The sequence below is a fragment of the Anas platyrhynchos genome, chromosome 7 (assembly GCF_047663525.1).
Source record: "Anas platyrhynchos isolate ZD024472 breed Pekin duck chromosome 7, IASCAAS_PekinDuck_T2T, whole genome shotgun sequence".
Taxonomy (NCBI): Eukaryota; Metazoa; Chordata; class Aves; order Anseriformes; family Anatidae; genus Anas; species Anas platyrhynchos.
The window spans coordinates 22,906,757-23,050,935 of NC_092593.1; the positions used below are offsets into that span (position 1 = coordinate 22,906,757).

The 144,179-nt window shown below is 37.5% G+C and overlaps 1 long non-coding RNA gene across 3 annotated transcripts; it reads right to left on the reverse strand.

Annotated features, from left to right (window-relative positions):
- Positions 1 to 58,866: 58,866 nt before the first annotated feature.
- On the reverse strand, positions 58,867 to 116,067 carry LOC106015154 (uncharacterized). 3 transcript variants are annotated; one of them, XR_002399326.4, is made up of 6 exons: positions 116,031 to 116,067; positions 115,143 to 115,290; positions 114,972 to 115,056; positions 60,302 to 60,368; positions 60,109 to 60,182; positions 58,867 to 59,521 (listed from the first exon to the last, which is right to left on the reverse strand). It is a non-coding gene; the product is annotated as an uncharacterized lncRNA (long non-coding RNA). The 3 variants fall into 3 exon arrangements; XR_001186975.5 differs by having other exon boundaries at positions 116,013 to 116,066; XR_005267250.2 differs by lacking the exon at positions 115,143 to 115,290 and having other exon boundaries at positions 116,013 to 116,067.
- Positions 116,068 to 144,179: the final 28,112 nt, after the last annotated feature.

Sequence of the window (144,179 nt, forward strand, 5' to 3'; positions counted from 1 at the left end):
CTGTAATGGCTAATTACCCAGGATACCTTTGATACTTTACAATGGTTTAGAAGAGTTTAAAAAAAAAAATAAAAGAGTGAAAGTATTGGAGTAAAATCGTGTCAGTGAAAAGTTATACCTTACATGTTCCAAAACAACATATGCTTTAACCTACATTAGAATATGCTGTATAGGCAAAAGAAACCCAAGCTTTCCTTTTAAAAAGGACAGATTTCCAGCAAAATGGGTAAAGAGGAAAATGTAAAGAATCCTGACAATGATAAATCATGGACAATAGAAGGAGCTATTAGCCAGGAGAGAATTGTATGTACAACATTCTTGGAGGAAAAAAAAAAAAAAAGAAAGAAAAAGATGATGAGCAGCCATTTGCCTGCTTTACACATTGCAGGAAAAAGAACATGTTCTGCTTAGCAGATAACAAAGAGCAGCATGGGCAGTGATGTTTAATATGTATGTGGCTATATCATATAACCAGCTATAAGTAGGTTTGAAAGCAGAAATCTTCTTTTTCTCACATTATCAATTAGTGTTTTTTTAAGAATACATTTTCTGCAAGGTAGAAATACATTAAGAAAAGTTGTGAAGGAAGATAGGATACAAAAATCTCATTTCAGTGAAGATGAGGTGTTCCCAAGAGAGCAGATGAGCATAATTAAGCCTGTTACAAGGAGCACATTAGTTTGCCACATCCTGCCCAAGACCACCGGAGTGCCACTCTCATCCTAATTGCGAGACTTGCAAAGCTTTTCTGTACTATCCAGGGCTCTCCCTGCATGCCAGAAAGCAGCCTTCCCATTTTACCTAACATGTGAGGCCATATTACTGACTGACTGCTATTCAGCTCAGATATTTTTCATGGTATTAAATGAAATGTCAGAAGTTTACAAGAGAAGTGCCGTGTCACCCAGCTCACATGGAGGGGCTGCAGAAAGAGGGATGTGCTGTGCTGGCTGCCCAGCTAGGGGTAAGCTGGGCTGGATCAGCAGGCAGACAAGCTCTTAGCGACAAAACCGCTGGAAAATTACAGCAAATCTCTGATTTCTAGGGCTCTTTCTCTCTCTCCATGACTCAGCCTAGGTCCAGCCTGGAAAAGCAGGTCACCCTTTTCTCCCTGAGTTTCAAATAATTCAGAAATTATCCAAGAACCACAATGGCTGCTGCTCCCATGAAGTCAGTGATGAAAGTCTCACTGAATTTAGCAGAGGAAGGATCTATGAAAACCTTCCAGTTCAGCCCTATGTGCCAGGCACACTGAACAGGAATGTGCCACCCCAGTGCTTTCTGCAGAGTGGAACAGTTAATTCAGTCCAGATACCAAACTAGGATTTGGTGACCTTCACACATCTGCTTGATATAGACTTAGTGATATCAGTACAGAAAAAAAGGATCCCCAGTACATTTAATACTCAGCACATGTTGTCTTCTCCTTGTTTGGCCAATTCTTCAAAGAGCTTCCAATTATTGCAGGTATTTTTTATGTGAAGTCATTCACTAAAACTTATCAATACATGAAAAAATGACATGCAGAATGTTTGCTGTTGAAAATACAAGGCTTATTCATTCATCTTATTTGGGTAAAAGGCCACATGCTGTTTTTTACAGTTCACATTATGATGGAATAATTTTTACAATTAGAGTTCTGCTACTACTATTACTTAAATTTCAAAAATATATATTTTTAGACTCAATTAAAATTTACTTACCTCTCCTTCATGCAGAAGTATGTCTATTTGTCAATCTGCTAAAACAACTATAAAATCAAGAAAAAACTAATTCAATATGAGTCTTTGCGGGACTAACCACATACAATCATGGGAAATATTGTACATGATTCTGACACTGCAAAAGGAAAGACATCATATTAAATATATAGCAAAGCTGAAATACCTCTTCTGATCCCACTGTTTCTGGAGGCTCAGATGCAATGGGGAGGAAAATTGAATTTCCAGTTCTTGCAGCATGAACTAAAGCCTGACCAAGTCCTGTAAAGGACTACACAGTACATCCATGGACATGTACCATATTGGTAAACCAAGAGCTGCCTTCAGCAGTTTCACAAGTGGCCTCAGCCTCTGCCTGCCTAGGGGCAGCTGTGCTGGTAGGTGAGTGGGCTAGAGGCAACCAGCTGTGGAGACACCTTCATCCTCAAGTAACTTAAGACCAAATTTAGCACTGGCAGCCTGGAGATGCACATGTTGTCTATAGCATACTCATTTCTTTCAGCTATTGGGTTGGGTCTAACAGTTTCTGTAGAGAACCAGTCTATGCACAAAAAGGCTTTGAAATATCTCATAACTAAGGCAGAGGCCCATGGTAAAGATGATGCTAGAGATTTTTGTCCCCTTTCTACTACTTTAATTTTAAATTTGCCTCATATCTATATATTGAAGATACTCAGAGGGGATGAGTATATAAATGAAAACTACCAGGGAAATAAATAAAAATTGAAGTTCTCTCTGCTAGAAATACAGACTCTTTCTCAAGCACTTTTTTCAAGTTGAGCAGTCAGAAACGCATTAAATTCTGATATCAGCTAACTGAACAGAACCGGGTGATACAGAGAACAGAGAAAAAAAAAATATAAAATGTATACCACCAATGATATTTGTTTACCATTTTGTGGATTTCAACTCCAAGCTTCCCATTGCCTTTTGAAGAATCAGAATGCCTAGTACAATGACTGGTTACTTAATCTGGAGTCACATGTACCTCATATAGGAGCCTGTGAGATGAAGCCCAGTCTTGCAAACTGTCCTTGAACTCAACAGGTAGGAGTGAGACATTGGCTGACAGTGTCCTGATGTGGAAATGCAGAGTCTGCATCTGAAGATGTGATTTATTTTTTTTTTTCTAAAAATCTTCTGACCATATTTAAATCCCCAAAACCAAACTAAAACAACAACAACAAAACACTTGTATTTTATTCAACTCATTGACAGGTTCAAGCACTTAAATGAGGAATACCCATTGTCTAAAATATTGATTTCCTCACATAACTGAGCTGCAGAATGTATCCACTCTTGGTCACACATGTGACAATGGGACTTGGAGCTGAGATACTTCCGTAGCAGGTACTGCCCCTCACATTTCAGTGCCTCTGTCTTTTTATTTAAATTATTGCTTATTTTTTAAGACGGATTTGATTGTTAAATCCCATACCTCCAGGACTGGGGAAGAAATGCTTGATAGACTCACCAGCCAGGTATCCAAGGAGCATGAGGTCTCTGCTCTGATAGTATTTTCCTGATGAATCCTTGAGCCAAGATTTTCAAGAGACAACACGTTTTCCTTTCTTCTACCTGAAGCACTTCAAATGGATTTTGGAGAGAAGATCCACAGAACTTTCTAAAAAGACTGTACCTGAAGACTGTACCATCAACACCTCTCATTAATCCTTCTTTCTAGTCACTTCTGAAAACCTAGACCTGAAGAGAAGGAACAGTGTGATCCAGATTTCAAACACAACAGACCATTATTGTTGTGCTATTTCACAGTGACATTGAGACAACATTTTTTTCAGTAGTCTCAATCTTGAACTGTCTTTCTCTAAAAAACACTCACCCAACGAGCTGCTCATATAAACTTACTCCCCTCCTACCTTGTGTCTGCTTGCAGATAATGGATATAATTGTTGTACTGTGGTCACTGAAGACTGAGTTGAAATGGAGACTGGGATGCACGACAGGTTGTACGTGTAACCAAAGTACTTAACGTCTCCAGCAACTTTTGTTTTCAGGAACACAGAAAATAGAGAAAATGTTTTCAAAATGAGAGGGAGCCTGAGCTCTGCAGAAGTGCCGTGCCCTGGTCACATCCCATGGCAGTGGCTGTAGCTGAGTTGTGTGAAATTTCTTCTATGCTTCCTGTGGAAAAGATGCAGGATGTGAACCACAGAGTACAAATTTGTTCCGAAATAATAGAAAAGCTAAGAAATGTTAATTTTAATCAAAACTCCCTTTAGTATGCAGGAAACATGCTAATTTCCTCAGTCTTTAAATTTTGCTTTAATACCTTAAATTAAGTAGTTGGCTGAAGATGACAGAAAGATGACCATTTTTTCCCAAGTATGTAATGTTTGCTATAACATAAATATTGACAAAAACAGCTTTTGAAATCATCAGTTTTGAAGACTTTTTTTTTCTTATATATGAAAGATCATTTTCAATGAACATTGTACTGGTTATGTTCAGAACATTCATTTTTTCCCTGTTTGCTTTTTAAAGATCTTCTGTGAGGGGCAAAAATAATAATAATAAAACAGTTTGGAAAAATTTCAAAGATCCCTATATATATATATCAGTACTACAGCCACTAACAAGATCACTGCAACTTTCTTAAGAGCTGTCAGACACATTTACAATTCAGATGATTAAAAGTTGCAGATATAAACTTCACCACATGATATTTTCCAATAATACAAACAGCCTTTGCAGCAAGGGTAGCATGAAATTCAAAGGAGACTTTGATTACATCTAATCTGGTAAAGAAATGAAATCATAAGCATGCTTATTTCAACCAACAAGGAAAGAAAGCAAAATAATACATCAAATCCCTGAGTAAGCAGTCACAAAAGACCTTTAAATAACTCAAGTTTCTACAATATTTTATTATCCTTTCCTAGTTTTATAGCATTATCTGCTACAGAAATGCAGGGAGATTTGTAAAACACTATAGCATTTAAGTCATTACATTTTATAGCTAATTTCTAATGTGGATTTGATTTTTTACGAGCACAAAAAGAATCTAATTTGCATTAGTGACAGTAACTAGAGAAATTTAACACCTGGCACTGGTTGTACTAGAAATTGAATATTAGCTACTTGGGTGCTAAAAAGCACATTCATATCTTCAAGGGGGATTTTTCATTTATTTATGCTGTACTCTCATGTTTATCATTACAAAAGTGTTCTTACATCATGATGGAGGAAAACTCTCAGGAATGTAAAAATACTGTGCACTTGAAAAGGTAGTTTGCAGCAGCAGCAGCAAAATGAATCATTTATACACGAAAGAATGTACAAACCCAGAAATAAATCTCCAATCAGATATAAAATTAGAACAGCAATGTACAGACAATTCATTTCCACAACTGTCTTATTTATTTATTTTTCTGTAGATGCTACAGCTTTCTTGGAGCAAAGCATTAAACCCAAATTAAACCTCCATTAAAAATAAAAAAAAGCAAAAAACAAACAACAACAAAAATATAGCTGACATGAAAAGCTGACCACATTTCTATATGAGCGATCCATGTATTTATAAAGTGTGGAAAATTAGGAGCTGCAAAACAGGCAAAGCTGCTGTAAAATGATATGGGAAGTGACATTTTACATAGCCGGCTACAATTAACACATTGATGGCATTTTGCTGGGCTCCTTGCAGTGATAATGCTGTTGTCAAATGTGTTTAGTGCACCAAATCTCCTGGAGCCTTCAGCTAGGCAGCAAGCTTTTGACAGATTGAAGGTTCGGAGATAGGCTATCATGACAGATGGAAACTGGCACCGATGTTCAGCTTTCGCCGATCACAGGGGACCTGCCCCCCTTATTCTTCAGGGCTCAGCTCTGCAACCTTCCCCCTTCTGATGAAAGCAGGGGATGGCATTGTTAAATAGTGCATCTGTGTGAGTTAGACTACTCTGATGAAAGCATAAGGCAGACGCTCTGTGAAGCAAAAGACAGCCTCTGCTCTAACTGCATTTTAGATAGACTTGGGGAAGGCTCCAGGGAGCTGGGATAAAACTTTGGTAAATTTCAGACAAAAAGAAAAAGCCCACACTAGCCATTAAACGTTACTTCTTAGAGATCTGCATTCTCGGGCTGGGGGAAATGCACACCTACAAGCTACCACCAGCTATTGTGTGAGACTCTCCATAGGACCCTCTGTTATTATTTTGATCATTTTATCAAAGTGGATCCTAAAAAACACACATTAGAGACCCCCATCCAAACAGGAGGTACGTACAGAGAGGGAAGCAATGTGAGAGCCAGTCTGTTTGCTGTGTACCTCCAGCTTGCTCAGAGGCTAATTCAATTATTAGGAGAGGCTGTTCTTGCAACTGGTCTGGATTCTTGAATGCAATATTAAAGCCAGGGTGGGAGCTTGTGTTATTGAGCTTTACACAGCTGGGCATAAACAGGCAGATAATACAGTTAATTAACCTTTCACCCCCCAACACCTTTTGAAGAAAGGCATTTGTTATTTTTTTTAATCAGCCTCAGGATATTTCAAAGGCTCTTGTCCCAACTATATTTGCTTCTTTCTATCCCTGACAAATTCCTGTTTGATTTCTTTAAACTGGGCTGTAGAGCCTTCTTTTTGCTGTCTTAATCTTCAATTCCACTCTCGCTGATATAGTATTTGGAGCAGCATACTGCAGCCCATTTGAGGTATGATAATCAGCTGATTAGCTAGTGAAGTCGTTTTCCCTGAGGCTCTTTTGTGTGCAAAATCCTCACACTCAATTGACATGTGGACATCATAAAGCTGATGAAATGCAATTGTAATGAACAAGAGGGAGAGGCATCTGCAGCAGTCTAAATGAAAGACCCTTCCCTCTCGACATGCTAATTCAGAAAATCTGCTCTTAACTTGTACTCCCTCTGGATCCCAGTGGATGTGAATCTCCATGAATGCATATTCAAAACAGTGCATTAGCCTCAGTAGCAAGTGAAATTTGAGCCTGGATGGACCAATTCTAATTTCAAGACAGATTATGCTGCATCAAACGTAGTAATGATTTGACAGTTCATTTGTGACGAGAGTCCTGCAGTCAAGGTTTAATGTGTGGACAGGCGCAGGTGTGCTGTGAGCACCAACAAAATCCAAAGGCTGCCAGTTTACAAAGTCCCACACATGAGGAAAGGTGGAACATGGTTAAGAAATTGATACCGTCTTCTTTAAAGCTTCTCCAGGCTCACCTTCCTTACCACGCTATCCCACTCTGGTGAGGAGGGACCAGGGAGGGCAGCCCAGTGTACCCCAGTTGGCACAAATTAGCTCCAGAATGGAAAAATTAGGGAATGAGGCAAGAGGGTAGTTTGGTTTCCTAACCACACCTTAGATAAATAACTGGGTTTGTCTTCTGGAAGTTGAGGCAAGCTCTAGCCATGTCCTTGTCAGGGTGTACGAGTGCAGCCACTGGGATGTAGTGGTGTGAGCAGGGCAGTGCTGGGCACTGCCTGCCTGGTGGAGCCTACAGGCACCCCACGGGCTTTCAGTTCTTCTCCTGCAGCTTCCAGGGTCAGTTCTGAGCTCCTCTGCTTCAAAATAATCTGAATCACTCATTGCTTTTACCAGCCTGATGCCCTACAATTCCTGAGTTTTTGTCATTCGTGTTTCTTTTTTAGAGAAATTTAAACACACATATTCCTGCTGTGTGTATATATTTAAGTAAAACATATCTTTAGAACCTGGAAATTTTAGAAATAATATCAAATGCACTTTCAAGGGTTAAAAATGCATGCAATAATTTAAGCATAAAATAAAATAGTCATACATGTATAGCCTTTGCTACACAGAGGTTTAAGTGCTAATTAGCTGACATGTTCCGGTAGCCTGGAAACTCCACCCGAGCTCAGGAAAAGTCATTGCCTGACAGGATCTTCAAGTTATCCAGCACATCTTGTGCTGTAGGGCAGAGAAATTAAATAAAGGAAGCTACTCCTCAGCTCCCCCACCCTCTCTCATGCTGACTGGGCATGTAATATGCAGGTACAAAGAGGGGCAGGAGCCCCAGGTTTTCCTTCAGAGATATCTGGTCTAAAACCAATGCACATCAGGCATGACAGGCTATCGGTGCCCATACTACAAGAAAAGTGAGCTGCAACAGAGGTGAGAAGCACCCTGTCCCTTTGCTGGTTTTGCCTTTGCTGGTTTTATCATGACCAGATGGCTGGTATCAAAGCTCCAGGGCACATATTTTTAAGCAATGGGCTCCCCTTGAGCCAAGTGATGGGCTCTTTGCATTACGAGGTGGCAAAGCCACCAGGAGCAGTGGATCTGGGAGAAGTCCAAGTCCAGATCTAGGGAGTTCCTAGAGATAAACCTGCTACAGGATATGACCTATCCCCAAGTAAAGGGCATGTGCCATTCTCCTCTCATGGGAGAAAAGTTGTGTCAGAATTTTTTCTATTTTTCTTTAAAAACACCACATACGCGTACACACAAAAAAATAATGTACTGGCAGTAGTCTGTGATGGGGTTGCTGCCCTGCATGGAAGACAAACGTTACCAGGAAAGGCTGTTACAGACCTTTTCTGTTTGCAGGATAGTTGTGTAAGATATAAATTGAATATAAAAAATATTTTGTGTAGCCCTAGCTTCTTATTTTGCCTGAGTTTTTCATCATTTAGGTGGAATTTTTATAAAGTCTTTAAAGTACTGAAATATCAAGGACTAATAGTTATTGCAGAAACACTGTCTGAGGCCATAAAAACCACAGACATTGGTCAGACACACACTCAGATCATAAGTGTGTATATATATATATATATATATGTGTATATATATATATATATATATATCAGCATCTTTAAATATTTTCCCTCCCTCGCCAAACCAATATGTACTTTTTAAGAACAGTCATGGCTTGGATATCATCCAATCCCTCTCCACAATGTATTTTTAGGGCTGGGAGAGATAAGGGAAGTCAGAAGTCTGCAGAGTAACAGTAAATTTCCCACTTAGCTCTTACTTACATATTCCCGAATTTGTCAGCAGTAGCGATTTAAGATCAAGTAATTCTCTTTTTTCCTGGTTTCTGCTGTGTGTGCTTACTGAGGCTCAGAAAGAAGACTTTCCAATGGTCTGCAAGAGTAAGTATGGAATCATTGCTTACAAAAAACAGTATCATTCTAAATATTAAATATTGTTAAGATAATATTCATACCATATGTCATGAGTTTGGTTCATAGTTAGTACCCTCTTCAAACCTGCTCAAGGGTAACATAAACCAGAGTCACTTCTAATAAATTACTGCAAGAAAATGTGGTCTTTGCTGCCTGTGGCTTCAAAAAGCACCATAATGACTATGATGCTTAACTTTTATCTTTTCTTTCTTCTTCTTTCTTTCCACTGAATGCTTCAAACCAGTTTGGCAATCCTTAAAAGGTTAATGAGTACTATCTGCTACAGAATGCCAAACTGATTTAATTCAGAAAATGAGAAAACATCCCTAAAATGTAATCAGCTGTCACTTAAAAAATGACATATAACAAGATAGGAACGTTTTACATTTTCCTTCCCCTTCTGAGAGGTCTGGAGAAAATGTCAGGTGACCCTACCAAGATGCATCTCTCTCCAAAATTATTTTTTACCTGGAAGAACAAACAGCACTCTCTGAACTTCCAATTTTATGTCCCTCCAGATAGATACAGCCACAGCCCCTGTTTGCTCAGGACACCCTAGCCTCATCTCTTACCTCACACATTTCTCGTTGAGTGGTATCTTTGGTGTGTCCCTGCACTTCTCCAGCATCTCAGGGTGATCTGAATGCCACTTGGTGCTCTGAGCATGCCTGCAGAACCTCTGTGGCACAAGGAGCTGGGACAGAGCAGAAGGACCTGGCAGCTTGGAGACTGGCACCTAGGGACAGACACATGGGGTTGGAGTGAGCCTCTCTATCCTGCCCACAAAAAGAAGAACAAAAAAATGAGACTGGGGAACAGGGTCAGAGTGGTAAGGAGCAGAGAGCACCTCCTTGCCCCGCACAATCCACATACCAAGGAGCAACCACCCACCTTTTCAACATGATGGACCCAATGAAAAGGTCTCCATCACAGGTCTCCCCTCTCTGAGGGGTACGTATGCACTTCTGGAATATTATCGATGCCCAGATGCACTGCAGAACTTCAGGAGGTGTTGTTCTGCTCTTTCCTTGGCAGCACTTACCTCAGGTTGGTTTGACAGGGCCACATTTTAGAGTTCTGGCCAGGCTTGGGAAGAGTCATAGAAATTACATCAGCTTTTTTTTGAGTTGACAGGCTAAGTAATTTTACATTAATAGAATTCACAGCCTCCTAGAACATGTTTGAAGCAAACAAACAAAAACAACAAACATCTGTAGGTGCAGGTTACTTGCAGACCATGTTGGAATATGATACTACATGCCTACAGAGCAGCTTGTAATTGCTTCATCCAGGCCTTTCTGCAATTGTAAGCCCTGCAAGACCCCACTCTGCACTGTGCAGCAGTTGAATAGATTTCATCCATATTATCACCATAATTTTTTAAAGTTTTTCTTCCTGGTTGAATTTAGTGAGCGTCACTGCTGCTGTCAGCAGAAGGAGCCCTTCTGGCATGATCTCTGAGTGCACAGAAGCAGTAGGATGTATTTCTTCTTGCTGGGTAGCATAAACAACCTTCCATATATTCTGCATGTATCAAGAATGCTGTAAACTTTAAATTGGGCAATCTGTAATTAACTATGTTTTTAAGAGTTTGTAGGCAATTTCAGAGCAGGGCTCTACCATATTAACAGTTTCACAAGGAGGAAGCAGAACTTAAACAGAGGAAACAAACACAAACATGTTCTTTACTTGATGGCAATGAAAATCATTTGAAAAAAGTAGGATTGCAGTAAACTCGATTTTTTTTTTTTGAATGAAAGCTTCCTGTGGACATCTAATTAACTAATCAATTAATTAAATTAACCAAAACCCAAATAAACTATTCATACATGTATTTCTTAGGAAGTTATCACTAAAACCAATTACTCTACTGTTATCATATTTGTAATTTGTGTAAGTCTGTTTTTGTAGTTTACCCAGAGCAATGGTGTTTTCTGTAGTAGTCTTTTATGTAAAAATATAGAGAAAGCAGCAATGTTATGTAGACCTTGGTCAGACTTCTGGATTTGAATATAGGCACAGGAGAGCAATTATTTGTCACCAGCTGAGAGACTTTCCTACCTGCCAGCACAATGCAGGAAAAAAGAAAAACAAACAAACAAACCTATGACTATAAACAAGTACTTTTTGTTCTGGGTCATCCACAGGGAAGTTCTGTTGTTGGTAATATTTTCAATGGCTTCAGCAGGTGGAGGAACAACCACTGCTAGATTTTTGTATTGCACTGTGAGAACGTGAAATTTGACAGAATACCAGCAAGTCTCATTGTTAACAATGTGTTCTCTATACCCTTTAAATAATATAAAGGCCAAAAAGGAATTACAAAAACATATGTCCCAAGCCATTTATGTCCAGGCATCTTGTGTGTTGTTTTTTTTTCATGATTTTGCAAACAAATCTCAGACAGGAGGAAACCCTGAAAACTACCTGTGCTTTAGATCTCATTAGCTTTTCCTCAAGAAATACCCAACACTTTGCGAAACCAAGAGACCTCCAAAGGCTCTGTGCACCAACAGGATGCTGGGGCAGGCTGAGATGCCCACAGAAGGCTTAGAAGAGACCTAGCAATTTCACTCTGCCTGAGAAGCGCAAAGGACAAGTGAGGCCAGTGCACATCTGGCATCACCTCCCTGGGGTCTTTCAGGCTTGTGGTGAGTAGTGGTCTGTATGCTTCCTGGAGCAAGCAGGAGGGCCTGGTTTAAAGCAGCAGTTAGTTGTAGTTGTAATATTGAATGTCTTACCCTGTAGTAGGATGCTGGCTGGCTGAACAAATACTTTGTTCAGGATTGACAACATCTCTGCATCCCAACACACCGGGGGTGTGGGCATAATGGTGAAACACAGCAGCACCCATTGATGCCTCAGCAGTCTTGGGTCAGGGGACAGACAGAAGGGCTCCTGTCTGTCTTGTTTTCCATCACCTCCTTAATGTCTTTATTGATACAGAACTTAAAATTTTGTCATGAGTTTGTATATATTTCTAAATCCTTTCTCATCTGCAGCTTAAAATGTCATGCCAACACTGGGAAACAAAACCTTTCCAATTAGGCAGAAATGCTTAACAATTATTGCACAGTATGGCTTAATACAAATCTGTTGATTGTTTAGGGATAGTACTTTGGATCATGCAGGAAACTGCACCTTATCTACAGCAAAGACAGTAAGCCAAAGGGTATCCCAAGCAGTCTTGAGTGCACATCACTAGCTGACACTTACATAGAGGGATACTGCCTCAGACCAGTGGCTGAGTGCTGGGCTTCACCCTCACATATGAAAATTATGTGATATAAATACAGTAATTACAGCTCACCCCTTTCTTCATTCAAGTAATTTCTTCTCCCTTTTACCTGGCATGGGCAAAACTTCTTGATTTTGCCAAGATTTTAAAAGTCATTCAAAGTGTTTAGCTCCCTGTACCACCGAAATCGCCCAATAGCCTAGGAAACAGATATGCTTTCCTTCCTCCTTTGACAATTTAAGGAATTAAGGTCAAGAGTATTGCCCAGTGCTACACAAGAAACTAATGCAGTATGAGGAGAGAGGGAGTAGTAGCCTTTGAGTGTCAATTCTAGCACCACAACTACCTGGGCTCTCATAGAAACATATAGAATCATAGAATGGTTTGTGATTAGAAGGAATTTTAAAGATCATCTAACTCCAACACCTCTGCCATATGCAGGGATGCTATCCACCAGATCAGGTTGGCCAAGGCTCCATCCAGCCCGGCCCTGACTGGGTCTTGATCATTTCTGGGCCTTGATCATTTCTTCTTCACCTCCTTAAACTTTACCCTACCTCAATCACGTTTTCTGTAATTGTGCTGAAAACAATTTTGCTCTCTTTTTCACATGTGTTTTATCTTCTTTCAAAGGTGGAGAAGGGAACTTGGTCAGCTCCCAGATGAGGGAGTCATCCAGACTTGGACCTGGACTGCAGGTGCTGTGGTGCAACCTGTATATGATGGCAGTGAACCCTTTGAACTCCAATAATTAAATGAATATACTTAACCAGGATAAAAAATGATTATGCTTTTTGGTTTCCAATACACATCATGAAATCAAGGAGGAATCCCCATGTCCCCCAAACAAACATGTAACATGCTTATAAACCTCCAGCTTATTTCTGGCCTTTAAAGGTAATTTAAGAAAGAACAATCCTGTCCAAACTCTCAGTAAATTAATCACAGCCCCAGAATTTGCTGACTGTCTAGTTATCCGAACATCTCTGCAATTTACCAGACCAAAGACTGTTCTCTGCTGTCTTGGCTGCTCACCGTATGCAAACCTCAAAATCACATCCCTCTGAACTGCACCTCTAATAAAGAAGCTGTGCTCTCTGCTGATGATCCTGCTGCTTGTAAACAGCTCTACAAAGACAACCAACAATAATGGAAAATGCTTTTTTTTTTTTTTTTTTTTTTTTGTCAAAACAAATCACTAACTTGATGTATTTTTGTTCCCTGGCCCCAAATATCATTCTGCAGTCCAGAATCATTACACACTCTGCAGTGATTGTTTTCATGAACAGTAATATAATCTCAAAACACTCTGACTAATATGGTTTCCTTATTCCCCAGGACCTCCCAGCATAAATTCCCTGGTGCTGAAATGGCCAAGCCCTTTCCTAGGTGAGGTACCCTACCATAGTCGATGGCTTAAAGGAATTATTGTAGAAAAATCATTAAACCATTGACCTAGTGCACAGAAACAGGGAGGGAGGCAAGCAAGATATGAAATGGTATTAGCAAGGAGACAGAGCAGTAAACAAGCATCGATACACTTCTGTGTGAGAAGACCCTTAATAGCTATAACCTGTTTGGACCCTACGTAGACCTCTTTGCCGGGCTGGGCACTGCAATGTAGAAAGCACAGCAGTGCCTTGCAAAGGATGTACCATAGGGCAACAAAGATAATATCAGGTCTCCAAAATCTAAGTTGTAAGAAAAGGTTAAGGGAGTTGAGTTATTCTCCCTGGAAAATAACAGCCAAAGATATGACCTAAAAGAAGTTTTCAAAATCATGGGAAGGTTCTGATAAAATTCTTAGTGATACTTTGGTCACAGTGGTGAGACATTCAGAAAAAGAGAAATACAAATGTTATACAACTGGGATCAAAGTAGGATTCAGAGAATGGAGCTATTTCATGCATAGATAATAAAAAATAAGTGTACTCTTCACTTCCAGGTCAACAACAAAAAACTTCATTACCCTGGAGGAAATAGAGCTATTCTAGAGTAAATCCCAAGACACACAAAAACATATTGCACAGGTGTTAAAACAATGTTTTGCTCAGCTATTAATTTCTGAAAAAAAAAAGAGCAGCAATGCAAGAGAAGCACCGAGAAGAAAAAGGTGAAAGTACAATAGAAAGGCTGGGTGGCATTTCTTCTTTCTGCCTGGGAGAACACATGTTGAAGGAAATTCCTAGATCTAGAGTTTTTCTGGGAAGGTCCAGGGCTGAACCTGTCTCAGATGAGGAGACAGCCATTAACCTGGATTTTACTGCTCTGCATCCCCTATCTGTGCATTCATAGATGAGGAGGAGGAATTGCTAGAAGTTGCCACTTGGACAAGGAACCAATGCCATGGGGTGCAGGAATCTGTGGCCTGCAAATCCAGCAACTGACCTAGCTTCAGTGGGAAGGTGCCTGCCATTGAAATAAAGCACCTGCATTTCTCCTGCCCATGAGCTGATGTGGGGAGAGGAGGAGGAGCCTTTGTGATCCCTAAGCAGGGAGAAGTACCAGGAACCATCAATCCTGTCCGAAATGGGGGAGAAGAGAATGCATTCAGCAGGCTCTGCAGGGAGGGAAACACTTCCCTGAGCTCTGGCAGAAATGCTGGACAAGCAGCTAAATTCCCTCCCAGAAACTGCTCTGGTGACAACGCAATGCCTCCTGACTCCCTCCAGCCCACCTCTCACAATAAATGTCAGCCTGCAGCCGTATTGGGCATAATTAGCCTATGATAATAAATTACCCACATTTTCAGGAAAATATTAGAGACCATCATTATTTGGAATAGAACTGCATTCAGCTGCACAACCCTACCTAATATGATGGATGGAGCAGTCATAGCACTGAATACATTTATCTAGAATGAAGTGATTATTTCAAAGATGAACACAGTCAGAAATAAGTGCATATGAATCATATACTACTACACACTGGAGAGTATCAGAGTAGCAGAGGTTGTAGGTCAGCTGACCAGCCCATAGCTTTTAGTTGATAGATTATTTCACACGTATACCCTAGGATTTTAAAACTCAGTCTCAAAATCCCTCTGAATTTAAAAGTGATTCCATATTTTCTCTTGGAAAAAAAATACACGTGTTTTTTTTTTTTTTTCCCCTCTACCTTAAAGAAGATCTTTGCTCTTATTCAGCTCCACTGTCCACCCACAGATGATACCCAAAATATCATAGGTAAGCACTTTAAGAAAATAATTTTGATAACAGCTAATTATTGTATGAAAAAGAATGTAAGCAAAGATGGACTTGCTGTAAGGACTCACTAGTGTCCAACTGAAGGAAGAGAGACAGGAGGCACTACAGCAAAAAAATTCCATCAGCTCTACAACAAAAATATGCATTCCTTTTTTCACATCTTAGTTCCCTGTATTTCTTTGGCCTTTTACAACCATTTTAGTAAAGTGATGAAAACCATTCATAATCATGGGCAAGGTTCACAACTCTGTTCTGTAACAGAATGTAAGCAGTGGCAGCATCTTGCCCTCTTTTCCATGTTCCATTAGACATCACGTTCCATTAGACATCAAGAGTACATACCTGTGTATGAAGATAAGCTTCCTGCATGGCTGCTGGCATCTCCAGAGTGCTCTGAACAAAATTAGTTGCTTCAGACAAGGTGTGTGAATATGCTGCTTTGCGTAGCTTTACCTTTCTAAAATGCAGTAGCATAATTATATCTTCTGCAGATTCCTCTGAAGCCTGAACTTGCTTTTGGATGCATGTGGAACAGTGTAGAGGCTCTTCACTCAATCTTGCAACTCAAAAGGAAAAAAAAGTGCAGTTAATTTTCAGTCATATTCCATGTTCCCATTATCACCACCCCTGGAAGACACAGCATTTTCCTCCCTTGAGTCTGACACAATCACAAAAGAAAGTTTTGCCCCCAGAAACAATGTCTAGGTTTCTGCTGATAGGGGGAGTGTAGTCAGCTTACGCAAAAAAAAAAAAAAATATTTACCAACATTAATGTGACATCTCCAGCTCCGAAAAACTAAAAAGTGCATCTCTTTTACTGTCAGAGTAGGAAAATCCTACTTATCCTTTTTGGATAAGAAAAACAGAAGTAATTAAGTAATTTTTTAAAGGTGAAGTTTTCAGTTATTAGACATATTTAACATGAATTGCCACTAGATTGTGGCTTTTTTTTTTTTTTTTTTTTTTTTTTTAAGATTTATTGTAGTTAAGAGTATTTATTACTTCAAGAATCCTTCTTAAAATTCAGATGTCTTGTTCACCATAAATCAGAATTTTAAGCTAGTTTTTGGCTGTGATACTGGTTATGGGTACATAACCAAAAGTCAACCTCATCAGTGTAAGCATTATAATCACATAAAACTGAATGCGTGATGATATTTCTTTGGTTCAGTTAAATAAATATTTGAAAGAAATAGTATCTACATGAAGGCAAATATTTTTATTTTTTTTTGAGATTTGCCTAAAACATTAATATATTCTGAATTAAGGAGCTATTTAAAGGTAGAAATCAATGCTACCCCTATGAGAGTGTCCATCATAGCAATAGAACATTTAAAATATAAATATATATTAAACATTTGAAACATAAAATAAAAATTCAGAGAAGTTCAAATCTTTTCAGATAATTTTTGTTTTCATGTGTTCAATTTATTTAGGAAGCACTGGAGCAGGTGAAACTCTTTAGTAATGCCTGCTGAAAGAAAGAGGTATGCTAATAAATCGTAAAGCAGCCTGGATGCGTTACCCATGTGGTGAATAAAAGATGGAGTGAGAAGGGAGGAGCCTTTTATAGCTCAGTCTATCCTTCAAGAGCTGTGATGCCTGATAGAAACAATTACTTTGCATCTAATTTATCAGACTTCCAAGGATAGTCTGGTTGCTTTGTCTTTGGACAACAAATTTGCATGAAGAGCTGAGTAAGCCTTTCACGCCCTCCTGCACTGGGTTATCTACCCAAAGGAATTGCTTCATGGTGAGGGCTCAGCTCAGAAGGGGCACTGGAACAGCACCGTCTCCACCATTAACAGGAAGGAAAATCCCCTCTCCTCTGCTTCTCTCTTTTAGCAGCTGGTGACCGAGAACTTGTCAGGCAAGGTGAATGCCAGCGTGAACTGGCAATATTAGGAAAACAAGGTGACTGTTTTGTTAGTGCACTAGGTTGTCACCTGCAAGTGGTGGCAAAAGCAGGGATTCCTGGAGGCATCCTATCTTTACCCACGCTGGGAAGATGTTTCACACTTACAGCTTGTCTTTTTGCCCAGGGAGACTGAGAAAGGGAGCATCACGCCTTTCCATAGTCAAACTTGCTTCTTGATGATTTCTGGTCAGTTGAGGAGAAAATAAATTCAGTACTGAGGGGATAAAAAAGGCAGAACAGGATAAAGAATAAGAACAAGATAGGAAAGAGAAAATAGGGATTTTTTTTTTCATCTGTTCTTTTAAAGTTGATCATTTTATTTATTTATTTATTTTCTATGAAATTGATATTTTCAGTATCTGCTTTTGTCCCAGCCTGGGTGAAAATTGATATTGAAACTTATTAGTCTGGAAAATGTGAAGCACAGCAATGCCAGAAATCTCTACTGAAGTACTCTTCCATAAGATATCATGAAGCTTTGGGGATCCATAACTAAGGTACTTCTCACCCCGCACTCACAGGATGGGAGGCTGTTTGGGAGCATGAATTCCTCTCTTTTCTCTCAAAAGATTGACTCTTCCACTCATTTATGGGCTGCTTTGTATCACTGCAAGAGCATGCAAAGCTACACCACTTGGCAGTACATAGATTGAACACCTGAAGCAGGGAACATTCCTTGCTCATTTGAATTACTTTAACTACCAAAAGTTTAAATGCTGCCCTATTGGGCCAAGTACAATGGAGGCAGCAGGTCTTCATGCTCCTTCTGCCATTAGTGGAAGTGCATAACACCAGAAGGCACTATATGTTCCCCATATGCAACTTACCTAGTGCACATATACACATTTACAAACACTCACACATATGCATGTTATGATACTGAAATCATCTCCTAACTAGGGCTTGATGATTAGAAGAACGGTTGCTGTATTAGTTACACCAGTCAATGCTCCCTCTGTCACAGCAGAATTAAGTCAACATTGTTTTAAAAGTGCTCAAAATCTTCCTTCATAAACTTCACAAAATGAACTGAAATATGCAATAGAGATGTAACGATCAGCTGCTCTGCTTTTCTGATAGGAGTTTGACTCAAATCCCAAACCTCTGAAGGTATAGACAAATGGGAGACTTACTCAAATTAATTTGCTAAAAGAACAGGTAATCATGAAAATTATCCCAACATCTGATGACAGGGAAGCCCATGGTCATGCACACCCAGTCACCCACACATCCTGTCACTGAAAACAAAGGATGCATATCAGAACTGAATTGCTAGGAAACCATTGCAAAAGAGCTATTCATACATACACAGGTAAATTAATTAGCAAATAAGCAGCAGCTTATGTGGTGCAATCTTTTTTACAATCTTTCTCCAAAGCTGTTAGTACATCATGAGATTTGTCCTCCAATATTCTTGTCTAATCTTTGGCTATTGGCAAGTTAATTACTAACCAAAATTTTAAAGTGACTGCTTGGTGGGGGCTTTCCATATCTATTAAAGATTAAAAATTACATTTTAATGTTTTATACCCAGTCTCTCTTTGTACAGTGAAGGGAAGTGTTTTTTTTTTTTTTTTTTTTTTTTTTTTTTTTTTTTTTTGTTTGTTTGTTTGTTTGTTTTTTATCTGATTTGGAAAACACGATATGCTTTCAAATATATGTTACTTACTGTATTTTACTTTAGATTGGTTTGAGTTATGGGCAAGCCAAGAAAACTGAACAGCAAAGCAGCCTTCACCCAAAGGTGAAAAGCAAAACCTTGTGTCCTTCACGTTCCCAGAGCATCCGTGTCCATATACAGCAAGCCACAGAGAAAATCTCCACCTGAACTGTATGGAAGAGGTGGAAAGCTGCCGCCAAAAGATAGGAGAGGGAAAAGTGTCTTCTGGGACCTCCTTATGACTCTAAACAATTTTCAGCTGGCAATAAGAGATCAGTGTACATGTTCAATCCTGAAAGTCAGAGGGAAAACATCGTGTCATATCTGAGTGCATATCCACATTAATCCTCCCTTTACCATCAATTTGTCAGATACCTATCTTGTAAGTGAGGTTGCAGACACCCAGGTTTGAGGTGTATTTCTCTCGATTTTGCCCAAGGGCCTTTAGAAGTAGAACAGTTCAGGCCACGAGACCTACAAAAATCATTGTGTCCAATTGTCTGACCACTTCAGGGCTAACCAAAAGTTAAAGGATATTACACTCAACAACTATTAACTGCTATAATGGCCACAATACATGACAACAACTATTTTACAAGTCTTTCCAAAAGTACTTATTAGTTTCATACAAATATTACATATACTAATACATAAAGCTTTCCCATGAAATTCTTAAAAATAATAATAAAAAATTTCCATCCCCAAATGATATTTTTTTAAACAAGATCCTTATAACAAGGTATAGCTTCTCCAAGAAAGTTGCATTTACTTTAAAATAACAATGCCATCAACAGAAAACATAACTAGGACCTTATTTTCAGAAAGTACCCTGTGAATGTCTTGACTTCTGCAAAGAATTAAACTGAACTACCAATTCATAGTCAACTGTCTACACAGAGCAAGAGAAGACCATAGGTAAAAGGCAGTCCTTCTCAAGGAGAATGGGAAAGCTGCTACCACATCAGTCTGCTGTGCAGTAACCCCTGCTCCTCAGATTCATGTTGGTCACATTTAAGGCAAAGTATTCAGGAAATAAATGAATATAGTTAAAGAAGCATTCATCAGTGACCTCAATCACAGCTTGATCCAGCTCCCAACAGCAGAGTTCCTTTTGACTCAAGATCAAACATTAAAAAGGAATGCTTTTTTTTTTTTTCTTAAAAATGCTATATTTATTTGGTTGATAGGAATTATCAAGTTATAACTGAAGTCTTTTAAAACCACAAGAGTCCATGTGACACTTACCTTCAGCTCCTTATAGACTCCAGAATTTAAGTTTTTTTTTTTAATAGAAGCAGAGCAAAAACTAATTCACAGTCTGCTGAAACTACCAAGATCATAATTGCTTCTACTCAAATTAGTAAAGTTATCCTAGATTCACTGAAAGTTTAGTTCAGACTGAAATGCAGTTAGAGGTTTCAGGGATGGTCAAACTTTTGGGTAGACCACTACATTTTTCAGACTTCTGTTAAAGTTTGCAGGCATGCTTCATTTTCAGGTCTGGGATCAGAAAGAATGGAAAAGGGATAAGCTATAAAGTACTTTCTCCCACAGAGTGATTTTAAAATTACATCAGTGGAGAATTTAATATCAGAAAAATGTACTGAAGTCACTGACAGAAATGTGCCAATACACACCTAACAACTTCTACAACACTTTCGGTCCCTTACATATACTTCTCCAACCCATTTTGTTTTTCATTCTTCACAACACCCCAGAACTGTGAATTCCAGCCAAAGGGTCCCTAGACATATGTCTAGTTTCCTAGTACTCAGGCATCTTCAGATGATCACTGGATCAAATGCAGCTAAAAATATTAGTGTAAAAATACAATGTTGCAGTGATTATTGTGACAGTAAAAGCAGTGTGGCATATGTTCTCTGAAGTACAAGATTAGGTACTTAACGTATACTATTTTATTAACTTTATATCTTCCATATAAAAATGCATGCATAGGGTTTTAAAAGAAGGGTTTTTTTAATAGACAATGTATTCCACAATTTTAATCCTTTCTTGTGTATTTTGTGCTAATCTGAGTTTGCAGTATGCTCACAGTATCAGCATCTTTTTGATTGCTTATGTAACAGTGCTTCTTTTACAGGACAGGTCTAATCCCTAATCTGATTCTATATTTAATCACAGGAACATCATGTTTTCAATTTCTGTGACCATTCATACAAAATTCCCTATTCTTTCCACAATGGAGGTGCACGAGAGAGAATCGTGATGAAGGAGAACTAATGGTTAAACATAACTAGAGCCACCAGACGTTATTACACATTCACCCACTACATAAAATGCATATACTAATATCATTGACCTTAGAGACAAAGCAGAACATGCATTTACAACTGTTTCTTCAGATGGAAAAATTCAAGCAAGCTTTCTTTAACATTTTAAAACACTTTGTAAATCACATTAATACATCCTCAAACATTGTTGGTCCTAATGCTGCATTTGTTCCCATTTGCTATAAAGAATCATAAGAAAGAAGTAGTAAGTGCTTCAAAAATGCATACATCTCTGCCTAAAGAACGTGTATTAGTGGCACATTTGTCATGGGCTCAGGGAGAAGGATGCAGCCTAAACCTCTACAGTCTGCAAGTGTACTGAATTCCAGACAAAATTTATTTGAAGCCCACTGAGACTTAGTGCAGCTGTGGAGCCTCCTCTCTTGCCCTCGCCCCAGCCTTAGCTTACACCCTACATGCAGCCTGGCATTGCCTCTCCTGCAATAGTGATTCTAGTCCTGCATCTGGATCAGGATCAGATCCTTACCAGACACCCGAAGCCTCTAACCCCAGTGCTATAATTTGTAAATGACTTACTAACAAGGGATTTTGAAAAACCCATGGGAAAAATTTAAGGTAGTGGCAAATGAACATATATCAACATCGGTAAAATCAAAGAATAAATATACCAAGACACAAACAGCAATCCCCCAGAAAGCAGGTCCTATTCTCCAAGTCTGCATTTCTGTGACAAATGCACAAATAAAGCATCACTTTATGTTGCTAACCATCTTGTTTGAAAAAAGTGTCTCGTGTTTCTTCTTTACAGCATTTCAGCCTTTTTGTCTTTGTAGATGTTCTAATATGTAAATGACCTTCCTCAGCCTCTTCAGAATAAAAAATAGATCTTTGGAATTGAAATTCTATTTATATTTATCATAACTTGATAAGAGGAGCGTGTGTTTATTTAAATACTCTACCATTATTTCTTCTTAACAACAGGCAGCTCTGAAGTGCAGTTATAAGTCTGTTTACACCACACAGATATCAAATTGACTTGCTAATGGTAACTTTTATTCGGTATCCATGGGTTACTGTGTCATGTGATTTGACATCAAGTACAGACAGTGCTGATTAGTAGCATCCAGTTCTGTCCATCTCTGTGCATCACTGAACCATCTGGTCATTTATTCACTAATAAGCCCCTAATGGCCCAAATATTCACCGGCCTGTCATTGTGACATGGCATAAAATGCCTACATCTTTCAACTTGCTTTGACATGTTGCTTGTTTCACATCAAAATCCGTCATTTACAGGAAAAGAGCTCAGAGGGGTAAAAACTTGACCTAATCTGCAGTGTTAACACAAAGACAGAGGCTTTGTTATCTGGTAGCCTGACTGAAAGCATGTAAATGGGCATGAATTCATTTTGTACATTTTTCCATGCTCATTTTACAACATTCTTTAAGTTTGGTATCGTTCCTAATATAGGTTTTTATGTGGGTTTTGCTGCGAAATCTCTTTTCTTTATCTGTTAATATTCTTAGGAGTGTTTTACAGGGAACTGGATGCCCAGAGACATTTGTCAGTTTTCTATAAGGAAAATGTGCATCAATGAAAATGTCATGAAAAGCCATGGAACTTCTTTAAACCCTTATTTAAAAATTAGTATGATTAACGATTTTTCTTTCTGTGTTTCTCTTATTTCTGACTAAACATCAAGAGCATAATACTTCCCACCCTGAAAGAGGGGAGATGCATTAACCATCTCATGTGCAGCATGTTGTATTTTGCAGAAGCTTTCTAGTTGAGAAAATCTCACAGGATATCATTGCACGGCAAAGTCAAACACATTATTACTTAAGGCTTTTGAATGCTTAGTAACTGAAAAATCTCTCTCTTCAGTCCCATCACACAAACCTGCTGAAGAAGAAAGAGGTCACAATCAATGCTTTATTTTTTATTTTATTATTTTTTTTAAATCTTACTGGATATAACCACAGTTAAAATAGTTTAAAAAAAGCAAACACCCATTAAACTAATTGCTGTTGAAATCTTGGTTAATACATCATTAAAATGTGATTAAAGCATGATGTAATTGATTGTAACTAGAACACTTAGGGTGGTTTTATAGCTCTGCAGTCATTGGTGTGATGGGACACATAATTCACCCAGTATGTTAGCTTCACATGATGTGTGCCTCTGTTGGCACACGAGCTTCTTGAAGCAAGCATACTCTGCTCAACAAAAACTTCCATTGTGTTGCCTTCTGGCTATTATACTGGTTTAAAGGTGATGACAACAACAACAAAAAAATATTTTAACCTGATAACCTGACAGAGCTTTTGTTTTGTTTTGTTTTCAAATAACTTTTTTTTTTTTGTTTGTTTGGTTTGGTTTTGGTTGTTTGTGGTTTTGGTTTTTTTTTGGCTCTAATTATATGTATGTTGCCAGTGGTAGTTCCTGTTAAAGACATGAACATCATTCAGAATAAATCCTCTGCCTGTGCAAGATAGTAAAATTTATCAGAGAATTCAGGTCAGCTAATGAATCAATCTGAATTTTGGCATCTTCATGCTGAGATTCAATCAAGTTTAAATTCATTTTGAAATAGTTAGTTTACAATGCTTACAATCAAACCCATAGCCCAGTCTGAGGATATGTACACAGAATTTAGTACAAGCATTCAAATATTTCTACTTTTTGATTATTCACTTTACCAATTCTTGCTGCAAAATGTTATTCTCAAGGGCATCAATAAACACATTCACTCCTGTCTTACAAGCTTGAGAATACCTCTTGCACTTGAACCCTGAGTGGGCTGAAAAACAATTGTGTTTTGTTACAACTGTTGAGGTTTTGAAACTGATTTTTATTCAACATTACAGCAAAAAACAAAACAGAGTCAAGTCAAGCAAGATATAAAATGGTATCTTTCTAACTCTTCAGTGGGCATCTTATTCATAATGTTGTTAATTCATTTTGCTCTAAAGAAAAATCCTATTCCATACAAAATCCTTTCGACAACATTTAATTCAAGTGGAAAATTGCCATAAATAGGAAATCTCTTTTGATGACCTGACATTTTCTGACGGAAAAAGCAGTTTTGTCAACAAGGTAAACTGTGAATGAACCAGGATATATTTCCATTTGTGGAAATAGGACTTAAAGGTACTAAATATGAAATGTAGGTTCTCAGTCCCTTGGAGTATTTGTGCGCTGGTTCTAAATTTGTAAAACTGACTGAGCATGCTCAAATCAGCTTATACAATAATGTTACATATCTGTACTGAGAGTTGCAGCTCTTAGGAGAGCAGTTCTTTTGCATGTTACGTTTTTCAGATTTCTAAAATTAAATAACTAAATTTATGTGAGCTGAAGAAATGCATTCTAGCAATTTTGGTCACATTGATACTTCTGAAAACTTTTATGATTTTGAAATATTTTTTCAAGAACGAATCCTTTGAATTTTGTTTTTCTTTTTCTTTTTTTTTTATTATTTGAAATGTGTGAAATTATTTAAAATTAGGTTGATATAAAAGTGATTACTTGAAATAAGTAATCAGGTCAGGCAACCAATTTTTTCATTACATAAATTATGAAAGTGAAACATTACAGGTATTGGGAAAAAAAAAAAAGAAAAAGAAAAAGAAAGAAATATTGAGTAAGAAAATGAATGGTAACTACTTCCACAACCCTGGCCATTCCCAGGAAATATGTTTTGTTTGTCTAAAGGGCAGTCTCTGAGACAAATCCTAGATCTGCACAGCACCTCATAAGCCTGAACTCACAACCAGCTCTAACAGAGTAGTAGTAATGGCAATGGAGTGGGAAATAGGAGCTTATTTCTGAGATTTAGGGGGAAACTTCCCCAGAAGAATCACACTCTGGAAAACTTTTTTTTTTTTAATTTATTTTTTTTTCAGGAGGAGGGGGCTCAGGACATCTTAAATTTATCTTGAATAACATGTTCTATCTACTGCTGTGTATTATAGGACTTGAACACATCTTGAAACACAATGATGTTGTCAAATGGAATATTTTTAAACCCAAGTGACAATTCATTTCAACAAGCATAAATATGCCATGCAGAGATGGAATAGTAGCTATTGGGCGATAGTATCTGTTATCATCAGCTGGCCATATTTTAAACACAGAACACTGTTGTCAAATCTCCATTGAGTTTTTAACTGTAGAAAGGCCAGATCACAGGTCTAACATGCCCAGATATTAGCAGAAAAGCAGCAATGTTCATATCATTAATGCTTAGGTATTTGAAATGCCTAGCCAACACTTCAGACAGATCCCTTCAGATCAGAATTAATAGCATATAGCACCACCTATTTTTGAAAAAAAAAAAAAAAAAAAAAAAACAAACCAAAACAAAAAACTACAATGTGCACAACAATCGATTGCCCACTCCTTAAACTAGAAAGCTAATTGTTTTTCAGGAAATACTTTCCTGATGGCTGATCTTTTGCACTTACCAGAGAGAAATGCTTGCCTCAGAATAGCCATTTAAGAAGCTGACTAATAAGTATTAAAAGGAAATCTTATTATTACTTTCTTATATACGAGATAACAAGATTTCATTTGTATAGCACTGTTTGACTGAAGATCATAAAAATTGCACACCTGACAAGTAGTGTAGCGAGGGGCTCCTCACCACAACTCTGCTCTTGACAGTGCAACTTTGGCTATCTTCTCCAGACTTCCTTAGCAGAACACTTAATTTCCTGCTCTTCAGAATAAATACCAATTACTAACTGGCTCACTGCAGTAAAAAGTGCTTTTTTTTTTTTTTTAAATATATTTTTAATTCAATGAGGTACCATGAAATCTGTTCCTAGCTATTGAGGAAAAAAATCTGCCACTAATCTCATACACTTTGAAATAGTAGCATATTGCTACTGTTCACTTAGGTGAGATTTAATGTGATAACAGCAAATTTTCATACTGAAAGCCAAAGCTGCAAAAATCTATTCAACGAGCCTCTGAGGATTTTTCCAGAAAATATCCACATTTTCAGATAGAAATAATTATTTGTGAAAGTGGCACTTGTACAACCAGCTTTACAGACAGAAAACATTAATACTGCATCCTTTCAGAGTAGATAACCTTACATTTTTTTGACATTCCAATTAATTACATCCCAATTCTGCAAAGACATTTATGCATTCACTTAACTTTTCATATATGAATATTTCTATTGATATAACATGTATACAAGCCTTTGAAATATTAAGGCCTGAACACAACGCTAATTACATGCAAAGACCATTTGTAACTGTTGGTGACATCAACTGTCCCATATGTGAAGCTAAATGTGCCTACTACCATGCCTAATTGTTGACTTTCTATCAAGTATTTTGCTTGGAAATGCAGTGGTAGAAATTGGATTTTAAACTTGCATATATGGGTATTCAGACCCAAACTGATATGTATTATAAAGAAACAAACACTGTTTATTAATGCAACAGAAATACTGCTAGTACATTAACCACACCATAATTAGGAATGTCAAAAATAACGTATGCCTCAGCATTACTAGATGCAACACAAATGCACACTGTATGCACCCAGACATGAGAAAAAGTTTGAAGAATTCACGTCCATTATTGTTCATAAACAGTTAAAAGAAGCTCTCTAATTCAATAAATCTCAAGGAGGGTCAAATATATGTGTGGCAAGCTAATGAACAGACTCTCGTGATATCCATATGGTGACTTATGGTGCAGACCTAGATTTTTAACGAGTCCGATTCCATCTTCTGAAATAACAGCCGTGATGACTTGCCACACAACTCTGCAAGCAAAATGACTCTTGTGCATGACTGACTATGCATGCCCAACACTAGGCAAAGCAGCCATCGCTTTGGCCTTGAAGTCACGCTTTTTGCTACAAGAATGTCAGGCAGTTTAATAGGTGATGGAGAGGAGCTGAAGATCAAATCTTCCCCTTCCATGTGTGTGTTTGTGCACATGTAGAAAGTGCTCAGTCTCCTAGCACATCCAGACCCACTAATCACTCACAAATGATCTGATCCCACGTTTGCTCCCTGAAGTAATTAACTAACAAAGGTGATTATCCCAGGGCCACCAGCAGGCTACCAAGAAAAGATTGTTACCACAAACAAGACAGACTGGAGCGAGAACATCACAATAGCCTGATCCACTACAAAGTTATGAGCCATGTTTCTGTGATAAGAAAATATCCTAGTGTAGTTATACACCATCATATGGGTGTACCGTTAAGATTTGTCACCAATAACAGACAGTTTGTTCTGCAACATTTTCTCAATCTGCTGTATCTGATGTACATGCTTGTGTTCGTTATTGTCATCTGCACAAGTATCTGACAACAACTTTATCTGCACACAGGTTTTCTTTGGAGCTTCCACTGAAAAAAAATGCCAACCTTGTCCTCTCAACAGTTGTCAGACACCCTTGGTCAGTGCTTTCAGAAAAATCTCTCTTTTTCTGGTAGATTCCTTTCCAGTAATCTACCCTGAGACTCTGGAGAGATCCTCAGATTCTTAGTATGCATAAAATAATCCAAAAATCAATTGCATTTAAGGGTGTACAATAATTCTAAAAATAGAGATAAAGCACAAACTTCAAAGTGCTTAGAATCTCTGCCTTTTCAGAAGAAAAAAAGAGACTCACTCCAGGTCAAACTAAATCTACAGCACAAGCGGTAGTCTCACTTTACCACTGCGTATAAGAGAGCATTCATCAACAAGAAGTATCATTTCCCAAGGAGCCCAGTCATAAAGACCTCACCCAGGTAAGTCTATCTCTAGCTTGGATCTAACTTGAATTCTTTTCTTATATAACACCCAAAATTCAGTTCTTAGAAGCAACCATCAGAGCACCTGTCACCAAATCCCCCCCTCATGGTGCTGCAGTGCTGGCTTTAAGAGAAATAGAAGCTGCCCTGCAGCTGGCTTAACTCCAGAATTATCTGAGATTAGTGACCTGCACAAACCTTGCTGATTTCAAGGAAATTCACCAAACAGACTCCAAAACAAATGCAAAAACATGATTTTTTAATTATTTTTTTTCACACTGGCAACAGCAGCCCTGTGTAAGATATTTCTCCCTCCTGTGAAATCACAGAAGAAAACTCACACCAAGCAGAAAAGGGGTTTAAGCTACTTCAGAAACAAATCTTTTATTTTTAACTCTCTCTTTTTTTTTTTTTTTACTTTTTTTTTTCCTATTAATTTTCTTCTTTTTTTTTTTTTTTTTGCAGAGGGAGCTGCAATTTTTAACAATGTTTAGGCCACAGCTGCTACAAATATTTGTAGGACATCTATGACATTTCACAGGGGAACACTGGTACTTAAAAATAGGAGCCAGGATCACTCTTAAATTCAAGTGCTCTGTGAGGACCTTTGTCATACCTGAGCTCCCCAAGTGCAGTGAAATTACTTTCTCCTACAAGTCAGGATCCATCCAAATGGAAATGCAAGTTTTCCTCAAGTTAGAGAATTCCTCCAGTTTTCTAGTGAAAGGAGAGGAAACAGTTTGTTAGTACCTTCCAGTTAATTTCTGACAAATAAGAGAGGCACTTACTTTAGACTACTCATACAAACAGGGCTGCTAGGTGAGAAAAGTTTGGATTTGAAAGGATTAAATCGCTAGAAATAGAATAATCAGTTCTATTCAGTTTTGGCACCTTTATATTGTTTTAATTCCTACCTACAGTAAGAACAAACAGTGCTGGGCAGCATTCCAGAAAACCCTGCTGAAACAAATAATGTATTATAGAGAGGGCTCCACGTCTTACAAAAATGAACCAAGATGTTGATGTAAATAATTTGTATTTATTTATATACAGGGAGCATAACTTTTATATTAATAATTCCAAGACTCAGACTTCTGACTGAGTTTATACTGGCAATATTCTGTTCTATAGTCAAAACTGTATCAATCTCTAATATTGGCTGTTAAAGCCATAAGGATTATCCTCATTTATTTTTAAATCCAGTGTATACATAAGTAGCATTTACTGATGTAAACTGCAGTGCATTCTTTATTGAACTGGCTTTCTGCAGGAACAAAAAGTAGGCTGAATGAATTAAAATGCTTGAAGAGCACACCCAGTATATAAAACTAGTAATGTAATGCGGTTGCAGAACTCCATGAAGCATATAGAGGGGAGACAGAAGGGAGGGTGCATTTGTTTCATAATTACCAAAACTTGCATATTTTTTAAAATGCTATCAGGAGTGAGTGAAAGGGTGACTATATATGTATACTTTAATTTCATTTCGTTGAATAATTATTTTTTTAAAAATGTTGAATGGAAACACTAAGCATTATGTGTCTTTTTTTGTCTGAAACCTTGTCAAAAAAAGTAGTTGTAAAACTGTTCAAGCATTTGTACTTGTATATTATGCAAACTCACCACTTTATAATTTTCTATTATGCTGAACCATTCTAGAAAGGGTACTCTCCAATGCTGGTAGGCAAGAAGTGTCCTGTTGTTACATACCAGATGTCAGAGAATATGTCACTTCCAGGGACTAACAGCATCATCACAGTTCATACAGACAGATATATTCTATTTCTTCCACAAATAAATATTTTCTCTGATGTTTATCAGCGCAGAATTTTAACAGCTGAATGAGGACGTGTAAGATTCCTGCCATAAAGTCATAATTTCAGTTTAAAATACAGAGTGTCATAGGAAAAAAAAGACAGATAAAAACTGAGTGGACCAAGATCCATCATTCTCAGTCCCACCGCAAGTGAATACTTACCATCTGGAATGGTCTCATTGAAGTCCATCACCTCTTTATTAATCTGTTTTCTTCAGAAAAGAAAAATACAGAGTCATGGGGTTCTGAGGAAAGTTAAGATCACCCATCGATCCCAGGAAAACGTTATTTTTTCTCCTCTGTTTGGTGAGGGGGTGAATCCTTTCAGAGATGAAACAGTTGCCTAAGTAATGGCTGCATACCTCTGTTCCCACACATTTCCTGAACTCCATTATAGCTAACACTTGCAGGCCTTTAGCAAGAGATAAGAAAATTTATCCTCTGATGAAAGAAAAATCCTCTGTGTATTTAACTTACACTTTATTTGTTTTTAAAATACATTCAGGTATTCCTGGGCAATTTGTTGCTAATGCTTAATGAGCCAAATCCTTTTAGCTATTTGTCTACAGCTGTAAAATTCTCTACTGGCCTTTTCATAAAACCAGAGGTTTTAGCCCCAACTTATTAGAGGCCAGAGAAAAACAGAAACTCCAGAGGCCTTCCCAGTGCCTGGTGCAGTCCACTGTCCTGTACTTTTTGCTTGTAACTGATGAAGAGTCTTAATGTGTATATCCTCAGGTGCATGAGGCAGCCCAAGAACTGGCATCCAGCTTTAATATCCCAGAGCAGTCCCATGTAGAGAACACTGCAGTAATTCCATGGGGAATGAAGAGGACCCAGTGAGGTTCACCCTCCTCCCCCTAAAGTGCTCTTTTGCCAAGTGTGCACTCAGCAATCTCTTCCAAGACTGCTCAGCCCCTGCCAAGATCTAGATACATGGTGTGTGGCAGCAGTGCTCAGCTCTAAGAGTCTGCAAACTTGGGAGCCGTTAGGGGATGGGGCTGCCTGTGTGGTCAGCACCATCAGGAGCGAATCTCCTTGTGCAGGGAAAGCTGGGTCCCCTTTCCTCACAGCTACAAAGGGCACTGCATACTGTTACCAGCTCTCTGGGCGCAGCTGGTAACCTGCTCCCCAGAATTACAGTAGATCTAATGCTACTACTCTAAATCGGTTAAGATGGAGAAATCTTAGACAAATACAGCACTGCTGGGAAATAAAAAATAAGAAATGCAACTGTAACCAATGCTGACTTCCTTTAGACAAGGCAACTAAAGAAAGAAAGAAAGAAAAAAAAAAAAAAAAACACTATGAGGGCTCTCTGTAGGCTATTTGGACACCTTATTTAAATTTTGTAAGAGAAACTGAAACCATAATGATGGTCATACAGAAATATCAAATAGCTCAGTTATGCAGGAACAACATACCCACAGGAACCTTTTTTTTTTTTTTTTTTTTTTTTTTGCATAGGGTGTCAACAAACACCTATGGATTTGAAGACTAGATGGTAATACACAACAAAAACTGTAATTCTCTTTAACAGGAAAATCAGAAAGAGCCCATGCCAAAAGCTATAGCCAGAGATACTCCTAACATAGTCATGAATTTACATTCTGCCAGAAGCTCTTTCGCTAAACATTTAGCACATGTTTGTGTCTTAATTTTCAAAAAAAAATCAATATAGAGCCTATCTTTAATAAATAAATTTTTCAGTGTTGAGCGGACCCATCTTGGGCCCTGGAGTTCTACAATTGCTGTATTTTTAAATTTCTTTAAAAATTCAGTGCAGTTGTCAGATACATGCTCATTTTAGTTATGCATAGGTGGGTTTGCAGTGACATCAAATGTGCAATTAGCCCATTCCCAGGTGAACATTCTCTGCAGATATGTCACTGGAGAGTCCCTTTCACATCCCTGCCTATTTAGAGGTAGCAATAAACCAGTTGTCGCAGCCTTCACACTTCAAACTGATTTCTGAAGCTGTGCTGCCGCAATACCTTCCCCGTGCTACAATGCTGACAGTGCTGAACACACCCTGCCAAGAGCTACTGAGGAAGGACCCCGTGTATGGACACACCAGCATGGGACTTCTCCTGGGAAAGAGGTGTAGCACTGATAGCACCACGGCAAAGTGGCTGATAAATTACAGTACTTTAAAGGACCTGTCTGTGGAAGGCAGAAACGATCAGACAGGTAATGGGAGAGGTTTGGAGAACTAACCTGGTTACCAACAAGGATAAAACTTCTCTAGAGCATGTTTAGCTCACTTGCTGCCTACTGAAGGAAACACGGGGAGCTCAGTATCTAACAGACCAGGATAGCAGTGCAGTTGAAATGCCTCCACCACTCTGCCAGAGTCAAAAAACTTACAGGTCCAATCCTCCACCAATGCATGTCTAAACAAATCAACTTCAGGGCTAATTCTGCAGTTCTCAACTCACGGTCATAGAGCTCCAGTTGGGTAGTGCCAATTTAACCCAGCGGAGCATCTCCCTTCAGTTTAACACATGAAAAGTATCACCTATAAAACAGAGTCACACAAAAAAATTGATCCCCCCCATCTTGCATGTTTCTTCTAGCACCCTCACACAGATTATAGTTATATGCAGTATATAACCCCAATCCCCTCCTGAAGGCCAGGCCATGCCACGCTGCGGGTGCTCCCACGCTAGCCGCCTGTGCTCCTGGCGTTCATCATCATGGGACGGACTGCAAGGCGCTCCCAAGGCTTTACAACCAGTGAAAATCGGCACCAGCTTCGTAATTCTGGCACAACATGTCTTCTCTTTGAAGTCTGGTTGCTGGTTTTTACAGTTCTATTTTTAAAATGTATTAAAGATGTTTAAAAGTGGCAGGGACTTCCAATAAAAGCCATGCTGTCCAGAATCAGGATGCTGGTCCCAATTTAAACTGGCTGTTAAACAATAGTATATCCAAATAAAAGTGTTCTGATTTACAAAATACCTCAGACTGATTGAACGTTTATTATCCAATTTTTCTCTTTTCAGGTCTTCAGAGCTTATTCACTTTATCTTTTTCTGTTTTGTTTTGTTTATCTGCAAGGCTTTCCACAACTACTGTATGGAATTCACTTACCATGTTTAAAATCCAACTGTTAATGGGAAATACTAAAGCGTAATAAAGGAAAGATGCTAACAAAGATTTAACATTTTTTCTTGGCTGCATGCATGATTTAAACAACAGCTTACAATACTATCTGAGCTCAGTCTTCTGAAACACACACCCAGGATATAATGCAATCAGCTTCTGTTTTTTATCATCAGGCATTTCTATTTTCCCAGTATAAACTCAACTCATATTTAAAACTTTATATCCACAGCACATTGGATTTTCTATTCTGGAGAAATGAAGGGACATAGATGGGACATTAGCTGGAGAGACACATTGCTCCAAGGAGGAGCCCAGAAGAGCCAAGGCAGCTGATTCCCTGGGTCCACTTGGAGTCTGTAGACCTTCATCTCTGACCAGCCTCCTGTTTCTGCTGTGATCCTGGGTGAATCATTTCACATCTCCATCTGTCTCATCTGTTTAGGCTGAACTCCTCAGGGCAGGGTTTTTCTTTTGCTTTGTGTATATATGTAGTGCAAAACTAACTCAAAAAATTAAGGTAATAATAGAAACCAACTACAACACATGAGTAAAAAAAAGATACAGCAAAATTTAATGTACAAGAGGACTGAGTTTGATGACCAGGGGTAGCCAACCTTCATACAAAACTTTTGCCAAGATTTTCATCACTAAGGTTGCTATTTCTGCAGCCTGTACTCATATCTTGTAGTTATGTCACTGCAACATGCAACTAAAACAGGTTTCCTACCCTATCAAATCCTACCACTTTACATAATTCTTCCAATAAAATAAAGCTAAAAATTAATTTTCAAAAAATCTACAGCATTTTCTAGTATTTTTGGCAAGCAGACATAACAAAAACCTAATGAAAATTTTAGATATAAGTAGCTTACTTGAACTTTCTCTCCCATCAATACCTTCCCTATAAATGGTAAAATATTTGTTTCCCATTTCACAGACTGGAAAAAAGGAGCAAAGGACAAGTAAAGCATCCTGCCCAAGGTGACAGCTGACTTGCATGTCCTCTGCAGTGGACCACATGGCTTGTCAGTGAAATAGCACAGTAACTGTGAAGTCATTAGACCTCCAAGATTCATGGTTACCAAGCATTCCTAAAATTTTGATTAAACATTTTGTTTCCTAGTAGTTTTAAATTGGATGTGTCATTTTGTAAATGACAGATGGCTACTATACAGTAAGCAAGTAGGTTTTTTAGTTTAGGACAGCAAATACTTGAATACATTGGCACAGCGTTTCAGATTATTTTTTCTACTGAACTCTTGCCAAAAATGATATATTGGTGTCCTGTTTCTGGAAATATAAAATCTGCAAGTGGGTTTGGTTGCCTTTTGTAAAACATAGTGTACTGAAAAAGAGCATTAAATTACCATCCTAACACAATATTAAACAGATCAAAGAAATAAAATAAATTTTTCCCAGAAGCACATATGATTTTCTGTCAAAACATGAAACTGGAAAAAAAAAAAAAAAAAAAAGAATTTTGGCAAGGAAATAAAAGTAAACCATTATAAAACATACACAAAACAAAGAAAAACCATCAGACAATAAAACACAAAAATATACATGTATTAGTAGAGTTGAATAAACATGCAGAGGGATGCTGCATAATTTCCCTTTATTTTCTGTTTACTGGTAGGGATGTTTTTGTAAAAGTGAGTTTAAACTTCGCACAACATATGTTAACTCAGACTCAGTTCTACTCATTGCTTTTATCAGCTCAACCAACTGAAACCTATTGCATTTCCTAGATGTTCAAGAAATCCAGAAAACATGTAAGAATTAAAACAACAGGTTAATTGAACAGCTAAGAATATAACTTGTTTCTGTTGTTGTTGTTTGCTTTTTCTTAGGAAATTTTGTTGGTAGCATAAAGGACTTCAGCAAAGAAATTGCAATGACCACAGAAGTCCAAAGCCCATCCAATCCAGAATCCACATACCTTATTAAGTCAATCCACGTAACACATCTGTTAGCACAGCTCACAGCACACCAGGACCATCCAAGCTCACATTCACTCCATCTTGGCTCCTTGGCTGAAAGCTGTGCCCACTCCTACCATTGGTACTGGCACTGTCTTTTCCACACACCTGAAATTATTTCTCTGTCTTCAGACTAAATCATTTGCAACAATGGTAGAGGCTTTGCTGCTGCACCCTAAGTAAGACATCGTCTCTTAATTTTGTCAAAATTTGGCCAAGGACCTGATGCAATGTGTTTTGAAATCACTGTGTCTCGGAAATGGCAAAAAGGGAAAGAGTTGGAGAGTTATCTCTATTTCTGATCAAGTTTTTGTGCATGCCTTCGCCATCTGTTGATGAGGAAGGACAATATAACACCCTACGGTGAGCATAAACAAACCCCAAATCCCTTTTACTGAGAAAAATAGGCAGTAAGTCATCATTAGTATAAAGTCCCTGAAAAAAACAGTAGCTGTAAAGCAAGTTCCTAGAATTCACTTTAGCCTCCACTATTGCCACACTTTCCTAGTCCTCTGGCAGGAAATCTTGCAGCACAGCATGGCATGGCATATCATCTGGTAGTTTTTTGAGAAGCCCAGGCTGGGTGAAGATGTGGCTGGATGCAAACACATATGTAGTGTTTGCATCACTGTATTTAAAATCTGGTTAAGCTAAGCCACAACCAGAAGTTATTTTTAGTGATCTCCAGTGCCAAAATTTTGTCACTTTGAGTGCTCTGTGTCTATCTGATGTCTTTTTTTTATTGCTGTTCTCCAAGTTTTCAATTTATGACTACTGCTTCTATGCAGAAATACAAATCTAACCAACTATAAGCACACAATATTAGTTATTTGATATTATGCACATCAGGAGGAGTTAAACTGCTGTTAAACAACTTAGCACATGGTATTGCTTCAAGACAAATATTTAAATATTAAAAAAAATCACAGCAGCAATGGCTGGATGTTATTCCAGCCTTGGCTATTTTTTCCACTGGCAAACAAACCAGATACAGTGTTTAAAAGTTTTTTTTTTGTTGTTGTTGTTTTTTTTTTTTCTGTCACCTCTTTTGCTTCTCCAGGCAGTAATCATGATTCAGCCATATTTGTTTCTTACTGATTAGAGTCTGAATTGCTTCTAAACCTCAACTGGTTTATCTTGGTTTGCAAACTTTCATTTCTCAGAAAATGTAGAAGAGATGTAAAACTGAGTCTCATCCCCTTCAGACTAGATTCAACTAATACATTAGAGCTACAAAAATAATCTAATGGAAAAAAAGAGGCAATGTCCTGAAAATATCCAGAAATAAATAAACTGCAGGATCATTTTGATATTGGGAAAACAATTGGTCAGATTTTTAATGATAATTTCTGAGATGCAGTAAATGGTGCAGGTTGGGTTAGCTGTTGAATGGTGCAACTTCTGCTGCTCAGAAAGCCAGCCTAAACTGTAGGCCGTAGGGACTAGAAGAGAGATCTGATGAATGTTGCTGGGTAAAGGAGGGATTGAGCTGCTGCTGCCGCCTATGGAATTCAGCTTTTTAATCACATACACAAAAAAAAACAAGCACAACAAAAACCCTTCCATCATTTGATTAAATGCTATATTCTAATAAAAATAATAATAAATCTTTGTTGAATAAGGAAGAGGTTTCCTTTTTAATTCTGTTCAAGAAGGTACAGGTACTGTTATTATGAATGATCTCCTGTCTGCAATTCCTTCTGGAACTTCTCAATTTCTGTACCGGCCAGCTACTCAGCTGCTACACCATGCAAAATGTTTATATATGTATTTATAAAATCAGCCCCATTTTGTGCACCATGACATCACATTGCAATATCAGACCCAGATTCCTCAACTACTTCTGAAATTAAACTAAAATCCAGCTATTTCCTTTATTACTGTATATTTTCTTCTCAACACTAAGCAAATTAGTTTGCACATCTTGTTTTAACCTACAAGTCACAGATCAGGGATAACGCTGCTTCCCCATCTGCATCTTCTATGGGTGCCTGCAATAATTGCTCCTACTGCTAATTTTTTTTTTTCCTTAACACTAGAGCAAAAACGGCAAAGGCACAAGTAGATCATTACACTGGAAAAAAATGCCTTCAAGATTCTGACAAAGAGTGGTCTTAGAGCTGTGGCATGTTTGCTTTTGAGAATCTGCTGCTGTAAACTGGCTTCTGGAGCTCAATATCCACATGCAATCTTCCTGGCCTGTATGGGCAATCATAGCACTTCATTGTCCAGTGCTATCATTACAATATTGTTATCATCTGAGCTTGAGTCTGACACTTTCTCTAAGACCTTTCAAATAACCCCTTTACTAGGCTTCAGTACCAAACCATTCAGGGCAAATCTCTGCTTTGTGCTTGTCAGCCTTAATAGACTGGATGTCACTTTTGCCTGTAAGAAGTGCCCGCTCTTCAGCTGTCAGTCAGTCCTTGCGGTGTCAGCCGAGAGCGTGGCTGGAGCCGCTGGATTAGAGGGTAGTTACCACAGCTGTCAGATTACTGACAACCTGACACCCACATCCCCAACTTCCTCCTGCTGTATTTGGTTTCCATCTAGCTCCTTGGACCTTTCTTAAGGTGGATCCATCTGGTGAAGTTAAATAATAAATGTTGTAACGAGCTAGGAAAGTTTTGCTCTTGCCTCCAATTCCTCTTTGAGGCTGGTCTGCCTTTCTCAGACACTCACCATCAGCTGCTTTTTCTGAACTTTTTGCTGATTTATGAGGGGAGAAAATCAATTTTCTCAGGTCTCTACATTAATGACATTATTTCTACAAATCATGCCTCTGTATTTGGAGATCTTTTAGTTGTTGATATTCATCAAGGACACTGAGGAGTTTTTATTTGTTTCTCAGTGTATTTTAAATTTACTTATCACCCCAGTCCTTCAATTCTTCTCCACTTCTACTCTTAAAGGGTTGCATAGTGAGCAATTTCGTGAATATTTTAGTTTTTGGAAGAAACATGCATTATAGCAGTGCTCTACAGAACTTGCCTTGTTTCACATTCCACAGTTGATGCATATGTTTTTCCTATTGCTAGTACGTAAACCAAGACTAAGAAGAAAAAATTGCTTAAATATATTATTTAGGATGAGAAACAGTCACACACACACACTTCATCTGTCTTCACTTTGAGGAATAACCCTGGAACTGAACTGCTCATTCAGAGTTAGTAACCTTGCTCTTGTACCCCCCTGCAGTTCAAATGTAACCATAGTTAATTGAAATAAATCATCTATATTCCGTCTGTAGCTGGTCTCAGCCAGAAAGACAGAAACAAAAACTGTTTTTGCCCTCTCTGTTTCGATTACAGAAATAAATGCCTATTTTAAATAATGCTTTCATAAGCTTTCAGGGAAATAAGGTGAAGAACACTACTAAGAACTGTCCTTGTGGTGGAAGACAGCATACGTGTAAGGTTGGCAGAAACTTGTACCCATGTCTCCCTTGCAGATATTTTAAATTTAAACATCTCTTTAGGAAAAGAAATGCAAATCTTTGCAACATTTTAAGATACAGTTATTTGCTTCAAGATGATTGAAACCTGTATTGTAACCCTGGACCATTTCATTTATGTAAAATTATTGTGGAAACACTGCCATGCAGGGGAAGTGGTGGTCCCTCATTTGCACTAAATATTGCAAGTAATCTACAAATCAGAAGAGAAGAGACAGGTTCTGGACCACCACAAACACTGTTCTTCCCATTTAGTAGTAAGTGGGGGTGTTGTGTTAAAATCCAGCATAAGGCAGGTAATTTTCAATATGGTGGGCATTCAATGCAATTTTTAAGGGTGTAGCACACCCCTTACTTACTGAAAATTGGGGGACTGGCTTGCGAGGTTGGAGGGAAGGATTTCATTCCCCCCTGCCCCACCACCAGCTGTACATCTCTCCGCTCAGTGCCATAGGAACAGCCGTCATGTTCTTGCCAGCTAGCTCTGCCTATCTGCGTTTCTATCTACATGTTGAGATAGAAACATGTAGTAAGGGCTTCTCTGCTCCTTACTGCTGGCAGACCCACCCTTTGGGTTTTCAGATTTTCATGCACTCTGGTGCACTGTCCAATAAAATTTGTAAGATATATTATATTTTCATTAGGTGCTGAATAAGTGCTTACCAAACAGCTTTTTCAAGAAAGATTAAAGCACTGAAGCAAGGCAAGAATTCTTTGGTTCAGATGAAACCTGCCCAAGACTTCAACTCAATTTTCAATTCTTTTATAAGTTTGCAAACACAGTTTTTTTGTTTTTTTTTTTTTTTTTTTTTTTTTATGCAGATTTAAATAAAATTGCTGATACCTAATGAGCTTTAGATCAGCTCCTCTATAAATAAGACTGACTCAAATTTAGAACAAAATTTGACTTTTTTTCTTTAGATAGAAACCACATTATGATGCATTTGCTACCTTTTCACATTTCTTTCAGTGTTTTCCTTATTACACTTCATGCTTGTGTAGCTATTGCCTTGCCAGACAGACAGATGTGATTATGGATACTCCACACCTCATCTAACCTTGCTATTCAGAAAGGCAGGCAGAAATGGTTCCCTGCCTGAAACCAGAAGCTGAGTCTCTGCCTTCAGACCAGAAGAGGAACTAACAGAAGGTGACGTGTCAGAACTTCAGTATCTTACTAAGCTATTTTCATTAAGCAGCAGATTAGTTATCACTATGTTATACCAAAAAGAGCTAAGCAGGTAAACATTGGGTTTACCATGCATGTTCTTCTGACTTGTATGAACTGTCACGTCAAACCATGTCATATAAAAACTTCAATTATCAAAGCTTGACTTTGTTTCAAGTGCCTTTATACTTCTTTCCAAGTTCCAGATACTTTCCTTGGTTCCCCAATAGGGAGTTTACCATATTGGAAACTGAACAAATACTTAGAGAGAACTTCAGAATTTGGCCTCTTGATCTTATGATAAAAGATACAGTGATGACGTTTCCCAGCCACATTTCTGGAACAGAGCATTCCCTCATCAGTCAGGGGAAAAGATAACAAGCACCTCCAAATTTGCAACAAGGTTTCAAGAACATGCATGGGGATTGTTTTCTTTTGATGATGTCTAACACAATGAGCCAACTTTATTTAAATATATTTTAAATATTTATTTCAATTGTAGAGGTTCTCAAAACATTGCACTGTAATATATTTTTAAGTGAGATGAGGGTTATAAAAATGCATTATTAATCCAATTCAGCTGAACAACTGTCAGAAATGTCATACCTAAAACCATTTGCAAAAATTAATGCATAATATTACCCAGTAGATAGTAAGGCACAATTCACAGTAGTGGGTAAATCCCTGTTTGAACAGATGGGCTGAAATGTTGGGATATCAAACTGACTCATTTGGGTACCTCCCAAGTAACCTCCATAACCATGGGTGTGCTGTTATTTTTCCCTCTCACTGCCAGGTACAGTTACAGAGCAAAATCCAGCAGTGCTCCTCCAACCGCCATGCATGGCACGTGGGCATCATTCACAGAATTCACTAACCCAAGGGAAGAGCTCTGCAAATGACAGCCACACCTTCCCCTTCAAGATGCAAGGAGGAAGCATCATGTATCTAACATGTCACAAAGTCATCTTCAAACCCAGCTGGGGACACTTCACTCCTCTGCTCAGGAACTTTCAGGGAATTTTTGGCTGCTTTCCAGCCTAAATGCTTGCATGTACTCACACCACTGTTGGTGAGAAATGCCATATACAGGCAAAATGAAGCCAGAATTCACCTGGAGATTGACTATGTAAGCTTCTTCCTGGTGAGCCCTTCATCAGCAAGGCTGCCTCCATAGATAACCACCTAATGCAAACCAGGGAAAGGAGTTAACCTCTATCTTCTCTGCAAAGGTGGAAGAGCCAGGCTTGCTGACAACCAGAAAGGGAACGATTCGCGTTATCATTTCCAGAAGTCCTCTTAAACAGTACCACCTCCTGATCAGTGCTTTGCCAAAGGCGCTTGGAAAGCTTTGAGGAGAGATCCCCAGCACCCCAAACCATTTGGGTCTGTTGCTGATCCATGTGAGTGTAAAATTACCCCTCAGTTTCCCAGTGAGACCCAGGAGAAATCTAACATGAAATGGCCCTTTTTAGCCCCTGTAGGAGTCAGGATTTCAGAAAAAGTAGGTGTTTGGTGACAGCAAACTCTGGACTTACATTCTAGAGCTAAAAAAAAATGGTTTTTGTTAAGTAGCATCTTGCTGAACTCAGGAGTAAGTAATTTTAAGCTGTGATATCCTGATTTATAACTCTCTGTTGCAATACCCAGTATATATTTCTTTTACAGAAAACTACTGGCAATATAACATATTAACAGATTGCTTTCTAAATATATATTTTTTTTTAATAAAAGTTTGTGAGTTACAGAAGTGCAAAATGTGCTTTAAACCTCTTAATTTGTTTTGTTTACTTCTATGGCTTAAAAAAACAGCCAATTGTTTTTAATTGGTTTAAAAAAAAATTGCTCGAGGCAGAACCTAGAAAACCAATCTTCTGTCTGGAGTAAATTTTTACAGCTGCCTTTTAAACCTCTGAAAATAGGGTTTATAATGGAAGTGCTGACACAACCTTATCTACAATATATCAGTGTGAACTGTACTGCTATAATAAGCAGTTATTATGTATGTGTAAAAATAATGAGAGCCAGTGTCTGAGGAGAGTTAATGTAAAATGCTAAGCAATTGTGGTTGGTTACACAGTATAGGTTAATATTCTTTCATATAGCTACACTTTTTCCCCTTTTGTCCTCCAGAACTCCTAATGAAAATTTTGATACCTGACGGTAATGATAAGCAGCCATTCACACGTCCTTTGTGTCAAGGCTAGAGCATTAATGCTTTCCTTCATATAACATTTTGCATAGCCTAAAGCATCTATTAAAATCCTTTGTAAAATTCATGAAACAAAAGTGGTGGGTTGAGTCTAGTGGGAGAGCAAGTAAGCTGCTTATTAGCAAAAAGTCAAAAACACAGGGCCAATTACAGATCTGAACAAGAAGGGCTACAGAACAGCACGGGGAGTAATTCTTTCTTCAGCCCAATGGGCTCAAGTGAGAGGCAACCTAGATAAAAATATAGCAAATATTCTAAGCAGTAATTAAACTAAAATGTTTGGAGTTAGAAACAGCTCTATAACAACTGAAGGATATGCTCAAGTAAAACAATTGTCTGGTCTCACATAGATGCTAAATTGGAAGGATTTAAGACTGCTCCCTAAAGGAACGACTAAGGGGTAGTCAAGAGGAGCTGTGAGCTCAGGAGATATGTAAAAAATCTGTTTGGTATTTCAAATGCTATAAATTAGATAAAAAATGAGCTTTTCTACTGAACAAGCAACATAAAACTGAATAAACCACAATAAGATTGCCCTTTTTCTGTTATAAACTTGACATTAAGCCTGTCATGTTCAATGACAGCCTAACAGACCTCATTCTTTACCCTTTGGAATTTGAAAGATTGGCAGATGTCATGATTTCCTTAACATAAAAGACCTTGCAGATAATGTTCACCACACATACTTTTAGTTTCATAACTTCACTCCCTTACTTTCAGATTCATTGGGAAAAATTTCCAAATAAGACTTGAGATTTTTCTCTGCTCAATAATTGTTTCTGACCCTGAGGAAAATCTTTTATTGACGAAGGAAAAAACGTGACATGGGCAGCAATTTTTATGATTTGCTTTACTAGTCGAAACATGCTCTTACATTCATAATAATGAGCTGCTTTGCACAAAACAGCTCATTATTATGAACAGAGGGGTATAATATTGTTAAGTTCTTTGGAAAGCTGAGTCAAAGCAGAACTAGTTGAGGTTAGCTCTCAACTGGAAGCAGTTTTCCCTTTAAAACATCCCTCCTCCCCTTTAAAATCTTTTGAAAAAACACACGCTTATTTTTAAAAAATTGGAATGTGGCAAGAATCACAACTCACATTTTCTAACACTTGCTTGGTAAACTTTATGTGTTGTTATTCATTTACTTTTCAATGTAAGAATTGTTCCAAGATGTTCTATAAGTCAAGGTCGTTATGCAACTTCTTAGGGGGCCACTCTTTATTCCTGTGAATCTGAGAGAGAATTTAACACCTATTTAAACAAGGAAATCCTGCTCTGCACTTTCGCAGCCAAGCACTATCAAAATGCAATGAAGCTGCTGAGCTGTATGGTGGGAGGGAAGCAGGAAGGGTAGATGCTGCTGCAACCCATCCTGTGCAGCCAAGCTCTCTGCTTGCATTCCCAGAGAAACATCTCAGGAAGACCAAGCAAAGGTCATCAGCTCATCTGCTTCTTGGTCAGAGAGCACTATCCCATGTAGATTTGCCACAGAGAATCCTTTCAGAAAGCGAAGTGTTGAGTGGAGATTCAGTAAGCGCCCTTGCCTTGCAGGATGTGTGAGGATTTCATTCCTCCTGCTGTCATCCAGGCTACACCTTCATGCTTGGATTTTGCCTGATTTCACTCAAAATCAACCTGCAATCTCACAACAGCTCTCTGCAAGTCAAACGCATTTGTTAGCATTGAGGAACTTCTCCTGCCAGACTAGAGAGTGTACAAAAACCATGCCAAATGTTTGCAACCTCTTCTCTTGTGACAGGTTTACCCCTTAGGAAGTTGTATCAGCCTCACCACCAGCTGCTCGCATTGAAGTAGACACCTGAGCTCATATCTGAAAACAGACAGAGCCACCCAATTTACATACAAAGGTAGATAAATAAACAAACTCTATATTGCGCCTCCAGTGTGCACACATCTGTCTACAAAATCAGAATCCCAGAAAGTGTGAGGTTGGCAGCAGGTCATCCAGTCCAACCCCCTGCTCAAGCAGGGAAACCCAGAGCAGGGTGCCCAGGACCCTGGGTGCCTTCTGAGGATCTCCAAGGAAGGAGACTCCAGAGTCTCTCTGGGCAGCCTGTGCCAGTGCTCGATAACCCACATAGTAAACAAGTGCTTCCCATATAATACTGTCACCTTAATAAGACCTTCTGCATTAGATATATAAATACTTCCATTCCAGGACTGATATGTTTTAGGGAAATCTTTTAGGAAGGCCATCCACTCAAATGCCAGCAATGGTTAGCAATTTTTTTTTTTTTCATTTTTAAATTCAAATTTACAGGAGCATATTGGCTAAACATCCACATTCTGTTTAAATCTAGATTTATTTATTTTTTTAATCCTGCCATAAGAATATGTGTATCTTATATTTCTCAAACAGAATGCATTAATGCAGCATAATTAAAGAAATTGTAATGTCTTTCTCAGTCAATAGTTATAATAAAATAAAATAATCTATTTATTGTTATTCCTAGTTCTGATACACTTCACTAAATAGATTTGATCTGCTCAAATTTTCACAATATGATTTTTTTTTTTTTAAAAGAAGTTTCCCAATTGGTCACGTTTTATTATAACATTTTAACTACTACCTCTTCAAACATAGAACAGTCTAATTAAAAAAAAAGAGGTTGTTGAAGAAGCATATAGCATGGATGACATAATTGCATTAGAATAAGGAAATCAATGGGGCCGACCAGCATTTCACTCCAGTTAGCCATTTACATACATTAAAGTCACGATGTTGATAGGAGTAGCATAAATATGACTTAAATGTACTAGACATTACATTCAAAGGAAAAAAAAAAATAAAACACAAAAACAAATCTCTTTGAAATTATTCCAAATATAGCATCAAGAATGTCTTGTGGTTTGCATTTGCCAAATGAGATTTCTTAAAATGCAATTTAAAAAAAATACGTAGCACTGAACAGATTAAAAAAAAAATCCAAGGCTGTATCTCCCTATAGTTTCACTAACATGTTAACCTACTTACAGCAATTAGTGCTTCATTAGTAAGGCTAACTAACTGTTGCTATGCCCTGTAATGATTTGCCAGGTTTTCTATATACAAGTGCATAATCAATGTTTTCCAATTACTGCTATAGTGCAACCACTATTTCAAATAAACTAGATAATAATACAAACCCATTACTGAATCTGGAGTAGCAGAGGCATTTAATTGCAAGGCAGTTCTTTTCAGCTTTTAAAATTTTTCACACTAATGAAGTGTCATACAAAAAAGTTGTATTGATTTTTCCACCACATGGCTTCAACCACAAATATGTAATTATCCCTTTTATATCTAGCAAGGGGATTAAAATAATCTATAGTATATAGCCTTTACTTATCCCTGATGGGTCTAGTAGTACTTTTACCCTTTTCAAAATATGCAGCTTTTTGATGAATGAACTTTCAGTAAAATGTTGCTTTATCTGCTTCATATCTCTACTTTTTTTTTTTTTTTTTTTAGAGTCAGCCAGCATGCAAGGGTGGGAATTTTAACTCCTCAATTCTGCCGCTAGCAGAAGGATAAGAAGCTTGCCTCAGCATTGCTGAAACCAGAACAAGTCTGCTGCAGAACCAGGACCACAACAGATAATTCTGGTGGTCTCCAGCTGGATTGTCCTGATCTGTTCACTTCAGAGACCAGGAAAGACAGATTTGACTCATAAAACCACTTTTGGTATTTTCATATTTTCTACAGAGAATAGCAGTTCATGTATGCTACTAACATAACGTACTTAGCTAAGTACCCCTCAATTTGCTTGGGAAAATGCAAACTGATGCCTGAGTTCTGCAGGGCCTCGCAGGTCCTCTGCAAACAGAGCATCCCCTCTGCATGAAGGGCTCAGCCCCCAGGGCCTTGCTGGGAGCTTACCTTGGGAACAACTACACCTACAGCATTTGGGTGCAGTAGCACTGATTGGATACTTGCATTTTAAATGTCATTTTAGGAAAAGGATGACAGATGCAAATATGTCAAAGAAATTACTGTTCTACTAGATGAGACTAGGACACATGATCAAAATTGGGTTGTTTTCATGGATATTCTACACATTCTTCTTGAAATGCTTGGGAGTAAATTTATTAATAAATTAAAAATCAACAGCAACAAAAACATAGAATGAAGATAAAAAAGAAACCAAGGCTGAAACACAGCTTTAACACGGAAAAGTGTTCTTCACATGTTCTTCATATAAGTAGGTCTAAAACTGCATCTCCTAGTAGTTTCACTAGCATGATAATCTACTTGCAGCTGTTAGTTCATCCAGATGTTGGAGTTCACTGAAATTTGTTGGTTTTCTACATGCTGTGGAATATGTATTTTACACAGAAATGTGTGCAAATTAGAAAGCATTTTGAGATCATATACACCATAAAACTAGGTGGATATTTAAAATAAATCCAATTATATGTTAAAACTCAGCAAAAATAGAACAACCATTGCATGACAAATGTTTTTGTAGAAGCAGGTATCATCTTTCCTAGATTTTTATTTACTTGAGGACTAAGCACCGAGTATTACCTAACTGATGTGAAGAAAAAAAAGTATTTGTGGATATAATTAAATGATAATTAATGATAAATATATTTAATAGATCACTTAGAAAAAAAATAAGAACAGCTGGAATTTGGAAAAAACAATTTAAATAATAGGAAATATTTAATGTGTAATTACCAAATAGAGTTAAAAAAAAAAAAAAAAAAAAAAAAAAAAAGCTTGAAACATTGTAATGCTCATTTCTTTCCAAAATAAATGTATGCTATTCCTGGTGGTAACTATATGGGTTACAAAATTTCTTTAATTTCTTTAGAAGGACAATGGACTGGAAAATCCAATGAAAAATTCAATATTTTAACCACAATACTAAAAAAATCAGCTAAACTCAAAACTATGTCCCGTCCAACTAAAGATGAATAACACTTTTATGATTTTTAATACTGCATACCTCTCAGTACTGTATTTTTTACTTTTTCAAATAGGTCAGTTCCAAGTTTCCCTTTTATTTTTTATTTTTATAAAGTACAAGACATAATACTTCTCATCACAAAGTTTACAATAAAACATTTCAGCATTATATCTTACTCAATTTTTCATTCTTCAGCATATAGTAAAAAAAAAAAAAAAAGTAAAAATAATTACATCATTTCTTCTGTTTAAAATACATTATATCACTTGCATAGGATAATGAGTAAAATAGTGCACATAAGTTGAAAAAAAAGTTCTCAGAAGTATTTAAGAAAAAAATATACATGTACCTTGTGAAAGTGTTTCCAGGATAATAAAAGGCCATTACCTTGACCGCTGACATGAAGCCATCAGAGTCATATTTATTGATGAAACTTTCAGCTCCCAATCTGCTGCACTGAATGAGCATCATATGGCTGTCAGCAAAGGCAGAGCACAGAAATAGTGATAACTTGTGACATTTTTCTTTCATAATTTATGAAAACAAAATACCTTAGAGTTTGTAGAACACAAGAATAAAAAATTTGGAAAAATTCCCTTAGAGAAAAACAGTCCGTAAATACTTATCTTAACAGTACATCTTCATTACCAGAACAATTTGCAGATAAAACTGAAGACATACATGAAAAATTAATTGATAACCCTTAAGTAAAACACTCTATGTAAAAAGAAATGCATCATACCTCTTGTGCTGCTAAGCCCCAAATAAGCCTGAAGTAAGGAAGACCTAAAAATGAGTGTCTGCAAAGTAACCACACCACGAGAATGCTCTGAGTTCCTTTTCAAGACCCTTTTTTAATTAATACCATTACTTAATTATTATAAGTTGCATAATGTTGTAGGAATTGAGACAATTACATAAGAATTTAAGTATTACAATATCTCAAAATGAGAATTTTTCAATATTTTTAAAAAAAAAACACCATTTTCATGTTAGAAATGAGTAAATGGAGAAATTCATCATGCTACATTACACATCTTCCACCTCTTCCTTTCCTGCTGTTTGGACAAGCTACAAAACTGAATGTGCTTGGAGTTTCTTGGGTGTCAGTGCTCTTGCTTACAGACTGAGACAAAACACTGCGATACTGACCTCCACCACATAGCATTGCATCCAGGGGGACGCTGCCAGCACCACATTAGCTGGGGAATCATACAGCAACCCCACCTGCACCAATTTTGGGGGCTCTCTCAGATTTGTCCACCAGCAGCTGACACGCTAGCATTACTGCATCCAAGAATGACCCAGCTTGAGATAGTGGATATTTTATACCACAGAATCTCAGGGGTTGAAAGGGACCTCAAGAGATCATCGAGTCCAACCCCCCTGGCCGAAGCAGGTTCCTTAGAGCAGGCTGCCCAGGTAAGCATCCAGAATATCTCCAGAGAAGGAAATGCCACAATCTCCCTGGGAAGCCTGTTCCAGTGCTCCGTCACCCTCACTGTGAAGAAATTCTTTTGCATGCTGGTGTGGAACCTCTTGTGCTTCATCTTGTGGCCATTACTCCTTGTCCTGTCCCCACAAACCACTGAAAAGAGGTTGGCTAAATCCTTGACTGAAGATTGTAGTAGTGTCATGGTTCTGGGTAGCCTGCTGCAGGTGGCCCTTCTTGAGCATGGACAGGGAGCAGGTGACCTTGAGAAGTCCCTTCCAGCCTCAACCTCTCCCCGAGATCAACAACAGAGCACATCAAAAGTCATCCTGTACATAGTTCTTTTCAGAACGACAGATGTTTGGCACTAACCTGGTTAATCACACGTAAAGTTGCTTTCTGAAGCAACTGTAACAGATCTTGTACCAGATCAATAGCTCTAGTAAGTGGCTGCGGTGCCCGTAGACAAGATGCCCCAGAGGAAGACAGGGGCAGAGAAGGATGAACACCTGGCCTCCTGCAGCACCAGGACCTGCAGGGGCAATGCCTGGGCAAAGGCAAAGCCAAAGTGCATGAAGTAACAACAGGCTGTACGAGCAGGATGGACTCAGTGAAGGATAGAACATTTTATCACCCATAAATTTGGTCTCCGGCCTTAAGATCAGCTGTAGGTAGTTCAGCATCACACCACTGCTTGAAGGGAAGAATACCAAAGCCATTAAGAGGATGATTACTGTTCCAGCAGATCAAAAATAATTAATCAATCCGTGTTTATAAAGCTCCATGGCTAGAATGTAGAAAAGCTTTCTAAACCAATACACTGTGGACTCCTAAATATAAACATACTCTGTTTATAATCTTCTCTGGATTTGTTCCTTTTTGCTGAATAGAGACTTAAAAACCAGACCATTTCTCCACAGTATTTTGTAACAATCTCTGAAGTGGCTAAGATTTAAAGAAAAATGCTCAAACAGATGATCTTTTCAAGAAAGGCTGCACAGGAAACTGAAGTACTGTAAATTAAATATTTTAAAAACTATTTCTGCTACGAATTAAGCCATTTTTAAGAACATTATATTTTTCTAAGGACTTACAAAAGTCACTACGACACAGTTGTGCACTGTATACAATCCAAACAATGAAGGAAAATTTTTTAGAAATAATTTGATAGAGAAATAATTATATATCCCAATGTTCCTTAAAAGTATCAGTATCAAAAGCATGCTATCATCATTTAAGCAACTGCAAAAATTCTGTTGTTTTTTTTTTTTTTGTGGTTGTTTTTTGATTTTTTTTGTTTGTTTTTCAAATAGTATTTAAGAGAACGTTTCATCAAATATTGTATGTATGCCTGTATAACATAGTTTAAGTGTTTACCTACCTGTATAAGAGTCCAGACCAAATGATGTGGCCAGTTTGGAGATCAGCAACTAGTGACTCTGCAGATGTCCTTCACTTCATAGACAGCTTAATTTGTCTTTGAGCCCAGAGTCAAAACTTCATCTACAAGTCCTGTGTTAGGTAAAAATAAATTTAATATACTTATATGGTCAACTACTGAGATTCTCCTTTCCTTTAGCTTTGTTGGTAAAACCCTTGATTAAGTTGAACCCTGAGAAGCATCAAACCTCTGGTCCTCATAGTACTTTGTCCAGCACTGCTCTGGATGCAACCTACTGGGAGATTTACCAAAATAGAGCTCAGGACGGCAGAAACACCTAGGAATACAGTGGCATTTCCAACTAACCCTGTAATCCGTACCTGTTGCATTTGTGGGTATGCATGGCTTGGATAAATAATAATTTATGCCAGACTTTTTCCTCTTGTGACTTTAGTTTTGATATCACATCATGATTCAAAGCCTGGTGCACCATAAATTTTCTCCAAATGTGTAGTAATTCCTTGGCGCAGTCTAAAGTTATGATTCATTTATACTGGAGTGACAGCATAATACCTAGGTGTCAAAATCCATTAAAACTGTTCAATGTCTTCTGTTTATTTTTAGAACCAATTGAGACTTAACTGATGGTGAAAAATATACAGTCAAGTGTGTTTACTTCACCTTTACAAAGAATCCGTTATAGTCCCAATTAATTTGCTATTCCTGTCACAACAGGTACTGGATACTTCAAAACTGTCATTACCGTTTCTCTCTTTCTTTAGCTCTTTTTTTTTTCTTCTATATGACGGCTTCTGTTTATTTTTAACCCATTAGTAGGTAATGTTTTATTGTTTTGTAAAATAAGGTATTTCACACTATTTTCCATTTTAATTAAAATAAACGTGATGAATAAACACATTTCTAAACCAACTGAAATTTACTGTGCTCAGATTTCTCTCTTCCTGTCACAATCAGGTGGTTTAGTGCTGAATTTAATAACCATTCATGGGATGATACATCTTGTACACTGGTATGATTAGCCAGATGGAAATTAAAAATATAATGCATGAGACAGTTACAAGCACCAAAATAGTTCTTAATACAAATCCAAAGCAGCTTTTTCCATGTTAATTGTTAACAGTGTATTTTTGCTTGTAGAAAATTCAGAACAGAGCTTTGTAAAAAAACAAAATGGGTTCTAAATCTGAGATCCAAGCATCAACTAAAAAGCAATCAGCAACACATAAGAGCAGCTCTCTCTACACAGCTGTAAACAATTCTACAGAAGAGTGTTTGTGGTTTTTGCATTTGAGAAAAGGCAAGATAAATACTCATGTGAGCATTTTTGCAGTCTTTACCCATTCTGAAATCAAATCAGTAATAAAGTGTTGGGGAAGAATAATCACAGAATAAAACTGGGGTTGAATGAAAATCCAACTATATAAACATGCATATCTTTAAAACTATACATACCTATGGTTGTGAGGAAAGGGAAGGGAGCTGTACTAATTTATCACTCACCCAGCAGCAAAGGTCAAACGGATGCAGACATCACCAGCTGCTGGGGAAGGATGGGCCCACAGCCCTTTCTGCCCCGTGCTCGCCTGGCAGCAAAGCATTTGGGCACATCACAGGCACTTTGCACATACCTCCCAGCCAGTCACCTAGTTACTGGGTTTATTTAGCTTCTGGACAAACAAAATACAGAAGTATAATTCCATACAGTACTTAATATTACTTAAAGGCATCATTGGTGACCCCCCTGCTGCCCCAGCAGCATGGATTGTCACTCATTTTTGAGGTAGGTTAGCTCATTTGAGCAAAATGAGGCATCACTTTTTTATTTTTATCTGTTATAAGGATTTTATTACAATTTGGATGATTATACTCTGTAGTCATAACTATATAAAATTAAGCATAAATAGCTTAACTGACTCACAGGAATTAGAAATGAAATAAGCCTATTAAAGTAACTCTATCCTCCTGTCATTATATTATGCTATCTACAGTATATTTTCCAGGGTCTTGAATTGTTCAGTTTTAAAAGTCTTAAGAAATAGGCTTTCACAATTTCCTTTCTACAATTGATCCCTAACCTAATAGACCTTACACTTAGGTAAATTTTTGTGATACTCAGCTTCATTCCAATTGGGTTTCCTTGATTCACCCTAAAGACCATACCAATATGCTCCCTAATTGTTGTACCTTTCCAATTTTTATGGGTTGCAGACATGCTCTCTACCCTCTGCTGCTTTTGCTCTTGGGCAGGAAGAATGTCTTCCCTTAGGGCAATGGTGGTACAGAGCTCCTGCTTCACTGCATCTTTTGCATTGTTTTGGTGGCTCAGGAGTCCTGCCTCAGGGAGAGCAGCACCTCCTGCCTCAGCTCAACTTCAGAAGCAGATTTTTTTTCTTTTTACTTTTTTGTTTTGTTTCGTTTTTGTTTTCAAGCAAAGTTTTTTGCTTTTGCCATTTGGTTGGGGCTTGTGAATGTGCTTTAGAGCTCTTTAGTAACAATATCATGCCTAAAAACTGCAGCCATTACTGTTGGGCACTGCTGTCATGGTACGGAAAGAAGGAATGTGCCCCATGATTGTGCCTGCTATTTACTAAAAACTGTTGGCAGTTATTATCCAAAAATTTCTCCCTAGTTAAAATTTTCTGACTGAAAAACTCTCTGAGTTCTTAACAGTCTCTTGAAGTATTCGCAGAGCACATTGGCATTGTGCTCTTGCCTCCTGCCTTAGTTAAAAATCAAGAAAAGCATATTTCAGCATGAAAAGAAATGGTGCAAGATCATCCACACTTAGGAGGATGCCTGTGATTTATTTTATTTTATTTTTTTAAACATTTTTGTAAGAGGTCATTTTCAAACATTTTAGAGCAACTATGCTAAGTGAATAGAGGTGCTGCAGTAGGAGGAACAAGCAGTAAGAGACTACAAGGTGCTGCAGAAGCACCTTGGTCAAAACTTATTTTTTTCCTGATTCCCATACCTGTTAAATCACATCCATTTGTCCTCCCAGTTTACAGGTGGAGCTAATGCCTCTGACCTTGGCTCAAGTGACCAGTAGGTTACCCCAAGAGTCTGCATTGCCTTCGTAGACAAAAATGGAACTGTTAAAAAATAACAGTAATAAAACCCAACACAGCATCTAAATTCTGTTAATCAAAATTCAGTTGTTTGAAAAAAAAATATGTATTTTGTTGATTGTGTTTTTTTTTATTTGTTTTCAAAACCTGTACACAAACCCAACATGTAGCACAAGGAAACAAAAATACCAAACACCAGCACAGTCACTCACTGTCAGTGAGCCATACTCTGGAGATGTGTGGGGGAAACTCACAAGTCTAAGCACAGTCATGACCAGGAATGATGTGGCCTACATTCAGCTGAAGCTAATTGGTCTTAACAGTCTAGTTTCAATTCTTATCAGACAACTCTGCCTTACAACCACTTCCCTTTCATAAAGCTACTTTTGCATAAATGTAGATGTCCCATAATGATGTGTAAAAGTCTATTGAAAATCTCATCACCATGCATTAGGAATGAGAAGAACAGGGAATTTTGATACATTTTCATGAAAAGTATATTAAATATTACAAAGCCATCGATGTGGCACTAGCAGAAAACTAGGAAGATCACACAAGTACTATTTTAATAATCAGATAACTCAATCTATTTTTAGAAAAGAGAAATTGGTCTTGTTTTGAATATCAAATTATTGGACTGAAATAGGAAACTTGCAGGTGTCTGCAGCAAAACTCTAGCTGCCTACACAACAGTTTTCAAGCATATGAAATACCACAATCAAAAAGGTATCAAGATTCAAATGGACACTTCACCATATAGCTGAATTTTCAGCTGTAAAACATTAAATTGCATGATCATAATTTCTAAGATAGGTAATTAAAATTTTTCTCCACAGCTAGGTTTGTTTGCAAACATAACTAAGAGGAAAATTTAAAAACAATGTTGGAGACAGTTCACCAGCTTTCATGTCCTTCTCACTACAGACATTAACAACAGCTACTCACACACAGCTGCTTGATGCATCTGAAAATACAAGTAAATACAGAGGTGCTCCCATGCAGAAGCCCAGGGGTGTTTTGCATCTGCAAGTGCTTACATGGCTGTGAATATCCTGGTCCACAAACACCACCACTACTCTTCCTTGAATCTGCTGCAAAACAGAGCAATAAAGATGAAGTCTTTCTGGCCTGTGGTTTTAGCATTTAACTGGTGACAGATTTCATTGTTTTTGGGTGTTTTTTGTTTCCATTGTTGGGTGTTTTTGTTTTTTGAGGGTGTGGCAGTGATATTGCAATCTATATCTGTAGGAGACAGAAGAGATAAGATATGGGAAACCTGTACAATAAAAGCACTGGATAACATGATATAAATCATGTGTCCACCTAGGTGTACCCAGAAGTGATTATTTGGTTACATTAGCATTTTCTTTCTAAGGTACAAACCTAGTAGAAAGCTGTCTCCAGTAAGAGGTGAGCTTTTCACAATCCATTTAATTCACAGAGATTTCTCCCCTTTCTAAAGGGGAAAAATTTAATTTTTGCCAAACATACCAAAGTACCAGGGCTCAGCCCCTATCACTGATTTCAGGCAAAATATGGTATTTGGCAGTGGAACATACAAATTTGAGTAAATTCCTGTAGAGATCGTATTTTCTGATTTTAATATAGTAGCCTTCAGGATCATTTCTTGTTTTCTTCAATTTGCAGTGTAGCTACTATTATTTAAGTTCAAGGAAAAGACCCAACACAAGAAGAATGGCAGGGAAATACATGCACAGTGACATATTTACAGCAAATGTTCCAATTTTGTAACGAATGGGAAGGTTTTTCTAACTTTTAATGAGATCTCACTTTCTTCATTTTTTTTTCTTCGTTTCCCTAAAGACTTGCTCCAAATTACTGCATGGCACCCACCAGCTCTCACTGTGCAAGTCCATGAACAAGCTATGTGCTTTTTTGTGCCCACAGTTATGGTCCATCATTATTAACGCCTCTCATTGGATGGACAAGGTGCTTAATCATGAGCAGCCATCCATCAGCACTTGCCAAACCAGCTCTCTCCTGACCTCTGCGGCAATCATGCTGCATCACGGAGGCCAACCGCCTGGTTTAGCAGCAGAGCAGGGAGCAGGAGCTCAAGATTAAGTGTGCTGCTTCAGGTTTCCATTCCCAGGAGCTGAGCGGGCTGATGTTGTATTGATTACAAAAGTTTACCAGTAAGTATCACAAACAACAATAGCCAGGTCAACGATCAGTGATGCCTGAATATGAATCCCCAAGGGGTGTTGGGCACTGGCTCAGGCTCTGCACTCGCAATGGTTGAGCGTGGGTTGGATAAGGCTCACAGTGAAAGGAAGAGTGAGAGCCTGCAGCTTGCAGTGACATTTAAGCAAGTTACATGTGGGAACGGAACAAGAGACAACAATGCAATTATATATTCCCTGGTTTCCCACTGCAGCAAACACTGTCATCTCTCAGTGTTTATGCGTGCAGCCGGCCCCACGTTCACTGCACTAAATAGCTTCAGGTACTAAAGGATGGAAAAAGAATATAAAATGTAGGTACTAGTAAGCATAAACCAGAGATATGACACAGCAAAAAATGTTTCCAAGCTTCTCTTTTCCTACCAACCATATGGGTTTGACATTGGGATCCAAAGTAGGAACTATTAATAAATTTGTGAGCTTGTTCTGGAAAAAACAAACAAAACAAAACAAAACAAAACAAACAAACAAACAAACAAACAAACAAAAAAAAAAACAGAAAGAGACACAGACTTTCCAAAACCTGCCTAAATCTGTGGAATAAAACATTTATTTTGATGTTGTGAAATTCAGTAGTTGGGATTCAATAAAAAGCCTGTATTTAAACTATACTGTGGCTTATTTTTTTCAGAATTAAAGCCCAGACTCATTGGCCGTCCTCTGATGTGAGAACATATCCCACAGTCATACTGAAAATCTATTTTTAAAGTTTTTATGTGCATTACTTTTAATGCGTTCCTAATTACTCATATTTAAAACTGGAAGCGATACTGAGGCTTTATTTGATATGATCATTGTTGTATTAATGAGACATTTTGGAATGGTTATTAGAATAATTTTTAAAAGTTCTCAAAAACTTGCAGTCAATTTGTTTTCCAGGCACTCCAGTTTAACAAGAAATATATAAAAAATATTTATATATTTTATAAATATATAAAATATGAAATATGGAACATTATAATCCATTTAGAGCCTAACACTTCAACCTATCCGAAATATTTCTCACAATACCATTCCTAAGCATTTCATAATTTAAATAGTAGCAAAACATAGCTATCTCCACTAATTATAAAATTCCAGAGAAAGACATGAAAAACATGTAAAAAACTATCTTCATGACAATTTCTTTCTTAAACACTATGGCATCTGTAGACATTCTCTTCTACATTAATATTACTGTATATTAGTCTCAGAAGCCTTATCAGAAGCCTTATTCTGGCTCAGGAGCCATAAGATAGGACAATCAAATATGCCTGCCATGGAAACGAAGACTTGCAACAGTTGTATTTTGCAAACAGAAAACCTACGCAAAGATTTCTTACACCTGCTCACATTTTATTATGCTCACAAAATCCCGATGAGCAAATTGATCTAATGTGGGTTGTAAATGATTAACAATTAGCACTACATAGATCTTACCTGCTGATGTGGTAAATGCACTCCTATTCATCTGAACACCATTACACATTTGTTCGTCTCTCTTCAAATGGCAGACTCCAACACGAGTTCAAATGGGTAGCCAAAAAGCATTTTCCCCATGCCTTCCATGAAAGGCATATTTTTTCCTCTGAAACACAGATAATTACGTGACTGTTTCATCACTGCAATAACATTCTATGAATCTACAGAAATTCCAGAATTTATCTAGAACTCTAATAGCTCTAACCCTGGGTTTTAATTGTCCCACTTAGAGATTAATTTGCTCTTAAAGTCTTTGGCCTAAATGTGTTTTAAACATTAAAAATAAATGGCAATTGGGCCTAATTGTTGCATTTAATATATTTTAACTACAATTTCCAATTCATGAAAATTCTATGTCTGTGTGTTACGGAGATTAAACTATGGGATATTTTATCCTTTGCCTGAAAATGAAGATAAAATAATTGTCCACTGTGCAACTACACAAATAAATGAATGAAACCTGAGCAAACTGACAAGCTTGTTATACAAACAGAAATAGGAACATGTTCAAAAAGATTTTAGTACCATGGAAACCATTGACACTTACTAGATTACAGCTCATATTACTGCACATTACCCTTGATGATACTTCCACTGCTCATCAGAGAAATATTAGTGTCATTGCAAGTCTGATTATGAAAATGTATTTCATATTTTATATATACATATACTTATGTAACTGTAGATCTCAAACATCACTTTTAAGGTTGTTGGGTTTTTTTGTTTGTTTGTTTTTTATCAGAGACTGCATGTTTTCACTATATTAGTTCAATGCTGTATAAAAATAATTGAATGAGAGAAAAAAATATATGGTATTATGTTTTCTTCTATGAGTATTCTGGAAATTGTTATAAAAGGTACAAGTTAGGTGAGTGAAATACAACAGAAAATGCATAATGTCTTGCTGATTTTTTTTAACTGATGTTAAAAGATAAAGGTGTGTACTTTAATATAAGATGTAGGGTACAAACATTAATAGTACATAGTACTTGAAACATATTTTCTGAGATAATATAAAGATTTGGTTACAAGCTTGCTAGTTAGTTATATTATTTGACATTTGGGACTAGATCAAGTCTTACCGTTCTGATTAAATACTATTTTTATCTGCCCTACAGAAGTACTTGTACTGAAGTATTTGCAGTGCTTTCAGATGAAAAGTGGTTGTTGCGTAAATATGGTAACAAGAAAACAAAGCAAAATGTGAAAATAACTGTTAGGCTTTAGACAACAAAAACGCGGATGCCACAACATGCAGTCTATCTCATCTATATCCTTGCAATTAACATGAAACAGTTATGAGATAAGTATCACTTCATAATTAGCAGAACACTTTTTCAAGTCTGTTGGTAAAAGCGTTTAATAAGCACATTATAACCCATGGGTTTCCATTAAGATAGTACACAGCACTTGTAGTTATTCATAATGCAAATCTGCAGCTATGGGGGTTAACAGCCTGGGAAAATCTCAGAGAAACATTATTTTATTTATTTATTTATTTTAAGTTCCACTGTCTGTGGAGTTTTCTTCACAAATAACTCAGTCAAACTTGTGCTGCTGCAGCAACAGTGAAGGACTGTACCTAAAAAACTCTATTCTTAGGCAGCCTTTCCTCATACCTAAGACAGTGGAAGTTTTAGGAAGCTCTTGCTTGGCTTTTGCTAGCCAATACTGTGCAACCACATCTCCACTGCTGACTGAGGGCAGGAGGATGCTGAACATGGAAGTGTTATTTTCTCATCATTCTTTCTAATCATAGGTAACAACAGCAAAACTCAATCCTCTAAGCTGAGTGTTTACTATTACTTGACAAAAGTAATTAGAACAAATGAAAGGGAAGAAAGAATTTGTGTCTGGTTGCAGCAATTTACTAGCTTTGGCCTGGACTGCATGTGACAGGACCAATGCAGTGCTTGGTGCCACTGGACCAAGCAGTGTGTAAGAGCCGTTTGAGGGGAAAAAAATAATGACTAAAAAAAATTCTTCATTTTAACCACTCACAAATAACACAAAGTTTCTTTGTCATAGTTTATCACAGTAAACCTGCATTAATACTTTCTAATCATAGTGACCTCATCCTGCCAGAATGCACTGGCCCCTAATCCTTACTGTAATGTTTTCTCATTAGCTGCTCAGCTTTGGCCACAATGGCTGTAGCAACTAAGCACTGCCTCAGGCACCACTGGAATTAATTACTGGGAGAAACACCGCTGTTTTGAATTGTCATCTTGAATTTATCACTTGCCACTTAATGTAACTCATGTGACCTAATGCCTCCTCCGTGTCACCGGGGCTTTGGCACCACCTCCAGTGGGTGATGGTGGGGCATCGAGCATCCCTCCCCAACCCACCTGGCACACAGCTGCTCCAGGCCTGCTTCAAATCCTACCCTGGAGGCAGAGCCAGCTAACGATGCCCCCAGCAAATTGCAGATTACCCACACATCACCCTGCATCTAAACCCAAGGAGGATGCAGAGCTGGACCTGGTCCACCTGACAGCCACTGCTTGAGATGATAATCTTTCATTTTGCTGGACAGAGCGACACTAACCATTTGTTTCATTCATGTTCTGTTTTTAAAAATAATGAAACTGGCTGTTCACATACGGATGAATAAGTGGTTCCAAGGGACCTTGCAGAGTTAGGCCTGTGGCATCGTCTTATAAATTGTGAAGAAATTGCTCATTACATTATTCTCAAAACAGAATATACATCAGTAATATAATACATATATGAACTTCCTCTGCTTCCTTCCACCTACATATATTTTCCATTTATTTTAGGATGAAGGATGTTTCCATTGCTTTTTTCTTTAAATTACATAATAAATGCTTTCTTTTTCTTAAGAAAAAAAAAAATATTCAGTGTAAAATACAAGTTATACTATGCACGTGCTCTCAGCCCCAAGTCCAAGGTTTATCTGTGAAGAGCTTATAATTGCAGTAGACTCATTTGACATTTTTCCGACACAAAAAGAATAGCCATGATGCCCACACTTCTGCTGGAAGTTCAACATTTTTAAGTTCTATTGAAGAGCTTAACTCCTTAAGAGATGCAATTTTACTATTGTTGAAAAGAGGAATGGCTCAGTATAACAAGCCAAAAACACCCTACAGATAAAAAGATAAATATAACAATCCTGCCTTTTAGTAGCCTTTTAACAATGACAATTCTGAACATGTTTCTTAGACAAAAAGATTTCCTCTTGCTACCACACTGTATACTCAGCACAGTAAACTTAGAGAGATGTATAATGCGATATAAACATTAATAGTTTCACAATTGTGTTTTAGAAAGACTATTTATAGAGAAAATACAAAATGCCTCCCAAAAGTACACTTAGACGTAAGCCACCATAATCTTCTTGCTCATGCAGCAGGAAATCTAATACACCAGCTCAATAAACCTGTAGGAAACAAAGGTTTTATGTAGCATTAAGAGTCACAATATTAAAATACCACATATTACATTCAACTGCTCTTACAACACTCATTTTAAGAGCCAAGAAAATTAAGTGCCAGATTGAGAGTAATAATATCATAACATGCAGAAAGAGACTGGAGAAGTACAAAAATATGTGAAGCCCTCACAGTATCTTTGTTGCTTGGGTCAATTCCAGACACTGGATGGTATTGATGTTTTGGGTCATCAACAGAAAATACTGCCCCAGCACAGCAGTATTCTCCAGAATGTACTGCGAAATGCAAATTCTCATCAGCTGGCTCAATGAGATTATTGCAAAATGTATACTTCATTGTTCTTAATAAAAAAGGTGAAGTAATCATCATCATTGATATGCCAGTCAAAATCCAGGTTTGAGCATAAGTGCATTAGTGAGAAAATATACATGCATGCTTTTGAGAATATATTAAAATGAGGTAAAGATCTGACTTCCGTGCAGAATGACCTAGGCAACTGATAAAAACATTCATGACATTCGCTACATTTTTTTTTTTTTTTATATTATTGCCCATGTTATTTATATCATCTTACCTGGGAACTACTCCCCAGATCATTACCAGAAGTCCAGCTTTATAGGCTCCACCCCCAGAATCAAGGCTCTAGGACTGAAGATAAAAACAGAAACTGGGAATCCCAAAGTATCCCATTTCCCAAATCCCAAGCCCTTATTCCCCTTCTAGCTAGCAGTGAAAGATGCAATTAATTTTATTTTTTTTTTTGATACCTCAAAAATTGGTGTGGCTTTTGCATTTCTTTTCAGGTTCATGACTTGATATTTAGGAGGGGTAGAACTGCAAAAAAAAAAAAAAAAATGTTGGGTGGAAAAGGAAGGAAGGAATATTTTCCAGCCAGAGACATTTTGCAGATGTTTGCTTTGAACAGAGCTTCGGAATGTTTTGGTGAAATGGATTAATAAATGAAGCACAAGTGCAGTGATCAAGATGCATAGCAAATAGCGAACATTTTTATTGTATAATTCATACTCATGTATGTTGCCTATATAGTTATCTAATCATAACAACTTTATCCATACAACTAAGTGAAAAACAACATTATTTTTAACTGTTCATAGGAAGGCTACAAACCCCCTTAGAGAATGAAATAAACTTTTTTTTTTAAACATAGCATATCCAATTGTAATTATAAATACAATTTAAATAAACACAGTGAAAATGTGCTGATCCAATCAGAATTCTTGAGTTAGCATTAAGCTTTGAATAATAGACTGAAAAAAAAAAAAGTAAGGTGCAAGTATTTTGTGCTTCTATCATACATCTGAAAAAAATGATCTTAACCATGAATTTGTGGAACCTAAGTGTTTATTTCATGCTATTATTTCATTTTCAAAAATCCATATTTTAAACTGGAGGAAAAACCAGCTGGCATATAAAAAAAATCCTTGCAAGAGGAAAACATATCTAAAAGCAAATTGTGTGTATTTATTATTGAGAGACTAAGTTTATGCAAGCAATTGTCATGCAAGCAGAGTTGTAAGTAATAATGTGGCCTTTAATGACGGAATGATGGACCTGCCAAACACTAGCTCCTGCCATACACTGCTTGTATTTCCCTGCACAAAGATGCCCATCTGGGAGTTATTAACATATCCTCGTCAATTCAGAACCTACTTTAACATAATCCATATTTGTTGGAGGAAGTCCAACATCAGCTAGAGAACAGCACTCACGTGATTCAATGACACATTTCAAGCAGCACACATAAAGCATGCTTGGGCAGCTAAGCAATTCAGAAATGCAAATAACAAAAGCATTTTTCTTACTAGATAAAAAGGACAAATCCCTTTTGGCATAACATATTATATACTCTTAGTACTGTATGAAAACAACAGAGAGAGGAAAAGGAAAAAAGCATTACTTTTCTGGAGGTGCTTTTCTTTTTATTCCAAGCATGCTGATACACTCGGTCTCTCATGAAAGCTGATGTTTCCAAGACCCAACGAATGCTTAGTTGCATGGGGGTAGTGGGAGAGAATACACATTCTCTTAAATCAGCAATATCACATTTGCTTGTAAGGTACTTAGAAAAGTGAGCATTGTTTTTTCAACAGAGCCTGACCTCTGCATCAAGAAAACCTCTCATTAGAAAATTGCTTTGTCCCACAGCATAGTCTACTTTTGGAAGCTCATGTTTTCATTTTTCATTACAATTTTTATTTTGTTAAATGCAGGCTCCATTGAGAACCACATTCATATTGGGCTAGATAGTTTTATACTTTCTTTGCTTAATATACAATGAAAATTTGTTGAAATCAGATTTACTCAGATTTCACATAGTATTGCTATTATTACTTCAAGTGCCACCAATACAGAACAAATTTTCTTAAACTTATCAAATACAAGAACACCCTGACCAAAGAATTCTATGTAGGCTACACTAATACAGCCTTCAGAACATTTACATGAATGAGTCCTCTTCTGCTTGGAGGTTGGCATAAGGTTATAAGAATTAAAAGAAAAAAGAATGTGAATACAAAACTTGTCTTTTGACTTACTTTCTATTATTTTCTAATTAAGAAGCATTTATTAATACTTTGCTTATTAGTGATTTTAACTCCTTCAATGATTATAACAGACAAATTAAGAAACAGATTTCCATTTGAAGAGAAAGAAATCGAATGATGTTGCTGCTGTTTTTGTTTTGTTTTTAACCAGCATTAAATTATATGACATATACATGGTTTTCCTATATATAGGTTTCCGTATATAGGTTTTCCTATGTCAGATATGACATAGGAAAAGAAATTGAGTGCTTTTTCTTAATAGGAGTAGTTAAGTGATTTCTAGAACAAAAATTGCATAAGCAATATGACACTTTTTTTTTTTTTTGCATAATATCTGACTGACCATTGGAAATTTATTGACTGCCTTACAGCTGTGAGGGACAGAAGGATTTGAAAATCAACATCAACAATGTTGTTGACATCAACATTCTCTGCTATATTATAAGGTATTTCTTATTTTATTTATATGACAATTATATACAATATATTCTCGACCTTTCTGTAATAAGAAAACAAATATGAAACTCCTGTATCATACCCCTATCACTAATTAACAGATCAAGAACCTTTCTACAGTTCCATTATTCTTGAACTATATGTATATATTACAAACCTGTACAAATTTTCCTTTGACACATCCATTACTTCAAAAAGTACACTCCTCTAAAATGGCTCAGCAGCCCCTGTGTTCCCAGAGGGATGAAACAAACAAACAAAAAACCAACAACACTGTACCAAGCACTCCTGGCTTTTAGCTAGAGTACTGCTATTTACAGGAACTCCCCAACGAGCTTGGAGAACAACCTGCAACCCACAAGTCCATAGCTGAATATAAAGAAAAATTGTCCTGTGTTCTCCTGAAGGATATCATATCACATGAAGGAGGAAAACTTTCTCCAAGTAGTTTGACATATGACTGTACCCTAAAGGCTTTAACACATGTACAACATTAGCCTATATTTGGGTTCTCAAGTGAAATCTAATCATCATGATCAGATTCACCAAGAGGCATGATAAAGTCCTCATGGACTTCATCATGGGAGCAGAAGTAGCCTCTGCTTTCTCCATCATGCAATGCCAAAACAAGTAGTCAAAGTACCACCAGGGGATGTGGTTAAGTATATCTGCTTGCTCTGATTTACAAATTAAACTTCTATAAATAATAAAAGGGAAAATAATGCAAAGATACCAAATAAAGAATGAAGTGGGGTGTTTGTTTGTTTGCTTTTATTTCTTGCATTAACCTTCAGGTTAATAATTGGAGTCACAAGTAATCACAAAAGTAATCACAAGTAATTGGAAGCTGTTAGCCCTAAAGAGACTGTCATGCTTCAACTTCCCACAAAATTCAGCACAAGTGCAAGGAAACTTAGACAATGAGAATTCAGTATCACTTTTTAAACATAAAATAACAGGAACACCTGTAATTTTGTCTTTTTTTTTTTTTATGTACAAATTAAAACAGGGAACATGCTATTCTTTCCTTTGAAGAAAGAAAGACAAGCATGTAACACACCAATGAAAACAGTAAGGGAACTAAATATGCAAAGATTTATTAATTTGTGCAGGTTAGTCCTGCAAGAAAGAGGAAAGGCTACAGTAGAATAGGACCGAAGATTTGAATCAATATAGAACACATTATTGCAAACATTTACTTTCAATTGCAGCATAAACCCAAATGAGTTAAAAATTGTTTCTTAATCCTTGGTCAGAAACATGAAATTTCCTACTACAAATTAAACCAATATTTGCAGAGTCTCACACTTTAAGCATGTGCTGAATCCTCAGTGCAGAAAAAAAAAAAAAAATCTCCACACCTAAAATGGTTTTGAACACTTTAAATTTTCAAATGAGAATTTTCTGAAATTTGAACTTCTGTTTTCAAGGCTATACTGTTACTTCTGTAGTTTTGCTACATTATCAGCAAAAATCCCTGAAACTTCAAAGCAGATGAAGTATTGTGAGAGTGCCAGCACTCATGGAGGGCTTGGCACAACACTTTGATGTACAGGATTGCAAGATGTTGACAGCTGAAGACTAACCCCCTTTTTAACCCTCAGTTCAGTGGAACATGATATTTACTGACTTCAAGTTCTGATTGGATGAAAACCCAGAAAACTCTTTTCCTCCTTTTTCGTCCAGGTTTACTTGATGTTGTGATCTCTGATGTTCAGACTAATATTGTTTATGACCTTTAAAGACCTTCAGGGAGATGTTGTTTTCCCATCACCCAGCCACTATGGATGGATTCCAACATATGCCTGTGAGCTACAAAAGGGTAGTGTAAACATCTCCCCCATTAAATTTCAGTTTAACATTAGGACTGCTATCCAAAGATCATACTTAAAGATAGCTGAAGTGTTACTATATTCCTTTGCGTAGCTCAGTCATGACCCTAATTAATGTGTCTAGGTTAGACATGTAGTTCTTTAAGTAATGGGTGGTTTTGTTTGGACAATTAGGCAGAGTTGACAAGGAAATTTTCCATCAAAATGGGTCATAAAAAGTACATTATTCAGCATTATTATGAGTAAAACACCATTTATTACCTGAACTTTACAATACACCATTATCAATCTTTACCTGTCATTAAGGTATGTTAACATGAGATCAAAGAGGCAAACCCAACTTAAACAAACAGAGGTGCAGAGAAAGCTTTTAGGCTTGCTTATTTAAATTGAAACAAGTGTAGTTGAGTCCATTAATTAGTTAGAATTTCCTTTCAACTAAAGATGCAAATCAACTAATCACTAAAATCTCAGAGCATTTCTTATTCACAAGTCACAGCTGTGCTCTTTCTGAGAGAAAAGTAGCTAAATTCATCCACAGAAATACAAAAAAATACCATTGGGCTGTCTTCTGGATGAAAGTTTGGATAGACTCTCTTTTCAGCTGTTACCTAAAATATTATTTACTCATTAAAAAAAAATGTGAACAGAGGTCTCTTGGAGGTTTTGTTTCAAGGGGTCCATTTCTTTAAAAAAAAAAAAACACTGCTGATGCAGCAGATTATTGTAGATTCAGAAGTATCTTAGTAAACTATTTTCATTGCAGTAGCCTGTGTTGGAGTACAACTGCTCTAGTCATGGAGCAGGACGCCTATATCCTGAGCACCATGTACACTCTCTCAAATACAGATCTAGGTCTTTCACCTTACTCTGTGCCACTTAACCAAACAGCCATGTTGCAAATCAGGTAATGATCCTGATTTGCAACAGGGTTGAAGAACAACCCTGTTGTAACCTTGAACATTACTGTAATGTGAACAATGTGATAATATTTTTTTGGAGACTCCACAATGGAATGTGGAATATGGACTGTTGGGAAAGTTTTTGACCCAAAATAAAAGATTTTAGATGTGTGAGCACATTTTGCTTTTTCCAGCTACACTGTTTGACAATCTAGCTACAGATTGCAATTCTATTACATCTGCACAATTCAATGGATATTTCAGAGAACCAAGAAGGGCAAAATTAGAAATCAAGTCAATGAAACTTGAGCCAAATCTTTCTGAAATTTCCAAATGATATGGATTCTTTATTTTTCAGTATAATCAGAATATCTATTCTTTTCCAGATAATATTATGCATGTTGTAGACACATTTATTTATCCCCACTTTCAAAGGAACATTTCCCTCAAAGAGAAGTACCATATCAAATGTGTACATAACATCATCTCATTTCATCTCTTGACCAAAACCTCTATATTATTACACTCCTGAGCATTTTTTCCAGCACAGATTCAGGTCAGTCTGTAGTCTAAAAGTTTATAAACATGGCTTCATTTTGTATCGTACACATATGCAATGCATAACAATTGGTAGGAGGCTAGAGTTAGGAGTGGGTAGCAGTCTTCAAGGTTTCAAAAAAATAACTACCACTTTTTGCTTTTATTAGGAGGTAAAGCATCACTCAGGATTGCTCCCTTATCAGAGATCTTTTAAGATTCTGCTTAAAGTTATTGGAAGCAAACTAGATCATTTTGCTAGATATCTTTCTACTACTCCTCTCTTGTTAAGCTTATTTCAACATTCACTAAGCTCATTAAGCAATTTTACACAATGTAACCATCATCTCCAAACAAATACCTCCTGACCTTAACCCTGACCATATGGGTAAGAGGGGAGAAAGAACTACTCTCAATGTATATTTGCATTTTTTTGCATATCTACAGACACTAACACTGACCCATTGGGTAAGAGGGAAAAACAACCACTTTCAATGTATACTTGCACACTTCACATATCTGATCCCAGTACAAAAGAGGTGGGTTTTTTTGTTTGTTTTTGTGTTGTTGTTGTGTTTTGTTTTGTTTTTTCCCTCATTATTTGTTTTACAAATACATGACCATTAAGGATTAGTTTAGAGTCACCACAGAGATTTCACTTAACCCTATTCAAGGCCTTTCATCTTCTCTTCTGAACCATATGAGCCATTTGTAAGACATAAACGAGAGCTTCGAATGCTAATACCTACACATCACCAACTAGAAGTAAAACACTTCCTGTGCACCTAGCTGAATGGTCCCATTCCTGTGATATACACACTTCCACTGGAGACATCAAGACACAAAGAAAGAAGACTACACAAAAAAAAAAACTCAGAATGGGAAGTTGACACTCCACTACATTTGCTCTAACTATCCCTAAGAAAAGGTGTCATGTTAACATTAGTTGGCTATTCAGATTATTAAAGAAAAATGGATGGAAATTCTATGTGTATGATGACATTTGACAACTTGGTACTTAATGTGACATGAAAACAACAAATTTAGAAAGAACATTACATAATTCTAACGATTAGTATATAAAAATGATCAAAATACCTACAAACCCGGGTGTGCCTTGTATACTAAAAAAGCAAGGATCAGTCTTTGTTAATAATTATCTGGTGTATTTTGAAATACAAAACCTATATATTCACATTTGAATCATTCACCAGCTACTGAATTAAAGCTTCCTGTGAAGTCCTATACAGTATCAATTTACTCCATACATGCAGTTAATAGTGCACAACCGAGGACAGAAATGAGATAGAGCACTATATAACACCAAATCTTTAGAAAGAACTTACTTCAGCAGAATATATTTATTCCAGAAATATCTAAAATCTATTTTAGCAGAAGAATGAGGTTAAAAATTCTTTTGTGAGGTATGCTTGTGGATCTTTAGCAACCTCAGCGGTCAGGACCTCTGTATTATATCATCTGATAGACAGATTAGACAGTCCCAACATGTATCGTAGCCTACCTCATTCCAAAGGTTTAAAGCTGTACTATAAATATGCAGTACACAAAATAATGTGAAGTCATTCTAATTTATTAGAAATACATTACAACTATCTTCATGTTTTCTCTAACTCAAAAGTAACTGGAAGCTTTCTGTCATGTTCTTCTATGCTGAACAAACTAATTTCTTCTTCCAAGGTCATCAAGGCTGCCATAGGATTTTTTTTTTTTCACTAAAATGCTAGCTTCTCCTTAAGACTTGTTTACTACTTTATCAAAGTTTAAAGTTTACTACTTTACCAAAGCATGCTGAAAACAGTTACATTGTACAATCAAGACCTCCCCATTTCCTCCAAATATCCCCATCAAGCAAATAAAGTAACCAATCTGACTTGCCAAAAGGAAAACAACTGTAAAAGCTTTAAGCTCAATATACACGTGTATATTATATATACATATACATATATAATATATATATATTGAAGTACAATAGGTCTTTAAACAAGTAGCATTTCTCACTTTACATGAGAAATGCTCTGATTATGATCTTCAGAAACAGTAGTTACATAATTATTTGCTTCTTCTTAGTCTTCCCCGTTATTTGCCAGAGAGGTAACATTTTTACTAAGAAATCTACACTGTTAGAAATATTGTTTTGGTTTCTTAGACACAAATCCAAGAGGGAGCTTGTCGAGCAGTGCTCCTCAGTTGGTGAGTGAACAGATTTATTTCCAGGACAGTCATAACTGAATAAACAATATTTCCTGACTGTTACAATGGGATAAAGTAACTGTTCAGCTGGAATGACAGTCTTAATTAACTGCTTTTACTCTTCCCAATAACGTCTTTGATAGGGGACTGTCACACATCCCTCTGCAGATTTTACCATTTTCATAGAAGAGCACAAGTTTCCCTTTTATAATCATCTGCTATGAAAACCTAAAATGGACCGTGCTGCAAACTTATAATGCCAAGGCACTCCAAGAAGCAAAAATGTATTTTTGCACTGCAGTAGCTTCCTTCCATGCCAAACCATGCTGAATATGGCTGGGACAGTCAGGATTCTCTCAGAGCCTACCACTGAGGATCACTCCCTCAAATGTTTCAAAGCATTCATTTTCAAGGATCCTGGCATCCCTTCCTTGTACTCAGTAACTCAGCATGACCACATCATCTTTGTGCATGAGTCACAAGCAGAATTAGCTGTGTCAGTTGACTTTGACAGGTGCTTGTTGAGCCCTTCCCTGAAAGTCTCCGATAACAGAAACTCTCCTCCATGTGGAGGTCTCCTCAGGACATTGCAATGTTTACTAAGTGATTTTGACAAATGCTTCTCATTACATTTATGGCCTGTATTCTGCTAGTTTCAACTTTTAATTTACTATTTGCCTTCCTCCTTTGCAGGTTCAGTCACATGCTATTCTTTCATGTGCTGACAGTGTGCTCAAGTTGAGAACCAGAAGCACAACAAAAGTGATGGCAAATAATAAAGTTTATTGTAAATACTTTTGGAGGAAAAAAATCCCACTGAAATTAGAGTATTTGATGAATAGCAACCAACTCTAAAAATACTTACAAGCAAAAAACCAGACTTTTCTCATATTCTCATATGAGAAAATATTTTTAAAAAATGCATTCAAATAATTTGACAATAACTCTTTGTAGATGATTAAGATCATACCTTAATAGAAGACAAAGTGTAGAATTTAATCAGTAGTATTGAACGGTTTTAAATAATTATAGTATTTAATAATTTCATTTTTAAAAATACGGTTTTGTTGAGCACACATCTTAAACATTCTATAATTATTGGACTGACACTTGCATTTGATTTTTATGACTAAGCTATTTAGTCAATTACTTTGCATTCCTTTTCCTTCCTTTTACCATCTTTGTCATTGAACACAAGTTTTTATCCTTTTGGAATAAAGAATCTTCTTCTGTGATGCTCTACAATAAGAAGCAGACCTTGTTTCCTAATAAAAAATATCATGGACTATGACAAGGAAATGGTCCGAAATTTAGTTTCATAAGATAAATAAGGAGGAATATATAAGCAAAGAATGGAATGTACCCCAAATTTTTTTGAAATGTAAATAAAGCTGGGGCAGCCTGAAGCCTTCACAATGCAAAGAACACCAGTTGCAAGGCCAAGGACTCCAGAAGTCAGCAAGAAACAAAAGAGGTAGAAAAATGCATAAGAGAAAATATTAATGGATGTTGTTCTTTTCTAGTTAGCTCTATTTTTATTTTCTTTTCATACTGTCAATGTATCCCATTCACACTTCAATAAGTGTTCTAAGAAAGCAGAACCTAAGAGCCATCAGGACAGCCACTGTACAGAGATGTTCCTGCTTTGCAGAGACACACAAAGTAGTCTCTCTGATTCCACATTTAGAAATGGTTTCGCTGAAAACTCTTGAAAACAGGACTTCTTTTTTTTTCCCCAGTAGTTACATTGTTTTGCTCAACCTGATCTATTGCATTCCATTATATCTACAAGATTTTACCTTTTACAGCTCATTTTTAATTGCATATCATTGCTAACTTTTGTGTAAAGAGACAGGGCTCTGCCATTCTTACTAATTATCCAAATCACCAGTCCTTGTTTGCATGTGTGTGGCCTTGCCTAAAGCTTTTAACCACAAGTTGTGTCACTAAATCAAAGTAGTCTCTGCTGTAGTGACAAACTATGTGTAAAAGATTACAGAACATTCCTTTAAGGTAATTGGAAGTATTCTTTCTATGATTACAGTACTCAAATGCAAATAATAATTTGGTAGAGGAGTGAGAGACAGGGATTCTGGAAGGTTATAATGTGCAGTGAATTAATGCACTGCTGTCCCATTGAACCGCAGCCACAACAACACTGCAGCCCTAACTGACTTGGGCAATCTCAGACACCTTTAGTAACAAAAATAATCTGCAACAGTGAGATCTGTGTGAGGAACGCCCTGGAAAATGTTCTTAGTCCTATTTATACAGACCAATGCCGGCTGCTTTTCTCTTACCATATTCCATCTTATTCTGACTTTTTTTTTGTGTGTGTATTAACTAATAATATTGAATTTACTAAATGAAGTAGAAAGATCCAAAATTAAGAAAAAATTAATTACTTTCTCATTATTAAGCCAAAGCTGTAACATGTATTGCCATCTGTGCACATATGCAGATATCCTGCTCATAGCATCATGGTAATATCTTTTTTTTTTTTCTTCCTGAAGGGATACATCTAGCCTTATCCCTTACTTATACATCCATTGCCTTCTTTCATCCTTTATTTTCTGTCTTAAGTCCATCAAAATAAGAAGTAAAGGATGATCTGTACATGTCCAAAACTTCCCTTTCACCTTCATAATTGCAATCGTATTTGAAGCATATTTTTATTCTTTTAATTTTTCAGCTTTTCTTCTTGTCTTTTTGTAAGCAAAAAGAAAACCTTTCAGAACATTTTATGACAGCACAAGAGACAGAAAAGGGAAGAGAAAGATTCTCCCATAAGAATTATGGAGCTCATGAGACAATAAGCTGATATGTAAGGGATTACTTATACCCATCTCTAACACTCCTTCTTCCACTTCTCATGAATCAATAACTGGAGTGGGACTAAATGGTGGCTTCTCCTCTTCCCTATCTCTGGTCTCTTAAACCTTTAATACAAAATGGGCCTTCTGTAACAGGGCAGGCAGAGAAAGGCAGAGGCCCATTCAGAAAAGGCACTTGGTTGGAACTACAAGTGGCAGAAACAATTCTCACCTACCTTGCAGCTCTGACTTAAACCCACACATTCCAGCTGCTCACATACACTTGGCCAGTCCATGTGTCTACTCTGAAAACACTTTCTTCCCTCAGTCCTAGAAACCACGCCCATGGGATGGTTCACACAGAACACGTTCTCCTACCAAGTAAGCTTTGATGGCTTATGATTTTCTTTTATTTACTTCATTTATTTTTAAGTCCTGGTTAGTAATTTTACATCCTGAAAATGAAACATGAAAAAGTTATTTCACCGCTGTTGCAGTGAAAATATTTAGGGTTTTATGATGACTCAGAGACAGATACTTAGTACTCTCTATATAGGTTAAATAGCATAACATGGTATAATACCTTCCTTTTTTTCTGTTTGTTCATTTTGAAATTATGGTGCCAGGCCAAATACAAGTCACATGTCACACACTCGTCATCATATACAGATTTCAGAATAAATATGAAATGCAAAAACCTTCCAGATCCTATTAACACCAGCTCTGCGTTGTGTCTCTCAGAGAAAAAATATCCGTTCAGTAAGAACCAGAATCTCCACCAGTTTTTGTTCTCTGAACTGCCATCACCTGCAACTTAATCAGGCCAATATAACTTCTCGCTCTATCACATGATCTGTTTCTCAGTTTTGCTGGCATTACGTGAATATTTACACTGCACAGAAGTCTTCCAGTACTCACCAGTGCCAGCACAAACATGTCTCCCAAAGGATGTTCATATGGATCACTTCATTTTTTTCTCCCCAAAGTTTTTGACAGAAATCTGAGAAAGTTTCCTCTGATCTGGGGACAACAATTTTTCAGAGCAGTTTGCCTTCACTTCATGGTTAAGGTTGTCAGCAAAAGTACACCGGTAGCCTCTCTAAAGGGGAAAGGGTCCTCCAGACATCTCAGCAATGTGATCTTACAGCTCAGTTGGGCAGCAAAGGCTGTCCACTGTGACAGAGCTTGCAGATGGCAGCCGCTGGGCTCATCTCAACTGTTGCTGTGAATGCCTTAGCACTGCCCTGCCCTGGAACTGCCTCCAAGGGCAGAGTTTTCTGAGCAGGATAAAAGGGAAGACTTGCTTTGATAGGGCTGTTTTTAAGCAGACCCAGGAAGTTCAGGGAACGTGATCTTCTATCACTATGAACATCAATCAGCTTCAAGCAACCAAATGTTCCTCTTTCAGAAGCATGTGGGCCTGTCCTGCACCAAATGCACTAAAAAATCTGCAATAGCTCTGAAGTCAGTAGGAATTGTGCAACTCCTCTCCCACTGCAGGTCATCAACAAGACCAAGACCTAAATCCTAATCTCTTTTACAATGAAAAAATTGCATGAAGCAAGCAGGATCTGGCCTCAGGTAAAGAGACAAACAAAAGCCAGGTCATTACCTCATTAATCCTTATTACTGATGTTACCAAGGAGAAAACTATTCCCTTAAATTTGCATTTCTGCATTATCCCTTGCCCTTGGGTTAGCTCAGTCTTGACTTTCAGCAACTGGTGTGTTCACTGAGAAATAAAAAGTTATACAGCTGATTCAATCCTCTCTTAGAGTAATTAGAAAAGCATGTTATGTTGGTGGTGGGTTTTTGTTAAATCATGGTCCTCACTATTCATTAACATTCAAGTGCTGAAAAGCCAATAAATTATTACCAAAAGGAAATGTAAATAAATTTCTCTGAGGAAGGACTGCATACAGTAGGCTGGAACCTCCTTCAAGTTAATTGCAACACAGTTCACTAATGAAACTTTCCATCTATTAAATCTTAACAGGCATAACTATAAAAATGGCGCCAAGCTCTCTCCTGCCTAGAAATGTCCCAGACAGCATCTGTAGAGACTTCACTCTTATTGTCTCTGCAGGTATTTATAATTATCCCTAAGTAGCAGTAGCAACATACAACTGACTTCACACTGGTTATAGATTTTTTGAATTAATTTTCATACTGGAGCTGGCAGCAGGAAAGAGCATAGCAACAGCACTTCATTCTCACCAAATACTTCATAGTGTGTCTGACCCAAGGTGCTCTGAATTCAACAGGAATCACCTTCCTTTGATTTCACTGAGCTCAGGATTAGGGCCAAGATGGATAAGGACATCTCTAGCACTTCAGCCAAGATCTGTTTCTGCTTTTGAAGCAAAAAATTTAAATTTCCCTCTTTCACACCTGTTCAAAAGAGACCACATAGTATTGCTGAAGGGTAACTTCCTTACATGCACGTGATAGTCCTGCAATGTGCTTTTGCCTGTTCATGGCTGTGTAGACTACATTTATCCCATGCTACTCTTGATCTTGTTCTTAATTTCCTCCTCTCATGAGTGTTATTAAGTATTCAGACTCCTGACCTGTGTTTCTGGTCTGCAAGACTTGCCCAAGCAAGCTTTTTAAACTTTGCTTTTCTGCCATTTCCTCCATGTTTTCATAGCTGTCTTTGCTCTTTATTTTCTCTTCAACTACAAAATTACAGGTGATACAAAACATTTGGACTAATTCACTCCTGAATATTTCAGTGACTGTATACTTACTAAAACATGGCAAAGACTAAAAACATGTCCTTTTTTAGCTGAGTTTTGACTTGCTGTCCAAAGTGTAAAATGTCCTTTCATTCTTTTTCTCTGTTCATTGAGACTACTGAAATGCAACCTGTAATTATATTACAAGTCAGGATGCTCTTCCAAGGATAAAGTACCAGCATTTTTGGAGGACCGAGACTGGAAATAAACACATGGATGAAACAACCATAGGTCTGTGTATACTGGTCATTTTCACATGTGATATTTTAAGTAAACTGGAATGCCCTATTTTACCAATGATCTCATCTATGATCTGATCTCAACAAGCTGAAGCCAGTAAGAAAGCTTTTGCTCCAGTATTTGGTTCTTTGAAACTGAAGTGTTTATTTACAAAATAAATAAAACTTATTCCTGTTTTGTTTTTCCACTTCATTTTATTGTTCCTCCTTGCACTCTTTGTACTGAAGAAATCATAATACATCATTCTTGAATGTCCCTAGACACTTAGTCTTTGAACAATAATAAGAGACAAACTTTTCATGTCTTACACATCCTACTCACAAATCTTTCTTAACAATTACCTTAAAATTTGCTCCAGTATGCCTTTAAAGATGCTCAGTGAAAATGGAAGTCCTCCTGTCTCCCTTTAATTTACCTTTCTAATTCAAGTAATAGAGTTCTATTGTATTACACTGAGGAAGGGAGGAAATAGTATTGCTACAATGAATAAAAAATTGACTAAGTTAATTACATGTAACAAATAGTAAACAGAAAATTTAAATAAAAGCTACATATATATTTTTATTATTCACATGCTATAATTGGCAAGTGACAAAATGTGTGGTATATGCAGTATACTAACAAAGCTAGCTGAAAACTTATAGCCAGACACAGAGAAAATAATTAAAAAAAAAACTGTTTAAAGTATAAGTATTCAGTATTTCTCCAGAGCTTATCCAAACTTTAAGAAATGTATTGCCAGCTAAGAACACCTGTAATGTGCTTTGGTAGGCTCCAAAACTTAGCCAGTTAAACCATAGAAACTAAAAACAAGAATTATCATCTCTCCACAGGAAAACAAAACAAAACAAAAAAACATGTTTTTCAATTTACTTAAAAGGTTAAAAAAAAACAAAACTTGCTAAATATTTAGTTTCCTATTTAAAACTTGAAGGCATGGCAACTTCAGGGTTTTTGTTTGTTTGTTTGTTTTTGTTTGTTTGTTTGTTTTTTGGTAACACATCCTAATGTTAGAAGTATTGAAATAGCTTTTATATTTTTACTGAGACACTGAGACATAGTGTGGGAGTCCCTGTGTGCAGATCTCATACTCCTTGGAATTTCCTTGGGAGCATTTTGCTAAACAAGTCTTGGCAATCCACCAGCATCTCAGTTCGAGGGCAAACACTGGCGTGAACTATTAGGAATTCACTAATGAGTTCTGGATCTAGAAAATTTTCATGAAAAGTTACTGTGCTATTCCTACACAACAGACACAACATCTTGACCTCCAAGAGCTGTTAACAGACTTACATACACAGGTAAGGGTCCTGATTTCAAAATGTTCGACCTCTCAGTTTACTCCATGCAAACAGTGCTTAACACCATGTACTAACATGACAATGAGCTATAACATAGTTCTGACTTGGCAGGACAGTACTGGGTTCCCAGTTAGAAATCACATCGGTTTACATAGCTTCAAACCAGGTTATACTTTGCCAAGGCTCACAGAAAATTCCAAAGTCACTTCACTGAAGGGGTGTGCAGTCAGGTAATGCAGGTAGAGCTTTTTCTACCTTTGATAGGTTAGCAAGTTTTTGTCAGAGTACAAGAAGGCAAGTAGTTTTCTGACCTTGTCAAGATGTTTGAGCAAACAATTAAAAGTAAAGAAGAGTCTAAAAAGAGCAAACAAAAAAAGGTTCCTGACCATCATTATACCAAATAAAATGATGAAACAAGCAGAGAGTCTAGAGAAAAATTTAAGGAGCATGAAATTATACTTTGATGAAAAATATTTAAAAAAAAAGTCCTATATACAGAATAAGCAAATGATTATGTATTATCACAAGCACATACTGTTTTTCAACCTCTGTTCAAATGGACCTAGAATGGAAATTTTGACATGCATTACATTCTCTGTTAAGGTCTAGATAGTGGGTCTTCAGAATTTTCTATATTTATCTAGAATATCTATTAAAATGAGAACAAATTCAATATATACAGACGCAGTAATAGATAATAGAATACATCACCTTACCTACATAGATGGTCCACAACTGAGCATTTGTTACTTCTATACTTGTGTGCCAAAGACCAAAGAGAAAAAGGAAAATATTTTCTGGATCCAAAACTTAAAAGACATACATAGAACTTCATCTTCTCCTTGTGATCTCTGTTATCAGAATCCATACAATTATACATACACCGTTTTTTATTCACATTTCATGACAGCCTCCCAGAATCTATGAATAACAGTGTGGTATGATTTGAAAAAGTACGTGCATATGCTTAAGGAAAATGAAAAATAGGATAAGCCTGGTGTTCAACCTTTACTATACTGCATGATGGATGTAGAGCTGCTCTGCAAGAATTTATGAATACTGTATGTTGACCTGGTTATTGAAATGTTTATTGTATGACTATGCTGAGTTAAATCAACAGGACTGTTGAGGAAATGAGGAGGAATCACTCAAAATAAGCCACGCCATGGTAACTTCTTAGAGTTAGTTAAGAAAAAATGCCTGAACTATCTTCTGTGAAGATTCTGCCTCCCAGATGCAGAGGCCTATTATATTCAGTTTGGAACTTTCCACATACACTACCATCTCTTAAATGTTTCTGCTCCATCTTTTCAAGCTCTTATGCCATTTTAAAAGTCATCCCAGATTTTTTTTTTTTTTTTTTCAATAAGAAATTGGCTTCATTGATGAAGAGTGGAATTTTCTTTAGAAATTCTGACTCTAGAGTATATCATGTTTTCCCTCAGAATATCTGGGCTCTGCCAAGCCTATTTCTCAGCTCAAACTACCTCTACCTTGCTTTATTTTTCCTACTGTATCACCCAGTTCAGTTGCACTGCAGATTAGTTCCATATGTAATATTTTTATTGTTCCTCATCTATTTACAATTGCTTCTTGAGAAATGAGAAATTACGTTTGTCATACTTCATCTCCCAATCTACAGTACATTTGATGGAAGTAATAACCTCTCTTGTCTAAACAATAGGCACAGGACAAAGGACACACAGGCGTGTTGCTAATGTAGCATCCAACATAGCTTTAGAAGGCTTCAACAAGACCAACCTCAGCTGCTGGTCAGTTATCTTAGCACAGACCTTTTAAAAACAGAAGAGTCAGCAGTTTAAATAATATCACTTCTGATGACAGCAAGCTGTTGATTTTAATAATTAACCTACTGCAAAAACTCTTATATAGGAACCAGTATTGTGGAGTTTCATTTATTTTATTTTTTATTTTTTTTAGTATACAATATTAAAACGGTAGGTAACTGACACAAAGTGGAGGAGTAAATATGCATACTTGATTAGGGAACTTCACCAGCAAGCTACTTCATTACAACTCCACTAAGAATGAAGCTACTCTCGTTTTCTTCATTTTTTTCGTCTTTATCAGGGATTTATTTTTTCTTTACTTATTTTATAAGATTTTTGTTTGAATTTAGTTAGTAAATTCTGTGGTAAGGTAAGCGTATTTGTCTCGACTTTTGATCTTATTGCCAGATGGTACATTATCAAAAAACCTCATGCACTCAAATGCTAAGCTTTTTCCACCACTTAGGTACTTCCCCCTCCTTTCCCAAAGCCCTAGCATCTCTGCCTTCTTCATCAGGTAAATGTCAGGTTTAGTAGTAAAAATTCTTTAGATTGAAACATTTTTACTGTGGGAATTCAGGTTTCTAATAACGTATCATAACTAAAGAAAACAAGATAACCTTATAGCTCTAACAAAGAGCTGAAAGCTGAAGTTTACATTTCTTATCTGAAAACAAAGGTCCAGTACTTTTTTTGAATCTGAGAATTCATCACTTTTACCACTGAAAGTGAAAACAAAACATCCACTGGTTATTCATATTACACATTAAACCAGAACTTAGAAGAATTACAAGACTGTTCAAAAATAAAAATCAATATTTGAAATGAATGATTATTTTGCTTCACGAAGAGAAGTTTTAATAAAAAATGGTGCCATTATTGCTGTTAAATGGAAGTTTTGATGGATATTTCTGCAATACTGGGCACAGCAAATAAGACTTAAAAAGTTGCATCTGTGTGATTAGAAAAATATAGCATATTAAGAGTATAGTGTTGAAACAATAATGTTAGTAAATTTTGTATTCAGAACAAATTATTTTGAAGTTATATTGAATCCTCTCATTTCAGAGAATCATAGTTTTAATCAGATCTTTGCCCTCTGTGCATACATTTCCAGAAATCTGCTTTCTTTGTGGGGTCAAAATAAAATAAAAATTAAAAATTAAAGATTAAATCATTACTAGGAATGGTTTGTGCAAATCCATCTACACACCGTGAATGAATTTGCACTGAAAGACCTCCAACTGCACTTACTGCTCATTCATTTGTCAAAAATACGAATAAGCAGCCCACGTGACAACGTTAAAACTGCTGTCAATACCACAATCACAGCTCCTAATGCAGTCACCAAAAAACATATGTACTACATAAGAACGCCACCAAAGAAGGAGAAGCACCAGGGTGCCTAGAGGCAGTCCCAGCACACCAGGGAGCTGTGGGCACCAATGTCCTGCTGGCCGGTCCCAGCTCCAGTTGCTGGCAGGGATGGTGCAGTGGTGAGGTCTGCTGCGCACCTGCAAAGGAAGTTTCTGTCATGAGTTGCACTGGTTGATGACTTTCTGGGTAACAGATATTCAGCTGTTCACACAAAGCATTTCAGACCTGGCCAGTTTCACTGCCAGCCACGTTGTTAAGCACTCAGTCCTGGCAGGAGTGGAAAGGGCTGAGTAACAGCTGATCTCATTGCTCATTTCTTCTTAAACAGCTTCTAGGCTAAGATACACAAGGTACTCTTCTACTCAGTGGCCTGCGAGGAACTGCTTGAGGTGGAAGTGCCTGTTAATTTTTTAAATGGTCTTATGACATTTTTGCCCTTGTTCTGTTCTATCCAAGAAATTAATTCAATTACTCTGCTTCAGGTGCAGGACTGAAGAAACATTTATTATCCATGTCCGTGTTTCTACCACCTGAATTGACCTAGGCATCCTTTTAGATGACCACTTGGTCAGTTATCCACAGGAAGCCACCTTTGCTATCTTTTTCCTCTGGGGGGTAATATTGCCACCTGCATAGGGCTGCACTTTGGAACCACTTGGGTGCAAAGGTGCAGCAGAGCCAGCAGTGTATGCATGGAGAGAGGCTTTTTGTTGAACGTATGGCAGCTGGGCTCCAAAAGAGGTGTGGGGGGCAGTGTGAGATGTTGTTCAGAGCCATAAGCACTGCAGAGGGCCTGCTGGCAGCTGAGCCCAAGGGCTCCCCACCTCCAGCGTGACACTGCCACTGCTGAGAGGGGCACTGGGCAGGGAAAGCTTCAGATGGCAGTTTGTAAGGTGTTGTTTGTGGGGCCTGCGGGAGTCTGGTACTTGTTCTCTCACACTCAGCGCATGGCAGACGAATCCCAAGCCTTCCCAGACGTTCCACAAAAGCTGTACATTTAATAGGGCTTGCAAAAAGACTAAGGGTTTGCTTCTCAAATAAAGAAGGGATGAAAGGAACTTTCCTGGGGTTGTGCTGGCTCAATTCCTGTTTGATTGACTGCTCATGCTGGTGCATTGGTGGTTATTAAAGCTGGTAAAAAAAGCGCACAATTTCTGTCCTGTAGGAATTTCCTGTACTTCACATTTGTTTTCATTCTGAAACAGCATTACAAATTTCAAAATAATGAACACTTTCATGGAATGAGTAGTCCTAAATATAAATTAAGAAGTATCATTGTGTGTGTGTGCATGCACAAGAGCACATTTTCAATCCAAAAGGGTAATCTTTGTTTCTCCCCTAGACAGTTACAGGGGCTTATAAGAGCTTTATTTCCTGATTTCTCATATCACTACTGTAGCTGATTGACCCAGCTTCTTGGGAAGACTACAGCATGCACTGCTGAGCCATCACCACGACGCTTTCCCTCCCCCTCTTTGGATTCCCTGGCCTCATTGAGTCCCACATACATAGGGAACCATGAAACTACTATCTGAAGATTTCCCCAGAAAAATCAGCAAGCACCAAGCTACCAACAGGTAGTTCCTACACCCTCCTTTCCTTAAGGTCGTTTTGTGAGATGCTCTGAGATGAGGAGTACACAACTTAAAACTGTGAACATCAGCATCCTCAGTTGTCAAATGGCCCTCTGGGGCTACAGACACCCCAGGCAGTTCAGAGCAGTCTATGCTAACTAATCCAACCTCACTTTTTGCTTAGCTTCAGTGAAAAACTAGCAACAAAATCCATCTCCTTATACCCAACATGGCTGTAGTTTGAGCAAGGATAAATGAAAACCAACAGCTGGCAGAAGAGGGCATGCAGATAACTGCAGTGTTTAACAATCATTGTCCTGCATGGTAATTGCTGCTGTCATGAGCATAGCTCAGTCTTTACTCCGTACTCCCCCTTCACTCTATAGTCAAAATACTGACTAGTCAATAATGAACAAGTGACTTTCAGCTCATCTCCAGAGCCAGAAAAAGAATGCACCAATTGTCCCATCTGAACACCTCTTGAGGTTGCAACAAGACCCTTGTTATAATTTCTGCATTGTTCGTCCCTCAGTCATATCCCCCCATTCCTGGCTGAACTGTGTGGCTTTAAGGCTAATATCACTGCATCGCAGCCTACTAGGCAGAATACAGCTGCGTGAGTGTCTCTCGACTTAAAATAGTCTTTATGAAGTGCTATGCTTTAGGGAAATAATGTTAGCAAGGAAATGTCAGATTTTGCTCTAGTCGTTCAAGAACAAAATCTAACAAGGTGGTTGTCAGCTATTATGCTTTTGCACTGAAAAATTGTACAATCCTTTTAAGTTACATATAATGATTTTATAGCCTTTTAACAAGAGGAGCACCACTGGGTAGGATTTTAACAGGGGAAACAGGACTGGTGGTTTTTTTATTTATTTTTAAACAGGATGAATTCCCCAAGTTCTTCCTTGATTTAAGCCATGGTCTGTTTTACAAACAGGAGAGATTATAAGCATCTGAAGCAGCCATGGTTTTGATAAAACTCTCTTAAGTAATGATGATCCAACAGCATTCAGACAAGTCGGGGTCAATATGACCTTATTTGCCTGTGCCTTTCATTAGGAGCACTCTTTCTGCAGTACCATACTTCTAGTACCTCTGAATACACAGAGGATTCATGCTTCAGTTCTGCATGTATTAAGAATGCAGCCATAGCAACTACTAGCATTAATGAACTATTTGCTTATGCAGTAATAATTAACTTCCATTACATTACTTTGTGTGATTACTTTCTTAATTGCCTGAATTATGCATCCATTTAATATTTAATAACCATTCTCAGAAATCAGACACTGGTAAAAAAACAAATTGCTCACAGTTTCCTTGCAATAATTAAGCTCACAAGAATAAATGAAACCTTTTAAAAATGAATGCCTTGTGATTATATCCTTGCATATAGAACAAGATCCTAAATTAGCTATTTATTAAGTCTAAATTTAAGACCAAATAGTACATTTTTCACTTACGCCTTGGGAAATCAACCTATACAGTACCTGACATCACCAGCATAATTAAGTGCCATCTATTTACTTTGAGAGTCACGAATTCTGCATTAGTATTTAGAGCATTTAGAAGTGTGTGGGGAGAAATCTTTTAAAATGCCTCCTTGAAAAAAAATAGCATCTTCTTTACCTGAGATATCTGCTTAGTTGTGCTTAAAGTACTGGAAAGATCCATGAAGCGTAAATAGACTTCTGATGGGGAGGGCTGGGGAGGATATATATATATTTTTTTTTGGTCACGTTTTAATTTACATACAAACAATGGAAATACAGTGATACAGACTGGGGTCAGGCTTACCAAACAAGATGAAATTCATTGTTGTATATGAAAATGATGTTTACAATCAAAAACAAGCAGTCTGAGCTACTTGCTTTTTTCCCCCACATTGTCATCTGTCTCTCTCTGAGACCTCATGCCCTGCTAGCACCCAAGCAAAGCCACATGCTGATTTCCAAAGTGATAATGCCATTATGTTATTGCAGATCAGCTTTGTTTCCCGGTGGTTTGCAATGAAGTCACGGGCTTAAATAAAATGTGTGACTGTTTTATTGTAGGTGGTTTTGACGAATAGAGTCTATTGAGCTGGACAAGACAGGTAACTGCAATGAGGTTTTTGTGTTTTGCCTTTTTTTTTTTCAGCTGCAAAACTGCTCTGCCATTCCACATCATGGCAGCCATGTACAGATGTGTTTATCTGAACCGTAACACTGCTCATCTGACGCTACAGGGACACTGGCATGTTACTACCTGTTTTCCTACACACACACATACTGCAAACAAAACATATACAGAGAAAAACATATTCCAGGCATCCTGCACCCAAGTGAACCAATACAACAAGAAGGAACCAGAGAGCTCCTCTGCTGAGATGCAGGTGGGAGCAGTGGCTGCCCTCTCCCCCGTGCCCATGCAGGAGCCTCCTTTTCCCCAGGACACCCAGGAGCCAGGGCAGGAGGGATAGTTCCTGGTGAGGGTGTCAGGAGCCAGCCATGGCTGCTTGCCTGAGCTCCCAAACCGAACTAAATTGATGCCAATCTCACTGGCTGTTGTTACAGTGGGCAGCATCATTAGGATTTGCTTTTTAAATGATCTCTCAGCCTGTAAGTCTGAGAGCTGCTAGCAAGGCAAGGTTAGAAAGAAAATGATGGCAGCATGTTGATGCTTCACAGACCTCATGATAGTTTCCGTCTGTCATTATTTACGTCTGACTAGATGCGTCATGTCAGCTACCTAGAAGGCACTTTAATATGAAGCTCTTGTTTTCCTCTGCCTTTGCACATCCAGACTGGGTACTATTATTTTTTTTGCATCACTACACTTAGGTGAAGCTTGCTTCAATCTCTCCGTAATGACACACAAAGAAATAGAAATTGTTTAGCTCGTGTTATTATACATACTTCTATTCTAACAGACCTCTTCGACATTGTTCACAAAATGGTGAATTTAAATCAATAAACAGACATCTATCAAAAGGTCAGCCTAATTTTATTTGTCCAGCTTCTTTACCAATATTTTAAATAAAAGCATTTTTTTTTCTTTAGTTGCTGATAAATGTTGTATTTGAGGACTGAAGCAGCAACCTGTAACTTTAATGGCTGATGACAATTAGTAGTTCAATTAACATGTTATTAATACTACATTATAATGTGATGAGTTCTGTCAGGGTCGATGTAAATAAGGTTACAGCTATCAAGTATGTGTCAGTTTTGCCATTATGCTACCTCTTGGCAATTCAGATTCAAAGCATTCATTGGCACTGGTTTGGGATGAAATGTGTAATTCACTCCTGAGGAGTACAGCTAGCCCTTAATTCAACCTGGTAACTTTTTACAATATTGGCTCACACAATACAAAAGGACCCGATCCTTCAAGCCTTCCTGCACACAAAGCTCTTGCTTAGAGAGGCGCTGCCTCTGACACTCCTGAATGGGTTTGGCAGGCACCAAAATGCCCTTTAAAAGCCATCCCCCTGCCACATCCTAAGGAATGAGTCAACCGTAGCGTTTATTATGTGCTATTTATAAATATATATTTATGTATGTATAATATATGCCCCAAAATAGCAGTTGAAACATTTGGTGGACTGACATTGCTGAATAATCATATGAACTTATTAATACAACCTACATCGCTTTGTCTTCTTGTTCTGTCACATGAAATTAAACTGCAAGCTCTTTGCATGCTTTCATTCGGTTGTGCTGTGAAGGGTCTAGCACAGCTTTAGGTTCAGTAAAACAATCAACAGCTCAATACTGCCAAAAATTATTCAACAGCACTTGATCAGCTGGATATTGTTCATTTATGTTTGGATTTTTAAAGTTATGAAATAAAGTAAATTCAAAATCCCTTTAACTGGTTGACTGCATACTTGCACTGCATACACTATGGAGCTTTCTCAAGAATTATGCATTGTTTTCTTAAAACTATTTTACTCTGCTAGGTGCACTTATCAGTTTAATAGATTTCCCACACTACCTTCTTTAAAATTTAGTAAGGCAGGTAGTCTTCTGTAAGCATTACTCACTCATCTAAATGAAATAATTACCAGGTTTCCTTATTAACCACATCAGGGGGAAGTTACTAACTTCACCTCTTTTTTTCTTTTTTTTTTTCTTTTTTTCTGAAAATGATAAAATTATGTTACCAGATCAAAAGTATTTCTCTAAATCTTTAAATAACATTTATCTTCAGACAGAGTTTAGACAAACAACAAGCAGAAGACAATGCTTTCCTAAAGTTATGAGTACAGCTGGCTGAGTTACTCATTGAACTAAATTCAACAGATACATTATTTACATATTTTAGTTCCTGAAAAGCCCATGGATTTATTGTAAAGGTGCTAGATATTTGACATTTTCCTCTGTGAGAAATCTATTTAAAAGAATTTTAAGCTCAGAATAATTTACAAACAGCTCACTCCAAGCGGCTGTTTGTTATTCACTATTTGATATAATTAGATTGGTCACTTGAATCATAGGACTTGTTTTTCTTTTTACGTGACTGGATGATATTAGTACTGAAAAGACACCACTAGTTTGTCTCCATGGATGGTGCCCTAATGGTTAGTTTTTTGAAAGCATTATATAAGGTTGTCACTGAACTTTGTGAGCATGCCTTTTCTTTCCACCAGCGTTGGAAAATGAGGGAGGATGAGCTTCCCCACCCCCACCCCCCCCTTCTTCTTCTCCTCCTCCTCCTGGACAGTGAAAGGTTTTCATAGGAATTAAATCCATCTCCCATCACAGGCACTTAATGTGTGAAAAGACATGTAGTAAATGAAACCCCAGAGGTAGCAACCTGCTTACTATCAGAGAGGCTATTACATAAAATCTTCCCCATATGTAGTTTATGGTGAACTATAACTTTTGTGAAGAAATTTTTATTTTACCTCTTATCCTGATTCTATTAGTAAACATTAATATAGTAATACAGTTTGATGCTTGAGTTTGTCATTTTGTAATGTTATGTGTGTGCACACAATATTTTTCATGCAGTAACTGTTATAATTACCACAGGCACGAGACTGCAGGACACCAAGTAAAAGGAAAAGCTCGTGACAGTCCCTGAAGTAATGTAATCTCAATTGTCTGAAGTAACTTTTTTTTTTTTTTTCCAGAAATGCTACCATGAAAATGGTCTGAACTGTGCTGTCTGATTCTCAGGATTTTGAGTGGTACAGATACTGCACAAGATTATGGTAGTGACTGGTGACAGGGCCCCCACAAGGGCCTCAGATGGAGAGGACAATTCTGTATGATGCAGGATGGGGCCTTTGGTGAAGCAGGAGAGAGAGCATTTGGTAGGCTGCTCCTCAGTTTTCCCCTTAAATTGGGATTAATGCTGGGTGAAATGAGAGTTAAATGACAGCCCCAACTAGAAATCTGCTAGACACTAAAAAATGATGAAAACCCATATTTGCCATTTGAAAGTCCAAGAGGCTTCTAAATCAAGTGCTTTCCCTTGTTTAACTTTGTTGGTTTTGAAATTCAAATGTGGAGCTTCTCCAACTTTTTTGCCAGCTCTGCATGCTAAATACACCTCTCAAGTTCTTCAGCATCTTTCACACTGGAAATTTATAGATTTCAAGCCACAAGCAACACTTAATATTTGCAAATCCAGCTGTAGCCTCCTTTTAGATCAAAAATACCTTGTAATAAATAGCTTTTCTTCGAATTTGACAAGAATATTATCCCTCCTGCTGCCGAAGCTGCTGATGGCTGGTGTGATGAGCAGCGAGCAGTAGGTGGCAGTCACGCCACTGAGCTATTTCCATAGTCCTCCCACACCGAAGCATTGTTAAAAGTCAGGGGAAAATAGTATCTTTGGGGGGTTTAAAATGTATCGTTTTCAAAAAGCGAACTTCTTTGGGGCCTCAGCTTTAGCAGCAGTAACAGGCTGTTTCAGATGAAGAGCACAAGAAGCCCTGAAACTTAAGTTGCCTGATTTTGAGTTCTGAGTTTGTTTAGAGCTCAGGTTTTGGGGGTTTTCTAAACTTATGGGAAGGCTCTTCCACCCTGAAGAGGAGCTGTGACTGTCCTTGGCTGGCCATCAGAGGTAGCATGAGGATCCACCACACTACTGAGACAGGATATTCCCCTCCCAGATGGGGCACAGCTGACTCAGATTTGCCCACATGCAGACTGATGGGGTAAAACCAGAGCCCTCATTTCACAGGCATAAAAAAAGAAAAAACAAATAAACAAAAAACCCACAATGTTTTATTTCCCTTTCTATGGCACACACAATGAGAAAAGCAATTTAACATCATCTCAATCTTTTTCCTCCTACTGAAGTGGCAAATATCATTAAACATAAGTGTCTAGCATCCAGAAAGTTACACAGCAGCACAGATATGTCACACACACAGCAGGACTATTAATCAGAGAGGCTATCTCCATGCATTCATGGACCTCACAATATATCTCCTAACAGATCAGCATCAGCAAGTTCTCAGGTGCCTTCTACACCAGTGTTTAGCACTTGTGACAGATCAAAGTAAAATTTGGATTTATACTTCAGGAAATATTGGCAGTTTCATGAATACATTTTCTAATCAAGATCCTGTTACCTTGTTCATCAACCTATTCATGAAGTAAACCAGAAGTATTTTCTAATTCAGAAGTAGAAAACAGTGGATCTCTAGTTATTTTATTTTTTTTTTTTTTTTACACTACTGAAGCTGTGCCGCTAACAGTCCTTCCAGTCACACTTTCAGCTCCTGAACTATTCATTGGTACAATACTTTTTTCATCTATTTGCTCTCATTTAAGGGACTGTAGGACAGAGGTAAGGAGGTTTGTAATATTTCACTTAGAGGGATCATTCAAGCTCTTTGTGGCATTAACTCTCATAAGTTTAATTTTATTCCTACATGGACATAGAATAGCTTTGGGAAACCACTGAGCACTTTTTGTTTCCCAACACAGTAGCTGGATGTTATGAGCTTTGCAATTCTGAAATGTAGGCTTCCTGAGCACAGAAATGGCCCAACAAAACCCAGGAATGCATTGAGCATGCATTGCTCAATGAGATCATCTGAGCAACACAATGAAGGTTAACTTTGCAGATTTGAACCATGTCTTCTGCCACATAACCCACAACAAGGTTATGCAATACAACAAATATGCAAAGGGTCGGATTTGTACTGTGATATCTAAAATTATATTTCATTTGGAGATATATATTTCTACAACGGTGGGTATAGGCTTAATATTTCAGAGCTTTAACTGGTTAAGGGGCTGATTGAGAACACCCTCCATGTTTTAGAAATGTCTCATCAAGGGGTCAAGAACACACACATCTATCTTATTCCTGTTCAGCAAGTAGAACAAACAAACAAACAAAAAAAAAGTGCTGTTGTATGAGATATTAAGTAGAACAATATTACAAGGCAGAGACTGGGTAAACTACCAGTAGTTGCTGGGGAAATGTAAGGACAACTAATATCTAATGGTCTTGATTATGAGAAAAAGAAAAAAAAAAATACTTTGAAACGTCTAATTTTTTTTTTTCTCTATTTAGAGCCATGTGGTGCTTCGGAAATTCAAAATGAAAAACTTGAAATCTGCTTAAAATTAAATTTGTAACAAAACAACTCAAATCACCACAGTGCCACAGACTTCTCAGGAAGCATCTTGCCTTCAGAGCTCTGTGTGTTAACACTGGTTACAACTCTGCAGCCCTACACAAAGGCAGTCAGGGACCTTTAGCTGAGAATGACAACTAACTTCTGGTTGAACTAAAACCAGTATTCAAATCAATTGATCTGGTATCTTCAAATCCACCACAGTTCCTGTTAAGTTGCTCCAAAATCTGATAATTATCCTTGGTGAACATTTATATCTGTTCCTAATGAAAATGGGAAGGTAGCAAATGAAGAGAGAGATTCAGATAATTTCTTTACCCTCCTAACCATCAGCAGCAAAGAAGCCATCTCAGGATTGTTCAGTATCTCAGTGACTATTCCTTTACAAAATCAGCTGAGAATTGAGGGCCTGGAAAAAAAAAAATCATTAAAGGACCATATAAATAAAGACCTCTAGACAGATGCCTTACTTTGCAAAGTGCACTAAATAGTTAAGATTTATCTATGTAAAAATAAATAGGATTCAATTTCTCCGGCCATGCAAATAACGATCAAGCTAACAATGCCACCAAAAATTCAACAGAATGAAAGCACTCATAGAGATGCCACTATCCCTTCTGTAGCAAGCACTGTGAATTAATTGAAATGTCTTTAACAAGCACGCTGTAGTTCAGACTTGCAGAAACACCCCAACCTGCCTAGCAGATTAAGCTGGAAAGCAAAAAAACAAGTTTATTGTCTTACTGATAGCTAAAAGAACGATCAGAAATCTTCAATACTTCCAACAGCCAACCAAAACCACCAAATCTTTCTGAAGAGATAAAAATGTTGTACTCACAGCAGTGTTGCTAATCAGTATGTGAAACTATGAGGACATTATCGCAGTCACATCATCTAATGTTAGCAATCAAACAAAATGTAGGATAGCATCAAGGAGATTAGGCTGGCATTCTGGAAAGCCAGCACTGATACGTAAAACTAAAAAAATATACAAGTTAATTCTTGCTATTACACTACGTAAAAATAAAAGGGTAGCAGAAGGCAGGAAAGGTCATAAGAAAGCACCTGGCAGGCTTTTTGAAGCAGCTAACAACCACCAAAGAGTTGCAGTTTTGTGGTCAGCTGCTGCTGCAGTGGCTCTTACACAGGATAGCTTTTCCTGTTAGTGCCAGATTCAAGTCTTCCTTTCTCTGAGAGGAAACAAAGCTTTTTTTTTCACATGAAGTTTTCCCTCAGATATAAACACTAAGCAGTACCAGTATTTATTATGAATGATATCTGTACAGACTTTATACTCATACTTTAACAGTGTTTCTAATTTCTGTTATGGAGGATTGCAAAATCAAAACAAGGACACATACTATTCACGTATTGTCAGGGACTGCTGGAACAAGTGTATTTTAACAAGGCTTTTATAGGCATGCTAACAAAATGGTGTTGGAGCAGGCAACTTTCTACATCTTCCAGAAATAGGTTCATGAGTTACAAAAAGAAAGATGATCTGTTGCTTGAATACCATAGATGACACTGCAATGTTACATTTTACTAATTTATTTTTTAAATAAAAACCCATTCTTCACATCTTTTAGGTTATTACTGAACTAAATATTAGCCAATACTCTAAAAGAATATTTAAATAGGTCATAATACTTCTGGCTGAATAATGCAGCCTTACAGACATAAGATGATAAATGAACACTGAGTTGAAAATACTTTGCCTACTTTCCCTGCAATATATATACATCAGGTATTTGGGGTTTGATTTTTCTGCCTTTTTAAGAGAAATAGTCGATAAGGATATTTCTTTGTGCTAAAGAAATGTTCCCCACAATGTAAGAATTAGATGTCAGATTGGCCTTTTACATTCCTAGTTTTTCATTCCCTACCATCTGCTGGGCTCCTCACCTTGCAATTTCCTTTGAAGAAAGACCTAAAACGTTGATTAAGGAATAGGCATAGAAGAGCAACCTCTTCCACCTAAAATTTACGCATCACTGTTCATCAATATACTATTCACCCCTACCTTTTACCAGGAATACTTTCATAGGCTCTTCAAAATACAAAAGGAAAGATGATTTAGTTTACTCCCAGAATGTAAGTTAGGGTTTTTCTCTTCAATGCATAATAAAAAATATAGGAATTGCAAATTTAGTACTTACCTTTCTATTTTACTCAATAAGTTCATTTTGATTTGTGGAATGGAAGACACAAAAGGTGTAATATTCCAAAAACTAGTAGGAGAATTCAAGGTAATTCTTTACTCATCTTAGTTACTGTTTCTCAGCTTTATATACATAGCTCTTGTGCACATACCCTTTTCTTCCTCCATATCTTTCTAGAATTTGCATTGTCATATTTACTATACACATTATACTACTACATTTTCTTCATTCATAAATTTCTCTTCAGTCCCAAGCAGCAGCTGCTCAAGTAAACCACTGTGCTCCTTGCAAGACAAGTAAAAGAATGAGCACTGATTGACTACAACTGTTTTATTTTATTCCATTTATTCGTTTGTCTGCACAATACTTCATTTCTTTAACTGAAAAAATATATAGTGAAAAGAATGTTTGCATCCAGTAAATGCAGTAAGTGTAAATAGAGGACTGACTTCAGAAAAAAAAAAAAAAAAAAAAAAAAAAAAAAAAAGTAAAATGAGAAGGAGGATGTATTTACTACTTTTCCAAGTTTTACATCTCAACATATTTAGAGCAGGATCCAACCAAAATTTTTGATTCCCACCTGTGATCACCTTCATACGTAATTTCAATAGCTACTTGGTGCCCTTGAATATTACTCAAATTCATAAGGTATACATTTTCTTCTACTAATGTACACTCAGATTCCAGCATCAATCATATTTGAATTTGCACTATAAGCATTTTTGGTCACATTAAAGTGTTTGTTAGACCTTAATAACTGGTTCGTTGTGCTACCAAAGTCAGACTGCTTTTCCTGTTATCTTTGCACTCAGGAATGGACAAAAAGAGATTGCAGTTGTGGCAGTATTCAATTAATATATGAATTGCTTGCATGCATATACTTCATAGATTCACTCAAGTAATCAGACTATAGATGCTTGCTTACTCAAGTGCACTTACCCACCTCAAAGACCAGCAGTGGACACACTGGAAAGTACAGGATGAACACATCGCATTTCTAACCTAAAACTCTCCAACACTTTTTCAGGAGATTTCTTGAGCTCGCTGTTGTTTGCACATCTAGCAACCCTTGACCAGGCATATAATCCAAGTATTCGCCCAGTCTCCCAAGGAGCTTCTACACACCTTTGGCAAGGCACACAATGTACTTTTGAAGAATGACATCTCCTGTTTTCTGAATCAGTTTTCTATAACCTTCATTTGATGGCCCTTGGCTCTTATGCTGAAACAGACAGTGACAGATCTGTCCCTCTCCAACCCTTCATGATTTTGTAGACCACTATAATATCACCCTCAGTTGTCTTTTTCCTAGATGAGAGTCCCAAACCACTCGTCCTTTCGCATCAAAGCCTTGGCTTACATGCTTTCTTTTGAATCTTCCCAGTCCTAGTACATCCTCATTGAGATGAGAGAGTCAGATCTACGTGCAATATCCAAGGTGCAGGTGAACCACAGATTTATATGGTGGCATAATGATGTTATCTGTTTTGTTCTCTAGTCCTTTCCTCATAATTCCTAAAATTTGATTTGCTTTTTAGCCTGCTGTTCAGTACAGGCTGATGTTTTCATGGAACTATCCATCATGAGCCAAGGTCTCACTCCTGAGTGGCAACAGACAGCTCAGAGCCAATCATTTTATATGTGAAACTAGGATTGTTTTTCCCCACATGCATCACTTCACATTTATCTACACTGAATTTCATCTACTATTTTATTGCCCAGTCACACAGTCTCTTCAGATCCTTGTGTAATTCTTCACAGCCTGCCCTCATCCTTACTACCTTGAATAATTTTCTATCAACAGCAAACTTAGTCACCTCACTTTTCTCCGCCTTTTCAAGCCCTTTTATAAGGATGTTTATGAACAGCATAGCCCCATGGGACACCACTGGTGAATGTCCTGTATTGCAGGAACCAATCTCTCACGCCTTAGCTGTCTCATGTCTTTTAAGCAATTAAACTGTTTTTCTCAATAGCTGAAGGAGTGATGGGAGGACACAGAGGCAGTAGTTGGGTAAGCCTTCTTACTATGAAGAACAAGGTAGGCAAGAAGAGAAATGAATTGATTTTTGTCATAACACTAGATTCTATTTAGTTATTTCTAATATATACTTGGCTCATCCAAAAACACTATGAAGGTTCATTTATTTTTACTTGAGTATCCAGAATTAGCTATAAAATAACAGCAATGGTAGTTTACATGAGATAAACATTAAGGGCTTTTATGACCTTTTGGAGCTTCAAAAGACTGGCAAAAAGTTCTCTCCCGAGTGCAATGAGCCAAACCCACTTTGACATGGCAAAGTGGGGTTTTATCTGACTAAATGAGGCAGCACACCCCCTATTAAAGGTACCTGTTTGCAATTATATCTCTGTACAGTGACCATATTGATTTCTCCACATTATGCTTTTGGAAATCCCCCTTAAAAGTAAGAATGTTTTGTTTGCTTGTGAAGAGAGGTTATTATTTTGATTCAGACACAGTACTGACAAACACAGCCATAAATTTACCTTCAGAGAGACCACTGGCAGGGAGAATACGGAACCGCTTAGCTTGGGCAGTTACATAAATGTGGAGCTGGATATAGTCCAGCTATTTCTGAGCAGATTTTCAGTAGCCTAACTTGAGCCTTTGTCTAGGAGGAGTAAAGTTAATCATGGGATGCTTTGCACTGCCCCTGCACAGGTCCCCATGCAGTGGCTGCAGGATCTGTTTGGATCCATCACCACCCTGCCATGCTCTGCTGAGCTCCTTGGGGATGCTACAAGCAAGGCAAAAGGAAGGTAGCAAAGAAATTCTGGCCACAGGTTCCTAAGTAATGTGATCTTGGAAGAGAGGTGAAAAGCAGTTTTACAAGGTGAAAAGTTTTTTTTCATATTTGAATCATTCAAACTTCAGAATTAAAGACAATAAAGAATTCATTTCACGCACAGAGCTGTTTACCCAGTTTGGACACACAAGCACCTCATAACTTTAAGACATTAAATAAAGATAATTTATGATCTGACAACTCAGTGGTCATAATAGAAGAGTGTTATGACTCCTATTCTTTGCGCATACACAGTTTAGTTCAGGGTTTGCTGCTGTGTGATGACGACCACATAACTCCCTGTGATCAGAAGAAAATACCTCAGTGCAAACCATAAATTTGAGGTTAAAAAAAATACCAAAGCTGCCTGCTTAAATTTGTTTTTCTAATACCCTCTGTAGGTTTCCAAAATCAACCTGGTTTCACTTTTGAGAATCAGGACACTGCTATTTAAAAGCCTGACTACAGATCTAAAAGCCTAATTTTAAGCACTCAGATTTGAAATTTGCAGCCTTATTTAATAAATAAGGAAAATAAAGGCCGTGGAATACCTTGAAGACAATATGAGGAAGGAATTAAGCTGCTTGCTTGTAAATCTCACAGTATGATACTGCTCATGCAGTGAGGGAATACAGTTCTTACCTTCAAACAAGCACTTTAAACTACAGCACTTGAAGGCAACTGGGAAGATGAACTTACTGACCTAGTAATTTCTAGGACCTTTTTCCAAAGAGCAGATGGGATCACAGACAGCAAGTCCATTCTCTCATCGAGATGAGTAATAACAGTGGATGAAAATTATTCCCAATTACGTATGAGCAGTTTTTTGGAATAAGAATAATTTTGATCATATACATTTTGATAATCATTTTGATATTCTGAAAGCATAGAAAAAGCTTTTTAAATGAAAATTAGAAAGAAGAATCTATTAACAAAAATTTAGCCTTCTGAAATTGAACTTTACATTGTAGAGAAAATATAATTCTATAATAAAGATATAAGGCAGTTCTTATGAGTTTTGTTTTTTTTTTTGCAGCAGCAGAGATGAAACAATATTGTACACTGATAAATCCATATGTACAGATACTTTTTCCCCCTCTTGACTTATTAAAATAAAGGAATAAAAACACTGAAAATAAAGTGTACTGGTATTACTGAATTGTAAAACTGTCACAGGGTTTATAGGTAGAATGCCATTTGAAATCTAAATATTAAACACAGAATAATGCCTCTGGAAAACAGTCGTGGAAGAATATGATATTTGTTAAAATGTCAGTAGTAAGGACTAGATATATTTAATTTACAGTGCCTAAGGATTAGTAGTTTCTCATGGGGGTATCACAATACTAATATTTTATTATTTTATTTTTCACATGAACAAGTCATATTTCATTCATTTTTTTTCTTCAAATTTTCTCTCATATTAACTTTCAAGGCAGGAGACCAAAGAGAAAAGCCTTTTTATCCTCTTTTTTTTCCCTTTCAATGTCAGACATTTTCTGCACTTCCAGGGGAAGGACACACTGATACATCCACCTAACAGCTTGGCTCCGTACATATTTCTTTTACTTGCCTGACCACACAGAAGTATTAGCGCAGGACACACACCGGCAGCAGTTACCAACCCATCTTAACTTCAGTAGACAATGAAAAGAGGATATTCATGGTGACAAGATTCCTCTGGTGATAGTGGCATCAGTGGAAACAAAGTGAAACTGCAAATACTTGCCAGTTAATGCAATAGTTATAATAGTTAAGATATGCAATAGTAGTTCACCAAACAGAAATTAGCACTCATGTTTTGTAAGCTAGTTACAAGGTCTGGTCTTCTTAAAGCATTTTTGTGCATAAATAACAGTGCATATAGTTTGTTTTGATTTCTTCCTCATTACATAATTACCACCTACATCTGTATCTTATTCTGCCTCATTTTCTGAGAACTGATCTCTGCATCAGCTGCCCAAATGTCTTTCTGTAGTGAAATCCAGTAGAGGAACATTTCTGGATGGTCTTTCCTGAGACATCACAGGAACATTAAATCCCCCAACACTACAGCTCTTTCTGGGTTATCAGGGCTACCAGAACATTGCATTTTTGAGGATCATACTTGCAGCTTTAAGAGGCTTTCTAGAGAGCTGTAGGCATGAACTGAGCTTGATGCACCATCAGAACTGGTGAGCTGCATCCCAAGGCCTGTCAACTTTTTCCCTCCAGTGCCATTGACCACCTTCAAAGGACTGATTCCATTCAAACCTCCAAAGTTACAGTCAAGCAAGAGTCTCCATCATACATCAGATAAGTTTCAAAAAATTTCAACTATAGAACTCATTGCTGCAAGAGCCAAGTGAGTTAACTCACTCAGCTTCAAGCACTACTAAGCACCAAGAGGCTTAACTCACTGGCAGTAAAAGAAAAAAAGGCTGTTCTTACTGCTTTGGCTTTTGTGCAGTAAGTCCTCATCCCTCTCACCTCATGCAAGCACATGCAAACCCAAAAAAGTAAACTTTCTTGTCTACTCTTGGAAGATAGAGAAGGAAAAGGAGATGCAAAGACAAGGTTAAGTAAACCTGGTTTCAACTTTTTTTTTTTTTTTTTTTTTTAAAGAAAAAGATGGGACTGCTGAGTCTACAGGAAGGTCAACTTAGCTTAGTAGCAGCTGGTAACAGTAATACAGTAATAGATTAAGCTAGTTTCCACCAAATCAGAAAAAATCCTCGTGACATGAGACAGATATTTGTGGTCAGTGTGGTAGCCACAGAAAGAGATAAATGTGTTTGAGTGGACATGACTTCATACAGCACATGCTAGGCAAGTACACCAGCCAGCAGCCCACAAAGTAAGAGTCACTAACGTTTTTCCTTTGCTTAACTGTCTATAGCGGTAGTCACAAATCATATTGTTCATGTAGGCAGCCATACCATCTATCTGAAAATAAAATACTGTCTTCTCCCTGATGAGTCACTGATCAATAAGATGGGTACTAAAACCAGCAACAACAAAGCATTTTTTCCTGTTACATCATTCAAACAATCTTTCCTAAGTTGCTATGTACCATGAAGAACTGAGGAGACTCCAAGCAGAGTACCAAAGAGCAGGAATTATCATTGTTAGAAACAAGTGAAAAAATGCATTTTTCACTTGATTTAAATGATTTTTCAGATTCAGCCATAGGACGTCAAACAGCTACAAGTCTGGTACAAATTGCGGGCTGATCCCTTACAAAAAAAAAAAAAATGCAGACGAATGCCTTTTGTGCTAGGTTTCAAAGTTAATGTTTTCCTGTGTGATGAAGCTATTAGATGAGGATCAACATAACATCCATACCAGAAAAAAAATCTCAATGTCAGATTAACTCAAGTTCTTCCTTTGGATAGGAAGGAGCCATTTCATGAATCTGAACATTCTTAAATTTAATGAGTATTTATGACCTGGATCAAGCGTGTTTGCATCTTGAAGCCAGGGCTGGTTGTCACTAATCATACACACCCATACTCTTCACTTCTTGGAAGGGGAGAGGTGTCTTGGCTTTCTCTATTTGGTACAGAAATTAAGAAAACAGCCAGCACAATAATAATTGGAATTGCCATAAAAATCCACAGTCAGCTTAAAAAGAAATCTCCAGAAGTTATGTACCACTAACAAGCATTACATTTTTAAATTTATTAGTTACATATAGAATATTACAGTGATCCTGATGGTCAAATCACCCTTATGCCAATCCCAGTTTATTTAACTAAAAGTGCCCAATCTAAATTTTTGACAATTTATGTTTAGAAAGGTTACACAGTTAATACAGATGGTTCTCTTCCTTTCTCAGCTTGTGTTCCTCAGGGGGATCAGAGACTGCAAGGGCTGTCTGAGAGCTAAGGAGCATTCTTAGGGGAGCATTTAATCCTCATTGTGAAGAAAGACAGTCACTCTGCAAATGAGAGCTAAAGAAAAAGATCATAGGTTATGGGTCCAGTTTGCAGAATCCTAAAATGCTATATCACTTGAATTAAATATATTTTTTATATTAAAAGATTTTTTATTTTTTTTTTAATAAAACAGAACACTGGAAAAAAGTAGAAATGCTAAAGCAGAACTAGAGTTGGCTGTAAGTGCTGTTTTTATTCATACTTCATGAGACACAGAAGGAAAAAAGGACTTTTTTGCCAAATATGTATCTGCAATTTTTTTTCCTGGCAGTATATATTCCTCTTCCCCTTTCCTCATTCCCAAAAAACAGGGAGAAGCGTTAGTTGGTTTGGTTTTGTTATTTGTTTTAAGTACTTGAAACATGTTTTAACTATTTAAAGGTTTACTTTACCTTTAGTGTTGTTTTATTTTATTATTTTAAGATATCTTCTCAAGCACCTAGAACAAGTGGCATAGGTCTGTCCAGATTCAACATTTCACCAGCTGTGAGTTATTTTCCCATATAGAAAAAAATTGTCTTGATAAATAAGAAATGGTAATTGCACAATTTAAATGGAAGACATGGCAAAGAAGGCAGCTTGCAATACATGAAAAATCATGCAAAAATCAATAGATCCAGTCCTCAGTCTGAAACATTTTAAAATGGCAATGGTCACTTAGGAAAGGAAGTCAAAACTGCCATCCTTCTTTTCCTCGTCTATTAAACTCATGTAGTTCTTATCTGTCTCCTAAATTTCCCTGAACTGGAAGACAAAATTTTATTGAAGTCATTAAAGGATAATTTGTGTTATGGGGCCATCATCTAAGGTGGTTGTTTTTTAGTTTGTTTGACCCAAGTTCTACTCGAAGGTCTCTCATTTGCAGAGGTATATATTCAATTTTTATTCAGGTCTCTACCCTGGCAGAAGTCTCTTCAGATCCAGACTTTGAAGGTTTCTCTCACTTCTCCTACCGCTTCTTTCCCTCCCATCTCAGGAACACATCCAAATCCTTTTCTCTCACCCACCTCCAGCAACCCTCAGGGATAAGACTCCATAAATCCTTCCCTTCTGCCTCTCCAGTCTTTTACACACAATTTCCTCCAAAACCTCCAGAAGAAGCCCTTAATGACAGTAACTTTGGTCTGCAGTGCTCTGAGCATCCCCATTTGTCCACAGACTCAGCCTCAGCCACAACCTTAATCATGGGGGGCTCTCCCTTCCATTGATATGCCTGACCTCAAAGATAGGTTTATGTTAGTGACTAAAGCACTGCTTTCTTGCATCACTCATGTGTTCATAAGATAGTGTAGCATATTGCTGCACATTTCATAAATGAAACATCATTTTCATTACTTTTTTTCATGACCAGGTTTACCTTTTAAAAAAGACTTCTTAAAAAATCTTGTATATGTTGCCAGGAACTAAAATAATGGAGTATGCAATATGTAAGACTCAAAAATAAATATTTCACTACTTATGAATGACAGACTAAACTTCTGCCTTCAAACAAAATGGATTTTATGGATGGAGAGAGACAAGCTGGGAAGAGATGGACAACATGGCCCACATCTTGAGAAAGCCTAAATGGTCTGTGCTGGAGAAAGATTTGTCCCCAACCAGTACCACAGGCTACAGCTATGACGAGGCCTTCCTCCTCCAGCTGTGAGGAGATGCCGAGGTAGCAAGGCAATTCTGTCCTTTCCTGTATTTCCCCCAACTACATCCAGGCTGAGAAAATGGCTTCATTCCACTTATGGCTCCACAGACCTCCAGCCCTTGGTTGTTCTGGGCCTAGAAACCCTGCTCTGGCTTTTTATGTCAGAACCACTATTATAGATAGTAGGACCAAAAAAAATAATAAAGACCCTTATAGAATTCACAATTTGACAGTGAGTGATGGCAGATCAGAAACTTAAGATGTTGAAGACCTGTTGGTAGAATTTTCTGAGCATTTGGAGGCAAAGAAAAAATTAATTCTACAGCAAGAGCATGCAGGAGAGCTCCTTTGTTTTGCTTTGTACCATTTCTTCTCTAAACTATTACTGCCAGGCATCTCTGGCTCAAACATTTATTTTTTCTTTTGTCATTTTACCTTTTGGATAATAGTAATAAAAACCCAGTGATTACAGGATATTTTTCTAAGGAGTTATTGGTGGGGTATGTTTTTTTTGTTTGTTTCTTTTAAGCTGTGTTTTCTTTCAAGTTAATAGGAATATAATTACAAAGCATAAATGAAGATGCTTTGAAAAATCCTGAAGGAATTTTTGGAGGGTCACTTTAAACCTTCTTAAGTCTTACATCAGAAAGACAAACACAAATATGAACGCTGCTACCAAATTACAGAAGGACAGCTCAGTATTTCATAGCTTATCCGCATGCTGCGTGTTCCTCTCCTGCTCACCAGCTTCTGTGTAGCACTGTTCCAGCAAGGCTCTAGATCAAACAAATGATAAATTCACTAAGTGCTATTACTATTTTTTGTCCCCATAGAGTTTTGTTTAGTTGTGGCAGAATCATCTTTTTAAAAGCTTTTCCACTCAGTTGATTTTGCTAGGTGATATTTTTGATAGACATGTATGCCATTTTATTTCTGTTTTTTTTTTTATGAGGCAAATGCATTTGGGAATGAAGCACAGAAGAGACAGACTTGAATGCATAGGAGATAGCTACAGAAGCCTTCTGGTGCCAGAGTCCTGAACTGGCTCAGCTGTCCTGCTGGTTGCTATTATGCAGCGTTTCCAGTTTTCTGAATTTTTTGTAGATGAAGTACATGAGGGCTGCTCTATTCAGGGTGACGTGCAGTTATTCACTCAAGGTCTCATTTAGTCCTGCGGCTCTAAACCAAAGCAGCAGCAGCCACCAGCTGCATTTAAGAATAAACAGAGTACCCATAAATACCTGCTTCTGACAAATTCGTAAATAAATCTGCACTAGAAGGTAGTTCTTAGTACAAAGTACTTTTGTGCATACATACTGCCTGTCTTTTGGGAGACAGAGGAAAGAGAGCTATAAAAGAAGGGAGACAGGGAGGCACCTACAGAAGCACAGACAAGCAACAGCAGCGTCATGGCACTCAGACCTTGCTAACAGACACACCAGAACAGAGAGTGGTACAAAAAGCTGCATTCTGTGAGAGCATGGGCTGAAGAGATTACTACAAACTGAGAAAGAGCTTTGCAAACAAAATGGCCATAAGCATCTCAGAGGGAAAACAGAGATGTGTAGAAACAGAAATAGTTTCTCCCTAGAGATACTAACTTAGAAAACAGTTTTAGTTTCTAGATATTAAAATTTGTGAGTAAGTCAAGACTATAGCAGCTTATAATTTTTTTTTTATTTTATTTTTTTTTTAATGTTTTCTCCCTTTAACTTGTAAAAATTAAAGTTCAGAAGGTTTGGGCTTTCTGGCTTGCAGTACATCTATCCACAATAGGAAAGTTTTAGCAATACTAATGCTGAAGATTTTGTATGCCAGTAAGTTATCTTAAGACAGCATAAACAAGTTTTATGCCTGCAACAGAATTTGTTTCCTAGCGCAGACTAAGGCTTACTACTGAAATAAGGCTTCCCATTTCCTCTAAGTAAAAATGGAAACTAACACACTTCAGAAGGTGAATGGGTTCTTACAGAAGTTATTCCAGTCCTGGTTTAGATCCAGCATGGGATCTAATGCTGTACACCTGGTACAGCAACACCTCCAAGTACCATCTCTTTGCTAGGGGTAGGAACTGCCACACAGGACGTGTGGAGGCCCAGCAGCTACTTTTTTTGTTGTTGTTAATATTGAAATTTTAAATATCTTGGTTGTATGAGGTAGCCCGTTGCTGTACGCAGACCACAGGTTTATTAAGAGTTTTGCAGGCTGCCCAACACCTCCCCACAAGCCCAGCTCCGATCCACAGAATCACAGAATTTCTAGGTTGGAAGAGACCTCAAGATCATCGAGTCCAACCTCTAAGCTAACACTAACAGTCCCCACTAAACCATATCCCTAAGCTCTACATCTAAACGTCTTTTGAAGACTTCCAGGGATGGTGACTCCACCACCTCCCTGGGCAGCCCGTTCCAGTGCCTAACAACCCTTTCAGTAAAGAAATTCTTCCTAACATCCAACCTAAAACTCCCCTGGCGTAACTTTAGCCCATTCCCCCTCGTCCTGTCACCAGGCACATGGGAGAACAGGCCAGTGCAACTCCACAACACAACTCCCATCAGCAATGCAGCAGCATAATCAAACAGTCTGCACATGCAGCTACAGCACACACAGCTGTAATTAACTGTCCTTTGAACACTTCAGCCTACAAATAAGATAGTACTAATTTATACATGTATTTTTGGAAGACTTTCCTTCTGTCACTGGCAATTCTACAACGATGCTCATTATCAGACCCAGGAAAACAGACTGGATCAAGATGCTGAACCTGTCATTGCAACATTTCCAGTGTCCCTAGGTTTGTTGAACACAGTGCTTATCACAGCAAATGAGCCCAGAACAGACCAGTGATGTTTTTATTACGAAGTTTTGCAGGATTTCTTAAAAATTCCATCTGTAGCACATGGATTTATAAGGCAATGACTTTTACTTTAAAACAAAACACTTAAGACTCCTGTTGACCAGGTATTAGCAGTGCATCAGAAGGTAGAATTTGTCCCTTAGGTTTTCTTCAGGCTGCTCTAACAGACTTCTATACTGTACATATGCAAAAAGGGAAAGATAATAGTGACAATAAAGAGCTCCAGCAGCTAGCAGTAAACTGAAGAGAAGTGCTCTGCAGGCAGGCTTTAGAGGCTTCTCCATTTCCAGGCACTGCACAGACTGCTGGCTGGATACTGACTTTGACTTCCTACAGATGAATAATAGAAAGTACCTGACTTCCACATTTTAACTGCTACATTTTCTCAGCTCCTTATTCTCTGTATTTTCACTCAGATCAAGAAGTTCACACTGCCTTTTCCATCACACAGTTATTTTAGAGATTCTTCTGATATTTCTTCTATAAGTAACAGTAATTTCTCCAGCTCAGAATAAAGGTTTTGCCAATGACTTAGACCATTTTCCCTCCCTGTTCTGATTTCGTCTCTGTTACAGTGTACATATGTAACAACTATAACATCCCTGTGTTTGAAGAACAGCTGTACTAATACGGCCATTTTAGATTGCCACCTAAAGCCTAACTCTTTCTACTCATTTCACTTAACTACTGCACAGAAAGTACTTCATGTGTGTTAGTTCCCTTCTCATGAGTGAGTTTAGGGCAATTACAAGTTTTGTGTATTCTCTGAAGGTTTTATCATCAGATTGAGAATCAGCAGCTCCCAGTACAAGAGCTGCCACTGTCACCTATTTAAAATATTCCCACTGCCATTACTCAAAATATGTTCAACCCCTGGTGAATAACTGTGATGCCAGGGGCTATTAGATTAACTTGCCTTGCTGAAGGAGACCACGATAGAGAGGGACACTCCTTAGGCCTCATGCAGAAGTCCTTCTTGGACTTCATTAGAGATAAGGAACCTAGTGTTTAACCCCAGAACTGTCTTAATATCTCCCTTGGCACAAACACATAACTCCTCCAACTCAGGACATTCTGTGCTTCTATGATTCTCCAGCCAGTGCATAGTTCCTCTCCATACCAAAACATATAGCTTTATTGCAGTTAAGTACAAATAACAACATGCATAGCAGTAAAAAAAAAAAAAAAAAAAAAAGTATCAGCCGCATTACACAAGGTGAAAAACATGCTTTGTCATAAAAACGCTCATGAATAATCCTGAAATTTTAGTAAATATTACCCACTAGAATGTGCATTTGGTGCATGCTGAGCTGCTTGGAGCACTTGCATCCATTGTCTGCTTCTCCAATTCCGCCCCCCTTTTTTTGTGGCTCTCCTTTATTTCCAAAATTTTTATGTTCAAATGATGTTGCTATTGCACCAACTTCAGTCATTCTCTCTAGAGAGTTCCACTTCTATTACTTCTTGCTGTGACTCATGCAATATAGTGATAGCTACATTTCTACATTTAGAAATCCTCAGAGCTGTCATTTCAAACAGCTACAACTTGCTGATCACTCTTCTTCCTCCTTTCAGACTTATCTCCTTACTCCAGCAAGATCACTTGAAATGCCATTAATTTATGTAATAAATTCTACTTTTAAAAGTGCAGAATTTCTCTCATGCTTTTGAGCCCCACGGAATTTTAAGAAGAGGATTTAGGAAAAAAAGACAGTGGAATTTGCATATGCCATCTTCCAGTTTTAGAATGTATATCTCTTCAACTATCATTTTCCAGCCTCAAAGCTGATAAAGAAAATTTTGTACATATTAGCATTTTAACTCGCAGAGGTGCACCAGCAAATTCTTTCCAAGTTTCATAATGGACTCACAAGAAGGTTATTTACTCCTGATTTATCTTTGTTGAAGCTTTTGTCTAGCTGTAATTGTTACAGCCAGTAACTTGGGCAGCCAGTTCAAGTTACACACAGCCTTCCTGTCCTTTATTTCAAAGTAGAGTTATGCTATCCCTGTAAGATCACAAACTGCACTGTAAGTAAAGGCTTTAGTTTCAAGATGCTCTTGCTATACTGTTGGAAAACATTACTATTTTCCAGGTTTGGGACAGAATTTTATTTTGAAATTAAAATCCTCTTGGAATAGAATCACGGCCACTTGCACAGGTCTGGCTCCAATCAAGTCAGAAAAAAACTTTAATTTCTTCTATTTGAGTATACATTGGCAGTACTTCAGCAAAATTTGTAATAAAAGAGAAAAAATTAAAAGAGCACTTGTAGCCTTAATTACAAGGAGTCTTCTATCTGTTTCTACTTTGGATTTGCCTTTTTTTTCAGCTCTGTAAGAGCAGTAGACTGATGTTAGAGACAGATGAATGGCTGTAACAGACCACTGGTCAGATCCCGTAATGACAGTTCACATGTTCCTGTGCCAATATAGGTTTATTACAATTTTATCAACCCCCTGCAACTGTCTGAAATCGGTATTGTGACCAAAAATTCTGGGTGATCAACCAGAAACCTGTTGTCTGTAAAAATAAAGGTCAGATGAGAAATACAGCAAGTAACCAATAAACAATAAAAATTGTGTTTTTACAGTATTCTCTGGAATTACAGCTAGACCTTAAACTCTGGAAGTGTCTTGCTGGATACTTAGCTTCTCACTTCTTCACTTTATCTGCATGTACCTAAGTTCTTCAGGAGCTCCAGCCTAATGCCAATGTCCTCCTCCATTTCATAATTCCCCATCTACCACTAAGTGTTTCAGTCTCTGTATGAGCTTTTCCATTTCCTAACCATTTCTGTTCTGCTAGATCTGTTTCACGTTTTATAACTTCTTTATTAGAAATGAATAGCATTTCTTAAAGTTTTCACCTCCATAGTAATTTACCTTCAGTGTTTGGAAATAAATTTGGGACGATTTTGCTGGTTTTCAGGGACAATTTAAGTTGTAAAAGGAAATCTTATTTGTTCCAATAAAATCATAACTCATCTCCCAAAGGAGCTTCACTACCCAGGCATATCATCTGATTAGCTATGATAGGATGCAGAAATCCAAAAAGCAGACATTAATTCACTACTTTTTTTTTTTTTGACATGCTTCATTGTAAGGTACATCTTGAATATAGAACACCAAAGTTATTATAGCAGAGCTAAGCATAACTGTAGCAGGAAAAAGTTAAAGTTCACCACATTGAGACTTTGCAATAAGTTTCTTCCCCTTACATAGGGATGTTAATTCAGCAGAAAGTGAGGCTTAATGTTTTAAATTCAATATTAACCTTTTGGCATTGTCCACTAATAATACATTTAGCTATACAAATCACTTGTCTTTTTCAATAAGCAATTCCTATTTTCAAGGCTGTACAAGTTTACAAGTGAAAGTAACTCATTCTTACGAAAGAATAACTTCATTTTTTCTGAGGATTGTTTTGGTGAGTTTGACAATTGTCATACATTGCTGTAGTGGAATAGTGCCACTTGTACATATTTCAAACATTCTTAAACCAATCAAAAATATTCTTGAAGAGTATAAATGTAATATTTAAAGTATTGGTCTGAATAACATAGAAGTTTATCGCCTCATAGACGTATGTTATTTAGAAACAATAATATTACAAAGATGACCGCAGTTTTTGTTGGAGGAGACACTGATTTTCTGGTTGGAGAACTTTAAAAACCAAAAAGCTTCCAGAAGCTACAAACACAGCTGCAGAGTACATATATTTAAATACAGCCAGATCATCTCCATAATTGTTGAATGCCTTGATTTGAAATTCTGTGGTAGAGCATTTTTTGGTCAAATTATTCATCTTCGGAAAACAAGTCTCACAGGATTTCTTCCACCTAGAGGAGTAGCAGGGGAAGTTCTCAGTAACAGCCTGCTTACTAACAGCTACTGAATGCAAATTCTTGTTCCTTTGAGAACAGCAAAACAGAGAAAAAAACAACACACTTTCCCACTTGGAAGTCAGTATATCTAATGCATAAGATGACATCATGTTCATTTCCAAATTTTTGCCCTAGCATAGACAAATTTCTGTTCACAGCTTTTCTCTCACCAGGTCTGTTCAAGAATCTCAGTACCCAGCTCTTAGCTTCCACTGTTCCCAACTATCTGAGGAACCTAAGGAGTCCTTAATATGACTTGCGAGTTTATAACCACATGAACACTATTTGGATCAAAGACCTTCCTGATGTCAGACATGCACTTGGTAACGTGGAGATATTAAATGTCAAGAGTGGTGGCAATTTTCTGCTGAAAATCTAGAAGAGCTTCCTTATGTATTTTTATAAAGATGTGTTTAATACATTTAATTAAAAAAATGGTGATAGCCACCATACTTAAATGTTATTGCTGATGCTGTTTATGGACCTATGGAGCTTGTACACTGCTTTCACTGAACAAGTTTCTCTCATATAGATCTTCAAAAAAAAAAAATACTAGATATATCATCTCCTTTTGCTATGCACATCAGAAGGCTCAACACCACCTAAATCATGTCATATATACATTTTGAAGTGTTATACTCTCAGATCCCTTTCTAGGAAATTATCCTCTATCTTTAACTAGAAAAAAAAAGATCTCACAAAGCTCTGATTTATTGTCACAATTTATTTTTAAGTGCTTTATTGCCTAACAATAGATCAACTTAGCTTGCTTTAGGCATTAACAACAGTACATTAGTAGGCCAATTATAACACTAAAAGTTTAATTTGTAAACTAGTAGAAATCATTATTGTTTCACAAAATGAGGTTTCCATCCTATTACTAACATATATTAGTACTGCCAATTTTAGTCTAATTGTGGGTTTGATTTAAGATGCTTAAGTCAATTTTATTGATAAGCAGTGTCATCTACAATATATTACAGATTACCTGAAAGTTTACAGACAGAAAGATAAAAACACAGCTGTAAGAATTCTTTCCACTGTTCCCTACATGTTGATTACTTTCAGGAACCAAACATAACAGGTGCCAAGGACAATCCCAGCATGAAAAAAAAAAATACATAAGTGATATAATTCATCTTTTAATTATCTATAAGAGTTATCTCCTGCTAGGGGAAGAGAATGTGAATACTTGCTATTGTATTCACATAGCTTCCCAGTAAACTTGTAGAATTAAGCTGGTTCAATAAAGAATCACTAAACTGGAATGACCACAATTTGGTGGTGTTTTTATGTATTTTCTTTTTAACTTGCTTATATTCAAACCAAGCAGCTACAGTAATCTTAACACATTTCTGAATTTACTTCCTTGCTATATTTACTGCACATTCTATTGGTTATGGTTAGAGACCTGTGGATACCATTGTTCCTGTAAAGTCAGTAGTAGAAGTCTGATTTTAATTCCAATTAAAATTTTAATTCCAAGGTTTCCAAGGGAGACCTTCCTTTGCTAAAGGCCATGAAAGCATATGAAATTTGATTGGTATAGTCCTTAACCGCACTTCTAAAACATGTAATCAGGCTTTTTGTTTTGTTCTTGCAAAGCAGTAGATAAGACACTGAGAATCTACAAAGTACCATCCCTGCCATCTTCCTGGCAGGAGAAAGGGAGCCTGGTTTAGCCTGATCTCAAATACTATTATGATACCATATTTAAGTATTATTACAATGGTATCCCAGTTAAGAGAGATGGTGTGCAAATAGCAAAAGAATTTTGAGATAAGTTATGAGGGATGGGCGTGTAAAAGGAAGTGAAAGAAACCAGAGCAATCAAAAATAAATAATTAAATAATCTAATGAAAAGCAATCCATGTGTATACGGCCACTATTTAAGGTATTTAACTTTTGCAAGAACGTGAGAGATCAATCCCTCAGGCAACACATCTCTCTCTTCAGCTAGCAAAAATATTTATTGTACTGGTCCATGATGTGGAGGAAGCACATGGAAAGGAGGTGGCAGGGCAGGAGGCTATGGTATGGAAATGCCAATATGGTGACACAAGTCAGGTGTCAGCTTATGCCAGCACTACCTGCAGGTCTTAGCTTTATCCTTGAAGATATTGACAGCATCTTGATGGTATAATTAGACAAAATAGAGGTCAAGGATGTATATAATTTCCTGTGAGCATTCAGATGCTTTCTTACAGGAAGTAGAAGTCAGCAATATCTACAAAGCAGTAAGAGCACACCACAACTTGGAGGTGGACAAGGTGGAACAAGGGTCATACCTTAACTCAGTAACTTAAACTCATTAACATCAAGGTGAAATTAAAAATGGGATCATCTTGATTACATCCTCCTTTTATCTGAATTCTATCATTCCTCTCTAGGGTTTTTGAAGCCTATTGTCTCAAAGCTGTTATTTGTATACTTCTGCCAGCTCTACTAAGTCCAACAATTTTAGTTGTTTGTTTTTTTTTTCCTCCTCCTTTTTAAAGAATACCAATATTATATTTCTTGTTTTAATCAGGGGTTAAATCAAGAAGTGTGTCAAGACGAGCATTGAGGCCTCTTCAGAGCCAGCAGTTTATTAGTCTTAACAGTATACAGCTATTAGAAATGTTTTCCCTTATTTTATAGAGCCAAAATTGGTATTGTGCATAGGAGCTCACTTAAAGATCACACAGAAATATAGACAACAATGCAAAAGAAGTTTGCATTGTGTTTTGCTTATTAAGCAGCCTTATTGTTTTAAGCAGTAGTCAATTAATCATTGAAAATGTTGCCCTGACTATAATTAATAACTACAGACAAAAGACTATAGGCAAAAAGACAAGTTAGATCTTGATAAAAGCAAACACTTCTAAGAATAGATTTTTGCTCTTTACCACTCCTGAAGCTCACAGATCACACCAGAGCCTGTGGCTGAACTACTGAATGTAAAAAGGCAAACAAATACGGTCCTGATAAAGCACTCATTTTCAAACTTTTATGTGCAGGAAGAGAAAGCAACTGATCAGACAGGAAGGACTGAACAGTAATACTTTTTAGATAGTAATGGATACGTGAAGAAAAAAAATAAGTCCCTTCATATTTCATGCAGAAGCATTAAAACACAGGAATTGTTACAAATATATGAAGATCTGCAAATTTGAATGCCACAATTCACATGGAAGAGCTAACAGCTTTCCATAAACAGATAATTTTAAGCTCTAGGCAGGTGGACAGGGATGGGGACTGGTGCAGAAGGTAAAAGAAAGTAGTAGGTTTAATGAACTGGTTCCTCAGGTGCCATCATGTGTCCCAGATAATCTACACTGCAGTCTCCAAGACTAGCGAGCTCCTTGCCACTAAAGCGTGAAGGGGAATGGTCTTACCTTTTCCCTTCTGCTCCCTCCCCAGCTCCAACTTTGATTCCGCAGGTCCTTCCCTTTGACCTCCCATCATTTCTGCAGGCTCTACCATTGGCTCAAATGGCAGAAGCTAGTTGAGCTTCTGTCATGGCAGCAACGCCTGAGCAGCATAAGTTTGTGAGAGAAGAGGGAAGGCGACCAGCCCTCCTCTGCAGCAGCGATGTGCTTTGTCTCATGAAACTGCCCAAGTCACCACCCACTGGTTTGCACCAGCTGAAATGCTCCTAGAGTTCCATAATCCAATAAATCTTTACTGAATGACAATAACTTCAGAAGCACAGTCTATATCTAAGAGGTATAAGATAGAATAACTCTACCAGTTTATTCAAAAGTTTGTTGTCCCACAGTTTGTTTGTTGTTGTGTTTTTGTTTTTTCCAAAATAGTTTGAGGTAGTTCATTCTGCAGAAGTTATAAGAAAATGTGTCCTCCTTTAATTCCTTCTATGTCAGCAGAAGTCCTAACACGAATAAGTTACACTTAAAATATATCACTAGGCAATATTGCTAAGCAAAAAAAAGAAAGTAATACGCACCTTTCAATTGAAATTTTACATAAGTACAGATGACAGGCTTAACTGAAGAATTTGTTCTTCAAATTCATCAGCAGTAAGTTCCACTACTTTTAGTTAAAGCCAAGATAGGCTTGGTCTTTGAAGTTAAATTGAATACGTTTTCCCTACACAACATTCCCACTGACTTACAATAGATGCTCTACATATGAAGTGACAGACAAATATTTATAGTTTCAATTTTATATATGAGAACATATACATCATGATATAATATATTCATTCCCATCCTGTGTATGTACTAAGTAAACATAAAGACTAGGAATGTATGCATTATTTCTTGTTAATTTTGTCCTAAGAACAATATATTAAACTTCAAACCCATTTTCTACTCTTTCCTTTGCAACACATTTCACATCCTAAGTTATGAATGTGCAACACAGGATGTCAAGGAAGCAATCAGCTGAAGACTATCATTCAGAAGTCATTTAAAGGAAAACGGAAAACATTTTTTTTTAAAACGTTTAAAAATGCTACAATATATTAAGAATATAAGAATTGCTTCTATTACTGCCTGGAGTGCTGAATTTTTATTCATACTTAGGATTATTGCCTTTACAAAGTACTAAATTCAGCAAGAACATGGCATAAATTATGACAGTGATTTCCATGTAAAGAGAGACACTACTCAACTCAAGAAGTGCACAGTAAAATAACTGAGGAGAAATCAAATTCCTTGCAAGATACACAACAGAGGCAATATAGAGTCAAAGCACTCTCAAGGCCAAAATTTATCAGTTAAATACAGCTTATACCCCAGACTAACTCCAGGAGCAACCCAGTCTGCTGACTCCAGCATGATGCTTCTTCCTTCCCAGACTATGAAACTGCCTTTAGTCCCACATCATGACAAGCATCTGGGGGACCCAACACAAAGCCTTTAACTGGTACCTGGAAGACTCTGTAAAGAAGAGCTCGCTCCTTACAAGAGATCTGTTCAGCTGCAACTGCATGAACAATGCCAATAGAGACAGAATAGCCTGAGAAAAATATGAATGTGGCAGAAAGAATGAAAAGGAAGATAATGGATTCTGGATAAGATTTATAAATTATTTGGACATATGCTTCTTTGGCCATCTAGCCAACTTAATTACTTTTGCACTGTGTTGGGCATTTTCCAACCCAGTTCTACAATCACAGGAATAGTGCTAGTCCTGAGAAAACTAAAGCCCAGAACAGATCTAGCCACTCTAGCAGAAGTGATCCTGAAGTTATGATTAGGTTCTACCGAGTTTTAATGAGAGCAGCCACATAATTCTACTAGGCACAGAGCAGGACTGTCCACAGTCAGACTGAACACAGCTAACAATCATTTTCAAACAGCTTTAAATACAGATTCTGTGGATATGAATGAGATTATCTTATAGAGCATTTACAACACAGAAACAGGAACCAAAGAGTCACAAGTGGCTTTTCAAGTAATCTCAAAAATCATTTTGTATTTTATATGAGCTATTTCACACAAGACTTTGTACTAAGCACCTTCGTGCCATTCACACAATTACTTTCACAATCTGGTAAACCAATGAAGTTTGCCAACATCTAGCAGCCACTAAAGGCAGATCCCAGCATCAGTGGTAAGTGAGCGATACAAAAAAAAAAACTAAGCTGTGCTAGAAGGAATTAACCCTACCAATGCTTTCATTTTTACTTCCTCAATATTTGTTTGAATTAGAGTATTTTCCAGACAAGAAAAAACTACAGAAAAGACCCTGGGCTCAGTCAAGAATGACTATGTAGCATAGAGCATTACCAGGAATTTGGAACTTGCAACCAAAATAGTGACAATGCATAATAACAAAACAATAAATGCAGTGCTAAACTATTATTTCACTTTCCAGGACAGTTAAGTAACCACAGACAGAACAAACAGGAACACTTACACATCAGAATTTCTGATGCAAATTCACAGACTTAGGATCTATGCCAAAGCAAGAGGATCTATACTGAAGCAGGAGACCCCTGGGGAAATGGAACTCACAGTATTATTCTTTTCAAGCAATAGTATGGGTAAATAAAAACAGTTCGGGAAGGATGGGCTGATATTGTCTGTGACAGTGAATTAACCATCAGGGACCAATTCCTGCCTTTCAGTAAGTATTTTCAGAGGAATGAAGGTAAATTCCACATTTTTAAGAGTAGAAACTGTCTCTCCAGCCATTTTCCAGCCCTAGCTTGCAACACCTGAAACTGGTAGCAGCTAGGGTATCCAAGGAAAAGAGAGTTTTTCTTTAAGAGTGCAGAAATACTCCTTTATTATGTTTTCTTTCTGTAAGCATAAGTTTGAGCAGAAAGGGAACTTTGAAACACATGAGAAAGTATTTAGAATAAGACTTTACATGTTCATCTGTAGACACAAACTCAATTCCAGCTGTGAAATCCAGACTGGCCATTTCAAAAAAAAAAAAGGGCAGAAAAAGACTAGTGAGTAATTGAAATAAGGGAGGTTTTCAAATGAAATTTCTTTTGGTGGATAGTTTAGAATAGTTTTGTTAAAAAAAAAAAAAAATCAAAGTTTTTAAAACACAAGCTATGTTTGTCATTTCCCCAAAAATGCTCAACTTGTAATGCTGGTGAAAAAGGTTGAATAACATTATTACCAGTTTATTCTAAAATGAAGAATTCTTATTCTAACGCTTACTCTAGAAGTCAGGAAACCATCATTTAATTTGGTCTTTTTACAATCTTATTGAAACCCAACCCCTCCCCATTTGGTCTGAGTGAACAAAACCATAAAGGAATCTAACAGCAAATACTTATATTCAATCAAATCTGAGTCCCACTACTTCAGTACAGTACCACCTCATGACCAAGATCAGGTTGAACAGTAATATCAAACATGAAGTTTAATCCATAAAGCCTTTTTTTGCCCCCTACAGTTCTGGAACATTGAAAGACTGAAAAATAGCATGTTGTCTTGCAAGCATTTTGCAGCACCAAATTTTGTCACATTGTTTGGCAAGTTGCATTGGACTTGTGCAACTTCCAGAAGTCCAGAAAAGGCATGTCAGTCTAACTTTTTGTCTTGACGGATTATGAAATTTAAAATATTCGGCCAGGAAATCTCAAACAGTTCTGCTGCTGGGCAAGTAAGACTCCTGCCCAGCAGCAGAAAGTGACTTTTGGCCATGGAAAAGACACATGAACCATAAAGCCAGTAATGAGTAACTGTTAAATTCAACATTAATTGAAACAACCAGCTAGCAAAACTTCTAAGTATATAAACCTCTATTAAAAAAAAAAAAAAAAAGATAAATTACAACAACATAGAAAATTTGTTCAAAATCCTATTACAGAGCACCAAAATAACGTTAAAGTCAGGATCTGTCATGCAGAACAGAAAATAGCATTTTTCCCCCAAGTAGTGTTATAGGTTGCATTATATCCCTCAAAAACAAACTGTATTGATAGTAGACAAGAATAATTTTACCTAATCTAAATATGTAGGATTCCAGAAAAAGAGCAGACAGAAGGCCAAAAGCATGAATTATGCATACTGTATCATCAAATTCCCATCCTACTTTATTGCTAGAGCTGGTTTTGTATGGAAAAAGAAATTAGGGTAGAACACATATTGAACAATTTTCTTTGTAACTGGTTCTTATTCACCTTAAATATAAAATTTTATTTAGCTTATATCATAGGGAGACATCCTTATTAAAGTAGCACATTTACATAGGTCCCTTTGAAAGGATTTAATGCAAACAAGACTGAAATAATTGAAGGAAAGACATTTTAGACTGTTCTCAAAAGAGCTTAGTGAAGAAGAGGATAACAGGAAAGAATTACTTTATTATATTGATTTTCCTAGAAAAAAAAAAAAAAAGCTAAGCAAGGTAGGTCAAATAAACCAATTCTCTTTTGCAAAAATCAATACAAGCTTGAAGAACATCAGTGAATTTACATGTCAAAAAGTGTTTATAACTGTACTGCAAAACAAGACCTGCACATTATTACTCTAATAAGGCAGGTAATAGAGGAGACTAGCTTGGTACATTACTGCACATTGCTATTTTAAAAAAGTGTTTAAAATGCAATATATACACATTTTTCCTAATCTAATCAATCCATTAATCTGAAATATGATTGATTATATATTACATTGCAACTCCCTAAAACATGTTGAAACATTGCACGGCTGGCCCTCAGTTGCTTAAAACACATCTATCTGAAAATGAAAAATACTTCTACACACAACACTGCAAAGAAAATTGTATACTTAAATCTTTATCCAAGTCCCACATTCTTTACCTCCAGGATACTTCTGTTTTATAGGTAAAACCTAAAACCCTACTATCTTCTTTAAATGAATAAATATATTTTCACATCAGGTATCTGAAAGTTAGCCCCCTTTACATGATTAGCATTCACAATAGTATACTCACTGTCCTAGATACTTGAAACTGGAAATGTTTTAGAGCAATAACCTTAGCTCAGTGTTATCAGTTACTATTGTTAGCATCAGTCAGATGAATATTAACTATAGAACTGACGCCCAGGTTCTGGCAGGACACATGCTGAGGACATAACACCTGCTGGTATGTCCTGGCTGTATGACCCAGCATCCAGCTGTGATGAGGAACCCAGGTTTTCTAGCTCCTTTGCTGTAAGGCTCCAGCCACCCTGCTGTGTCTCTCCCAAATCTGATTCTGCCCCATGAAAGGGGCATAAAATTCCCTGAATTTTTTCTTTAGCTTTTGTCTTGTCCATTAAGGCTACAATGAATTTGTCTGCAAAATTTGTTGTTTAAAGCAACATCCCCTACCTCCATCAGAAAATAGTAAATGATAAACTGGAGATGAGGAGCTGCAGATCCTGACTGAAGTTTTGGTACTAATAACAGAATTTCCACTGATTTTGCTAGGGATAGTATTAATGTGGACAGAACAAATAGTTTGAAGTATATCTTATTGATAAACCTTTTCAAGAAAAACAAAACGGGGAACCAAGATCTCTCCAGCTTAAAAGCCATCCAATGCAGTTGAGGAGTCACACTGAGGACTTGATCCTGTTTCTTCTGACCCCCTCTTCCAGTACAGAGTCAGATACTCAATCCTATTTCTTTGCATTGTTTAAGCTCTTTCTGAAATTACTTATTAGAGCCTACAAGAAATTGAACAGCAATCTTAGTAAAGTTATCTAGTATTAAAATAACATTGTCTGATTTCCATCAGCAGATCACTGATTTCCATCTGATTTCCATCATGCAACCAGTTAGTTAAAGCTAATTGTTTATAAAGACCACAGAAGACATACTTTCCTCACATTTCCAAAGAATAGCCTTCCTACTGCTGAACAGTAGAGTTCTTCTAGGACAGTCAAACCTCTGAAAGAACTACTAGAATATCTTCTAAGAGCTACAGTGAAATTCTCTCCTCACCTCTCAAAGTATTCCAAAACAGCATTAAGGTTTTTCATTCCAGCTTAGGAACCACATGTATACACAGTTTCCAATAACAAAAAAAGCCACATACCTTTTCCATGACCAATTAATTTTACATTCCTCACAAAGACAGTAAAGATATAACACAAGGACAAAGGCCAGAATGTAAAATCACAGAATCATTCAGGTTGGAAGAGACCTTCAAGGTCATCGAGAATTTATGCTCAAGATACCCATTGCACAAATCTCCAGCTTCAGTTAAAAGCACCAAAGCTTCAGAGTAGAACCTGTTCCCACCCACCTGGCAACACAGTGATCTGAAAATATTTCCAAACCCCATCTTCAGTACATTCCAATGAAATCAAAACTAATGTGACATCCTGTGATCTGAGTTTACAATGGGAAAAATCCATACATTTGCAAATATTCCATACTGCAAATAATTCAGTGTTTGTTTATAGCAGTAGTTAAGACACCTCTGGCTTTTGTTTTCTTTTTGTCATTCACTCTATTCTCTGTTCTTTTTTCCTTTCTCAGTCAGTTCATTTTATTTTTCTACCTAGTTATTTATCACTTATTTTTGTCTCTGCTAGCTTCTCTATGTTATTCAATTTTTTCCCGTGTTTGAATACACATTTTTTAAATGACACAGTCAAATGTCTTTGCAGGACTACAGTTTCAGTTTTGAGTGTTATTGTAAATGAAGGTAAACGTTTATAACCCTTGAATAATTATCAAAAGAGCTTCCTTGAGAACCTTTATTTTTAATTATGCATTGATAACTAGTAAATACAGTATATTTGATGTATTTTTGTGTACTTCACAGCAGAAAGTGTAAGCAAATATTAGGTAGAAGAATTCAGAATATGTTACTCACCACATTCATTTATTCTGGTAGCCTGAGGTGCATTTCATGTCACCCAAAAGAAGTGCTTCTCATTTTCCTTCTTCATAACTGTCTTCTAGGTTTAAAACACAAAATTAATTTAAATTCTTAATGTAAGAGCAGGAAACAGAACACACAGTCCTTTTCCTCTCAGCTACCTACATGGGTAATTCAGCATAAACTCGAAGCAAAGACAAAGAAAGCAACCATGGTCATCAGCAAACTTTGCCTCCTGCTTTAAACTTCATTAAGCTTCATCAACGCCAGCTGCAACTTTCCTTGCTGCAGCAACAGTTGCATCAGCAACCAACTGTTGAGTTGGCAGATAATTCAATACAGGCAGAGATACAGAAAAGAATTGTTATGTCAGTCCAAGGTAAATTAGAATTGAACTAAAGAAACGCATGAACTTAAACCAGCAATAAGTCAGACAGGGTTTCTTTTCTAAGAGTCACCATTCAGGCAAGCTACATTTGCTTTCACAGAGATGGTCCTATTGCTTTAGAGATTTCTTTATTAATCTTTAACACAGAACTTATCCTAACTTCTTTAGCATACAAGCTATGCTTTGAGGACACATTTCACCTCTACAAAGGGAGGCATTTAGTACTGAAAAACTTTACATATAGGAAACAAAAAACGCTAGTTTAACTCCTGTTTTCCGCTCCTTGGGCATAAAATAGCTAGACTACACCAACCTCCAGAAATGTTGTACTTGTTACCTACCTAACCATACCCAGCCAGTGTCAAAAGCTTTGCAAAAAGTTATTGTCAAAATTATTACATTAGTTACAGTTATTTGCAAAAGCAAACCATCTACTAGGGGATGAAGCACACGTTCTCCCTTTTCTTCCAGCAGTGCCCCAAAAAAGAGAGCTCTTCCAGTCCTACCAGGCAAGAAGAGCACATACACTATCCCCATACTAAAACAAAAAGCCTCCAGCAAAACATCCCTCATCCCTATCACCACCACCACCACAGTGAACCTGCAAACAGAGGATAAAATTGGAAGCTTTGAAAATGAATAACTACTTGGAAACCAGCACAGACCCCTCACATCCAGAGCAAAACCAAGGTTGGGCTGAGCTAAACCACCCCATTCCCCCCTCCCCAGCTGTTATATAGCTCCTGATCAGGGTAACCAACTCCACCTGCTCCCATTGCCCTGCCATCAGCTCAGCTGCTCTCCGGCCTCTGTTGGTGCCTCTTGCCTGCAGGTGGGCCTCCGCAGCCTCCCCCAGCCACTGAGGGCTTTGCTTGGCACCGGGCACATCAAGAGCAGTGCCAGCTGCCTCCTTGCTCCATCCTGAATGGCAGGTGTGGAGGATTTTCCTGAACATGCTGATATTTGGTGGAGATGAGCAAGTCATCAGCACAAGAAAGCCTGTTTGAAGAGTTAAAGGTGCATGTTTGCTTCCAAAGTGTTGTTAAATGGAGCTAGATGGCTAATTTAGCTTTTCAACACTATAGCAAGCATATAGAAATGTTGTAATAAAGGCAAGTCCCATTTACGTGTGGGTATCTGAGCTGTCCTCTCACACAGTTATATGGAAATGTATCTCAGTACACAAATACCAGGCATGTTTGTGCTAAAATGTATTTACTGACAGGCACCCTTGGTGATTTATAATGTAGAATAGTGGCAAAGGAGAGCAGACAGGTTATGTACTGACATATACTTGGATATCTTTGCCTATTACTAATGTCTAGAAGAAGAGCACTACTTTGTGGCAATGAGCTGTGACAAGCTGGCATCTAGGCATGAGGATATTTTCTTGCAGAAGCCAGTGAGAGCCATCAGGCTGCAGGGAAGGCCTCAGGAGCTGAGCATAGCTTCTGCCTCTTCAAAGATGACTGGAGCTGCAGGCTCAATGAGGACACCTTCATGCAGTAGTTTGGCACTCCTGACCTAGCCCATGACCTTGAGGTGTAAACAACAACACCGTTAAACACCTGGCTAAAGGTTTTAACTGTAGTGACAGTGGATGAATGGGAGAAGATGAATAGAAGTAGATGAAGGAGTGGAGGACTAGGAGAAGAGAAACTGCTTTTTGTTGTCTGATGCAGCATTACTATCCCTACCAATTCAGATATAAAATACAACAAATCTCAACCTCTTTAACATTGCAGGCAAAGTTTATTCTGCATCTTGGAATTGGCACAGACTGTTGTAGGAAGCATGTTTTCTCATAGCAGGGAATTAAACAGAAAACTTCTGTGTGCCTGCTGTTCCTATCCTTTCACTACTGGAAATGGACACACCTGGTTTATGGGAGAAAAAAAAAAAGAAAAATGAACTAGCATTGTGGACAGAAAACATATTTAAAACTGCCTTTGCTAAAAAGTGATAACAGTTTGGTTTGCTTTGACACCTCAAAAAAATAAAAATAAAAATAAAAAATCAGAGAAAGCTATCAGGACAGACTGTTGTGTTATCAGCAACAATCACCCAGTGGGCAGCTTCTGCTGTGCAATGCACTTTTCTCCTGCTAGCAGGAAACATTTGCTGCTCTCAGAGCTCTCCTTGTAAACAATGAGCTTCTGTCCTTAAAAGCAATAAAAAAATCTTATCTCTTCTCTCAATTCCCTCTGTTTTACAATACTGTATTCATAATGATTGCTACCTGATTAGCAAGCTGACACAGACTGGATGGTGAAGGGAACACTTGGCTTGCTTGGCATGCTGTCCTGTGGCAATAGAAATAGAATATCTCTACAGCTGCTCCTGTTACAGCTTGCTCCTAGGAAACTCTTCTGAGCCTGAAGTCCTTCATTGTCAGTCGTTCTGCTCTGTGCAGAACGAGTGTTAGGGAAACCCTACCAAAAACATTTTTTATTGATATTTTGGTACATATAACCAGTTTTTAACTGACAGGCATTTTTGAGTAAGAGTTGCACTGAAAATTTGAAACATGGTGACATTTCTTATTAGGATAAGGATGAAAAGGAGTAAGAATGAAAAGTCTTTAAATCTTTTTCATTTTCTTATGATATGATTTCGTATTTGCATTCCACTTTCCATATATGTGAGTGAGCAAAAGAGTGGAGGAAGAAGTAGGGCACCTGTTGTCACTGACTGCTGGTGCTACTGGCATCAGACGACTGCTGTCAGACCCAGCATTGCCTGCCTGCACTGATGCAGTGGCTGGGTGACTTCTCTCTGCCAAACTGCTTCTGCAAGACCTTGAAAGACCTCATGCTGTAAAGATCTATCAGTCTGCAGCCATTATTAGCTGCAGCTGTTTGCTGTAATAGCATGTTTCCTCTCATGAGAGGAAACAATTTTCTTATTGGAATATGTATTATTACATCTGTGAGAACTAAGGAAGTGAATTGCGTAAATAAACACATTACGGTGAACCCAAACAAACAGAAATGGAAACCCTTTAACATGTTTAAAGTCTTTTTAATAAATATATCATCAACTATCTCATCTTCATGTATCAATTATATAAAATCAAGGAAATGAATATAAATACATAATAAATTGTGTGCTGCTTCAGCACACATGTTTTATAGAGAATGCATTATATCACAGCATAACCTTAATTCTGACCTTAAATATTATTACAAGAGAACTCTCAGATTCCAAACATAACAATAACAACTACTTCTGGAAAATACAACCATGAAAAATTATTTATATAAGCATTAGTGATACCTACCGACCAGCCCCAAATGCAAGTCTGCACATATATATATTTCCTTAGAATAAGTGGAAAAGTACTTTAATAAATTACCCAGTAGAACTAACAGAAGCCACAGCACTTTGAAATGCTTAAAAATTCTACATCCGGTTCAAATATTAGACTATTAAAAATGTCCATAGCCGTTAACTTGTTGATTTAAAGAATCCCAGCAGACTGACCAGCATCGAGACTGCAGCATTGTCATGAAGTATGTATTTCTTTATAATTCAATTAAAGTTTAGGTATTTATTGGGGGGCTGAGAGCCCAGCTTTAATGTCTAGAAGTATTTATTTTTCTTGTTTTAAAAAGTTTGTTTTCTGGTGGGTCATTACTACCATTTGGCTAATAATGAATTAGATATTTAAATATTTTTTCTTTTGTTTTCCCTAAGAATTTATTTAAAAAGCTGTTATAAGTCACAAAGAGAAATGTGCATGTGGATCAGCCCAGCTGACCAAGGTGCGAGGGCACTGCAGTACAGATCCTTTCACCCTTCCACAGTCTCCTTTCAGCAGCTCTTAAGGACTTGCTTCAGGCATCTTTCCAGATAGCAGTACCAAAAGAAGAGCTTGAGTATACTTCTCTCTACTTGGCACCTTTTTGCCCTGCCCTTGCTACAATTCTCCATATAGCTCACAAAGAACTTCAGAAAATTGAACCGAAATGAGATTACCTTGATAATACGGCGCTCCTTTGGAGGCCACCTTTGAGAACAAGGTACAATACTGCAAATCTCCAAGCTGAGCAGGTGTGATAATGAATTCAAGAGCTCAGAATGTGTCACTGTGAATTCAGTTGTTCTCAAAGCTTAATATGTGCATGTTGCAATTTGATGATGCTTTATACAATCGCAAGGTTGTTACTGTCAGAAACAATCTGTTTACTTTGCATATTTTCACATTTTTGTGAGCTGCCTAGATTCTATCTTTTGCAATTGGAATGGAGATTTACCAATTTATTTTATTTTTCAAGATGAGTAGCCTTGCAAAGGATCGGAAAAGGTCCCAACATTCAGAATTTGGGAAAATTCTGGGGCATAATGATATTCATGAGGATTCAGATTCCACATTCATCTGACCTTGACAGATGCGATGAGGCCACAGGATCTCAAAGAGCAAGCTCCAGGGGTGAGAGCATTGCAGGGAGGAAATAACCCACTCTTGGTTTGCCAGTCCAGTACTCTGAGACTGGACAGAGAGGCTTTCATTTCAACCAACATACAAACATGGTTGGGAGTGATAATCAGTGTAACAGGCTGGGGCAAGGACACTTCTAAATGTTTACAGTCTTTGTCTTGGAAGTACCAGATACAAACATACATGTTCTCTCACTGATAGTATGGCAGTAAAAGCTATGACCAAAAAACAATTATTACAGTAAAAGCTATGTTTTAGAAGACATTTCTTATTCTACTAGCTTTTCTCTTATTAAAGAAATATTTAATTTTATGTAAAGTCTTGAGACCAAAAAAGGAACACCAGTTGTCTGCTCTTACAAACTACTTCAAAAGTCAAGCTCTTTTTAAGTGACGTTCTACATTGCTAATTGAACCTCAATGCCATATTTCACCTACATTATATGTCTAACAGATAGATAGATATATATACACACCAGTCATTTGCAAACCTGTAAATCCCATTTATGTCACCAGGCACAACACGAGCGCACACTCTAGAAGGTAGCTAGTGCACAGCCTCTGGGTTGTTTCAATTAAAAGTCATTTTCTTGACACTGTTAAAACTCCAGTAGGGTGCTTTGTGAAGTAGAAATCTCCCATGGGATATCTGCATTATCACGCTATTGATACAATTTGGCTTGTATCACATGCAATATCTGCAGAAAAAGCAGGACTTAATTACTGGCCAAGACAGTGAGGAGAAGAGCAGGCAGGGTGCTGCTTTCCTTCAGGGATGCCATTCCCCTAGCACTCAGAAGCACACCCAGGCTCTTGTCTTCACAAATGAGATTTTACTGTGCTGAGAGATTTCAACAGAAATGTAATTATATAAATAAAAATCTGAAAAAAGTGAGAAAATAATATATAGTGATTTATAATATGTCTTGGGTACCTTAGGTCTAGCTATTAGTACTTATGTGACCACAATTGCTGTTCTTAAAAATTTCCAAACACTGAATATGATCCTTCATAGACATAACTGCCACAGCTCTGAAAAATAAAATGATGTCACGTTACAGGATTATATTACCTGAGTACCTCGATCACCTTATGCATTCTTTGCACAGCATTACATATTTACACGCGCACACACACACACACCGATAGGCAAGCCCAGGTACATCCTGCAGCATGCCCTTTTGCAGTTGCTGCATCCTTGACAGTTTTGGAAACAGTATTTTGTTTTATTTCAGGCATATGATCATTTGATAAATGCCTTGTTTGCATTATGAAGCCTTAATGATTGCGTAAACTTCAAGACAAATTCAATTTAACTTTGCAAGAAATCAGAGCTGTGAAATAAATAGCATGTGGCACTTGCAAAGCAGAGGTTAATGGAAAAAATATTTAAAGGAGCCAAATATAGATAGGTATAGAAACTAAATCATATATTCAGAAGAGTTTTTGCAAACTTCATTTTAAAAGAAAAGCATTTTTGGAAATAATCATATCAACAGTTTCCCCAAAATATGAGCTTTAAATTTGAAAATGATCCGGAAAAACCAGCAAAAATTTAGCTATATTTTTAAAAATTGTATACATTTTCTGAGATAACAAAAAACTTTTTTCAGCCTTTTACAGTGACATTAAACAAGCTCAACTGTTACAGTGTTTCTAAACTTCAAAAAAAAAACATGAATTCTGTTTAAAAATAATAAATTAATGCTGTATTTTTCCTGAACTAAAGCTTTTGTGTTTATACTACCTTTAACAATTTTTTTATCTATGTAACTTGGCTTTTTTTGTGTTTTGTTTTTTTGGGTTTTTTTTTTTTTTTTGAGGAAAAAAAAATTGTAGCGACAAGCTTAAAATCACTTTATTATTATTATTATTCCATGGATTATATATTACTGTCAGCAATTTTAGAGGAACTTCTAAAAAAAATCTCTGCTTTGAATGGCATTTGAGACTACTCACCATTTTTCAGAAGGTACTCAGCAGTGTGCAGGTTTGGGCCCACAGGTCTTGGATCAGTGAAAAAATTATGAAAGCAACACGTTCCTGAAATGCTAGGTCCTGCTTCCTTTCCCCTAAGGCTGTCTAGGTTTTTAATCTAAACTCCCGAAGTTTATATGGTTTGTCCTGTATAGTTTATTTCCAAGCTGGTTTTTAGATGTTGGAGAGAAGTGTAACAGAGCTCAGAAATTTCATAAACTCTAAGTTAGTATTTTCTTTTTTAAGATGTTAAACTAAGTGCATTCCTCTTTCCAAGAGATAGTCTAATGAAAGTAAAATTAGTCCAGAGAGTCAATTTGGGAGTTACTCTCATATCTTTTTGACTCAAAGATACATTTAACTTAACCAAAAGAAAAACAAAAAAAGAAAAAAATAGCCTTACTCCCTAGAAAGCTTAAGAATTGTTCACCACTGTTTGCTTAATTTAATTTTATTTTTTTAAAACACAGTTAGCATCTAAATAAACCTTATCAAACATTTCTTACTCCACTGACAATTTTCTGACCTCCTAGTTGAAGATCTGAGCCCTAACTTGGTTCATGGATGAGTAATCACAGCAGGTCCACAACAGAACCTATCCTAGAACTACAAATATATCATCGGCAGCCTTGTAAATCAAAGCCTCAAAGAGCATCATTTACCCTGAAGCTAAAATTGCTTGTTTATCAGATGGTGCCTAGCTTAGCATGGAGTGGTTCCTTGTAAATCTCAGGGACCTTTTACAGCATATACTTAAGCAAGCACATTGGCTCCTGGGAGACTTTCTGAGAGCTTTAATGACTGCAGACTGCTAAAAGATCCAGGCCTTGGTTTAGTTAAGTGGTTACTTGTATAGCTTGGCTCCATTTTGTAAACTCCCAAAGATAAGGTGTCTGCGTTATCTGGGGAAAGAGCAAGCATTAGTTTCTTAGGAAATCTTTATATCCTAAGTGTTAATGTTCTTGTGTCTTTTGGTATTTTGACCTTTGTCTGCTCACTTTTGATTTACTGTGGGAGCAGAATCTTTTTCCCCTAAGCCTTTCCTACGTTTTATAGCTACTTTGAAAAGAACAGTGAAATACTTGGAGCACAGCTTTTAAAAGCAGGCATAAGACTGCACTATTCATAAATACGCTGTACAACTCCAGACTCTCTAATAGTAACGAAGCAAGACCACCCATTTTATTTCATATTATTGTGGGTTATTTTATTCCATAATGAAGTGAGTGGTGATAGCAACTGGATGGACTGCTGCTTGGTGCAACCCAAGTTAAACCCCAGAATGTGCTCCCATTGGAGTTTTGCCCCTTTAGGAGAGAAAAGCCCACAGGTTCTGGCCAGACAGTGGTGGCACCAGTGGTAATCAACCCAGAAATCTCCCATTGGCTTAGAAGTGTAAGCACTCACTGTAGTCATGAATAACACATTGGCTGAATCTACCCTGAGGACACCGGTGGCCAGTCAGCCACTTGCTGATAGATGCTTGCATACACTTGATGTAATTCGCTAATTGTAGAGCTTGTTATCTGGGTTTCACTTTTTGATTTGAATTAATTAGAGTTCACCTCGATACAGCCACCTGCTGTGCTGTCACACGCAGCGTACATTGGTACAACAAAAACAAGGAATTTTTTTAATAGGCTTAGTCAGGCAAAATCTGCTCCCACTTAGATGTGTGAAATGGCATCACTGCAATATCACAGACTAAAAAGGAGAACATCATTTATTTCAGCCAGCTTAGTAATGATGTAAATGAGGGGAAAAATGGTTCTGCATTTATAGGCAGAAGACCCAACATATTTTAAAATCTAAATTGACTTTACCAATTATTCAAAATCTTTAAGTATTTCTTGCCTTGCACATTTTTCCTTATTCCAAGTCAAGAGCAAGGTCTGATTTTTGTTGCCTTTGGTGGTGATAGTAACATTTCTTAAACCAAGAATTTTCATTTGTCTTTTGAGTGCTAAATTCCTACAGCACCAATTCAAAGACTTGCCCAGGTTTGTGAGTGCAAGCACAAGCTGATTATCACAGAACTGAAAATATACTTTCCTGCTGCATGTTTTTCAAACAGGAACTAACCACTATAATACACAGCTAAGGAAAAGGCAAATAATTTTAAAGGTGCACAGAAGCAGCTACCTTCCAAAACCACCACTTCCAAATTGCACTGAAAAATATGAGATGCCTTTTCAGTAGGTATTTAATTTTGACTATGTCAAACTTATTTTGTATGCGTTTGTATTTGTTTGCTTTTTTACATTTTAAAAACAGTATTGGACACCAAACCCTATTTTGTTATACACAGTGCAAGTAAGTAGGCTTTTGTACAAGAGATGTCTGGGTATATGGAGTGCATCTGGAGTTATTTTTTCAACACAGGGTCAGCAATGGATAACACTTACTCTATGCCATTATTGTGCAAAGGCAGTGGAGCTGAATTTGCACTACCTGTTGCAGTCTAGGTTCAGATGCCAGGAGCTCAGATTAAAATAGTTCACCCAGGCTGCAAAGCACTGTGTGCTCCTTCCCCTACCACGTGCGTTCTGTTCACCATGCAGTACTATTCTCTGTTGTGAGCTGGGCATTCATTCAGGGACCTCTTCACATCTGGACGCAGACAGGCTTCTTTAAATCTAACGTGCCCTCTTCGAGATTATACCAATACTGTTGGTAAGAGACATCGTGATAGCTTCTGATCTTTATTGAAAGGCAAAATGAAAATTAAATTGGAATTATAGAATGAAAATTAAGTCCAGATAGCTGGGTATATAGATACATCTTATGGTTTATATCTATCGAAACAAGATCACAACACCTGCTGTAACTATACCTTAGTTGAACACATGGCTGCTGCTTGCCCACATGTGCCTGCTCCAGCAAGGGCCACCACCAGGCACAACGTGCTGTGGCACAGGAGCTGCACATCCCATCCAGGACACTGGGCACATACTGCTGCCTTAGCTACATACTTCAGGTACAGTTTCTTGATTTGAAATTACACCTTTGGTTGTGTATGGCCAAGGAGAATTAGTGGCAAAGTCGCAAATTAAAATTGGGATTTTCTTGTTCCAAAAGCAGTGTCATTTCTCTAAGCTCCCAAAAAAGTGACAAGTAACAAAACCCCTGTGTATGTTGCTGGACATACACATTTCAGTTTTGCAATCTGAAATATAAATGTCATCCAGAAAGTCAGGGAGAGCATCTTAAATTGAAGAAAAGCCTTCCCACGAAAAAAGATATGTCAGAGTGAAAGCAACCAAAACAACAAAATTATCACTTGCAAGAGAAAATGACATCCAACACAAAAAGAAGAAAATCTGTGCATGCAAGAGGGCACTGCAGGATGGAGTTCACAGGAAAGCAAACAAATATCCAGTGGCAAAGGGTCCAATTGTGCTTTAATCTTGGAAAACAAAGAACTGCCAGGAGGCAAGACATCCTTTAGTAAACACTGTCCAATTGTTAATGCAAATCTCTTATTTCAGAGAGGGCTTGAGGGAAAAAAAGTCCATACCAGAAAAGAGGAGGTGTTTGAGCCTTCCAAGCACTGATTCTATGGGGTGGATGCAACAATTGACCACCATTTTGTGTTTGTCTTTGCATCTTGTATCCAGGTCAGACTCCCAGGTTTAGCACTGCCCGATTCTCACCTGGATCCTGTTTGGACTTCATGTCCAGAGTCTAATACCACATTGCAGGCAATGTGAAATATAAACTGTGCAAACAAAGTCATAAAAAGTGAGTCTTCCAACTAACACATTCATCAGAGGAAGAACCATAACTGCCCAACAAAGGTTTAGTCTCTTCATGCCTGTGAGCTGAAGGGCATAATCCTGGACCCACTGAAGGTGAGTGCAAAAACTTTCATGACTCAATTTGTTTCAAGAGCTGGTCGCTTCTGTGCATCGCTACAGCTTCTGTGTGGCTGTATTTTTAAGGCCATCAATTACTTCAACACGCGTTAAAAATCAATATTTTTGTAACTATATAGAATTCATTGTGTTGGTGTTATTAAGAACTCGACAAGAGTTGGAATTTAAAGGCAAACAACTTTAAAATGGACAAATGGTGCTAATTTTTAACATTGGAGGTAATGAATCAAACTCCTACAGGCAGTAATTGTTTCTCCAGCCCTGGAAACCTCCTAGGTAAAGTCTGAAAGCAGCTCTGGAAGGTTCTTAGGTCAAACAAACATTCAGCTCAATGCTGGAATAGGAGACTAAATTTGTGAATACACAGATATTAAAATGTAGATGCTACAAATCAATAATCCAGTAATCTCGTCCTGTCATGGCACTGAGAAATCACAAGAACAGCTTCAGATTCAGAGAAACTGGGGATGTTGGGATGTCCCAATTTTACCTAGCCACAGAAATACTTGTAAATGGAAAAAGTGGCTGAGTGAATAAATGCTCACTGGGGAAGACTATTTCTAAAATGCTCCTGGTGGTTAGCTGGTAGCTACACAACTTCAAAGCGTTCCCACATCTAGACATACTTCTTTTGTCTGAGTAGGTTGCTGTCCTTGATTTCACTGGGCAAAAATTTTAACACATTTTCCAGAGAATAATGTTTCTAACAGCCTTTCATGAAGTGTTTCACAGCTATGAAACATCTCACAAGTAATAGGATTCTTACTCACAAATTTGAGTGTGTGATTGCTTTTAGAAGAGGAATTTACTTCAGCACAAAAACCAAGCAGGAGAATGGCAGGTGAGTCAGGCTGGTTTGATTTTAAGGTAAGCAATACCTGTGCTATCTCTGTGCCACCTGTGCCATATAGAAGCCTCAAGTACTCTTGCATTTAGACAATGAGACATTTTACTGGTAGACATGCTGTGCTCACATTTGTTTACAGAGCATGGCATCATGATCGCTGTTAAAATAATACCAATGAAAAATGTTCTGCTGATTTATTTTTTTTCCCTGCTTGATTAACCCAGGAGCCTAACAAGCCTTCCCCAAACCATGAAACCTGCTAAACTCTGCTTTGAAAAAACTTAGTGCTCCCTTTCTACTCTGGTCATCCAGCACAGCCCAGTGGGACAGAGGGAGAGGAGTTCAGTGGCTTAACCCCACAGCCCCAGCTCTCCCTTGCCTTCTTCACAGGGAAATGTGGTCAGGCTCCCTGTACAACTGGTGCTTTTATAGAGGGAAATAAAAACCCAGTCGTACTTCACCCTTGTTCTTGTGTCTTCTTGCAGAGGCAGCAACCAGCAAGTGATACCCATCAAACACTTCACAGGGTGTGCCAAGACTGTGCATCTCTCAACATTTCTGTATGTATGGAGGATGGAGGAAGTCAGATGCTACCTTAAAACACGTGGGATCTCTGCACCTACAGAGAAGGTGACAATAACACTGATAAATGTACTTATCTCCGAATTTCCTCTTAGGGGTAAAAGGGCCTTGTCCTAAGATACAGGCAGCTCTACAGAGAATGCAGCATTTCCTTTCATTGCACTGGCCCAGGTAAATTCAGGCACATCACACATTTTTTCTTCCTCCACATGCCTCATTAGTACCACCAAGACACTGGCAGTAAGGTTGGTGGCTTGCATTTGTTGTTGGTTATTTATTTGTGTACTTTCACATTGATCTGTAAATACATCTGGGAGCACTTGTACCATCTGCTGCACATTTGTCAGTCACCAAATGGAGGGTGGACATCTGGGGATGTCACTGTTTTGTGCTGATTTTCCCCCATTAGAGCCACTGGTTCCTTTCTAAGCAGTAAGCAAAGAGCCTGGCTGACCACCGTGAGAGGGAGGATGGATATATCTGACATTACCTCCAAATCCTTAGGATCTGAATGTTCTCCCAAGATTCCTTCCACCCTGCTTAGCTCAGAGCAAGAAAACAGTGCAAAATGTAAAAGCTGTAATATGACAAACTGAAGTGCCTCACATGTCCAGAATATCACAAAATCCCAGAAAAAAAAAAAAAAAAAAAAGGAAATTATTGGAAAAAATATGATTTAATATATTCCCCTCGATTCTATTTTAACAATTATTGTACGCTAACAGACACCAAGAGGGATTGTTTGGGCTTCCTACCTGGGCTCTGGAACCAGAGCACTGGTATTCATTGGTACTTTTGTCACAAGTGATTCAGCCTCGCCTCCCATTTTTCCCATGCATCTACTGTCTGCACACTCACATACACAACTACTCACAAGTACAATATTACTACATAATCACCTACACAGTATCACCAAATATTCGTGGTTAAACCTTGACTTTGGGGACAACTAAAAGATAATAAGAGATTGATTTTAACATAAGAGATTTTAGCCTAACTGGAGCATTAATATTTGGTTTATAAGAGAAGCTGATTATTGCAGGCCCTGCTCTTGAAAGAGTTTATATTATTATTATGCAATATGTCAGAACAGAGAAGTTTTCAGGAAGCTGTCATGACTGCCGCTGGGATGCTCCTCCAGGAGGGATGGGGGAGGCCTGCTGGCCTGCCTCCCTCCTGGGAAACTGGGCTAGGTGAAGAGTGACTGCACACTGACTGATGGCTGTGAGTGCTATCTCCTCCTATTTTCCTTCAGAGTCACCTTGCATTTCATCTAGGATAAGTTGTCAATATGAGAAAATGTATAGTTGCAACATGTTGCCAAGAAATCCAAGGTTAGCATTTATTTAGATGTGTTTTCAACAGGAATGCAGATATTCTCCTACCTTTGTATTTTACTTTTCTTTTTCCTTCATGGAATTGTTCTCATTGTTCTACTTTCAGCATTGCTGCCCACAGTATGCCAGTAAAGATGAGATATACATCTCATTCTGGTGTTGTAAGTGAAATGAAAATAAATACTGCTTATCGCTTGCTCTTGACCCATTTTCATGCTCATTCTGTTGTTCTGTAGAGTAACATAACATTACAGCTATTTCTGACAATATGGGAGTCACGGATAGAATTTCCATTCTAAAATGGCTATGAATATCAAATTCATCCCGTATGTGCACAATAGCTAGGAAAAGGACATTTGTATACTCAACCACAAGTGCTTTTCTGTAACAAGTTCATACCAAAAGAAATTAATCCAGCACATCTCTGAGTGGATTATATTCAGCAGGACATGGGGTAGGGAAATCACATTAGCTAATTTAATATTTCCAAAGGTGTTGGAGTTCGGTAGAGGGGTCATAGTACAAAATCAAAATGCTCAATACTACAGAAAGCTTAAAAGCTATGCTTGACTGAATGTACTGATATTTTAATTTGGTTCTTAAGGTTCTTAATTTTCTATTTGAATTGCAAAATAAGAATATAATAACGGGGTTTTGTTGATAACATTTTTTAAAAAATGACAGTGAATTGGATTTTTTTTAATTTTTTTTTTTTTATGCTTGAGGCAGAATAAGCAGTCCATTCTTTTGCTTGACCTCTGTATATCTGGAGAATATGTAAACATATTGAAACTTTGTTGTTTTCTACAGTGAGGGAATGAAGTGCATCGATTGCTTGCGATTATTAGCTAGAGTGGGATAAGCCTTCTCCTTATTATGCAGATTAGTGAAGCTCTCAGTTCCAACATATTGTACAGATGCAGGAGAGCAGCTGCTCTTACAGATGGCAAGTACACAGCTCCATTAGTATGTATCTATTGTCTGCTCTTGGCTTGCTTAGAGGATGGAGAGGATGGGTAAAGAGGAATTGTTATACAGTGAAATGTAAAGGAGAACACACACTCTTAAAAATCCATACCCAAGAGACTATTTACACAGCAGGGCAGACAGCAATCAAATTAAAAATCTACCCTAAATAAGGACTTTCGTATGTCACAATTAAGCTTCTATAGTTTTAAAACAGATTAACCATTAAAACCAAGGAATAGAATTCAAAATTCACAACTAAGTGGTATTAAATAAAAACAAATCCTGGGAGGTTCATTGAAAATTTGGTCATGTATTTGGCTTTTCCAAAGCTTTCTTTAACAGCTCCTCCCCCCTTTTTCCCCTCACCAAAAAAACTTACTTCCCCAAAGAACAAATCCTTGTTTATTTTGCATTAAATAACAGACAGAAAAGCAGAAGTGTGCTTCATTTATTAAACTTTTCACCATCAGATTATAGCATTTCATGCAATTTTTTGCATTAATGAGAGCTGAAACAGCTAAATTTAAGTTAGTATAGACAACATTGATTGTGCATCTATGTCAATTATTCTTTGCAAAAATGCTAAACAGAACATTAGTTAACCATGTGGTAATTTTTAATGTGGTGAAGAATTCCTGAGGAAATGTATAGCTAAAGGCTGACTACTGAAAACAGAGTCAAGTAAAGGACAATTATTTATAACACAGTCTGATTGGATACACAAATTATGGTTGTACCAGCAGGTTTTATGATATACTTAACATACAGTTCATCCTTATTTTTATTTAGGATAGAGATGACATACAGTGGAAGAGGGCGGTAAGGTACAAAGGAAAAAGCAAGTGAATCCTGAGTTATTGTCTCGCTCTAACCTGATCGTGTGGGACGCTGAAGATGCCTGAACAAACTCAGGGAAAAGAATATGCACTGAGGTCAGATGCTCATATTCAAGTCATGCAGAAATTTCTCCCATCCTGCTAAAGTTTGGAAAGCAAATCAATCATTAAGCATCCATGCTAACAAGTCATATAATTGCTACTTAATTTAACAAAAAATGTCCAAAAATAAAAATACCATTAAGCCTTCTCTAGAGCTTTATGAGTGTAACCTGCAGGCTCTCAGTTTTCTCCCTGCATTCTAGGTACACTGCAAAGAACAGGATTTTAACTTCAGACTTTGCAGAACCAGCTTTACATTTCCCTGCTTTGCTTGCTGCTGGCCTTGTTCAAGACAGGGCAGGAAGAGAAAGAAATACGTCATCTTCCATGGAAGTGAAAGCAAGAGTAAGGAAAGGAAAAAAACTTACTTAAAATCACTCCTTTGTTCTTAGGGCTCAACCATGGTAATGTTAAAAACTGCCAGAGATCTATCTGAGACTGGGAATGGGAGGCACATACAGAAGGGGAGGACTAATACCAGCTGGTCCGGATCTCAGCAGCTTGGGGCTCCCGATACACCTGTGAGACCCTAACAGGCACCATTGGGTCTGTTTAGTGTTTGGGAGGCACTTGATCTTAGGGAGAAGCCTTTTGCCTGAGGCCATCTCAAAAGGCGACTTGCCTGTGAGCAGTCAATTGTATCTAGGTTTGCATACCACATCAGGTACTGTCACATTCAAGTACTGTACAAATACTGAATGAAATGAAAGAATTGCCTCATTTTTCTGTCTTCTTCAGGAGAAACAACTTGGTTTATGTCCAGCATATTTATAAGTAAAACAAAGTAAAGATAAAGATCAAAGCAAAGTGCCCTTTTCTTTTGTTTTCTAAGGTAGTGGAATCAAAGTTGGTCATTTTATTTCATCTGGGCTTGGATACCTACAGTCAGATACCAACTGCTGAGTGAAGCTGCTGTATTTGCCTCTGTTTTCCATCTGGACTGCATCCTGATGAAAGCTTCATTAAAAAAACACTGAGTGTTTTGTTTCAAGAAGTAGCTGAATTTTATTTTTCAACAAGAACACAAAAACACTAAAAGATACAGAAGTGATAAGGGAAGAAACCTGTTTGGGGTTGGCCAGTAGCAGAATATTTTTCTGTCAGAAAACCAGAAAATCTTTTAATTGTCTTAACGGTTTTTGTTTTGGTTTGGGTTTCCTATGTGAATACAAGTGGTGTCAGTCAATTCAAATACTCAGCTTTTAGCTTAGAACTGCATCTATTCTCCTAAACTCAATCACATCAAACTGCACTTTGAGAGGCTCTTCTCTTTCCCTTTAAGTCCTACATCCTAACTAGCAACAGCTTTATTTAAGGAAGCTGGAGGTTTTGGTCAATAGGGTGATTTTTTTTTCAGGAAGTTGATAACAAACCTTTCCTCCTGACAGCAATAATTTTGATTTCTAAGAGAAGAGAGTAGCTAGAGCGCTAGAGTGGCTCTCCTGCTTTGCTTGTTCACAAACCCTCCAAAGATAAAAGTCAAAAGTATATCCATGCATACATGCGGTGTGCTCCAAGTCTAAAATAAATCTAAAGCAGTTTTGAGCCTCCATGCAAGGTGAGTATTTGGAGCACAGCTGCTTGAGCCTCTTCAGACAACGAACTGTGAGCATCACCATGTCGGGAAGCATCTCTTTCAGCCCCTATGGGAAGCTCCTGTGCCTGGAGATCTATAGATTAGAAGTACATTCAAATTAGTCTTGTATCTGGCCTCACAGATTAAATGGATACACTTGAAGGATTTGGTTTTCAATGGTGTTACAGGATTTGAGCTCAGATGAGAGCAGAATTTTTTACTTTCCTCCCAAATGTACCCTCTGCATCCGAGTCCATAGAAGCAGCACAGTCCAAGTGCAACTCCAACAGATGCACTTGCCTTCCTAAAGGCTATCATTTAATCTAGGTGTTGATCTAGCCAGAAATAACTCCTCAAATATCAGCAATATTAATATTGCTCCTATAGCTTTTTTCTATTAATGCTAAAGGTACATAAAGATGACAGAATCATCATAGAAAGGTAACGTGTTTGGAGGGGGACCTGTGATGGACTATATGACTCCAGATATATAGGAAGAAGAAAATGAATGACCTAGGAAATGGGCCTTTTTTTTTCCCCATCTTTGCTGAACTGTTTATTTCATGTTAATAGCACATAAATGTCTGTGCTCTTTTCACAACACTTAACTAAGAATCCTAGTACAAAATCATGAGATTACTGCTTAATATAGAAAGATCATTCTACTTTCAGTGCTTTTCTACTTGGTAGTTTTATCTGTAAGGAAGTACACAGGTTACCTAAGTGTATGAAATAGAGCAATGTACTTCAGACTGTACTGCATCATCTGCATGTCCCTAAAGCTAGTTCTGCTGTACATTTGAAGGTTGTTTTTTTTCCCAACACAATTTAAGATTAAGGTTTGTTTGTTTGTGTGGTTTGTTTTTTTTTTTTTTTTCAAAACCCAGTATCCTTAAGAGAGATTTTATTTGATTTTTAAGATTAAGTTTTCAGATGTCTTCAATATGATAAATTTGAGAAAGGCAGGGATCCACCTTTATTAGTTCTGAATTTAGAGAGCTTTAATTCAACCTCTCCCTACTTCTAGCAAGGACTATGCCCTAAACTTATCTTTTGACAACGTAGATTGGATCAGGTTTTAATCTCTTTACCACACCTTCTAAAATATCAAAGCCTTTATCTACTCATTGCCACATTGATTTGCAAATTTCTAACACTTATTGTCAGGACAGTATTATTTAAAAACACAGCAAGCATAGAAGGGGAGATGCATAGTTATCAGTACAGTACAAAGAGAGTGGCAGAAGTTTCTGCCATGAAGTTTGCCATAGTAAACCTGCCAAGCAAGACCAAATACAGAGTTGGCTGCAAGGGATTCTGTTTTGAGTCTAGCACTTTTTTTTATTTCTTTCTTCCTTTGCTTCTTTCTTTCTTTCTTCCCACCTGCCCTGCCCCCCAAGATACAAAACATCATACTACACATCTCTGGCATTTTTCAATTGACTCTTTTGCCAAGAACAATCTGTGCAAAAAATAAATAAATAAATTATATATACATATATACACATACATATATATATATATATATATATATTACCTAGACTCATATCGTTACCCTATCAGGTAGATGTGACAACAGGCTGCCAGCATACAGGCATCAGGCCATACAAAGCATGGGAGATGGAGACATCTTTTGCTAAAGTCTGAACTCAAATGTTCTGAGATGACAGCCTGTGATAAAGCATTGTCTATTGATTTAAAATAAAAGGTTAATAAAACAGAAATATTATAAAGTCATATGCCGTAAAAAATTAAATCCATAAATAATTCCACATGTATTTTAATAATAGTGTTTAATATACACATGTAGCAATAGTAGCAATACACTTTCTCGCTTTATATATGTAGTAGTAAATATATCATCCAAGAAACCATGGAAAATACAGGGGATATTATTTTGAAAAGTTAAAGGTCATTTCTGATGTTGTATTCCTAGGCTTTTTCCTATTTTACATGGGTATGCAATGCATGCCTACTTGTAAATCTAGAATACATACATACAGCTTCCTGGTGCCTACAGCTTTACAGAAGAGATTTTAATGTTTGAAAGCCAGTCATGAAGCAGAATTTGAATGCAAGATTTCTGAATTAAACCTGTTGGATTTTAAATGCTTCTCATGTATTTTAAATAAGATGATAATAACAAATCATGGCTGCATTTCATTAAGAGATTGTATTTTTATAAAAACTAAAGCCAAGAACTTTAAACCAACTTTTAATATGGGGAAATCATGCGATATAAATGGTCATTACTTCCAATGTTACAAGTGGTTTCTATGCTACTCTGAGGTTAGAGGGGCTGTTTAGACATTTGTGCTCTGTGATGCAAGACTACAAAATCATTAAAGACCACAGCGTACTATTTTTCCCAGCAGAGTGCTGGTTTCTCTTCATTCTTGTTAAATTCATATGCTAACGGAAAATAAATCCCATCACTGAGCTCACTGAAGACAGTCTGAGGACAAAAACAAAACAAAACAAAAAAACATGTTCTAGACCACTCACTATGCAAAAGCAACTTCATCACACGCAGCCACAAGAAGACAGCATCTCCATCCAGAGCACCTCAAAAGAGATTGAAACAGAATTAATCTTGAAGAACAATGAGGACACCCTGGGACAGAAATGTGATCTGGCAAAAGGTTCCAATGCTTTCAGCAAACCTGAAGACAAAAAGCAACTTCTTTGTACTAGTGTAACGCACTTCTGTTGAAGGAAACAATTCTCTAAGCACCTGAATAATTCAAAGGAACTGGGAAAATTAAAACAAAACAAAAACACTTAACAGCTGGGGTAAATTTTTCTCTCCTACTGAAATGAAAACCTCCTGGAGCTCTTTCAGATGATAGTCCTTAAGTACTAGAACATGTTGTATTGAGCATGAGTTCCTATGCAACATTTCCATGCTGTATAAACCTTAGATTTCCACAACTCTTTCCCTGATGAGGTTAGTAAAATAATTTATGCAAAATAAATGAGAATATAAAAAGGTCAGTCAGGATATCTAAACTACAAGAGGGGGTTGTCGGTTTTGTTTTGTTTTCTTCCTCCAGAAGACTGTTTAAGTCTCTAGCTATCAAGAATGCTTGAGAGAGACAGATAACAGACAACAACTGAGCAGTTTAGATGCCCTTAAGACCTCAGGATTCCTGAATTTTAAGCAAATTATTTTCAAGACAAATCCTGCCTAAATAAAAAAAAGTTTAAAGTTAAGAAAATTTTACTGCCTGCCATATCTTCAATTATTTCATGTAAAGGGAAAAAAAAAAAAAAATCAGAATTCAGCTGTAGATAACAGAAGCCTTGGTTTTGTTTGTTTGTTTGTTTCATTAAAAAAGTATAAGTAGAAATTATGACCAGGACAGAGGAACCCAGCCCCAAGACAGCCAAAAACTAGTATATTCAGTTAATTTTGTGTTTAAAGAGCAGTATTTGTAATAACGACAGTTACACGTGAAAGAAATAACAAATGATATGAAGTACATAAATGTAGCTTCTGTGTTTGATTCTTTTATTTATGTAACTAAAAGACCTTTGTTCAAGGGAAAAAATCAGCTCCTGAAAAGGATCATTTTCTATGATGGTTCCTCTTGGTATCATCCAAATTTCAAAATTTAAGTAGTACCATGTATAACTCTTTAAGCTGACAACAATCTCATAGTCCTATAGAAGCTAGAAGTACAAAGTACTTCTCTTGTTGCATAAATGAGGTAATAGACAACAAAATACCTTCCTTATAAGTGGCCATTATATGGAACACACAGCTGTTATGTTTTCCTATGGTTCATATTAATTCTACTCCTCAATGTAAAGTCTTTAGATGATTCTTAGTGGGAAGATAATTCTTCAGTCACAATTTTCTTTCTCACTTTGGCATAAATATTATTTAAAAAAAAAAAAAAGTCCACACGTTATAGTAGAAAAAAGTGTGATTACAGGTGATGTGTGCCCATTAAGCACTAGATGCAAATATATTTAAAAAAAAAAAAAAAAAAAAACATAGGAGAATTTTGGAGTATTTAGGAGCACAGTTCTGCAGGTAAGACTGTGGGCTGGAGATCAGGGGATGACAAAGTGAACAAAGCCTGCCTCAGTCACTGCCTCTCGCTGCCTTTGCTTCCAGCAAGGAAGCGGAAACATCTCCTGCCATCTTGTTTGTTCAGCTCCTAAATTCTTTCAGAGAGGTGTTTTCACCACTGTGTTACACAATAATCTCCTCTGGGGCCCCTGTGTATAGTTCTATTGCAAATAAACAATGCAACACTGCAAGCAAGTCATAACAGGTGGAGGTGTTTTTGCCTGAACCTACTACAATTCCCTTTCAGCTGGCTCATGGCTGCCAAGAATTAGGCTGCTGAGAAGAAGCTGAGACACCTTCACACAACACCCTCTGCCAAACTACAAAACCATAAAGGTCTGTGGCACCCTACAAAGGAAGCTACCAAGCAGCAGAGGTCAATCAGAAGAAGAAAATGAAGGAAATGAGCATTTATGCTCCCTGCCAACTGTATTTGTCAGAAGCCAACAGTGGTTTCCTTAAGTGCACATACTACACAGGGGCAAGAGCACAGCGTGGTCCAATCCTACAAGTAGTGACTTGTTTTGTCCTAAATCCTACTGGCTCCCTGCATTTTTCTTTCTCTGAATGGAGGGGTTCAGCTTCCAGCAAAGTTTCCCTTGACAAGTGAAGCATTGCTAAGTAGATATTTCCCTCCTGTCAGTCAACACTGCGGGTACTCAGCAGCCAGACACCTGAATCCTACAAAAGAAAATGTGCCAGGAGCATGTTCTCTTTCCCAAATACTATTTTCAAGACATCTGAAACATACCTCTTATCTTGTCACCAGAAGTTAGCTCTCAGCTACTGAAAGCCTGCCTTTAACTTTAGAGTATAGGTCAAAGTTTTTGAAATACCAGAGGAAAGATATGCACAAACATTTTCTGCTCCAAACAGTTATATAGCAAATCATATCAGCAAAAAAGCTGAGTGCTGCAGGCTTCAAAAGCCAAACCCTGTTCAAATCAGAGTGTTCGTCAACCTGATCTTGGTGCTGCATTTGTTATATGTACAAAAATAAATAAATAAGAAAGAAAAGGGAAGGCCCTTAACAAGGGAGGTTCCTCCACCCAAATCATCACCAGCCTGTACTGGGACTTGCAGCACTTCCCTGAGCCAGCAGGCAGAGATGTTTCTGTTGGACTGATAATGAGACCTTGACTCTGTTTGCATCAGTGTGATATTGTCATGATACAATTCCCATCAGTGACACATCAGCTTTAGTGGGGACTTTGGCTGCCTTAGAAATACCAATGGTAGAGCTCTGCCAGAGCTTGGCTCTAACTCCTTATCCAACCACATGCAGATGCTTGGGCAAGAGGAATGAAGAACAGGCAGAACAGTATTACATAGCAGATACTACCACTATTAAAAGGGAATTCTGACCATTTCAGAGAATGAGAAACTGTTGCAGTGTGATATCAATAGAATGATAAAACTACTTACAGAATAATATGCTCTGAACAAGCCTCCTCTAATCTCCACCATCAGAAAAGTTCAGCTTGCTTAGACTTTTATGTTTGCAAGAATAAATTGTCCCCTAAAATCTAAGGCCATTAGCCCTCTACCTAAAGTATACTTAAAATGCTACTTTTAAGTGAAATGCTTCCACTTTGTGCGCACTTTCTCCACTTCACATTTGCAATGAAGATGATGTTCCCAGCATCATGAAAATCACTGCAAACATGCAGATAAGCATGTAGTGAGCCAGAGGAACTCCTTCACTACTTTGTCTCATCCCTTCAATTGTTCTGATCCCCATATCACATCATATATATTCAAATGGTCAGCAACAACAGACAAATATTTCACTGCCCATCCCAATCACTGTTTTTTATTGCTGTGGTTGGTTTTTGTTTGTTTTTGTGCTGTTGGTGTGTTTTTTTTTCCTTAAAAGAGATAAAGAGGAAAAAAATTATCTGTAATAGGAGTAACACTTGGTGTAACATAGTTGTTCAGCATATGTTCCTCTAAGTACAATATTAGGGACCTTTATACAGAAGTTACTAACCTAAACATCTTGGAAACCTCACCCAAAGTAACTTTTGCAATTTAGTTCTTGATATGAAGGGCCAACACAAAGCCTAACTGCAAGACTGCAAATCGCTAGGGTATCATTAGTGTCTCAAAATGACCAAAAAGAATTGATGATTTTGTGGGTATCATGCAAAAAGCAAGAATTCTGTCTGAATTGCTCACATAACAGATGTTTGCTAGGATCCACCATGCAGTCTGCATACACAGTTATGCTAATTTGGCACTGCTTCCCTTCAAGTTAGCTCTGAGTCATTAGAGCACGCAGCTAGTAGGTCCTTCTGTCTAACTAATAATTGCCTATTATTGATATTAATTAACATTTTTTGCACCTTCCCTTGGCTTTGACCTAGTATCTGTTGGTAGTCTAATCACAGTGGCCTATTAAAAGTCAAAATATGGGGGCCTATAGCAGTCACGAGCCATTTATCAAAAAGCAAACAAGGCCAATTAAACAGGCAGCCAGACAGTTGTCTTGATTTGCCGCTGACTGTTTCTTGATCACCATTATAAATTGCTAATCGGGCAGAAAGTGCTAAGCAGTGCATCTGCAGGGGGTGGTTATTGCTCATTCCCTGCCTGGTGACAGGTGAGGGAGGCTAGTGATGGTCTTATTGATGTGAACTGCCCATCAGTCGGTAGTTATTGTTAAAGTTCATGATGCTACAGCTGATCCTTTCCTGCTGAGAGTCAATCAAATTAATTAGTGCTAGAAATTCTTCTGTATTATTCTAACACAGAAATACAGAAGGAACATACTGTAATTTGGTTCCAGAGGCAGTGGGGAAAAAAAAATCTCCGTGTATTACAGACTAGGGGGGAGGGAAATCAAATATTGCTTCTTCCATTATTTTATAATAAGGGCTGCAGCTAAAGGTTTTTATAGCCAGAGATCAAGAGATCATAATAGAAGCATATTGACAGATTTTTTTTCTGCAATACTCCAAGGAACTGGCTGTAGCAGGAAAATATATCAAAACCTTATCATCAGAGCTGAGATCTTCTGTGAAAAATCAATAAAGAGTTATACATGGTTTGAGTTTAAACAGTTCTCTGTAGTCATTTAAACATAGTGCATCTGTGCAGCTTTTTACCTCTGGAGACCAGTGTAGCCTAGCAACTGCAAGGCTTAAACCGATTAACTACAAATGAAGTACTGTACGCCTATCAAAGCAATTGCTCATGGTCGCCTTTGTTGCAGAGGCTGAGCTAATTGAACATGATACAGTATGAAGATAATTAACACCCATGAGTTTGTTAATTGCCTGTTAGCATTACAACACAGTCTCTGCGTTTCTTTTTAACTTGTTCTTCTGCAGCATCTTCCCCTTTTAAAAGGGTGCGGGACTCATTTAGTTGGCAATGATACCTTATAGTTTGTTAACCCTTTTCACGGGAAAAAATAACCCATGTGGAGTAATGAAGCAAACGTATGTTCTTGTCAAACACAAACTCCCACTTAGCCCGAGCAATTTGCAGGGAGAAGAAATTGGGTTTACATAGACTGCACAAAATATGTTTATTTTCAGGGCTAATTTATTTCAAGCAATTTAGCCATTATAAATGCTTTAAAATATCTTTTGTGGGCTGCTTTTATGACTCAGCTGCTCTGCCTTCTAAACTGAACGATAAATGTCTTTTAGGGTTGGAATATTAATTGAAGGCAGCATCTGGTCAGCAGCTGACCTCCCCTACTTGTCGTCTTTGTTGACTACCCAGTTAAAGCTAACAGCTTATTTGCTTTATTTGCCAGCTTCTCCTTCCGCTCAGGGGGTGGAGGGCTGAACTCAACTTTATTCATGCTGAAGAGTAGTGCCAACTAGTATAAAATAAAATAGATTTTCCACAATCTATTAAGATTAAATAGATTTATTCTGAGTAAATTTCTTTAAAATTAGTTGTTGTGATTGGAAAGTATTTCCTTTTTTATACCATCTTCTGAAATTGTGAAAAATGCATATGAAAGCTCATAAGGACAATGTAACATCTGCAATATAATTATATAGGACACTTCCTTATAAGGAGATGATACTTAAAGGGGAAAAAACATAAGCAAAACAGACAACAATAACAGCATTTGGTTACTACAGGCAAGGCTCTGATCTTTAAGCTCTACTTCTCCAGCATTACATGTAAATTCCCTTGGCTGCATCACAGTTGTTTAGGGTAGATTTTCTTAAGTAATCCTGGGTTTCTTAGCTGTTACTGTCATAGTTAATACTTGCAGAGAAGCAGTTCCCTTGAGAAACACTACTAGTGCCCAATTACAAGTTCCATCATCAATCATAAGTATTATTTATTCAGCAAAATGAATTGCTAATTAATAACTGATGAGCATTATGGCCTTGAAGTCTGTAACACTATTAATTACCTTGGCAATTGGGATTCTGCCGGTAAAGGACTACCGAGCACATTTTCTTAACAATTAGTACAGAAACATCACAGGGTGCATACCTGCTTGCTATGATAACAAAGGGGTGATGATCTCTAAGGCTTTTAGACAGTCACATAGTTTCTGTGAAGAATAAACAAGATTACAGCCCTACTGCACTGGACTGTATGCATAAAATTGTTCAGTGACAAGAAGAAAACTCTTTTAGACAGTGTGACGACAGAGATTTGGCAGTGCATCCCAAAATGAGCATCCCTGCATAGAAGCAATGTGGTAGCAGTATGTTCACGCTAACATTCTGCCTTGTGCTTTGTACCCCACGGCTGCTTAGCTGGTACAGTGTGGTGTGATTAGTACACTGGCACGCAACTTCAGACCTCCAGCAACTGCTACCTACAAAGTCTCATAGCGACTAGCCATTAGCATCACTGTAAAAGTGAATTTTTAATGAGAAAAGAAGAATGCAATCCTCAGAACAAGAAGCTTTTTAGTGACTTCAGTATTCACAATGCCAATGCTAATGTTGCACTATGAGTTGATGTTTTACTCCCAGTCCTTTCCATTCCTCCTTCGTTTTCTCTTTCCTATTCCTAAGTCACCTTGTATTTAGAGTGCAAATTCCTTGGGGCAGATGCCAGGTTTATATTTGTCTGTAAAGTATACAGAATATCTATGGAGCTGTACAAACAACTTGAATACTGCCCAATAAACTGCAAGACTAAGATCAGCTCCTGCCACAACGCCAAGATTTGTTTTCTGATCGTCAATAAAAAAAGTTAAGCTATCGCAAGAGCTCAGCTAAGCTCCTAGACTGTGATAGCTGCACAGTGATAAAGACCAAAATTATTATTGTGGAGCACAGAGGTCTTCATGGGGATGAAGCTGTAACGTGGTACATGCTGTATAAACACACAGTTTCTAGGTGCAGTACAAAAGCACAGTCCTATATAAAAGCCATCATATATGCATCTGTTTTCTTTAAAATGCTAAAACAGGCTAGAGGATGTTGGAAATGTGCTAAGTCTGTCTTTTCTGCACTGCTTTGATAGCATGCTGGTGGCCAGTCCCTGTTGTCATTTTAACTCCTTACCCCAAGGCTGAATTTTGCCTTCATCAAATAAAACAAACAGCAGGTTTTGCACTGTGCAGCAAGGCGATGTCTGCCATCCCATCAAAAAGAGGCTATTTGCTGCAGTTATCCAGCATGGAAGTGGTAATAATAGGTAATCAGCTTTGTCAGAAATCTAAGCCTACTGGATAATTCTCAAAAAGCAAAACCAAAACCCCAATAACTCAGTCTTATTCATCACTGCAACCATTTTTACTGGCAACTTTCCACAATTTGAGGCCAGATATATCTCTGATCTGTGTATGTGAAGTGAAAAAGAAAAAATACGCTGTTTTCTGAAAAAATACACATTGACAGCAATGATCTCCCTGATCTTTCGAAAGAGAAATCTGCTCATCTTCCATGAATGGCTTACACAGAATTTTATTTGGAGACAGGAAGCTTCTTTACCTTTCCTTCCTGAACCCAGTGGTTTCTACTGAATGTCAAACTAGCTTTTGTCTCTGTATCGGCTAGCTCTAGAAGTAAAAAACAAACAAACAAACAAACAAACAAACAAAACAACAACAACAACAAAAAAAACTCTCCCTAAAATTCTGTTTAAAAAGAATGAAAAATAGGTTAAGGAAAAAGTTTTCTTGCTCATGACACCTGCCTTCACGTGAAATACAATGCATTACAATTAACTGTAAATGCTGTAATTTTTAGTTTGATCCTACCTACTGTGGTCTGCTCAGATCCATGTTGCTTACCTGGAGTTTTGTGAACTAAAGGAAGGGGAGTACCCTGTGCTGCAGGAGCAGAGTGGGCCTTGCCACTGACCACCACCATTCGCGAGTCAGCAGGTTGGTGATAACTGACTTGGTTTGGCTGAAGAAAATCCTTTGATCCTTGATCATTGCATGTTCATGTGCTCTTGTGCATCCATGTCAAACAACAAGGTTGAAAAGAGACAGCATTACTGGTAGAGGGCCTGAACATGATCTGCACCAGATTTTGTTCCCTCTGCCCAGAACAGCCCTCTGCTGCTTTTTTGGCAGGCCCTGTGCTTTCTGGTACCCTGACATATCCTCACATCATGACAGCATACCATAAAAACAGAAGTCTGGAAGCAAAACAGCTTTAACAACATTTGGCCATCTGGCTTCATTTGTTCCAACACGGAATCTGGAGGGGCCTTGGCTCTGATCCCTGGGGATCTGGCCCAAACCTGGGGCCGCTGCTGGGTGTGGGGTGTCACTGCTGCGTGTGCTGTCTGGTGTGTCCGACAAGGCGGGGCTGCACTCAGGAGGCCTCCAGCACCTCCCAGGATGGTCCAAGATGTCATTTGGATGAAAGATAGAGCTTCCCCTGCAGCAGGCATTTTGGCAGATGTTTCTAGTGCTACCAGCTTTACAAATCATAATGACACTGAGGAGGACCACCACTTCACCTTTACCAGCTCAAGCACAGTTATGATGAGCAGCACTCACCTGAGCGGGCCAGACCCATTCTGCTGGTGGTAGTGTGGCAGTCCCAGAGACAAAATTAAAAAATAAATATATGTATATGCGAAGCAGTTCCTACCAGCTAGTTCGAGGCCCAAGGCTCACTGCATAGTTCGCAAAGATCAGACATGCACTCTAGATAAGAGCTCCTAGATAAGAGCATGCACCTTTACTAGGACAGAGCACTGAAATGCACCAAGGGAGCTGCCACAGAGGTGCCTCATGCAAGGCTGTCCGGAAGCCAGATCACTCTAAAGCACCATTATCTCCTCAGAAAACTATGCTTGAATGGTGCCAACAGGAACCCCGGAACCCATAAACTTGCTCAGGATACTAAAAGCTGTGATACATTTTAGCTGGTAACAAAGAACTTTTTTTTTTTCCCTCTCATTACTAAACACTGTAGGAATCTGTAAGTTGAAAACATTTGCTAGAAAACATTGCACAATAGTCTAGGATAATAACGCTAGCAAAGATGAAACGTTTTTCCTCAGTCTCCAGCTGTACTTCCTTTGGATAAAGGGAAGAAAGTATTCAAGATGTTGGCTAAATTATCTGTCAAGCTCAATCCTAGAAATATCCACGTCTGCAAAAAAAGCCTGTGTTGAATTTTGCATTTCATTTTGAGAAACTTTTGTAGACAATTAAAACACCAGGAAGCATGTAAATTCACTGTCAGAGTTGCACAATAAAAGATTTCATTTCATGAATAATATCTACTACCAATGTTAAAGCTTACATTTTCTTTCTTTCCTTCCTGGCCAGTGCAGCATGTAAACTAATCATGAGGCATTTAGATTAATACCTATTCTGTATTTCATAAAATATAAAATCACAGACTTTCTATTCTCTGGTTGAAGTCAAAATAAAAAAGACAAACAGCAAAATTGCCTACCAGTAAGATCACTCATTTGTTCAATTTCATCAAGCTGGTATTCGGTCCTCCAGAGATGAGATGCTCTCTAGAGAGTTCTTCTGAGAAGTTACCAAGGAAGTTAATGGAAGATTGAAGCTAATGGCACACTCCAGAGAAAAGAAACTGGAAAACTGTGTTCTAAAAAGCAGCCTGAGTTGTTAGAGATATGCCTTGCAGAAACCTTCAGCTCTCCTGTATGACTAGCGAAACACTTCTCTCTGCAAATTTTCATTCCCCTCTTCGATCAACTTTCTTCTTGCCAAATTCCTAATTTCATGCTGTCTGCAGCAATACAGTTATTCAAATTCAACAGTGTCT